This window comes from Vipera ursinii (assembly GCF_947247035.1).
Source record: "Vipera ursinii genome assembly, chromosome: Z".
NCBI classification, from domain to species: domain Eukaryota; kingdom Metazoa; phylum Chordata; class Lepidosauria; order Squamata; family Viperidae; genus Vipera; species Vipera ursinii.
The window spans coordinates 63,889,248-64,033,426 of record NC_139517.1 but is presented as its reverse complement, the minus strand read 5'-3'; positions in this window follow the sequence as shown (position 1 = coordinate 64,033,426).

Genomic DNA, 144,179 nt, shown 5'->3' with positions numbered 1-144,179 from the left:
GGCCAGGTAAGCTAACAGCCAATGGGGTTGGCCCTAGGTTTCCCGCCGAAACTGTCCAGGCCAACACCCCCTGGTGGCTGTTGCTATGCAGGTGCCTGCATACATAACACCCCTCCCCCCTTAGAGAAGACCCACATAACAACAACAACATGCAACTACTATAACTATGAGTATATATATATAAACAAAAACAGTGGTGTCCTTGTGTGAGGGTCACTTGCACACATAGTCCGACAGGTAGGCTGGTGTCCTGTGTGGATGGGTGGATCGTCTGGGTGTGCTTGGCCCCTGGTCTTGGACCGTGGGTTCCTGAGGCCTTTGTGCAGGGCTGCAAGGAGCCGGCATCAGGAAGTCCTCCTCCTCTGGTCCCTGCCCTGTGATGTCCTCAGCTGGGTTGACCCCTCCTGGAGTGTGGTCCTCCTGTTGATCGTGTGCGTTGAGTTCAGGGGCGTGTGTGACATGCTCAGGGACTCTTCCTCTGAGCTGATCGATGTGTCGCCTTATGCGTCTGTCCCCCCTCCACCCCTACAATGTACGAAAGGGGTCCTGTTTTCCCGACCACTGTCCCCGGAACCCAAGGATGTCCAGCCCCATAGTTCCTTGCCCAGACCAGGTCCCCCAGGTTTAGGACCCTGTGTGTGGGTGATGATGGCAATGGTGATGGTAGTGATGCTGGTGGTGATGGTGATGATGGTGATGATGGTGATGTTGCCCTTCTGGTTTTGGCTGCTACCTGGTCTGGGTGTAGGCGGTCCAGCTTGGTGATGAGGCGCCGTCCCCATCGCAGTTCTGCTGGGCTCTTGCCGGTAGCCACACATGGTGTTGTGTGTTGGGCTAGTAAAAATTTGGCCAGTCTGTGGTGCCAGTCCCCGCTGATGATGCGCCGGAGTGCGTCTTTGGTCGTCCTTACCATCCGTTCGGCCTGCCCGTTGGTAGATGGATGGAAAGGCGCGGAGGTGGCGTGCCTAATCCAGTTCGCCTTCAAGAACGCCTGGAAATCAGCAGCAGTAAACTGAGGCCCATTATCAGACACAATTACGTCGGGGAGGCCGTGTGTGGCAAAGAGAGCTCTGAGCACCTGGATTGTCCTCCCCAAGGTCACGTTGGGGACAGGGACTACCTCTGACCACTTGGAGTGACTGTCCACCACTACTAAAAATAGTTGACCCTAGAATGGCCCCGCATAGTCAATGTGAATGCGGGACCATGGTGTGTGTGTGGCCTCCCACCAGTGTACTGGTGCATGTGGCACTTCTGGCCTGGATCTCTGGCACGTATAACAGGCCTTGACCCAATCCTCAACCTCCTTGTCCAACCCATGCCACCAGAGCTAGCTCCTAGCCAGTGCATTCATCCTGACCACCCCCGGGTACCCTTCGTGTAAGGAGTCCAATACCCTGGCGAGTAGTGCGGGTGGAATGATGACCCTGCTACCCCAAAGGAGGCACCCCTTGTGTGTGGAGATTTCATCGCGTCTAATGAAATAGGCCTGAAACTCTGGTCCCGGGGATTTGTCCTGCCACCCTGTACAAACCCATGAGTGCACCCTGCTCATGATGTTGTCTGTGGCTGTGTGGCTGGCAATGTCCTTGGCAAGAACTGGACACTCAGGTAGTTCCTGCAGGGCTAGGATCTGTGTGGCTGGTGCTGGGTCTGGGTCGTGTGTGTCTAAGGGGAGCCTATTTAGACCGTCTGCGTGGCCCATCTCCTTCCCTGGCTTGTGCACCAGCTTGCAATTGTATGCTGCAAGGAAGATGGACCACCAGAGCATCCTGGGGGACAGAATCTGGGGGGTTTGCCTGTCTGTGGTGAACAGGCCCAGGAGTGGTTTGTGGTCCGTGAAGACAGTGAACTCCCTGCCATATAAGTAATCATGGAATTTCTTGATTCCTGCCACGATTGCCAGGGCTTCTTTGTCTATTTGGGCATAGTTTCTTTCTGCTCCAGACAGTGTCCTAGAATAGTATGCTATGGGGACTTGTGCCCCGTTGGGCTCAAGGTGGCTTAGGACAGTGCCCACACCATAAGGGGATGCATCACAGGCGATACAAATGGGCTTGGACTCGACGAAATGGGTTACTGTGGACTTGTCCGACAGCAATGCCTTCAGGGCCTTGAAGCTCTGATCATGGGTGGCCGTCCAGGCCCATGTTGCCTGTTTGTCTAGCAGCCTGTGGAGCGGTTCAGCGATGGCTGCCTTGTGTGGGAGGAATGTATGGTAGAAATTCAGCAGACCCAGGAATGCCTGAAGCTCTGCTTTGTTCTTGGGTGTGGGTGCTAGTTTGATGGCCCTCACCTTGGATTCTGTGGGGTGGATTCCCCTGGTGTCTACTCTGAACCCCAAAAATTCTGTGGAAGGAACGCCTATGCTGCATTTTTCCTTTTTGAGTTAGAGGCCAGCTGTGTGCAGCCTTGCCAGCACTTCCCTAAGCCTACCTGCCAGTTCCTCTGCTGATGCTCCTGCAATCAGGATGTCATCAAAATAGGGGCAGACTCCTGGAATGCCCTTGAATGTCTTTTCCATAACCTCCTGGAAAATGCCGGGAGCAACGCTGACTCCAAACTGCAGCCTGTTCACCCGGAACGCCCCCCTATGGGTTACTATGGTTTGGATGTCAGCTGTTTCCCTAGTGACCGTGAGTTGCTGGTATGCCTGCGCAAGATCGAGCCTTGCAAAGATGGTGCCGCCTTGGAGGGAAGCGAGAACGTGGCTGACCGTGGGAACCGGGTAAGCGTGCGGGTTTAGGGCGCGGTTCACTGAGCACTTATAGTCGGCGCAGATCCTTATTTCCCCGTTGGATTTGAGGGGGGTCACAATGGGGGTTTCCCACTCCCCTCCATCTACGGGCTCTAAGATTCCCTGGGCCACCAACTTGTCTAGTTCACGCTCAATTTTGTGTTTGAGCGCAAAAGGGACTTGCCGCGGCCGGACCCTAACGGGGGAGACGTTCAAGTTAAGCTTGAACGATATGGGGGCCCCAGTGTACTTGCCTAATGACCCGTCGAAGACGTCGGCGAACTCCTGGCAAATGGCCTCAACGGAGTCCCCCTGGATCCGATGGATCCTGGATACTGAGATTCCCAGGGCCTCAAACCAGTCCAGCCCGACCAGGCTGGCTCTGCGGCCCTCTATCACTACAACGTCCAGGTGCCCTTCGCAACCCTTAAACCCCACTGAAATGGTGGCCTCCCCCTTCACCTTGACGGGCGAATTCTGAAAATCGGTCAGGGTTAATTTAGTAGGCCGTAATTTAATCCGTTACTTGCTCCGGCTAATTATGTGGTTAAGGGTCTCGTCCGAAATAATCGAGACCGCTGATCCGGAGTCAAGCTCCATGCTGCAAGGGACGCCTTGCAAACGGATTGCTAATCTAATTTTGGGTTTGAGCAGCCGGCGGCTACCCGTGTGGTTAATGGCCAGCCGGCTCTCGACATAGCCAATTTTTGTTTTGGTGGGGGCCCCAGTACCTTCGAATGGCGGTTCCTCTGGCTGCAGCTCGTGGATCTCCTCCCGGGGGCGGTGGCTATGGCAGACGGCAGCTATGTGGCCTGTTTTCTTGCAGGTCCGGCACGTGGCAGACCGGAACTTGCAGAGGCTGCGCATGTGGTTCCCACCACACCCTGCGCACCTCTGGGGAACGGCGGTGTTGCTGGGAGGCCTGGGCCTGTCTGGGCATCTGGCTCGCTGGTCGGGGGTCGACTTCCGCTGGAGGAGGTCGATGCTCAGGTCGTCCTCCTCTGTGGCCCCTTGCCGGTGGATGCTGGTTGCCTGGTTGCCGGGCCGGGTTCCCTGGCAGGCTTGGACGGCCCCGCAGGCCGCTTCGTGGGCTAGGATGGCATCCTCGGCTTCCTGGAGAGAGACCTCCTCTCTTTCGAACAGGCACTCCTGCAACCGCCTGTCGCATAGGCCGCAAATCAGCCGGTCCCGTAGTCGCTCCTCCAAATTTGTGAACCTGCAAGCGATGGCAGCTTCCTGCAGGGCGGTGAGGAAGTCGGCGCCGGTCTCGTCGGGGCGCTGGTCCCTTTTCTCGAATTGTGACCGTGCGGCCACCTTGGAGCGCCGGGGCCTGAAATGTGCGTTGAGCCTGGCCACGAGGACTCGGTACGCGATGGTGTTGATGGCCTCCTGGGGGAACAGGTTCGCCGTGACTTCCAGCAGCGCTGGTCCCCCAAGGCAGAGCAGGGCGGCTGCCTTTGCACCATCCTCCGATATCTGATTGAACCGCATGTACAGTTCAACGTGAGCCAGGTAACGGGTCCAGGTTTTGGGGCGGCGGGTCTCGAATTCGCGGGGCTGTCCGGCTCTAGCCATGGCGGCAGTTGGTCGTGGATGGGGCGCTTGGTGTTGCCAGTTCGGCTGGCGGTCGTGGGGGAAAGAAGGAAAAATGCCTTTCCCTTCAGCTCGCGGAGCATTTCCCCAGTGACTTCAGCTCTTGGTTGGCAGCAATCCCATCCTCGTTGCCACTATTGTGTAGTGGGTCCGACACAAGAGAGACGCCAGCCGGTGTGTGAGTTCAGCTCTTTATTGGAAGGGGAAGTGAACTGGGGAATGAGGCTACCTGGCCTCCTTATATACCTGGCCAGGTAAGCTAACAGCCAATGGGGTTGGCCCTAGGTTTCCCGCCAAAACTGTCCAGGCCAACGCCCCCTGGTGGCTGTTGCTATGCAAGTGCCTGCATACATAACACTTACTATCAGAGATGAAATGATAGAAGGTGTTGAAGCCACAGGAACCTTGGGAGGAAGTGATCCTGCAATATTGGAATTCAACCTTATGGAAGCACAAGCAATAGAACACAGTCAAACTAGAGTCCTAGACTTTAAGAGAGCTAATTTCAATAAACTTAGAGAAGGCTTGGGAAGGATTCCATGGATGAGATTCCTCAAGGGAAAAACAACTCAAGAAGCTTTGGAAATTTTGAAAAGTGCGATAATAAAAGCCCAGTCTAGCATAATACCAACAAAGAGGAAAAATAACAGCTCTCAAAAGAAACCAGCATGGTTGCATAAAGAACTCTCTGATAAATTGAAAGATAAAAAGAACAAGTATAGAAAGTGGAAAGAGGGGCACATAACTAAAGCAGAATATCAGCAAATAGTCCATGTCTGCAAAGATGAAGTGAGGAAAGCAAAGGCTCAAAATGAACTAAGGCTTGCGACCAAAATCAAAAATAACAAAAAAAACTTCTTTCAACATGTCAAAAAATTAAGAAAAATGTGAAGGAAATGATTGGTCCATTAGTGGAGAAAGTGGCAAGTAGGTGACAAGCAACAGGGAGAAAGCAGAACTATTTAACTCATTTTTTGCATCTGTCTTTACACGAAGGGAAAAAACAGACCAACCTATCAAAAATAGTGCCATAAAAAACAGAACAGAAACACAAGTTAAGATAGGCAAGAAAATGGTAAGTGAGCACCTGTCCAGCCTAGATGAGTTCAAATCACCAGGACACCAAGGTTCTCAATGAATTGGCCGATGTGATGTCAGAACCACTGAACTATATTTTTCAAAGATCCTGGAGCACTGGGGAACTACCAAAGGTCTGGAAAAGAGCTGATGTAGTTCCCACCTTCAAAAAAGGAAAGAAAAATAGCTCCAGGAAACTACAGACCTATCAGCCTGACCTCAATACCTGGGAAGATTCTGGAAAAGATAATCAACAAATCAGCAAGCACTTAGAGGCAAACAAAGTCATTACTAAACATCAATGTGGGTTTGTCAAAACCAGATCATGCCAGACAAATCTAATCCATTCTTTGACCAAGAGACAAAATTAGTGGACCAGAGGAATGCTGTGGATATAATTTACTTGGACTTTAGTAAGGCATTTAATAGAGTAGATCACAACCTACTACTTGATAAGATAGAAAAATGTGGGTTAGACAGCATCACCACCAGATGGATTCGTAGCTGGCTGACTGGCGGTACTCAGTGGAACTGCATCTACATAGAGGAAAGTGTGTAGTGGGGTGCCCAGGGTTCTGTTCTGGGGCCATTAATGATTTGGATGATGGGATAGATGGGGAACTCATCAAATTTGCAGATGACATCAAGCTGGCAGGAATAGCCAACAGGCTTAAGATACAGGAGGCACTATCTAACAAAATGAAATTCAATGATGAAAAAAGTAAGGTTCTACATTTAGGCAAGAAAAACCAAATGTACAGGTACCTTGCTCAATAGTAGTGACTGTGAGAGGGATCTTGGAGTCCTAGTGGACAATCACTGAAATATGAGCCAGCAGTTTGCTTCAGCTGCCAAAAAAGCCAACACGGTGCTAGGCTGCATTAACAGAGGGATAGAATCAAGATCACATGAAGTATTTTTTTTAGTAGTAGTAGTAGACTTTATTGTCATTTCAACAATATACAATACAGTACACAGTGAAATGAAACGTTTCCCCAGAACCAAGGTGCTACATCAGACAACACGAATTAAAAATAAAAGAACAGAACACAAACTACACATAACTCTAACTAAAAACTTTTTTAAAAAGCCACACACCTACAAATACAAGTATTTATAGTTCCAGTTTCTTCTGTAGAGTGGTGGTTGTCAGGAATGTTGGAATCCACACTCTTACAGGGAAGCTCTTTTTTTTATTAAAGAGTTTTACAAAAACAAAATTTTACAATATATCCCCAAATCCCTCCCACCCCAAACCCACACACTTCCCCCCCCCACTTCCCAGAGCTAAATACAGGATTATAGTTACAATAATCATATTCTAAATAAAAATTATGCATAATATACAATTAACCAAATTCATAATGCGCTTTAACTCTCTTTTAACATAACTACAAACAACGTACCAATAACAATATCCCACTAAAATCTACTCATAAGCTAAATGGTACTTTTTAGTCCCATATTTGTTTTGAATATAATTTATCCATCTCCTCCAAACTGAAATATATCTTTCCTGTGAATGATCCTTCAGATAAGCAGAAATCTTAGACATTTCTGCAAGATTTGAAACTTTAAACACCCATTCTTCTACAGTGGGCAAACTATCCTTCTTCCAATATTGTCCCACCAGTAATCGTGCTGCCGTTATCATGTTCAACATCAAGTTAGTTTCTTTAAAATCACAATCTACAACAATGCCCAATAAAAACAATTGCGGGGAAAACTTTATCTTTCTCTTAAAAATCTTTTGAATGTTCCACCAAATTTTAATCCAAAAAGCTTTTATATTTCTACAAGTCCACCACATGTGAAAATAGGTAGCTTCTAAACTACCACACCTCCAACATTTAGACTGTATTAATATTAAGTATTAATACTATTTTACAATGCCTTGGTAAGGCCACACTTGGAATACTGCATCCAGTTTTGGTCACCATGATGTAAAAAAGATGTTGAGTTTCTAGAAAGAGTATAGAGATAGCAACAAAGATGATTAGGGGATTGAAGGCTAAAACATATAAGGAATGGCTGCTGGAATTGGGTATGTCTAGTTTAATGAAGAGAAGGGTGAGGGGTGACATGATAGCAATGTTCCAATATCTCAGGGGCTGCCACAAAGAAGAGGGAGTCAAGCTAGTCTCCAAAGCACCCGAAGGCAGGACAAGAAGCAACAGACAGAAACTAATCAAGGAGAGAAGCAACCTAGAACTAGGGAGAAACTTCCTCACAGTTAGAGCAATTAACTAGTGGAACAACCTGCCTCCAGAAGCTATGGATGAATGTTTTTCAGTTTATCAGAGAGTTCTTTGTGTAACCATGCTGGTTTCTGCTTGGATTTTTTGTTAAATGGCAGATATTCTAGAATAAACAGACAGAGTTTGGACAATGGCACAGTAGATTGCATTGTAAACTACTTGGGCTCATTTTTATATATAGGTGTTCTGTATGTACCTGTCCAGCCTCCTGATAGGCTAATCCGGCCGGCGGGAATTCCTGGACACTGGGTTGGGTGTCCACGGCAAGGTGGGAGATTGCATCCAGGGGGTTGGCTAGCATCCGGCAGTTGCCAGACATATAAGGGCTACCGGGGCATGCAAGGACAGTTGAGCCACATGTATTGAAAATAAACAGAATAACTCCATATCAGTCTCCGACTAATCTATCGCAGCACCGAACACAACAATAGGCATTATACAAACATTGAGACGTTGTAAATACATATAGAAACATCCATCAGGGGATCAAAATAATCAAGATGGTGGCTGTGAATATGTGATCAAAGCCCTGCCCTATTTTTATAATGATTCATAATTGGTCCTGAATTATTCAAACAATATTGCTATCCCCAGATGAGAACTTTTTACATAGCACAATGAAATGAAATTTATATTTGTGCATTGTTTGTATATACATAGCCATATGTACAGTAAGTATACTGTATTTCATTTATATGGCATTGTATCACTTGAGTTTTGTTAATTCTGTAGTTATTCTTTAAGCTATGCTGCTGGTTCCGGGAGGTTCCTAGCCATTTAAAACCTATAGATTAGCCAATTAGGAGATCCAGAAAGATCTTGACATATTTGAACAAAGTGGTGAGAAAAGCAAGGTTTTATACTTAGGCAAGAAAAACCAAATGTACATGACTGAACATGACTGTATTTCTATTCTCTGATAATATTCTGTATAAAATATTGGTGAGGAGGAACCAATTTAGGATCATTCTGAACCATTATAATAGTCATTTTCAACATAAGAATCCCTGTTTCAGTGGGTGCAGTTCTACATGATCTGTCCATACTTTCCTTTGAAAAGATGTATTTGTTCAGGAAACAACTTCTCCAACTTTTTTTCTTTTGTACTGATTTAGGTTTTTTTTATGAATCTTGTATTATTTTATGTTATGTGTTTTCCAAAAATGTTTTATATTCATAGTATTACAGTGATAATTTCTTTGTTCCACATTTGGTTTCCCAGCCTTCTCTTATAAGTGTGGTACTATGATGATTATTATTTTTTTTTAATTCCATTTATATCTCGCCCTTCTCCGAAGACTCAGGGCGGCTTACAAGCTTAGCAGTAGCCTTCATTCTATGTATATGCCTGCTTATTAGGGCTTTCACACCCCCCCAAAGCGGCATTATTACAAAGTCAGCTTAATTGCCCCCAACAATCTGGGTCCTCATTTTACCTACCTCGGAAGGATGGAAGGCTGAGTCAACCTTAAGCCTGATGGGATGCGAACCTGCACTAATTGCAGGCAGCTGGTGTTACTTAAGGAGGCATTAGCCCACTGCTCCACCAAGGCTCTGTTAAATGTTTAAATGTTTACATCCAGCAGGAGAAAATAATAAGCTATTTGCTATTACTTCTGTATTATCTCTGTTATAGTAATGGAGCATAGAGGTGTTGTTCCAGTTCTTTTGCCATTTCTCTGAGGTTTTCGCGGGTGTTCGTATGTGCATCTTTGGTTATTCGGGTTTTTCCCCACGTAGAACTAAAGGTGTAGGGGCGACGTTTCGACGGAATCCCATCCGTCATCATCAGGCTGGTGGCTTCTGCTTCCTTCTTCTGGGAGAAGCATGTGGCTGTTTGTTCCTCTTTTTTAAACTGCCAGAGGGGGTGTGTTCTGTGGGTGGTGTGCTCTGATTGGGTGGGGGAGTAAGTGTGTTCTGATTGGGTGGGAGTGTGTTTTGAATGGTGGGTGTGTTCTGATTGGGTGGGGGTGTGTTTTGAGTGGATGGGCTGGTCTCAGCTGTCAGCCTTAGACCTGAGCTGGTGAGTTGTGCTGCTTTTGTTCGGCTTCGTGTTTGTGGTGGTGCCATGTTTTTATAGTGGGTGTCAGTTTGCTTATTGTGTGGTTTGGAGGGGTTTAAAGTGGCTGATGTTGCAGCTGTAGTTAGGTTTCTGTTTTGTGGTTGTGCCTCGTTATCATTGTGGGTTCGGATTTGCTTTTTGAATGGTTGTGTGGTGGTGATGTCATGTGGTGTTATCATGAGTTTGGGTCTATCATTCTTGGTGGTTGGGACTCGTCTGTCAATCAAGGCGGGTTTCCAAATGGTTGGTAGGCGAGAGGTATCATCTCGTTTGTTTATGCTGTGGGGGCGTTTTTCTATCTCAATGGCTTCTCTGATTATTCTGTTGTTAAAATGTTCAATTTTGGCGATAGTTTTGGTTTTTTTAAAATCAATTTCATGTCCCGTGGCTTCAAACCACACAATAAGCAAACTGACACCCACTATAAAAACATGGCACCACCACAAACACGAAGCCGAACAAAAGCAGCACAACTCACCAGCTCAGGTCTAAGGCTGACAGCTGAGACCAGCCCATCCACTCAAAACACACCCCCACCCAATCAGAACACACCCACCATTCAAAACACACTCCCACCCAATCAGAACACACTTACTCCCCCACCCAATCAGAGCACACCACCCACAGAACACACCCCCTCTGGCAGTTTAAAAAAGAGGAACAAACAGCCACATGCTACTCCCAGAAGAAGGAAGCAGAAGCCTCCAGCCTGATGATGACGGATGGGATTCCGTCGAAACGTCGCCCCTACACCTTTAGTTCTACGCGGGGAAAAACCCGAATAACCAAAGATCCACATACGAACACCCGCGGAAACCTCAGAAAACATATATATATATATATATCACACACACAAATGCATGTAACACACACACACATAATCATAGGAAGTCACTAAAGCTCAGCATTAGAAATATAGCATTGTCACAGATATTACTAGGAGAGGGAGAAAGTTCCACAAAGCTTACGCTAAAATTCAATTTTCACTTTTTTCAAATGTAAATATAAAATGGACAGTATTTCAGCTCATCTGTAGAAGAAATATATATTTCTCGCTAATGCTGAGAAGTTTATTGGCAATGGTGTGATTTTAATGTGGCCAAATGAAACCCTTCCACAAATAGTAATATGATCAATAAAACATGATCAAGGTAAGATTGTTTTCCTTACAGGATTAACCAACTCAGTGGACCAAAATATTGCTAAACAGTTCAAAAATATTTTACTGACAATAAATATATGTAATGAGCAGCTAGAGGAATTCATGAAAGTAAGTGGGCCACACAAACAAGCAAAGCTCCACCCTCATGATGCAGGCAGTATACAAACCACACCCTCTCTGGTCCATGGAAAAACCTTTCTCCATGGCACTGGTCCCTGGTGCACAAAAGGTTGGGGACCTCTGGTTTAAGGTTTATTACTGCCACTGTTCTTCTGAGAGGCAGAGCAGATTATATTTTAAAAATGGAAATGAAACAGCAGAAAGTGTAAGCTGATATAATAAGGCAAATGTTCTTTTCCAAATGTACAGTCACAATATTGTGTCTGATCTCTTGGTTAAAGGTCAGCCTAGAAAAGAAATATTAGGGGTTTATTAATGTTTTTCTACTTGTTGCACAGGGATTAAATGTAAAGGAATATGTGGTTCCTGGCTTCCAAAAATCAAGAGCAGATAGTTGACATGTAAGAGTAATTCATATGATCATTAGACAACCCATGATTTACCAGGGTTATTCTTTCAGGTATATTTCCTTACCTAAAAAGAGAAACACAATGACAATAGGCATATTGCTATTGCTTTAGTTTTAAAATTAAAGAAAAAACATCATTTTATTAAAAAGAAAGATATGTAGCAAGGCAAATATACATGTTTTTCATTTAGCAAAGGACACTTTTGATGACATTTGTAGTTAATGTCTCATTCACTTTTTTCCCCCTTGGCTTAAAATGACATACACCTTACTATGCTAATATACCTAGCAAAAAGACCACAATGAGATACTTCACAAACAATTTTCTCTTCCAGTTGAATATTCTTCATGGTATCTTGCTATCTTGACATCAATCTATCATATATTTGGTCCACCAACAAATGTTGAAGAGAAGATAATGTACCTTGCAATGATTCTAAATCATCATAATTTGGTACATCAGCCAGGCCTATGTTGTTGATCTCAAGTTTTCTTGATTCATTCAGATTTAACTTAGTCTCTCACCTTCAATTTTAGCAGCCATGTCAACCATGTATTGTTGGAATAGACATCCTTCTCTTAAAAGATTATTAAATTCATTCTCATGATTCATAATTTGATATGGATTATAATGTATTGCTGTTTGTTTCTTGTTGCTTGTCATTTGGAGCAGATGATGCCAGCCATCATCTATGAAAGGAAAGAAAAGTATGTATTGAAAGCTGTCATAAGAGTGATGGGACTCTTAAATTATTTTCAAACCATCTTCTCTTTCAATATAACATTGTATAGTGTTGATTCAGCTTCAGTGTTGTTTGGTATAATGATAGCGACTTCATTTGTGCATTAAATCTTCTCTTATGTTAAAATGGTGGTTTTGTAGTATCTCAAATTTGTTGTTTTGCAAATCAAAGGGAACAATGTACATGTGTACATGTGTCACAGCAACAGCACAGTTGCACAGCAGCAGCTAATAGCACTAAAGCAGTCACAACTTGCTCAAATTTTATTCCTTTTATAAACATGGATCCCAGATTTTGGATACATTCTGTAAGTTAGTCCATTTGAAGTACCTTAGTTCAAAAATTGTTGCCCTATTATGTTCTGTTTTACCCAGTTAAAGCTTATGACAATGAGAGTTTTTATCAATATATACTGTAGATAAATAATGAAAAGTTATTTTCAGAGCAAAAGTTATTTCTAGGATTAAAAAAAATATATCAGTTTAAAAAAATATAAAGATTAAAATATAAAGATTAAAAAAAATATATCAGGAAATTTTATGAGCCCAAGGTTTGGAAATCTGCTTAGAAGATTTTTTTTTCTATAAACCAGACTAAACTGTATATTTTTGTTTGGAAACTTTTTTATATAAAAAGTGAAACAATGCAATGATTACTGGATGAATGGAAGCGTGTAGCAACATAGCTAGGAGAATAAACGCACTCAGACTAAGATCAGAAAATTATGATATAATGATGTATATTCCATCTCATTTTGACATGTACTGCAACATCACATATATGTTTCGAAGTTGTGTACATGATTGTATACAGATGTATATCATATGAGAGGACTAAACCAGGCATGACTGGAAAGTTTTAAACATAAAAGCAAATTGTATTTATGGTAGTTAGTGTTGATGGAGTTATCCAGGTCATGGTTGTCCCAAAGGTGCTTACTTGTTTTTCTTTGAAGATGTTTCACCTCTCATCCAAGAAGCTTCTCCAGCTTCTAACTGGATGATGGGGAATGGGAGGATTTATATTCCTTGCAGATAGGTGGTCATTTGCATTCTTTGAGAGAGTCGTTGAGGCCATTTGGAAGTTTATCTGTGTCTTTAGGAGTAGTGCAAATGTGTGTGGAGCCTTCTTGGCTGCAGGATGTTTTCTACCCTGTGTCCCTTCACTGTTGAAGACAGGCACAGGCTATTGGGGATGAGTCTGTGTTGTCTGCATGTCAAATTGAAGCACACATGGTTCTGTAGTCTGCAATGTTTTCTGAAAATCTGTTCATATTCCCACATGATATGAAGGGTGTTCATCCCAAAATGCATAGCTAATCCAGGTGATAGTTGATCCAGCATGAAATTTGAATAATGTATGCTCACCATATTGAAATGGGTTTTGGGAATAGTTTTAGTCTGACTCTTCAACCAAGACCAGTTTGTAGTCTTTGCATCAGTTTAGCACACAGGCCAATCCACCATAATGAAAGATTGCTTTGAAGGTGTGTGTGTGTGTGTGTGTGTGGTTCGTACCATTTTGGCAGAACAAGTAGCTAATATTTTGTTGCCCAGGCCCAGAATGGACTTCCAGAAGCAGCATCCACACAGAGAACTGGTTATTCCTGTATTTGAATCCCACCACCAATATATATGTTTCTTTATTCATAACAATGTGACGTCACAGCTTCCAGTTCTATAACTAAATTAAACTAAAGAACATTTAGTTCTTAAGAATCTAAGATGTTGTAATATAGTTTATCTGCAGATCCAGGCAGTGTGGCCTTTTGCAATTAATGGATGGAAATTTTGTCAATGCAGATTTATTAAGTGCATTACAAGATTTTTTGATATGGCACCCAGTATTCCAATAACCACTGGAACCACCACAGCTGGTTTATGTCATAATCTTTCAATTCAGTTTTCCAATCTCAATATTTTGCTTTCTTTTGCTACAATCATTCTACTGATATTTACAGATATTTCTATTCTCCATTTCTTTCTCTTCTGTTTTGTTGTCTCCAGGTACTACCACTTCTAGTTAGTGTTGATGTTGTTATTGTTATTTCAAATTGAATTTCACAATGACTACAATTAAATTAGTTTGCCTTCAAATTTCAAAACACAGTTTTAAATTGAATCACTCTGTGCATCTCAAATTGGATCTGAATTGTGATCTGAATTGGATCAGTGCTAATTTGCACAGGCATTAAAATTATAATTGCAATCCACCTCTTGATATTGAGTTTTGAATAATATGCTATTATTTTTATACTTTATTTTTGTGAATGGCAATGGGGTAGAGGAAGCATAATAAAACTGACATGTGCATGATTGACAATTGTAACAGAGGTTTGAAATTACTCTGTGGGACTACTATACTTGGCATTATATCTTCCAATGAGGTGAGGTGATGAATGAAGATTTCCTGTGGAGGCAGGAAGTTGAGAATAACAGCTTGCTGCTCTGACAGAATAGCCAATCTAGTTTTCATCAGCAAAGTCGACCTGAAAAATTATAAATGCCACTCTCAAAAATAAATATCTGACAAGGTATTCACAGGTCTCCTTTTATTCTTTTTTAATAATACAATTAATAAATTACTCTTTAATAATCATAAAAGTTTTCTTGATTGAAAGTTTTAAAGCTTCAGGTAATAAGTAAGCTTATAATTCTATACACAAAACTTAGAAGTGCTAAATTTAGGATAGCTGACAAGTGAAAAGAGTGAGAACAACAAAAAGTTTCAGTGACTACCACATTATTCAGTGACTACCACATTATACCACTTATGGGGAAAAATGTAGAAAAATTGCCGGAATTATGTGCAAATAATTTTGCAGCACCAGAAGAAAATGCTGAACTGAATCTTTCAAATGCTTAAGACTATACACTTAATTTTTAAATAAAAAATAAAAACAAATGAAATCCATATAAATATAAATAATGATTTTTTAAAACTAAATAGAGGGAATGCTAAACAGGTAGGAAGCAATCTTGCAGGGTGGAGTTTGGAAGAGAAGGCATCCATCTTGCCTAGCTGGTTTAAAGGGAAAGGTATTTAGTTATAATTTTATTGGAATTTTAGCATTTAGGTTCACAATAAGCATATTTAGAATGCTCATTTTTTATCAATAAATAATGTATTTTATTAATGTATTTTAATGTATTTTCAGAAAGTCTACTTTAATTTAAAGTGTATTAATCTCTTAGTAGTATTACATTATTTATCCAATTTATGTCCGATTTTTCTGTCTAGAGGTTATTCAAAATGACCAATTATTTTTAAAAAGTCAACATAGTCACAATAGTCAAACAGCTATCTATTAATTCAAAAGGAAAGAGAGAAAGCTCAGGGATGAACACAACTTTTAGGGGAGCACCATATACATTGCTTCAGAGAGCATTGCTGTTATCAGATCTTGAGACTGCAATCATATCTGAATAGAATACTCCAGTTAGAACTACTTTGGAGATCCTTCTAAACTCTTACGTCCTTGGATTGACACCAGTTAGGTTAGTTGATAAATAAAGGGATATTAGCACTAACTAAAGTTTTTTTCAATTTTAGGTTAATGAAGTATTATAATGATAAGTATTAAATATCTTGAATGCTTCCAGGCAGCTTTTTACAAACAAGATAGAACTGTGATGAACAAGGTAAAAATTAAAATCTCATTGTCAGAATCCATTTATATCTCATTTCTAACTATCTCCTCTGAGCTAACCCCAAATCTCATCTATCCCTGGATTCTGCCATCCCAAGGGGGAGAGGAAATAGGCATGGAGTTTTATGGCTTTCACTTCAACCCTTAAATGTAACCTTGGTTTATTCCGCCTGCTTGTTATCCATCACAAAATAATCAATTGCTTTCTCACTAGGCATTCCCTCTCATCTTATGAGTAACTAAGAAAGGGGATGCAAAAGGGAGTAATGAAACTCTCTGGAATCTGGTTTGTTTCTCTGAATGAAGTATGAGGGGGGTGGAAATAATCCTGCTGCAAACGGACTATTATCTCTCCTCTCCCATGATAGGCTTATCACCTGGAGCTTGGCTGATCCGGAACTGACCAAATGAACTGTGGGGTGGGGTTTGCTTGGGGACACTTTAAAAATATTGATCTGTGAGGGAATTCCTCAGATCCTGTCTATTATGCCTGCTATCTCCTATTTCTTAGTAAAAGTTCCTGCTTGGAAAATCTTGTCTCCAAGTGTCCTTCTTTCTTAAGATGTGGGCTGAAGTGGGTTCTGACACTCATCCTTCCTCCTGCTAATCAAAAAAGGATGGAACAAAATTGTTAATGTGCTTGCCTGTGGATTGTCTTTTTCTTAAGAGAAATTCATATCATACAACCACTTTTTTATTGGAGAAAGTATTGAGGAGGAAAAAGTAATATAAATTTTTGATTGGGAGTTGGGGTCTTCATTTTTACTGTCTGTAGCTTGCTAGGCAGCTGAGCTTTCATCTTTTCCTGCAAATAAGTATTTGCAGATGCAAATAGAGTTTCAGTGATGTGGATGGAAAAAGTCTTGACCTCCTCACTTTTCCTTCCACAAACCCCCATCTCCTGATCATTTTGAAAGGTTAGTTTTGAACTTTAAAACTCTAAATGGCTTTGCTTCCAGTTATAGGCAAACCTGCTGGCTCAGGAATTCTGGGAGTTGAAGTCCGCAAGTCATAAAAGAGCCAAGATTGCCAAACCCTAGGCTATATCAATTATATATATATTCAGTTCATGTGGTGAGGTCCACTAGGACCCAGAGATAGTGTTTCTGAGATATGCTTCCCATCCTAAGGAGATCAGATTGGTGACAATCTGGGCCAGAGATGTCAAACTGGTGGCCTGCTGGCTCGATGCATCATGAATAGGTCACGTCCACTCTGGCTCTCCAAAGGCAAAAAACATCATGATACATCACGATACGTCATGTGATGATCAGGTTTGACACCTATGATCTGGGTGGTGTTTTGGAAAGTTGTTCACAGATGATGTCATATCATGTTGGATGGCTCAACTGAGATTATTACTATTATTATTGTGCTTATTTATTGTTACTTGTGTAAACAATTTGATTTTGTAATTCTGGTGGCATATAAATAAAATGAATAAGGCATATGTTTATCATTGGTCCAAATTAATTTTTATTCTAGCTTTTAAGTATAGAACAAGGAGGAAATAGCAGAATTATTATAAATAGTACTATTTTCTAATTAGAGCTAACAGATTTCTCATTTCTATGCCTACATTCACAAACAATTGTTATATGATATAATTGTTAGAATCAGAAGATGAAATTCAAGTTTAGATTCTTGAATGACTTGGAACATATTCTTCTAGCATGAACTATTGTACATTATTGGAATGAGAATAGGGTAATTGAGAAAAACTGTATTATCTGTTGTGGTGATTCTTGGATATAAATGAATGAATGAATGAATGAATGAATGAATGAATGAATGAGAAAAGCTCATCTTCCTTCCCCTGTTCTGACCACTTTCTACAGGGGGACGATTGAGACCATCCTGTCATACAGCATCACAGTCTGGTTTGGAAGCATCACTGCTTCAGACCAGAAGGCGGTGCAGAGAGTGGTGAGGATGGCCAAAAAGATCATTGGCAGTTCCCTCCCTCCCATCCAGTACATAGTACAGAAGCATTGTTTGAACAGGGTCTGTAAGATTATCTGGGACACTACTCATCCTCTTCACAACCTGTTTTCCTTGTTACCTTCTGGAAGGAGGCTTTGTGGTATCCATAGCAGAACATCCAGATTCAAACATAGTTTCATTCCATGCAGCATTAACCTTGTGAACTATCAGGCTTCCTCCTTCTGTTATATATTCAAGTTGGACAGTATTTAATATTTATTAATATGTATATGTAGGGGTGTGAGTCTATACATATGTTGTATGTAGTATGTTTTAGGTGTGTCATGTATGTGTCTCACTTTGAGAGTGGGCAACTAAATTTTATTTTTGATGTGCACCATTGTGCCCACAGTAAAAAAAATAACAATAAAGATTATCATAAATGTCCACAACATGGCATCTCAAGTCTATTTCAACTCTCTATATTCTTTTTCATAATTTGTCTTGAAACTCCAAGGAATCAATGTCATATAGTGAAGCTAGATCTGCTGTCCAAATCTCCTTAATTCTTTTAGTTAATCACATGCAAGTGGACAATTATAAAAATTGCAAGATGCTTATAAATCCAATTATTTATTGCTGTGCTAATCTCTACACATAGCCATTTCAGCTGTTGCCAAGATACATTTTTCTCTTTATTGACAATTTGTAATATCAGGATTAAAATCCAACCATTATGCTACATAGGAATAAATGCACTTGCTTTGTCTTTAATTGTACTGAATTCAGTACATTTGAATAATAAATCACTGCCAATAATTGTTTTTTTCTTAGGATTTTGGTGTAGTTGAAATTAAAAAATCATTAAAATCAATGGAATTTTTGAGAATGAGTTTAGTATTGCCTATTCAATTATATTGTCATAATTACATATTACATATTATAGGAAATAAGAGCCTTGGTGGAGCAGTGGGCTAATGCCTCCTTAAGTAAGGCCAGCTGCCTGCAATTAGTGCAGGTTCGCATCCCACCAGGCTCAAGGTTGACTCAGCCTTCCATCCTTCCGAGGTAGGTAAAATGAGGACCCAGATTGTTGGGGGCAATTAAGCTGACTTTGTAATAATGCTGCTTGGGGTGTGTGTGAAAGCCCTAATAAGCAAGCATATACATAGAATGAAGGCTACTGCTAAGCTTGTAAGCCGCCCTGAGTCTTCGGAGAAGGGTGGGATATAAATGGAATAAAAATAAATAAATATTGCAAAGATATGTTCATTGATGCAAGATTAAAGTGTGTAAAATAATATTTTTATTTGTTTGTCATTTTATTAAAAGTTACATCAATAAAAACTAATACAAACTATTGTGTAGTGGGTTTTTGGAGGCATTAACCAGACTGATCTAATGCAACACTATTTTATTACAGCCAAACAGAACTGAGAGTAACCGACAGAATGACAGTTATTTATACTTGCCACCTCTAGGTGGAGACCAATCAAATCAAAGCTGTTTTCCCACTCAAACTTAAACTTAACTTTCCCTCCAAAATAGTTGGAGACATGATTAAATCAAAACACATTAACTCTTGATATCAATACATAACACAAACTAAATAACAGAAATGCAAAACAAGCAAAAAAGAAAAAGAAAAATGGAGAGGAAATTAAAAAGCAGACATGCCAAACACAAGGCCTGGGGGCCGGATCCGGCCCGCGAAGTGGTTTCATGCGGCCCGTGAAGCCATCCTGGAAACAGTGAGGGAACGGCCCCCACTGCCTTGGCCCTGGCCCAGAGACCCTCCTTCCACCAGAGACCCTCAGATCTGTCCCACTCCTGCCCAGGCCCCCATAGGCACCCTTTATGCGAACAATGTAGAGCTGGCCACTCCCACCCAGTAGGCCATATGCACTCTAGCCACGCTCACCCAGTAGGCCATGCCCACCCTGGCCATACCCACCCAGCCCCCTGAGGGCAACCACAATGCTGATGCAGCCCTCAATGAAATTGAGTTTGACACCCCTGGAATACAGTAAAGAAAAATAATAAATATATAAACTATCAAGAATTTTGAAATGGATAAAGGAAATGGAGGCTATCAAAAAGTGAACTGTGTAGAAACAGTAAGTCATTTATGTAATGCCTACAAAGATTATTGTTAGCAATGTTATTTGCAAGATTATGTTTTTCCATAAGATGCTGCTAATAAGTGATTTCTTATATGGAGCTACAACTTAGCTGTTGTTCAGGATCATTATAAAACTGGTTATAGTAGTCAGTGAATAAAAAATATCTTCTAGGGAACAGCTGCATATCACAATACATAAATACAATTGAGGAAAGTTGTTTATTTTTATCATCATCATCATTATCATCATCATCATCATCATTATTACTACTACTACTACTACTTCTACTATTACTATTTAAGATTTATTTAAGATTCAATTCAATTCACAATCTGGGACTGGTAAAAACTTAACAGTTCAAGGTCCTAACCAAGGACTTACAGTAAGAGCTGTTAAGATAGGGTCTGAGTATATAGGCAGTTCTGAGTAGGATAGTTTTTTTTCAAAGTCAGGATATTCAGGTCTAATAAATTCAAAATGTCCATGTATCTAGACAGCCCTTTGGGTATTACTCCAAGGGCTCCTATTACTATTAGTACTACCATTGATTTCTTCCTTCATAGTTGCTCAACTTCAATTTGCAAATCATCATATTTTGTTTTTTTTCCTAGTTGTTTCTCTTTAATTCACTTGGTATCAATGCAATATCAATGAATTAGACTTTTTTCTTTTCCACAATAGTGATGTCAGGCATGTTATGAGCCAGATGTCTATTTGAAATCTGAAAGTCCTATAGGATCTCGATGTGTTCATTTTCAAGAACTTTATCAAAATTGTGCTCCAGTAATTTTTGCTGCATTTGAACCCAGACTTCTGCCAAAGCTTCTAATGTATAATTTTGGCAACTCGACCATGCCATTATAGATAATCAGTCTGTGAGATTTTGCTCCAGTCACTTATAAGGTGATCCATGTTTCATCTTTCTCGTTGCATAAGCGACATTTGTTGTTGTTGCTGACATGTTGAATTTTTGCTTTCATGGAATTGGTCTTGGGCAGCCAAAATGAAGCCTTCAGTTTCTTTCTTTAGCATTCCTGATCTCAACCATGTTAGCTTTGTATCTACTTTTGTTTCAATGCATAGGCTTCTTTTTCCGGTTATAAATCTGATAAGTGCTTTCAATCTTGTTCATTTCAAGAGGTTTACCTTGTTCGCCTTCTTTAGCATAGACTTGTTTTTTTATGAAGTCATTTAAGTGGTGTTTTTCTTCTTCCACTGTTCATTTCACTTTTAAGAGTCCTCTTCAACCCTGAGATTTAGGCAAGTTCAATTGATCAATATAATTTTTTGGATGCAGAGCATGGTGCCTTGTCATTAGTTTTCCTTTCTTTCAGCTCAGGTTATCAAGTTCTAGCTGAGTCCAATCAATTATTCCAGCTGAATATCATATCACAGGCACTCTCCAGGTGTTAATTGTCTTTATGATATTTCCTCCACTTAGTTTTGTTCTTAAGATTTTTCAGACTCACTTTATGTATCTTATGGAAATAGCTTTCTTGCCTTGGTTGTCCAACAAGTCAGAAGCTTCCAAAACTCCTAAGTTCTAGTACCCTTCTTCTGGTGTTACTGCTTTTATCAACTCTTCATTATCAAGTATAAATCTATCATTTTCAACAATTTTTCCTGTCTTAATAACAATTGTTGCACATTTGTCAATCCTAAATTGCATTTCAATGTCTCTGCTAAACTCCTCTTTGCTTTTTATCAGTGAGCTCAGTTCAACTTTTGTTTTTCCAAACAGTTTAAAATCATCGATCTAGAGTAAATGGGAAATTTTCAGCCGTTTCTTAGCCAATTCATAGCCGCAGGTTTTTTGGTTCAAAATTCTTCTAAGTGGCACCATTAAAAGTAAAAAAACAGAGATGATGAGTCACCTTAAAAGATTCCTCATTTGATTTTAACTTCACCAAGTTCTTCTGCATAGGCCATCATCTTAATACTTCATAGAAGTTTTTAGGAATTTCTGGATGTTCCTGCTAATTCCAATAATCATTCCAGGCCATGAACAAATTATTAATAATAATAATAATAATAATAATAATAATAATAATAATAATAATAATAACAACAACAACAACAACAACAACAACAACAACAATAACAACAACAACAATCAAAGCATGGATTTCAAAAGTAAATGTACCAGCTTTGGAAAGAAACACAGCTGGGCTTAGAGTTTAATGAACAGAGGCTTATGAACAAAATTCATGTAATTTTAAAACAAAAAGTTTTTGTCAATGCTGAATTGAAAGCAGCTGAAAAATATGCAATTCAAAATTTTATTCAGACCTAACATATTACAGAACAACAAATAGTAGAAAGTGAAAAAATATTGATGTTAATGAAGAACAACAAGAAGATACTGAACTTGCCAAAAAACTTGCAAGCACTATGATTTCATCAAGATTAAATGTGGCTTGCTCTGTCAGTTTTTTAAAAATATATATTTTATTAATTTTTATAGGATTAGGAGTAGGGTTAGGGTTGGGGTTAGTGTTGGGGTTAGGGTTAGGATTTTTTAAATTATTATTATTTAGCAAACAGCATGTTGTCTGAGTTCATGTATTTAAAAAACAATAAATAGTAATTAATCATCATAAACAATACATTAATTAATTGCTCAATAGTCTTCTTACTAATATATATTCAATGTTACATATTACTATACATTCCTTTTTCTCTAACTTGTTTTTCTAGCCATTGATAAAAATTATCCCATGTTATAAAATACAGTCTTCTTTTTCTTTTATCTTTAATGTCAATCTGTCCATTTCTGTATAATCTAAAATTTTCTTAATTAGTTCTTCTTCTGTTGGTAGGTTTTCATTTTTTCAGTATTGGGCAAATACAATCCTTGCTGCAGTTCATACATGTAAAATTAAATATATACAGTCTTTCTCATAATTTGCTCCTATTATTCCTAACAAAAATAATTCTGCCTTAAAATCTATGTTTTTTTTAGTCAGTTTCTCCAGCCATAAATGTATTTTTGACCAAAATCTTTTAGCTTTAGGGCATGTCCACCAGATATGGTAATAGGTACCTGACTTTTGTTTGCATTTCTAACACTTGTTTGATGTATTCTTAAACATTTTCACTAATCTCACCAGTATTAAATGCCATCTGTAAAAAAACATTTTATATATGTTTCTTTATATGCCATTGCTTTTGTTAATTTAGTATTTCTTTCCCATAAACTTTGCCAGTTTTCTAGTTCTATATTATGCCCAAAATTCTTTGCTCATATTATCATTGTTTCTTTTACTTGTTCCTCTTCCATCTTTAAGCTTAAGAAATATTTATAACATTTCTTAATGAGTTTTTCATCTGTTTTTAGCAGTATCTGGTCAAATTCTGTCTGTTCTTTATAGAATCCATTGTTTTAGCATATTTGTCATATCTACTTTGAAATTTCAAGTATGGCCAACATGATAGATCAATACCTTGTTCTTGTAAATTTTGTCTGTCTTTCAATTTCTCTTCATTGTCCAAAATATCTTTATAGGTCACAACTTTGTCATAATTAATTACATTTGGGCAAGCAAATGTTTCCATTGTTGAAAGCCATCCAGGTATATTGATATAAATGTTCGCTTTTATTTTTTCCCATTCTAGAAGAAGTGCATTTTTTATAAAGTGGTTTTGAAAGTATTTATGTATTTTATTCTTCACATACCATAGAAAGGTATGCAATCCAATTTGCAGGTCATGCCCCTCTAGGTATAATAGTTGTCATGGTTCTGATAGATGAAACTCTTCAAAACAACTTCGAGGCATTGTTTACCTTAAAGAATCTTTTATTTGAGAAACAAAGTATTGGCACTACATAGTTGAAACCAGAAACTAAATTCCTCTCCCCCGGATGCAAGGTAACAAAATGCAATTCTCTTCTCCAATAAACAGTCATATATTACATTCCCCAATTAGCTTGAAGTGCGAGCTTTCTCCCCAGCTCTCCAACCTACCAAAACACTATCAGCTCTGGGGACAATGTCCTTGAGTTCCCATGATTTAGTTATTATTCTTATGAATTAGCTAGACTCTCATCCCTACTCCCCCTCCCAGCAGCCATTTCCATCTGTTGTCAAACAAGAACATCCGATGTTAGCAGTGTTGACACCAGTCTTTTATCTCTAAGCATTATTTCCACTCTTTAAGTCATGTTAATATACTGTAGCTGCTTGGTAGTATAACATCCAGTCCAGCAGTCCAAATCCTTCACTTTCTTTTGCTTCTTGTAACATTTTCAATCTGATTCTAGCTTTTTCCCCTTTGCCAGATATATTTCAGTACTGTTGTACTTAGTTCATCAAAAAAGGTTTTTCCCAATCTTACAGGAATCATATGGAATAGAAGAAGTATTTTTGGTAAGATATTCATTTTCATTCCTGCTATTCTCCCTAGCATTGAAAATTGTAATTTTTTCCACTTTTCCAGATCCAATTTTATTTGTTTTAGCAACTTTACATAATTGTCTTCTTTTATCCTTGTATATCTTGCTGTTAAATAAATTCCCAAATATTTAACTTTTTTAATTCTTTGCTAATTGTTCTTTTTTGTTTTTCTGTTAGATTTTTAGTTAGCACTTTAGTCTTTTCTCTGTTTATTTCAACCCTGCCACTTTTCTAAATTCTTCTACTTTCTCCATACGTTACTGCTTGTTTCAAGTGATTCTTCTAATATAAAGATCAAGTCATCTGCAAATGCTTTTAGTTTATATTTTTCATCTTTCATCTCCAGTCCTTTAATTTCTACATCTTGCCTGATGTTTCTATTCAATACTTTCAGTGTTAATATAAATAATAATGGAGGTAGTAGGCATCCCTGTTTTGTGCCTTTTTAATGTCAAAGTTTTCTGTAAAATCTCCATTTACAATTATTTTGGCTGTTTGTTTATGATAAATTGTTTTAATTACATTTATAAACTTTCCTCCAAAATCTATTTCCTCTAGTGGCTGAAACATAAATTGCCAGTTTACGTTGTCAAATGCTTTCTGTGCATCAAGAAATATTAAAGCCATCTGTTTCTCTAGATGTCTTTCATAGTACTCTAAAACATCTAGAATGATTCTTAAATTATTTTTTATCTGTCTTTTAGGTAGAAAGCCATTTTGGTCTGTATGTATAAATTTGGTCAGAAATTTCTTTAGTCTTTCTGCTATTATTGAGGCAAAAATTTTATAATCTACATTTAATAACAATATTAGTCTATAATTTTTTATTTGCATTAGATTAGAGTCTTCTTTGAGTATTAGGGTAATATTAGCTTCAGTCCATGTATTTGGTATTTTAGCCTCCAAAAGTATTTCATTGCACAGTTCCTTCAGTATTGGGCTTAGTATATCTTGTAATGATTTACAAAGCTCTGCAGGTAATCCATCCAGAGTCTTATCTTTTTTTTTTGCCTTTTTGTAGTCTCTATAATCTCTGTCACTGATATTTTTCCATTTAATATATTTTGAATATTCTCTGAAATTTTTGGTAAGTCTGCTGTATTTTTTATTTTAAAATTTCCTCTGTATTGTAAAGTATTTTATAATAGTCTTTGATAATTTTTTTAACTGTATCATTTTGAAAGTGTAGTTCACCTTTTGAGTCTTGTAACTTGTTTATCAGTTTTTTCTTTTTTTTCTTTTTTCAGTCTATATGCTAACCATCTCCCCGGTTTGTTGGCATTTTCAAAAAAGTTCTGTTTAGCCCTTTTAATCTGTTGAGCCATTATTTCTGTCTCAGCTAGGTTTAATTTATGTTTTATTATCTCCATTTGCTTCTTAAGTATTTTCTTTTGTGGGTCTATTTGTAATTCTGATTGTAATTTTCTGAATTCTTCCTTCAACTTTAACTGTTGTTGTTTCCTTTCTTTTTTTAGCAATATAAGTTATAGCCAACCCTCTGAAATATGTTTTAGTTGTGTCCCACATAGTTTGAAGCGATGTCTCTTCTTTCTTGTTTATTTTTTTTTAAAAGTCCATTTCCTTTGTCGCTGGTTGTATGATTGTTTTCTCTTTCAATATACGTAGATTTGTTCAAGGACCATCATAATTTTTTCTTGGGTTCACTCCAAGTCATCTTTATTGGATTATGATCTGCCCAGATATTAGTTTCTATCTCAATTTCTTCTAAAATTGTACTAATTTCCAAGGATGTCCATATTATATCAATTCTAGATCATGATTTATGTCTATTTGAGTAAAATGTATATTGCGGTTTCTTTGGATTTATTTTCCTTCATATATCTTGGATACAGAATTCTTCTGCCATTTTTGAAAATGTTTTAGGTAATATATTTCTTCCTTTGCTCTCTTGTTTAGTGCTTTTATAGTCCAAAGTTCCATCTATTATTGCATTGGAGTCTCTCATTATACAGAGATTTTGATAGTCCAATTCTAATATTTTTTTATATAAGTTTTGGTAAAATTGTTCTTGTTTATCATTTGGTGCATATATTGCTACCATCAGTATCTGTTTTTGATCCATCATTATTTCTACCATTAATATTCTTCTCTCTTTATCCGCATAAATTTCTTTAGGTGCAACATATTTTCATGTATGGTGGACTTGTAAAAAGGTTAAGGCCTTCTGGATAAAAATTTGGTGGAATATGCAGAAGATCTTCAAGCAAAGGATAAAGTTTTGTCCGCAATTGTTCTTGTTGGGAATAATTATGGATGCTACGGTTGTGGACACTAAATTGATGTTAAATTTAATTACGGCAGCAAGACTTTTGATAGGTCAGTATTGGAAGAAAGAGGAACTGCCGACCATAGAAGAGTGGACTTTAAAGGTCTCCGACCTGGCAGAGATGGCGAAGATTTCGGCTTATTTGAAAGATCACTCGCAAGAACGTTATATTATGGAATGGAGAAAATGGATTGAATTTATCCAGAACAAGTATAGGGTCAAGAAGTTTCATGTAGCATTTGAATAAGTCTTCTTTCTTTTTTTTCTTTTTCTATTTTAGCTTTTCTATATATATTTAATATTACTAAGGTTTGTTTTATCCTATATAAGCTAGAGAGTGATGGATTTTAGAGTTTATGGTTTTTAGTATATGGTTGTTTATGATTGTTTTTTTTATATATATACCTTGTATTTAGCTCTGGGAAGTCAGGGGGGAGGGGGGAGGGGGGAGAGGGAGGGGGGAGGGAGAGGGGAGGGGGAGGGGGGATTGTTAAAGATAAACTGTATGTTAAAACTTTTTAATAAAAAAAATTTTCTTTAGGGTTCATAATTTCTTTACTGTATAGAGCTATTCCTCTTTTCTTTTGATCTGCTAATGCAAAGTGAAGTTTACCAATTTTTGGTTGTTCAACAATTTATAGTGTTGTCTCTTAATATGTGTTTCTTGGAGGCAAATTATATCCTTTTTTAATTTTTGTAGTCAAGTAAAAAATGTTTCCTTTTTGAGGGAGAATTTAGTCCATTTATATTCATTCACAAGATCCCACTTTCCTTCTCCATCTCTTTCAATTATACCTAGGTTTTAGTTTTCTAGTCAGTCTTATCTGTCTGTTCTCTTGATCTTGCTCCTTCTTCTATGTATGTTTTTAATTTCTTCCTCCTCTCTTGGTTTGACTGCCCCTTCTACTGCCATCTCTTCTTGTTTCTTTGTTTCTCTCATTGTACCAGATTCAAAATCACCTCCTTCCATAAATGCTCTGTGGTTGTCATAGAATTCCATTGCTTTAAGTGGTGTATCCAGTCTATATCTTTTTGTGTCCCAGTTGATTAAAATATCCTCTGGAATCAGCCATCTGAAATTCACTCCTTTTTCAATTAGTTTTTTAGTTGGAAACTGGTATTCTCTTAGGGATTCTCTTATTCCCCTCATGATTTGTTTGAGGACTACAATTTCTTTTTCTTTGTATTTCAAAGGTTCATCTCTTACTCTTCTCAAAATCTTGTCTCACATGGATCTTTTAAGAAATCTAAAATGTATTTCTCCTGGGACTTTATTTCTTCTAGCATTGTTTGAATTGACTTGATAGATCTGATCTAATTCTCCTTCCATTTCCTGTTTCCCAATTCCCAATGTGTCTGCCAATAATTCTGTTATAAAGTCTAGAAGGTTCTCTTCCTTCTCTTCCATTATATTTAGAAATTTCTCCTCCCCCCCGCCTCCCCCCTGCTCCTTCCTAGCTTACTTGCTGCTGGAAAACCCGCTGCAGGAACATACCAGGCCATGCAAAGAGCACAGGCGCAGATTGAGGCCCTGGACACACACCTGCATGAAAAGGATTATACTTTTTTTTCTGATAGACATCAATCTTTTTCCAGGATTGACTTCATTTTGCTGACTAATGACTTTTTTTCTAGGATTAAGAAGGTGAAGATATGTGCAAGAACTATTTCTGATCACAGCCCAGTTTGGCTAGAGATTAATAAGAGGAATAGAGATAGGCGCTCGTGGCGCGTAAATGAGAATTTGTTTAGAAATCAGAGAAATGTGGAAGAATGTAAACAGCGGATGAAGGATTTTTTTGAAATTAATATGAATAAGGATACTTCTATGGACATGGTTTGGGATGCTAGTAAGGCCTATATGAGAGGGGTGTTGATATATATGAATAATAAACACAGACGTACTTTGGAAGCCAGAAGGAAAGAATTGGAGAATGAAATTAAGGAAAAAGAAAAGGACTTGATTTTGAACCCATTGGATGTGAAGACTAAGGAGGTTATTAAGCTATTAAGAGGACAATTTGACAAACTAATGGCTGATCAAGTGGCAACCAATTTGCGGTTTGCTAGGCATAATACTTTTTGCAATGCTAATAAGCCAGGTAGATGGCTAGCTTACAGACTAAGGAAAAAGCAAAGGGCTTCTAATATAGATAAAATTGAGCATAAGGGAAAGGTTGTGTTTCAACAGGATCTTATTAAGGAAGCCTTTGTGGATTTTTATTCTAAATTATATGCTAAGGAGAAGATTAATGAAAAAGATATTGATGTATATTTGGAGAATGCTAGCATCCCGGTTCTTACGCAAGTACAAAAAGAGGAGATTAATCAATTGATAACAGAAGAAGAAATTTTTACAGCAATTAAGGAATTGAAGGTGGACAAAGCGCCAGGTACGGATGGTTTGACTGCGGCTTACTACAAAAATTTACAATTAGAGTTGATAAAACTGTTAAAGGAATTGTTCCAGACAATTCAGAGAGGGGGAAAGTTGCCTCCGTCTTGGAGAACTGCTTTTATCTCTTTGATTCCGAAGGAAGACCAAGATGCTACTCAAGTTAAAAATTATAGACCGATATCACTTTTAAATACAGACTACAAGATATTTGCTAAGGTGTTGCCTAATAGATTGATGAGGGTTCTGCAACAGGTGATTCATGGGGATCAAACTGGGTTTATTAGTGGTAGGCAAATGAAAAATAATGTGAGGCATATAGTTGATGTGTTAGAGTTTTTGGAAAGGAACAACCAGATCCCTGTGGCGCTAATTTTTTTAGATGCTGAAAAAGCCTTTGATCAATTGAACTGGCAATTTTTGATGAAAGTTTTAGATAAAATGAATTTTGGGGATAAATTTTTGCAACCAATTAGGGCATTATATCAAAAACAAACTGCCCGAATAATAGTTAACAATAGCTTGACAGAAGCATGTAATATTGAGAAGGGCACAAGGCAAGGGTGTCCGTTATTGCCCTTGTTATTTGTGTTAACATTGGAGATATTATTGGTTAAAATACGGAATTCGGAAAAAATTAAGGGTATACAAATTAGAGATCAGGATTATAGATTGAGAGCGTTTGCAGACGATCTGGTTGTTACAGTGACCCAGCCGGAGAACTCTGTTGTGGACCTGATGGAGATAATAATGCAATATGGGAAGGTTTCTGGATTTAAAGTTAATGCACAAAAAACTGAAATTCTGGCCAAAAATATGACAGTATCGCAAAAGGCTCTTTTAGAAGGATTAACTGGATTTGAGATTGTTAAAAGGGTCAAATATTTGGGGGTGCTTCTGTCGCCCTCTAACACAAAGTTATATAAAAATAATTATGAAAAATTATGGGGAAAAATTCAAAAAGAAATGGAGAGTTGGGAAAAATTGCAATTGTCTTTTTTGGGGCGAATTGCAGCAGTGAAAATGAATGTCCTGCCTAAATTTTTATTCTTATTTCAAATGATACCGGTTCTTAAGAAAGATTCTAATCTGGAGGAATGGCAGCGAGGTATCAATAAATTTGTTTGGGCAGGGAAAAGGCTGCGAGTTAAACTTAAGATTATGCAGGATACTCGTGAAAGAGGTGGTCTTAAAATGCCTAATTTTAAATTATATTATGAAGCTGCTGCGTTAGCAGGAATAAGTGATTGGATCAATTTGACACAAGAGAGATTATTAAATCTTGAGGACCACGACTTGTTGTTTGGCTGGCATGCATATTTGTTGTATGATAAGAAGGTAGATAATGTGTTTAGAGTGCATATTTTAAGACAGGCATTGTTGAGAGTTTGGAAGAAGTACAGACATAAGCTAGATTGTAAGATACCATTGTGGGCAATCCCAAAACACGCAATAGAAAATATAAATGTTGGTTTTAAACATGATGTGACTACGTACAAGGAGATTTTAAGCTTGGAAAGAAATGTCTGGTGTTTGAAACCATATAGCCTCTTGCGAGATGAGAAGATTGTTCAAACTTGGTTTCAATATACTCAGCTACGGGCCAGGTGGAAAGAAGATCAGAAAAATGGTTTTACAATGACTGATGAAAATCTGATAAAGCAAATCAGAAATCAGGGTCCAGCACATATTAAACGGATATATCTTGCTTTGATAGAAATTGACTCAGAAACAGAACTTGTTAAAGATTGTATGATTAAATGGGCCCAAAACATCCAAGAAGTTATTACAATGGACACGTGGGAAAGGATTTGGGTGAGGAACGTAAAATTCACACAAGCTCAAAATTTAAGAGAGAACTTTTATAAAATGTTTTACAGATGGCATTTAGATCCTAAAAAGCTTGCAAGTATGTATCCGAACTATCAGCCTAAATGCTGGAGGTGTGGTGAAGAAGATGCAACATATTTTCATATATGGTGGACTTGTAAAAAGGTTAAGGCTTTTTGGATAAAAATTTGGTGGAACATGCAGAAGATTTTTAAGCAAAGGATAAAGTTTTGTCTGCAACTTTTTTTGTTGGGAATAATTACAGATGCTACGGTTGTGGACACTAAGCTGATGTTGAATTTAATTACGGCAGCAAGACTCTTAGTAGGTCAATATTGGAAGAAGGAGGAGCTGCCGACTATAGAAGAATGGACTTTAAAGGTTTCTGATCTGGCAGAGATGGCAAAGATCTCGGCTTATTTGAAAGATCACTCGCAAGAACGTTATGTTATGGAGTGGAGAAAATGGATTGAGTATATCCAGAACAAATATGGGACTAAGAAGTTTCATGTAGCATTTGAATAAGTCTTCCTTTCTTTTCTCCTTTTTTTTCTCTTTTTTATATATTTTATATTAATAGTGTTTGTAGTTATCCTATATGAGCTAGAGAGAGATAGATTTTAGAGTTTATGGTTGTTAGCATATGGATGTTTATGATTGTTTTTTTTTTGGTTTTTTATACCTTGTACTTAGCTCTGGGAAGTCGGGGGGTGAGGGGAGGGGTGAGGGGTAGGGAGGGAGGGATAGGGGAGGGGTAGGGGGGATTGTTAAAGATAAAATGTATGATAAAACTTTTCAATAAAAAAAAAGACCACTCGGAGGCTCCAACTGGTACAGAATGCGGCCGCGAGAGTTGTCTTGGGAGTTTCCCGGTACTCCCATGTTACACCTTTGCTCCGCGAGCTGCATTGGTTACCAGTTGTCTTCCGGGTGAGGTTCAAGGTCTTAGTGATGGTTTTTAGGTCCTTACATGGCATGGGTCCGGAATACCTCGGGGACCACCTGCTGCCGGCGTCGACTCCCCTCCGCCCCGTGCGTTCCCACAGAGAGGGCCTCCTCAGGGTGCCTCCAGTCAGAGAATGTCGGCTGGTGGCCCCCAGGGGGAGGGCCTTCTCTGTGGGCGCTCCGGCTTTGTGGAATCAGCTGCCGGTTGAGCTCCGGATGGCAGTGGATCTCCGCTCCTTCCGGCGCGGGTTAAAGACCCATTTATTTGAACAAGCTGGCCTGGCCTGATGGGGAATTACTTAGGGTTTTAATATTTATATATATATTTTATCGTTTTTACTGTGGGCAATAATTTAATTCTTTTTTAACTTTTGTATTTTTGTAGTTTTATGATATGCCCTGTTCACCGCCCTGAGTCCTTCGGGAGAAGGGCGGTATAAAAATTTAATTAAATAATAATAAATAATAATAATAATACAGTTTCTCATAATATTCTTTAGTTGTCTTTTTATTTCTTCATTTTTAAATTGTAAAGAGCCTTTTTCATCTACTAAATTATTTATCAGTTTTTCTCCATTTGCTGTTTAAGTTTATAGGCTAACCATCTTCCTGGTTTGTTTGCATTTTCATAAAAAATTGCTTTGTTCTTTTGATTTGCTGTGCCAATTTTTCTTATTCCATTAAATTTAATTTATGTTTTCTTATTTCCATTTGTTTTTTCAGTATTTTCTTTTGTGGATTTATTTGTAATTCTAATTCTAGTTTTTTAATTCTTCTCTTAATAGTATATATTGTTGTCTTTTTCCCCCTCTTTTTCTATTGTATATGTTATAGCTATGCCTCTAATGTATGCTTTGACTGTATCCCATACATTTTGTAATGTTGTATCTTCTTTTTTGTTTTCTTTAAAAAAAGAACTCCATTTCTCTTGTTGCTAATTCTATGAATTCTTTTTCTTTTAAAATGGATTGATTCAATGTCCATCTTAATTTTTTTTGTATTCCTTTCCATGTCATTTTTAAAGGATTATGATCTGCTCATGTACCTAATTCTATCTCAATTTCCTGCATATTGGTCCTTAAGTCAGGTGTCATCCAAATCATGTCAATTCTGGACCAAGATTTATGACTATTTGAATAGAATGTATATTGTAAGTTTTTTGTATTAGCTTCCCTCCAAATATCTTGTACCCCAATTTCCTTTATCATATTGAAAAAAGTCTTAGGTAGTCTTTTTCTTCCACTTTCCCTATTTTACTGCTTTTATACTCCAGTGTCCCATCTACTATTGCACAGGTCTGCAACCCGTGGCTCCGGAGCCGCATGTGGCTCTTTCAGCCATCTCCTGCGGCTCCCAGTCGTCTGCCATGTGCAGTCCCAAAAAAGAAGTGGGACTAAAAAAGTTCAACCAATCAATTCAAATATGCAGGGTAAGTGCATATCTCGCCTTTCCCAAATCTTGGGAAAAGATTTGGGTGAGGAACGTAAAATTTAAACAAGCTCAAAATTTAAGAGAGAACTTTTATAAAATGTTTTATAGATGGCATTTAGATCCTAAAAAGCTTGCAAGTGTGTATCCGAACTATCAGCCCAAATGCTGGAGGTGTGGCGATGAAGATGCAACATATTTTCACATATGGTGGACTTGTAAAAAGGTTAAGGTCTTTTGGATAAAAATCTGGTGGAACATGAAGAAGATTTTCAAGCAAAGGATAAAGTTTTGTCCGCAACTTTTTTTGTTGGGTATAATTACAGATGCTACGGTTGTGGACACTAAGCTGATGTTGAATTTAATTACGGCAGCAAGACTCTTAATAGGTCAGTATTGGAAGAAGGAGGAACTGCCGACTATAGAAGAATGGACTTTAAAGGTTTCTGACCTGGCAGAGATGGCAAAGATTTCGGCTTATTTGAAAGATCACTCGCAAGAACGTTATATTATGGAGTGGAGAAAATGGATTGAGTATATCCAGAACAAATATGGGACTAAAAAGTTTCATGTAGCATTTGAATAAGTCTTCCTTTCTTTTTTCTTTTTTCTTTTTTTATATATTTAATATTAATAGTGTTTGTAGTTATCCTATATGAGCTAGAGAGTGATAGATTTTAGAGTTTATGGTTGTTAGCATATGGATGTTTATGATTGTTTTTTTTGTTTTTATACCTTGTACTTAGCTCTGGGAAGTTGGGGGGGAGGGGGAGAGGGGCAGGGAGGGAGGGGTAGGGGAGGGGGAGGGGGGACTGTTAAAGATAAAATGTTTGTTAAAACTTTTCAATAAAAAAAGAATCTTAAGGAGAAGGAAGGAATTTGCTTTTTTGGCACAAGAATTAAGACGACGTGATATTAAGTTCAGATGGGAGATACCAGTGGGTATGGTGGTGATGTATGAAGGTATGAGACATCGTCTTGCTACAGTGTTGCAGGCACGTGATTTTTATAGTAATGTTTTAAAAGCAGCCCCCATACCACTTTTGGAATTTACAAAGAAGAATGGTGAGGGAGAGTCTCAACGACGCAGAGAGAATTTACAAGGTGCTGAAGGAACAATGCAGATAGATGAGAAAGTTACAGGAGTGGATCAAATTTCAGTATCATCAGAGGAGGCCAGAAACCAGAGGATGACGCGCGCTGCTTCTAGACGAATGAGACGAGCCTGAAGATTTAGTTGTAGAACTGAAGGAGATAATAATGTAATAAGGGAAAGTTTCTGGATTTAAGGTTAACATACAAAAAACTAAAATGTTGTTTAAGAATATGATAGTATCATAAAAGGCTGTTTTAGAAGAGCTAACGGGATTTGAAATTGTTAAAAGGGTTAAATATTTGGGGATATATTTGTCACCCTCAAATGTAAAGTTATATAAAAATAATTATGTTTTGTAATACTTTATGTTGCTTTAATTTAAAAATAATTATGAAAAGTTAACTGAGAAGAATTGTAGTAGTGAAAATGAATGTCTTGCTGAAATTTTGAAGGTCATGATTTGTTATCTGGTTGGTATGTATATTTATTGTGTGATAATAAGGTGGATAATGTGTCTAAGGTATATATTTTAAGATATGCTCTGTTGCGAGTTTGCAAAATGTATAGACATAAGTTAACTTGTAAGATACCTATATGGGTAATAATGAAAGACGCAATAGAAAATATAAACATGATGTGACTACATATAAGGAAATTTTAAGTTTGGAAAGGAATGTATGGCATTTGAAGCTGTATAATATCTTAAGAGAAGGAAAGATTGTATAAACTTGGTTTTAGTATGGAAAATTACAGGCCGGGTGGAAAGAAGATCAGAAAATTGGTTTTTTAATGACTGATGTAAATTTGGTAAAGTAAATTAGAGGTCGTTTTGTCTGTAATTGTTTTTATTGGGCATTATTTTTTTTTTTATTGAAAAGTTTTAAAATAAAATTTTCCTTTGAAAAACCCCCCTTCCCCCTCCCTCCTCCCCTCCCTACCTCCCCCCTATCTCCCCCCCTCCCCCTCTCCCTCCTCCCTCCCCTGCCTCCCACCCCTCTACTTCCCCTCCTCCCCCCCTCCCCCCCCCGACTTCCCAGAGCAAAATACAAGGTATATATCTAAAAAGCAATCATAAACAATCATATACTAACAATTATAAACTCTAAAATCCATCACTCTCTAGCTTATATAGAGTAAACCAATCCTTAACAATACTAAATATGTATAAAGAACTAAAATAAAAGAAAACTAGCATCATTCCCATCTATGTTCTTCCACAATTCACTATTACCTAGACATATTCTCACTTACACATCACAAGCACCTATCCCTATTAACCTCTCTAGCCAAAATAGGCTATAATAGATAGTTCTTACACAAATTAACCCGCATTAACCCACAAAACTTTCTTCCTCTTCCTCTGTAGTAGTTTTATTTCAGATGCTGGATGGTTCAATACCCCCTCAAAAGCCTCAGAAACCAGCTGCTTTAAATCTTCCTTAATATTCTCTTTTAGGCCTCTAATTCTAACAGCAAACTGCATCTGGTAAAATTGAGCCAAACTCTGTTCGCTATCCATTTTGTCTTTTAAATCTTCAATTTCCAATACTTTTGCTTCTAATATAGCATTCTTTTGAGTCAAGTCTTCCACTTGATCATCCAGCACCTCCACACATTTAGCTACTTTATGCACTGAGGACAAAATGTCTACCTTCATCTCTCTAAGTTTCTGCTCCATCCTTTCTTCCATTCTCTGCTCCAATTTCTCCAATTTCTCCTCCATCTGTGCAAATTTAACACCCATTGACTCCAAAATTAACTGGGTATGTTTTTCAAGATCCTTCGATGTCAATACATCAGGAGAATGCAACGCCTGCAGTAATGATTGTTGTTGCACCGGAGAATTTCCAGCACTCCGAAAAGTTCTAGGGGGAGGTTTAGCCGCCATCTTTTACTTACAATTGTGACTCACTTTCACTTTAAGTTTTAAGCATAGTCCATCAAGCTTGAGAGTAAAATAAAATAATCCTCTTCATCTCTCCACCTTTTCCTCTTGTACCGCTCTGCCTGCTCCTTTAAATCATAGTCCTTTCTTCAGGCAGGGATGGTTCGCAGACGCCTGGCTCTGCTCCAGGAAGTTCGGAGCAGAGACGACGGCCAGCTGGGAGCAACCCAGGCTTCGGGGGAGTTCGATCCTTCAGCCGCCCAAGCTCAAAGCTCAGGCGGCCTCGGAGAACTCTACCCCTACCTGGGGCCTCACCCCCTCCTCTTCTCCCGAGGAGGGGGCTTCAATTTCGCCCGAACAGCTGATTGGCGCTGTTTCGGGTGAAAAAACAAACAGCTGAGCCGCGGGCAGCCAGGGGAGGCTGTCTTCGGTGCCGCGCCGCCAGCGGAAGTCCGGCATTATTATTGACATTACAGTTGTGGACATTAAGCTGATGATGAATTTAATTACGGCAGTAAGACTTTTAGTAGGGCAATATTGGAAGAAGGAAGAACTGCCGACTATAGAAGAATGGACTGTAAAAGTTTCCAACCTGGCGGAAATGGCAAAGATCTCAGCGTACTTGAAAGGGGTCGGTTCTCTCGCCTCTCCTGTTCAACATCTACATGAAACCGCTGGGTGAGATCATTCGTGGTTTTGGAGTTGGGTATCATCAATATGCCGATGATACCCAACTTTTCTTTTCGACCCCAAACCACCCCAGTGATGCCCTCGCTGTGATGTCCCGTTGCCTGGAGGCGGTTCGGGTCTGGATGGGGAGGAACAGACTTCAACTCAACCCTGACAAGACTGAGTGGCTGTACATTCCGGCATCCCGGGACATTCAAAATGTTCCATCTCTTTCAATGGGGGGTGAGCTCTTACCCCCCATGGATAGGGCTCGCAACTTGGGAGTCCTCCTAGATTCACGGCTTACCCTGGAAGATCATATAGTGGCCGTGACTAGGGGGGCTTTCGCCCAGGTTCGCCTGGTGCGCCAGTTGCGGCCCTATCTGGACCGGGAGGCCTTATGTACGGTCACTCATGCGCTCGTGACCTCTCGCCTTGACTACTGTAATGCTCTCTACATGGGGCTTCCCTTGAAGACCACTCGGAGGCTCCAACTGGTGCAGAATGCGGCCGCGAGAGTTGTCTTGGGAGTTTCCCGGTACTCCCATGTTACACCTTTGCTCCGCGAGCTGCATTGGCTACCAGTTGTCTTCCGGGTGAGGTTCAAGGTCTTGGTTATGATCTTCAAGTCCTTACATGGCATGGGTCCGGGTTACCTCAGGGACCACCTGCTGCCGGCGTCAACTTCCCTCCGCCCAGTACGTGCCCACAGAGAGGGCCTCCTCAGGGTGCCTCCGGTCAGGGAATGCCGACTGGTGGCCCCCAGGGGGAGGGCCTTCTCTGTGGGCGCTCCGGCATTATGGAACCAATTGCCGGTGGAGCTCCGGATGGCATCAGACCTCCGAACCTTCCGTCGCGGGTTGAAGACCCACTTATTCGAATTAGCTGGTCTGGCCTGATGGGGGATTATGGGTTTTAAATTTGGTTTTTTTAGTATTGTATTATTGTTTTTAACTGGGCATTGATTTAATTTCTTTTTAACTTTTGTACCGTTATTTATATATGCCCTGTGAACCGCCCTGAGTCCCTAGGAAGAAGGGCGGTATAGAAATCAAATAAAACATAAACATAAACATAAACATATATTGTGGAGTAAATATGGGACTAAAAAGCTTTATCTAGTATTTGAATAATTATTGATGTGATATTTATACTGCTTGTGGTTATTTTATAAGAGTTAAAGTGCGATAGATTTAATAGTTTATGGTTGTTTGCATAAGGTAGATTATGATTGTTTGTATTTTTATACCCTGTATCTAGCTCTGGGAAGTCGGGGAGGGGTGAGGGTGAAGGGAGGGAGGGGCTGGGGAGGGTTGGGGAGTGGGAAGGGGGTTGGGAGGGGTTGTGTTTTGTTAAAAATAAAATGTATTGTAAAACTTTTCAATAAAAAAAGCTGCAAGATGTTTCATTAAGATAAACTTAACATAAGATAAAGGGGAAAATATTAATTAATTATTATTGGTAGCAGGGAGTTCTGTAATGAGACCATTTAGCTAAGAATATAATGTATTTTTAAGTATTTTAATGGATATTCAGCAGTTGTCAATCCCTACTGGAAGTTTTGACAAGTTTTTCTTTTTCTTTCTTAATGGTTATCAACTAGTCTTTGCTTAATAATAGTATCCCTACTTTCCACTAGTTAAGGCATACTTGTTTTCTGAAACTTTATCTCTTGTAGTTTATGGCTAAGACAGTGGCCCCCAACTTTTAGGGCACCAGTGACTGGTTTCATGGAGAAAGGTTTTTCTGTGGACCAGAGGGGGCATGGTTTTGCATGCTGCCTGCATCCCTTGGATGTGGCTTTGCTTGTTTGTGTGGCCTAGTTGCTGGCATGCAACAATCCAATGCTGGGCTGTTGGGATCCCTGGGCTAAGATAAATTATTTTTTATTTATATTAGGCACAGAAACTGTAAGATGTGCTCTACTCAGTTCTTGTTTCAATTCCAAATAAAGATTACTTATGTTACTATTATATTCTTTCAATACTCTGATCCTTAAAGATTTCAAGATTATGTGTATGAAAAGATGTAGGCCATAGGAAAAATGTTCAGTTTAAATCCTACATCAAAATCTTCTGATGCTGAATATCTTTGTTCTAATCCTATAAGCTTGAGAGTAAATTCTAGTTATTTAATCACCCTTATGTACTCAAAACATTATTTTGAGTGTTTAGCTTTATAATGGGAATCTGTATAGTTTGTAACATAGAAAAATCAGGAACTAAGAATAATGTACTGCTTGTTTAATTAATTAATAATTATATTACTTCAGCTTATGCACCACTTCCTTCTAAATGTGAAATTTGGTTTATTAATTTTAAATTTCTAATGTACAATCTGCAAAAGTGCTGGACTGATACACAATTCAGCTGTGGTTTGGGACATCTGAGGCCATTACTAGCTTCATGATTCATGCATAGTCTTTCTAAAAGCCACCTTCATTAACCTCCTCAATCCTGATCTGGGGATAATAGCAACCTATATCTCAAAATTTATCATGGAGAGAATGAAATATATTTCAAAAATTTCTTTCAAGTGGTCTATAAATATTCAACACCAGCACTTTCATTGGCCTTTGTACCACAAAGTTTCATAAAGTTTCATAACAAAAAAAGCTTCTTTCAACATGTAAAAAACAAGAAAAAAGTTAAGGAAATGATTGGTCCATTGGTGGAAGAAAATGGCAAGAAGGTGACAAGCAATAACGAAAAAGCAGAACAACTCAACCCGTTTTTTGCACCCGTGTTTACACTAAGGGAAAAAACAGTCCAACCTATCAAAAATAGTACCATAAAAACAGATTAGAAACACAAGTTAAGATAGGCAAGAAAATGGTAAGTGAGCACCTGTCCACCCTAGATAAGTTCAAATCACTAGGACCAGATGGACTACAACCCAAGGTTCTGAAGGAACTGGCAGATGTGATCTCAGAACCACTGAATTACATCTTTCAAAGATTCTGGAGCATTAGGGAACTACCAGAGGACTAGAAAAAAACTGAAATAGTTCCCATCTTCAAAAAAAGGAAAAAAATTGGATCCAGGAAACTACAGACCTATCAGCCTGACCTCAATACCTGGGAAAATCTTGGAAAAGATAATCAAGCAACAAATCAGCGAACACCTAGAGGCAAACAAAGTCATTACCAAAAGCCAACATGGGTTTGTCAAAAACAGATCATGCCAGACAAATTTTATTGCATTCTTTGACCAGGTGACAAAATTAGTGGACCAGAGGAATATTGTGGATATAATTTACTTGGACTTCAGTAAGACATTTTATAAAGTAAACCACAACTTACTACTTGATAAGATAGAAAAATGTGGGTTAGACAGCATCACCACCAGATGGAGTCGGAGCTGGCTGACTGGCCATACTCAGTGTGTGGTCCTCAATGGAACTGCATCTACATGGAAGGAAGTGTGTAGTGGGGTGACTCAGGGCTTTGTTCTGAGCCTAGCGCTCTTCAATATCTTCATCAATGATTTGGATGAGGGGATAGATAGGGAACTCATCAAATTTGCAGATGACACCAAGCTGGCAGGAATAGCCAATACTCCAGAAGATAGGCTTAAGATACAGAAGGATCTAGACAGATTTGAACATTGGACACTATCTAACAAAATGAAATTCAGTGGTGAAAAAAGTAAGGTTCTATATTTAGGCAAGAAAAACTAAATGCCCAGGTATAGTATAGGTGGTACCTTGCTCAATAGTAGCAACTGTGAGAGGTATCCTGGAGTCCTAGTGGACAATCACTTAAATATGAGCCAGCAATGTGCTTCAGCTGCCAAAAAAGCCAACACAGTGCTAGGCTGCATTAACAGAGGAATAAAATCAGAATCATGTGAAGTGTTAATATCACTTTACAATGCCTTGGTAAGACCACCCTTGGAATACTGCACCCAGTTTTGGTAACCACAACGTAAAAAAGATGTTGAGATTCTAGAAAGAGTACAGAGAAGAGCAACAAAGATGATTAGGGGACTAGGTTAAAACATATAAGGAATGGTTGCTGGAATTGGGTATGTCTAGTTTAATGAAGAGAAGGACTAGAGGTGACATGATAGCTATGTTCCAATATCTCAGGAGTTGTCACAAAGAAGAGGGAGTCAAGCTATTTTCTAAAGCACCTGAAGGCAGGACAAGAAGCAACGGATGGAAACTAACAAAGAGAGAATCAACATAGAATTAAGGGAGAAATTTTGTGACAGTTAGAACAATTAATCAGTGGAACAACCTGCCTCCAGAAGCTGTGAATTTTTCAACACTGGAAGTTTTTAAGAAGAGACAGGACAGCCATTTGTCTAAAATGGTATAAGGCTTAAGGGACTGGACTAGATGACCTCCATGGTCCCTTCCAACTTACTATTATTATTATTATTATTATTATTATTATTATTATTATTATTATTATTATTATTATTATCATCATCATCACATTCATCCAGATGTTCAGACCGGATCTGGCATTTTTGTCTACCTATCGAGTCGTTTTGGGATTGTTATTTTATTATTGTTGTTGTCGTTATTTTATCAATGGCAAATATTAATGTATCAGCATCAGTAAATATTATTAACAATTTCATATTAATAACAATTGCTTGGATTTATATTATGCTTTATCTGCTATTCCAAGACTTCCTGCAGGTTATTTTAATAATCTTTTAAAAACTTAGTAAGGTAGGCATCCACTTTGCAGAACATGATAATTATTGGCTTCCAATTATCACTAGAGTACAACAATTTTGGGAAAAAATATTCTTTTTTTAAAAAAAGATAGTTCCTGGTTGTAAAAAGCTATGTTTTGAGAGAACCAAAGAAGAGTTGATATATAATGGTGAGTTATAAATGGGAGAAAATTGGTATAATTTATTTTAATTTTATTTCAATTCAGCAGTTTGCAGTAAAGTTGGCCAGTGTCAAGAAGGATTAAAGTAGTTAATTTGAGATGCAAGAAACAGAATTCTCTAAGATGGGTAGATAACAATGATAAATGTTTCGGGAAGATATTTTGGAAACATTTAGGGCAATTGATGCAAAATGTAAAGGCAGAAAAGATTCACAACCCCCCTCCCCAACAATTCCAGTGGTTACATATGATCATCTTTAATTAAAGATAGATAAGAACAGAGACACACCATTGAGTGTGTTAACTTTTTAAAAGTAATATACACTAAAATAGAAACAGAACCAAGATAAAAAATGGGCAGGGCTTAAAATAAGTTTAAATTAAATTAAAATTCAGAATTTTAATGTAAATACTGTTTTTAATATCTTCCCATGCTCATTAAGAGTTACAATCTTACAGTTATAGTTGGCAAGGGTCAGAGGTCACATTCCAATGGTTGTGCATCTTTTAGAACAAACTGAATCTAAATAATGCAATGACAGCTGTATACTATAATAATTCTCGTGTCTTTAACTAGGTGAATCATGCATCATAGAGCAGAATTTTGCCAACAAAGTTACCTGAAATTGGCTAATTTACAGAATGCCAGGTCTATTATTTGCAAGGGAATGACATTTGGGAAAGTTGTGGCTGCTTCAGTGTTGCTGGATTCCTGCTACTTCAGCATTGCTGAGCTGTTGCTGCTTCAGTGCTACCCTGCTGCTGCTGTAATTATATGATCTTCATTTTCAATGTTCTGTGACAATTTTCTAGCCCAAAGGTGTCAAACTGCCAGCCCACAGGCTAGATGCATCATAGCAAAACTGCACCCATCCCATTGCCAGCAACAAAAGTCCGGTGGTGGTGCGGCGCCGGAGACAGCCTTTTCGGGCTACCCGCAGCTCAGCTGTGTTGTTTTCACCCGAAACAGCGCCGATCAGCTGTTCGGGTGGATTGGAAGCCCCCTCCTTGGGAGAAGAGGAGGGGGTGAGGCCCCAGGTAGGGGTTGAGTTCTCCGGGGCCGCCTGAGCTTAAAGCTTGGGCGGCTGAAGGATTGAACTCCCCCGTAGCCTGGGTTGCTCCCAGCTGTTCAGCGTCTCTGCTCCGGGATTTTTGGAGCGGAGCCAGGCGTTTGCGACCACCCCTGCCAGAAGGAAAGACCATGGAATAAAAGGAGCAGGCAGAGCGGTACAGGAGGATAAGGTGAAGAGGACTTTTATTTTTACTCTCTAGCTTAATGGACTTTATAAACTTAAAGTGAAAGTGCGCAACAAGTGAAAGTAAAAAGATGGCAGCTAAACCTCCCTCAAAAACTCTTCGGAGTGCTGGAACTTCCCTGGTGCAACAGACATCGTTGCAAGCTTTGCTTCCTCCTGCTGCATTGACATCGAAGGATTTACAAGATGCTCTTGAAAAACAAGCCCAGGTAATTTTGGAATCACTGGGTGATAAACTGGCAAAGGTGGAGGAGAAATTGGAGAAATTGGAGGAGAGAATAGAAGAGAGGATGGAAGAGAAGTTCAGTGCGATGAGGGTAGACATTTTGTCTACAGTGCATAGTGTGGCTGAATGTGTGCAAGATCTGGATGAAAAAGTGGAAGACCTGACTCAAAAGAATGCCATATTAGAAGTAAAGGTACTGGAGAATGAAGATTTAAGAGACAAAATGGACAGAGAACTGAGTCTTGTTCAATATCATCAGATGCAGTATGCTGTTAGAATCAGAGGCTTAAAAGAAAATATTAAGGAAGACCTAAAGCAGCTGATTTCTGAGGCTCTGGAAGCAGTATTGGGTCAGCCAGCATCTGAAATAAAGGGATGCATGGATAAAGTGTTTCGTGTAAATTCATGGATTGCTAGACAGAGAAAGCTACCTAGAAATGTGGTGGTTTATTTTGCAAAGAGGGAAACTAGAGATGAAGTTATTCAAGCTGCCTATGATACTAAAGTTGTGATTGCTGACCAAGAAGTTTTGGTTTTAAAAGAAATTCCTCCAAAGATTTTAAGGAGAAGGAAGGATTTTGCATTTCTTGTGCAGGAACTCAAACAACGTGATATAAGGTTCAGATGGGAGATTCCAGTTGGATTGGTGGTGATGCATGAAGGCAAAAGGTACCGTCTGGTTACTGTGACACAGGCGCGTGATTTTTACAATAATGTTTTAAAAGCAACCCCACTATCACTTCTGGAAGCTGCAAAGGGATCTGGAGAAGGAAAACCTCAAGAGGCTGAAGCTGGACAGACAGAGGAGAATGGTGCTGGAGGAGATCAAGCTATAACTTCTTTGGCTGATCCTGGAGAGCAGAGGGTGCCGCGTGCCGCTTTACAACGAGCAAAAAAAATAAAAGAACAAGATCAGCAGAAGTTTATGGAACTTTCAAAACGTACTTACAGCCAAGCAGTGGGAGGAGCACGGCCCAAAGGAGATAGTGGGCCTATTAAAGATGTGCTCCAACAGCTTTGGGATGACATGCATGGCGACTAAATTTTTAACTTGGAACGTTAATGGACTAAATTCACCACAGAAGAGGAAGAAAGTTTTTCAATATTTAAAACAATTCAAGATAGATGTTATATGTTTGCAAGAAACACATATTAGGGTTATGGACCAAAAGTATTTATCGAACTCAAGGTTGGGCACGCAATTTGTTGCTTCTGCAATGAATAAGAAAAATGGAGTGGTTGTTTATGTTAAAAGTGCTTTAACAGCGGACTTAATTGAAGCAGATAAGCATGGAAGATACGTTATGATAGAGTTGCTGTTAGAAGGTAAAAAGACGCTTTTAGTTGGATTATATGCTCCTAATCAACAACAAGCTGATTTTTTTAGTTTACTTCACACAAAGCTTACTCAGTTGGATTATAAATCGTTTATTTTTATGGGGGACTGGAATGGTGTTTTGGATGTACAGATGGACAAGGCTGGTTCTTTTTTTGTTGGGAATAATTACAGATGCTATGGTTGTGGACACTAAGCTGATGTTGAATTTAATTACGGCAGCAAGACTCTTAGTAGGTCAATATTGGAAGAAGGAGGAACTGCCGACTATAGAGGAATGGACTTTAAAGGTTTCTGACCTGGCAGAGATGGCAAAGATCTCGGCTTATTTGAAAGATCACTTGCAAGAACGTTATGTTATGGAGTGGAGAAAATGGATTGAGTATATCCAGAACAAATATGGGACTAAGAAGTTTCATGTAGCATTTGAATAAGTCTTCCTTTCTTTTCTCTTTTTTCTCTCTTTTTTTATATATTTTATATTAATAGTATTTGTAGTTATCCTATATGAGCTAGAGAGTGATAGATTTTAGAGTTTATGGTTGTTAGCATATGGATGTTTATGATTGTTTTTTTTTGTTTTTTATACCTTGTACTTAGCTCTGGGAAGTCGGGGGGGAGGGGTAGGGAGGGAGGGATAGGGGAGGGGTAGGGGGGATTGTTAAAGATAAAATGTATGATAAAACTTTTCAATAAAAAAAAAGTCGTGATATGTCGCGAATTTGACACCCCTGTTCTAGCCACCCATGCAAATATTCTGAACCCTCTGAGCAGCTGCTATTTACTTTTCTTTACTGAAGGGAAAGGAAGGAAATGAAAGGCAGCCCCAAAGGTGCTTTTTCAAAAGGCAACTGGACTTTCTTGTTTTTTCTTTGAAGACATTTCGCTTCTCATCCAAGAGGTTTCTTCAGAATCTCTCCATAAAAGGAAAGGGAGAAACAAGAAGAATGGAAGGAAGGGAGAAACAGGGAAGAAAGAATTCCTACACAATATTCCCAGCCCATGCCATCCCTGACAACCTTCATTCACCTGAGGCTCCCCACCACATGGCTTCTCTCACTATGCAGTACCTCCTGCATACTCATACCATCACCATGTGTCTTCCCTGACCCATGTGCATCTCACAGACTTTCCAACCTGTACTTTCCCTCTGCCCACCTTCCTTGAGTCATGGAGTACCTCTTGTGCATGACACACCGCCTTCCCAACCTGTGTTCTCCTGCCTTTCCCCAGCTCTTGCAGAACCTTTTGCATTCTGTCCCATGCTATCCTTGCATATTGAATGAATGAATGAACCTTTATTCATGCCCCCACCCCCAACTTACAGTGACACAAACCCTCCTTATTGTTACACCCTGTGATCTAATTGCACAATGCACCGGCCTCGCAAGTCAATTATGCATAAAGTTTATAAAATTCCATGTGGTCCAAATGGTCCAAAACCCACTACACAATAGTGGTGACGAGGATGGGATGCTGTTTCGTTCAGAGCTGAATCACTAGCTGATTTCGTTCAGAGCTGAAGTCACTAGGGACTGAGGGAAGAGATATCTCTCCCTAAATCTATTCTAACGAAGCAGTATCCACTGGATCGGACACAGCATGGCAAAACTCAGCCAGATCTATGAATTCGACTTCAGCCAGCCCGAACGCTGGGAGTCACATCTGGGATAGGTCAAAGGGTACCTACTGGTTAACCGGATCATGGAAGACCAGTTTAAAGTGGCAGCCTTGCTGTGCCTCAGTGGACCAAACATATACGATGTGGCTGTCAGGTTGTGTTCACCGGCGCACATCACATCTGTTTCCTACAAGGACCTCACGGACAAACTAAGTGGGCATTTTATGCCAAAGAGGTCTAAAATGTTCTGGCGGTTCCATTTCGCCCAGCGGATGCAGATACCAGATGAAGCGATGGCTAAATACATTGCAGCCATGAGACAAGCCGCCTGTCTTTGTAAGTTCCCCAATCTTGAAGAAAGAATACGTGACCAGATCATATTAGGACTAAGGGACAACCGGCTGCATCAAAAAATACTCGCAAAACCATCCATGACTCTACAAGAGCTCCTGGATGAGGTAATGGCCCATGAGGCATCCAGCGGCTCAGATCAGCCCACACACCAACCCAGCAGCAGCTTAGAAGGTACAGTCCACCAGGAGAGCGCTGCATACGGTGGAAGCGGGGAAGCGGTCGAGGAAGAAGAAATTGATGCCGTACTTCAAAGGTTAGGGAAACACCTAACGTGGCACAACAACGATGGAAGCCAGTGGAAGACCATGTCGGCCAACAAATACACTGGTTGCAGCTGCAGCAGCTGCAGAGGAAACATCCAAAAATGTGCCAGCTGCAGAGGGAATCACCCGAGAGCAACCTGCAAGTTCCAAACCACAAAATGCCATTCCTATGGCAAGATGGGACACATCCAAGCTGTCTGCCAGAATTACAACTGGGACAGCCAGCATGAACTTCAATCTTTGGATGCAGCGCTAAAAGGTACTGAGCCCCCCCCAGCAAACACCTCCTAAATTTTGTGAGAGCAGGAGGACTATTTCTCACACAGAAATCCACCGTCTGCTCACCCCAAAAATTAAACTAGAGGTCCACCTGCAAGGTGTACCTTGCAAGATGGAGCTCGACTCTGGTTCCGCAGTCTCAATAATTTCTTATGAGACTTTTAAAGTGGCTTGTGGCCGGAGCAAGCGGTGAATTCCATTGAAACCCACCAGCATACAGTTGTCCGATTTCCAGCACACCCCTATTAAAATCAAGGGGGAGGCCACCATTTTAGTGGGATTTAAGGGACGCGGTGGCTCAGTGGGTTAGGACGCTGAGCTTGTCGATCGGAAGGTCGGCAGTTTGGCGGGTCGAATCCCGAGTGCCGCGTAGCAGAGTGAGCGCCTGTTACTCGTCCCAGCTTCTGCCCACCTAGCAGTTCGAAAGCACGTAAAAATGCAAGTAGAAAAATAGGGACCGCTACGGTGGGAAGGTAACAGCGTTCCGTGCGCCTTTGGCGTCTAGTCATGCCGGCCACATGACCACGGAGACGTCCTCGGACAAGCGCTGGCTCTTCGGCTATGAAACGGAGATGAGCACCGGCCCCTAGAGTTGGAAACGACTAGCATGCATGTGCGGGGGAACCTTTACCTTTACCTTACTAAGGAATTCAAGGGTCCCTTGGACGTACTGGTAACCAAGGGACAGAAGACTAGTTTAGTGGGGCTGAATTGGTTCGAGCCTTTGGGAATAGGGATCTCAGGGATCTATAATACCCAGCCCAAAAGCCTAGAATCCATCTGCAAAATGTTTGCAGACATATTTGATGGCAAACTTGGCAAATACACAGGGTCCCCCATTAAATTTAAGCTAAACCCGAATGTGTTGCTGGTATGAATTAAGCCCTGTAGAGTCCCATTCATGCTCAAGCATAAGATTGAGAGTGAATTCGATAAGGGGTGTTAGAGCTCGTGGAGGGGGGAGATTGGGAGACCCCCATAGTTACCACACTAACGGGGAGGTTAGAATTTGTGCAGATTATAAGGCCACGGTGAACCGGGCCTTAAATCCGCATGCTTACCCAGTCCTGACAGTCCAGCACATCCTCTCTGCAGTCCAGGGCAGCACCATCTTTGCTAAGTTAGATCTTGCACAAGTGTACCAGCAGCTCCCGGTTACCAGGGAGACGGCTGATGCTCAGACAATTGTTACACACAGAGGAGCTTTCAGCTTTCAGAGTTAACCATTTGCAGTTCGGTGTCTCTGTAGCTCCTGGAATTTTTCAAGAGGTGATGGAGAAGACTCTGAAGGGCATACCTGGAGTATGCCCTTATTTTGATGATGTCCTGATTGCTAGGGAGTCTGAGGAGATTTTAGCTGACAGGCTGCAGGCTGTTTTAAACAGATTCTGCTCTGCAGGACTCAAACTAAAAAAATAAAAGTGCAGCATTGGAGTGGCATCCACTGAATTCTTAGGGTTCAGAATTGATGCCAAGGGAATTCACCCAACTGAGGTGAATTGGTCCACACGGTCCAAAACCCACTACACAATAGTGATGTCATCCAGTGGTGTCAGGGGACACAATGTCTTGTGCTGTGCTCACCACCCTCTGTAATGCTTTCCTATCTGCAGCTGTCAGACCAGCATACGAAACCACAATACCATACGAGAGGACACTCTCTATAGTAGACTGGTAAAAGAGGGTCATAATCTGTTGTTCTACCCTATTCTTCTGCAAGACCCTGAGAAAGTGAAGTCTCTATTGGGCCTTTCTGGCCACCTGGGTTGTATTAACTTTCCAGGTCAGATTTTCACAGAGGTAGACTCTCAGAAATTTAAAGGAGGAAACTCTCACCACACAGTCCTCCTAGCACCATCTCTTTCATCTTGCTGATGTTCAGGTGCAAGTTGTTGTTACAATACCATATGGATAGTTTTTGTACCTCCACCCTGTATGCTGTCTCATCCCCACCTGTAATAAGACCCACCACGGTAGTATCATCTGCGAACTTAATTATTGCAATAGATGGGACAGATGATACACAGTCCTATGTGTACAAAGAGTACAAGTAGGGGCTAAGCATGCAGCCCTGTGGTGAACTGGTGCAAAGTTTCAGGGGGTGGACAAAGCAGACCCAACCCTCACTGTTTGTAACCAGTCCCTAAGAAAGTCTTGAATCCAATTGCAGATGGAGGGAGAAAATTTCAAGACAGTCAGCTTCTCGATGAGAGTGCTTGGCAAAATGGTGTTGAAAGCCGAGCTATAATCAACAAAAAGCATCCTGACATAGCTTCCAGGTTTCTCAAGATGACTTGCTACAGAGTGTAAAGCAGTAGCTATGGCATCGTCTGTCGACCTATTCTCCTTGTAGGCAAATTGATGTTTATCGAAATCCAGTGGGAGGCATGTCCTGAGATGTTGGAGAACCAGTCTTTTGAAGCATTTCATGACTACAGACATTAATGCAACAGGTCTGTAGTCATTCAGGCACTCAACTGCAGTTTTCTTGGGGACTGGAACAATGGTAGCTGCTTTCAAGCACAATGGTACACATGCTGTTTGCAAGGAGATGTTAAAAATCCTTGTCAGGATCCCTGCTAATTGGTCAGCACAATTCTTAACCACTATCCCCAGCACCCCATCTGGGCCTGCAGCTTTGCTGGGATTCACAGCCTTCAATACAGTTCTCACTTAGTCTTCAGATAGGGTGAGTTGCTGAAAATCAGAAGGCCGGCCAGCAGGGATCTGGTCTTTTTACCTTGTAGTGAGCGAAGAAAATATTCAGCTCCTCAGCCAATGAGGCATCAGTGTTAACCATGCTCCACGTACTGCCTTTGTAGTTGGTTAAGTGCTGCAGTCCCTGCCACACTTGCATCAGATTGTCTTCTGCTAAGTGGTTCTCCACCTTGTATTTATATTGCTGCCATCCTAATGCCTCTTCTGGGGATGACAGAGAATGAGGTGGCTGGATGGAGTCACTGAAGCAGTAGGCATGAGATTAAACGGACTCCAGAAGATGGTAGAGGACAGGAAGGCCTGGAGGAATGTTGATCTTTGGGTCGCAATGGGTCGGACATGACTTCGCAGCTAACAACAACAACAACAACAACAATGCCTCTTCTAAGATTTGCTCTGGCCTCTCTGTATGTGTCCCTGTCTCCTGCCTTAAAGGCAAAATCCCGGGCTCTCAGGAGTGTTCGTATATCTGCAGTCATCCAGGGTTTACAGTTCCCATAAACTCTAATGCACTTTTCTGTTGTTACATTATCAGTGCATGTTCTAATATAAGAGAGTAAGGCATCTGTGTATGCATTCAGGTCTTGATCTTGGAATACACTCCAGTCAGTGGTTTCAAAGCCTGCAAGTGGCTGAGAGCATCCACTGGCCAGGTTTTGACCCTTTTTGTGACTGCCTGAGTTCTTTTCCTGAGAGGGACATACTTTGGGCACAACAGGAGTGAAAGATGGTCGGATGTACTCAGGTGGGGAAGAGGGAACACTCGGTATGCTTGTTTCAGATTAGAATACACGTGCCCTAAAGTGTTCGTCCCTCTGGTGGGAACTTGCACATACTGTACAAAGTTGGGGAGAACTGTCTTCAGACAAGCTTGATTGAAGTTCCCAATCACGACAAGAGCACCCTCTGGGTGAGTTTGCTGCTGCCTGGTGATGACGTCATACAGCTTGGAAAGTGCCATGCTGACATTGGCATCAGGTGGAACATAAAGAGCGGTAATAATTACCACAGTAATTTCTCTAGGCAAGTAAAAAGGCCTATGTATGACACTCATCAGTTCCACATCTGGGGAGCAATACGTGTAAACTAATCTGCTGTTGGCATACTGGTCACAATGTATATACACACAGAGTCCTCCTCCTTTGCTCTTACCGGAGCCTTTATCTCTGTCAGAGCAGTGAATGACTCGGCTTGTCAGCTCCACTGCTGCATTCGGTACATCTGGATGTAGCCAGGTCTCTGTGACAACCATCCCACAACATTCACGGAGAAGCCTGCTTGCTGCCAACTGCAGCTGTAATTCATCAATTTTATGGATGAGGGATCTGGCATTGCTCAGAAGAATACTCGGCAATGCTGGTCTATGAGGCTGTTTTCTGAGTCGAATCAGTATCCCAGCCCTGCAGCCATGTTTTTGCTTTCGCTCCTTTTTCTTTCGCTTACGTCATCTCTTCCCCAGCCTGAAGACAATCCATGGAGATCCTGGAAGCCTCTCTATGCAGTTTGATATGTTATGGGACTGCTGAAAATCACTGGTAATTCCAGATTGTCTTGCAAGCCCGATGTTTAGCAGCTCTATATGTGTGTAGACTAATTTAGCCCCTTGCACTACACTGTGCACACTTATCCATACACACATTAATCCAATCACCACGCACCAGTACTGGGAGTTCAGGGCAACTGCATGTGAACACGCCGCCATCTTGTGAAAAAAAATATAGGAAGGAAGGAAGGAAGGAAGGAAGGAAGGAAGGAAGGAAGGAAGGAAGGAAGGAAGGAAGGAAGGAAGGAAGGAAGATTTGCTGATGCTTCCTATCAATTTTCCCCAAAGAAACTTAGTGACAAAGCCAGTAGCTTTTACTCCCACTGTTTGTTTTTTTGTTTTTTTTGTTTTGCCTGCCTATGCTCATTCTGTTCCTCTATTTAGGTAAGGAAATACCTCTGAACTGAATTAATCATTGGGGCATAAGTTGTCTAGTTCTTAGTATTTAGCCTGCTAAATAGAACCTGTATTTAAGAAACATTGTATGCTCAAGTTTAAATATACAGTACATATTTGGCTCTTGATGCACATTATCTTACACTATTTTCTAGTCATGTTTAAATTACCTATGAAGCATGCTTGGTTTTATTCTCCTAGCTTTCTTTGCTCTAGATGCTGAACTACTCAATTTTCCATTATTAGATTCTTTTTGCTTATAATTTATGAGTAGCTGTAGTGCTATTTGATTTTCATAAGGTTCAATGATCCTAGACATTGGTGAACAATATTCACTTTGACTAGTAAGCTGAGTAAACATAACTGCAGTCATAGCTGGAGACCCTTATGAACACAGGAGTGACACTTTAAAGAATTAACTTCTAAAACTTAATGTTTTAATGTTACCATTCTTCTGAAACAGCAAATACATCCCAGAGTGGGTTTATTTATTAGCAATTCCAGATTATGACAGAAACCTTTTTTTTCCAATTTACTAGTCTTACACTATTTTTGGTGAATGTTTACTCATTTTTATTGTGTCTTTTAAGCTCACTGTTTGACTTCCTAGAATCCTCCTGAGTTGAAAGTAATTGTCACTTCAAATTTTCATCATCAAGTATTTGTCCTGCTTGGCAGTAAGTGAAGCCCTGTATGTATGTACCACTGGAAATTCAGAATTAGGAAATGTAGAAACTACATGCTGAGACTACTAGTTGCCAAGATTCAACAAAGGGATTGCTCTGCACAGAAAGGCTCTAAGGTCTTTCATTTTCTCAAGACAAAACATAATCAGAGATTGATAAAAAAAACTTTTACTGTAATCTAAAAAATGTTCTAGGTTCTGTAAATGCAGAATAAAAATACTTGACTACAGATAGGAGATCAACTTCTGAAATTATAGCTGTCAACCACATTTTATTTTATGTGAAGCACATTTGAGAGTAACATCTGTAAAATTACATGGGAAACCAAAATAATATAACTTATATTATATGAATGGTTGTGATATGGAACAGAATTCATGAAAAATAGGAAGAAAGATGCTAAGCTGTCTATTTATATTTATAACTATTATTAATTATACACATAATTTATATAAATTTGTGGCAGAATAGCCAAATATTTATATTTATGCAATACATAAGTTAGTGCAGACTAGAGAAAGCTCTTTTACTTGATTATGAATCTATGACCATAACCTAATTAAAATACAATATTTTAAAAGGTTAAGAATAAAATACAGATCAACCTAATAAGAGAAGGCTATGACTACATGCTGGGTGCCAATTCATACTGTTTTTCAGGTATTTATTGCTGAAGATATTTGAGGCTCTTGTAAACTTTTTTTTAATGTATAAGCTGAAACATGGTAGGAAAGCAGTTCTGATAAGGATATATCCAGAACAGTATGTTCTGTAAATTAAAACACATGGATTTTCTGCAACCCGTGGCTCTGGAGCCGCATGCGGCTCTTTCAGCCATCTCCTGCGGCTCCCAGTCCTCTGCCATGTGCAGTCCAAAAAAAAAAAAGTGGGAGTAAAAAAGTTCAAGCAATCAGTTCAAATATGAAGGGTAGGTGCATATCTCGCCTTGGCTCCACTTTTCAGTCAAACCCTGTTCTGCGCATGTGCGCATGTACGCACATGTGCACACATTTTTTGTGGCTCCCAGTTTTTCCCTTTTGTGAGGGAACCAGTTCCGAGTGGCTCTTTCACTGTTTCAGGTTTCTGACCCCTGTCCTAGACTATATATACTGTAATTTTCAGTGGGGAAAAAAATCTGCACCAAACTAAACATAGTAGGGACATGTGTCTGCCTATACTTTGGCTAGGCATTTCATAGGTGAAGAAAATGGAAGAATACATGTAATTCTGTAGGCATTGTGAGCTCCTAGTGACAGTGATTCATGTTTCATTTCTACAACAACAACTTTATTGATTAGCCCTTGGGCCATATCAAAGTGCAAAGTTCCTGCACAAATTGTTGCTAAAATTTGATAAAAGCAATTTAAAATGGAATTTGATAAAATACAATTTAAAATGAAATGGTAAATTCTATTACAATCTAAAATGAAATTGTAATAATGTACAAAAATTTAAGATATAGATAAAATATGATAAAATTATATTTCGGAGTCACCCTTGCAATCTACCCCAATCAGCCCCACATATGCAGATCTCAGCTGGACCATTTTGTTTAAGTACTATGCTACGTTAAATGTTATTTTCAAGTTCTGGCTGGTCATAAGGTATGTTTTTTGATATGGGGATCCCAATGAGTCATTCATTTGGTATATAGACCAAGATACCTGTCTCTCACCCTCTTATACAGGCAACAGTCAAATAGGATGTGAGCCAGGTCTTCTACTTCTGCTGCTCCGCAAATGTAAAGATGTTCATTATAGGGTATAGCATGAAATCTCCCATATCTGACCATTGTGTCAAGCTGTTCGAATCTTGCTCGCGTAAATATCTCCCTGAGATGTTTTGGGAGTTGTGAGTTTAAATAACTGTCTACTTGAAAAGTACATTTGTATTTACTCAGCCATTTCAAGTTACCCACCTTACCAAGGATAGCTATATCAGTTTGTGCTTAATTCTTAATTCTTTGGGCAACTCATTTTTTGGATTGTTCTCCTGTTACGCAAGAGACGGGAAGGCCACAACTTCTTACAAAATTTGTTAGTTTGGTGATCCAGGAGATTTGTGATTGTAGTTTTATTTGCTCTAGTAGGTGTAACTTGGGGAGTCTGTTATTTCCATCATTGTAACCCCTTCATCTAACATATTTTTAAATTTCTCTGAAATCTTTGGAAGATTACTTTCTTCCAGATATTTTACAGTTTTCTCTCTTGAAGTCTCCTCCTTATCATACAGTTCCTTACAGAATTCTTTAACTATCTTTTTTATTTCTTCATTTTTATATTGTAAATAACATTTCCCATCGAATAAATTATGTATCTTTTTTTCTTTCTGTTTTTTAAGTTTATAAGCTAGCCATCTTCCCGGCTTGTTGGCATTTAAAAAAAAATTGTTTTGCTCTTTTTATCTGTTCTGCAATTTTTTCTGAGTCTAACAGACTTCTCTTTTTAAAGTCTTTTTTGTGGATTTCTTTGCAGTTCTAATTCTAACTTTCCCAATTCTTCTTTTAATAATACATATTGCTGTTTTCTCTGTTTCTGTTTTCCTTGCCTTATACGTTATAGCTATACCTCTAAAGTGTGCTTTAGCTGTATCCCATAGAGTGAGCGCCTGTTACTCGTCCCAGCTTCTGCCAACCTAGCAGTTCAAAAGCACATAAAAATGCAAGTAGAAAAATAGGGACCACTACGGTGGGAAGGTAACAGTGTTCTGTGCACCTTTGGCATCTATCATGCCGGCCACATGACCACGGAGACGTCCTCGGACAAATGCCGGCTCTTCGGCTTTGAAACGGAGATGAGCACCGGCCCCTAGAGTTGGAAACAAATAGCACGCATATGCGGGGGAACCTTTACCTTTACCTATACATTTTGTGCTGTTGTATCTTTTAAAAATTTTCTTTGAAGAAGAATTCCATTTCTTTCTTTGTTAACTCTATAAATTCTTTTTCTTTTAATATGGAACGATTTAAAGTCCATCTTGGCCCTTTTTGTATTCTTTTCCAGGTCATTTTCAAAGGATTATGATCTGCCCATATGCCTGTTTCTATTTCAATGTCCTGAACATTCATTCTCACATCAGCTGTCATCCAAATCATATCAATCCTTGACCAGGATTTTTGGGTATTTGAATAAAAAGTATATTGCATTTTTTATGGATTAACTTCCCTCCAGACATCTTGAATTCCAATTTCCTCTGCCATATCAAAAAATGTCTTAGATAATCTTCCTCTTCCACTTTTCCCTGTTTTGTTACTTTTATAGTCAATTTTTCCATCTGTTATTGCATTGAAATCTCCTAGTAGGCAAATATTTTGACACTCTATTTCTATTATTTTTCTATGTAAGTTTTTGTACATTTTTTCTTGATTATTATTCGGTGCATAAATTGCCACTAATATTTGCTTTTGATGCAGATAAATTTCTACCATTAAAATTCTTCCTTCTTCATCTGAGTATACCATTTTAGAATCTATTGTCTCTTTAATGTATATAGCGACTCCTCTTTTTTTCTGTTGCGCTGATACATAAAGTTTCCCAATTTTTGAATATTCCAATAATTTATGATGTTGTTCTTTTATATGCATTTCTTGCAAACAGATTATATCCAAATTCAATTTCCATAATTTCCTAAAAATCTTATTTCTTTTAATTGGGGGATTCAGTCCATTTATGTTTACTGAGAAAATTCTATTTTCTTTCTCCATTTCCATTTATTTATATTTCGGTCTAGTAGATCTAGTAGTCCTTTGTTCTCTGGCAAATCCTTCATCCTCGCCCTTTTGGTTGTCTTCCTCTTTCTGTTCTTCTGTTTGTGCAGTGCTCCTTGGGTCCTCTCTTCTGTTTGTTTCTGCTCCTTACTCTTCCCTTGGCTTAGTTTCACTCCTTCATCTAAGATTGATCTGTTCCTCACTTCAAAATCTTCTGTTTTCCAAATTGAGTCCAGTCTATATCTTGTATTGTTCCAGTTTATTAAGATGCCTTCCAGCATCAGTCATCTGAAATTTATACCATTGGCAATCAGCTTTGTGGTCAAAAAGTGATACTGTCTTTGTGTGCCTCTAACTCTCTTGGGTATCTGCTTTAAAACCACAATTTCTTTATTTTTATATTGTATTGGTTCATCTCTAACTTTCCGTAGTACTTCATCTCTTGTCTTTTTTGCAAAGTGTACATGAATTTCTCTTGGCAGTTTATTTCTTCTTGCATAGCTTGAATTGATGCGAAATGTCTCATCTACCTCTAGCTGAATTGCTCCTCAATCTGCCTTCAGAGCGTCCTCCAGGATGTCAATAATCACATCTGCTATGTTTTCTTCTCTATCCTCAGGGATATTTTGAAATCTTAAATATTGTTCCGCTTTTTCCATCTCTAAAGTCTTGATTGCATTCTCTAATTTTTCATTTTCTTGTAGTAACATTTCTATCTTTTTATCGTTCTCATCTGTTTTTTCTTCAATTTTGTGTATTTTCTGTTGATTTTTTATTATCATTTGATTCTGAGCTTCAAATTTTCCCTTTATATCCAAAACTTCTTCATTTAGTTTCTCCAATTTACTTTGTATCTTTCTGTGATTTTCCTGCATTTCCAGGTGGTTTTTTAACAATGTCTCTTGATTTTTTAACATAAGTTCTTGAATAAATTTTTAATGAAATCTGTGTTTCACTTTGAGCAGTGCTTATCTTTTCATGTTGCAACATTGCTTCAATAGATCCCTGTGCTGTAGGACTAGATTGTCCTACTGAGGGTGCAGAAAAAGTTTTCTTCATAAGTCTAGTAATATTTGATGAACTCATTTTATAGCTTACAATCTAAAGCCAGAGCAACATCTGTTTAGATTTAGCCAAATTCAATAAAAGTAGCTTTGAATCTCAATCTCACAGCAAGGCACTCTTATCATTTGCAGGTGTCCTTTGTCAAGGTTACTTCAGTCCACAACAATTTTTTCAATTCTCACAATATATCAGAAATTTCATTCTTCTTTCGCCACTAGATGTCCTCCTTGGCTTATTTATCAATGTCCGATATTTTTAACAGAGTCTTTCCCCGTTTATAATTACTCACCATTTTTAACTTTAATCCTTCTGGGGGTCTTTACTTTTCAGCCCTTTCCCATCAGGGGCACAACATTTATAATCCTCAAGGAGAAGGAAAGAGAAAATCTTGCTCACCCAGCTTCAGCACACAGTTGAAATTCCGCTGATTTATAGTCCTTTTCTTTCCTGCTGGAGATGACTATGGCTGCTAGATCTTGGCAGCCTTTTCCTTTGTTTTTCCAGAGGGTCCTACAGTTGATTCCGATCGGGTGCCCCCTGATCTGAACTCCTGAAGTATCCCTCTTCCTTCATTGCCCTTCCAGGGCAACTTTCTGACCCTTTAAGGGTCACTAGACGAAGAAAAACCAAGCTGGAAAGCTTAGCACTGGCTTTTCCCAGTTGTCCCAATAGCTGCCAAACAGGAAGTCCCCCCTTTCTATTCTCTCATCTAAGTCATTTATGAAGATATTGAAGAGTACTGGGCTTAAGACAGAACCCTGAGGTACGTCACTGCTAACTTCCCTCCATGTAGATGTAGTACCATTAAGGATTACTTTTTGAGTACAGTTTGTCAACCAGTTACAAATCCATCTTGCAGTAGTGCTGTCTATTTTTCTAGCTTACCAAGTAGTAGATTGTTTTCTACTTCATCAAATGCATTACTGAAGTCTAAATATACTATGTCCACAGAATTTTGCTGGTCTTCTAATATACTTTGTCAAAGAATGAATTAAGATTGGTTTGCCATCATATGTTTTTAACAAGCCCGTGCTGGCTTCTAGTTATAACTTTATTTGTTTCTAGATGTTTGCAGATCTGGTTTTTTATTATCTTTTCTAGTATCTTCCTGGGTATTGATGTTAGGCTAATTGGTCTGTAGTTTCCTGAATCTGTTTTTCCCCCTTTTTGAAGATAGGGACCACATCAGCTCTTTTCTCATTCTCTGGTAGGTTCCTGGTGCTCCAAGAATTTTAAAAGATATTGTACAATGCCTGTAAGATAACATATGCTAGTTCCTTCAGAATTTTGGGATGTAATCCATCAGATCTTGGTGATTTATACTCATCAAGATCAGACAGGTGTTCTCTTACCTTTTTCTTGCTTATTTTAATTTTTATTTCTAGTTTGTTTTTTACAGTTATGTTTTTGGTAAGTTGGGCTATAGTTTCCTTCTGTGTGAAGATTGATGCAAAGAATGAGTTAAGAGCTCTGTTTTCTTTCTGTTGCCTGTTACTTTCTTGCCATTTTCTCCTTTTAGTGGAACAACTGCTTATTTGACTTTTTTCTTGTTATTTGTTGAAATAAACTTTTTTATCGTTGACTTTTGTTGGTTTTTCAAAAATCTTGTTTGAATTTTTGTTAATAAATAAGTCCAAAATACTCTTGGGCTTACTTTGTTTGGTCCTTGAGATATTTATTTGTCTTTGGAGGAATAAGTGGAAAAGAATAAGATGAATCTGAATTTGTGCTATTTGCCCAGAAACCTTCTAACTCATTAAAAGCTTATTCTAGATCTTATAGATAAGCAGGATGAAACAGTTTTAGAGAACATTTGCTGAACCAGTTTCAGACCTTCTTGGAGGAAACAGTCCTGGTAACAATAATTCATGATGTCATCATCTCTAGGATTTACCACAATATGTTCCATTTTTAACAGCTTTTGAAACTATAAGAAGCCACAGTTGACACAGTGACCCAGTTATTGGCAGGTAACAACTGCTATAATTATACAACACTACTTCTTTGGTAGTGAATTCACTTTCAGTAGTGTTCCAGATACAATTTGTTCAGTGGTATCCAACTCTTGGTGACTTTATAGGCAAGTGTTCTTCATGGTACCCTTCCAGATACAATAGAAAATGATATTGTTTATTAACAAAGTCCTTTGTGTCTACGTATTCAAGTATTCTCAGGGTCATTTATTGGGAGGATAGGCGGGTGGTATATAAACAAATATAAATATAAATAATAATTCAATATCAGCTTAGTAGGTGGGTTACTCATTACTAATAAGGAATATGGTGCATATAAATAAAGCTATTTACATAAAGCTATTTACATGGGCATAAGGCTTATTTGATATTATTGTCCTTTCAAAAAACGTATCTTGGAAAAATTCCAGTAAGAAATGCTTAGTTCTCCTTCCCAAAGAAACATGCTGAGTTATTCAATAGAAAAAGATAAAAAGAGGTGGGAGAAAGGAAGAAACCAACAAAAATAGCATTTAATTATGTTGCTCACATAGAGAGAGAACACCATCTTTGAATGCACTTTTTCCTGAAAAATCTTATTCATTGTTGTAAATTGTTGGAGATGGTTGTAATCTGGATGACACTACTGAAGTTTACTTGATTAATGCTATATTTACCAAAAGATAAAACTCACCCTGTGATCGTTGAACCACTGTCAATAACCTTTAAGAACTTGTGACAGATGAGTGAAATCCCAAAAAAATGAAAGAAAATAGAAATTGCATGTGTTTTTAAAAATAAAAACAGAGAGGCTCAGGAAACTATAGATCTGTCAGCTTGATGTCTATGTAGGGCATAGTCTTTGAACATATTATCAAGCTGTGTGTTTGTAAGGATCTGGATAGGTATGCTACCAGTAAGAGGAACCAGAATCACAAATCATTGCAATAAAACACTAGAGGGCAGGACAAGAAACAATGGTTGAAAACTGATCAAAGAGAGAAGCAACCTGGAATTAAGGAGAAACTTCCTAACAGTGAGGACAATTAACCAGTGGAACAGCTTGCCTTCAGAAATTGTGGGTGGCCCAGCACTGAAGGTTTTTAAGAAGAGACTGGACAGTCACTTGTCTGAGATGATATAGATTCTCCTGCTTGAGCAGGGGGCTGGACTAGAAGACCTCCAAGATCCCTTCCAGCTCTATTCTATTCTATTACCTCCTTCTTTGATATAGTTACTAGCTTAATTAGTCAGGGAAATGAGCTAGAGATAGCTTACCTGGACTTCGACAAATCTTTTAAGATGTTAAATTATGGACTAGATTCTGTTGCTGTTATGTGGATTCCCAGTTAATGATTGTACACAAAGAATGCTCATTAACCTCTCAATCTTCAATTCAGCCGTAAACAACATTCCAATATTGGCAAAATATATTTATTGATGAATAATGGTGTGAATTGAAGGAAACCAATTAGTAACAGCTTATAGTTAAAAATTTCTTTTCAAACTAGTTATTTAACTGTATTTTGGTAAGATTATCTTTAGTAAGATTAAATTGCTAAAAACTAATCACCACATTTAGAAAATTGCAACATTGGGATGAGGGTGATTGGAGCTTCCACTTCAGTGGTGTAGGGCAAATTTGTATTCCTTATTGCCCATTAATTTCTGGTATTGCAATTTTTATTTATTTATTTTATTTTATTACATTTATATACCGCCCTTTCCCGAAGGACTCAGTGTATTTAAGTGTATTTGCTTTTTGTTTGCTTACTTTCTTGTTGGTTTAATGTATGCCACTCAAAGTTGGATAGCCATATAAATCAAATAAATAAATTAAATATATAGTTAAAGCCTTCAGTGATTTTTTCCTCTATAGTTCGTATAATATTCCTTTGGAAGCCCTAGCAATAGAGGAACAGATTAAAAATATCTTGAAAATCTGCATTGTATAGATTTGTGTTACACATCCCAACATAACATTGTGTCTTGTGTAATAAGTACAAGACTCATAATGTATATGTCTCTCTCTCTTTGGGTATATACTGCTAAGCTTGTAAGCCGCCCTGAGTCTTCGGAGAAGGGCGGGATATAAATGGAATTAAAATAAAAAATAATAAAAAAATATACATATGGAGAGAGAGAGAGAGAGAGAGACAGAGACAGAGACAGAGACATTATGGCTACATACAAAGTCAGCTGGCTATTCTTCCTTTTAATAAAGGAAGGAAGATACACTGGGAAGGACAATATGTATTTCAGGAATATTTGTCCTGTTCCTACAACATACCTAACTGAAGCTTTCAAAGATTAAGCATTTTGCCTAGACATCAAAAAGAGATCAATTTACCCAGTGAATTATCCTGATAAGGTTTAATTTAGCCCCAAAGAACTACAGAATTAACTAATTCCACCCAGTCATTTGGATCATAAGAACTGAATGTGAATTATTTGGCATAATTAGCCTTCATTAAAAAAGTAAGAATAAAGAAAGTTGAAAAACAATAATCATTATAGAAATCAATACCAACAATGGCCATCACCAAACACATCTCCCAAACACTTCCCACTGTGGATGCCAAGTTACTCCTAAAACTACTTTCTTGGCAAAAGATGAAGGGAGCTGTAATATAATGCAGTCTTGTTAGCTCTTCCTAGAAACACTGGATGCGAAGTCTATTTTTCAAACAGTGTTTTTTTAAAAAAACTTCAGTTAATGTTGATGTGTGAGGCCATCAACATTACCACTGAGGATTACCACTGAGGATATCTGACTGGATAACTAATTGATCGGGCTAAGTGTGATTTTGGGAATCAGTGTATTTTATCTGATGCTAGGTCAAATTCTTCAGATTTAATTGTACACCTGTGACTTTGCTCCAGTTCTCCAGTACTCTATAGAAAATCTTGATTAATCATTTAATGAAAATGGGTTGTTTCATGATATTGTGTCAATGACAATACAGAAGTCAGCTTATGACAGTGTCAAGAAAGGTGAGAGCTATGCTATTATTTAAGATTTATTGGAAATTGTTTCTTTGGTCTTGATTCTGAAAATGTTTAATGTCAACTGAGAAAATGTTTAATGAACGTGAGAGAATCTTTTTTGTTGAGATAGATAGATAGATAGATAGATAGATAGATAGATAGATAGATGATAGATAGATAGATAGATAAAGGTAAAGGTTCCCCCGCACATGTGTGCTAGTCATTTCTGACTCTAGGGGCCGGTGCTCATCTCCGTTTCAAAGCCGAAGAGCCAGCGCTTGTCCGAGGACATCTCTGTGGTCATGTGGCCAGCATGACTGGACACCAAAGGTGCACGGAAAGCTGTTACCTTCCCACCCTAGTGGTCCCTATTTTTCTACTTACATTTTTATGTGCTTTAGAACTGCTAGGTTGGCAGAAGAGATAGATAGATAGGATTCAACTAATTTAACAACTAGTTCTCTGAAGGAGGAAGGCAGAGAGGGGCACTTCCATGAGGCAAATGGGGGAGGGGGGAGCTGCCCCATGCACTCCCCAACTGCTTACTATGCCTACCATGTTCCGACATCCATCACGCCTCACCTGTTCGGTAGTGACTTCTCCCACTTTCTCCTTCTTCCTTCTCCTTTGAACGGCTCTTCACTCCCATTGCTGCTTTTTAAGTCCTGGAGTTTTGTTCAAAGCCTGTGAAGAGGTTATTTGGAAATGAAGTCCTGCAGTGATTGGGTGGGGTGTGAACTATTCCCTTCACTTTTTGACTGGCTCCGAAATGGCCAAACTAGCATGCATTCACGTGCCTCCAACCCCTTGCTTCCTGCTATCTGGCTTTGCATCAAGCAAGGGGAGTGGAGGCACGTGAATGCATGCTACCCTGGAGTCTCAAAAAACTGGGTTTTTTTTCCCCTGCTCCTGGATTTTCGCTGCCAGACTGTTTAATCTTCATTAAAGTTTACTTGATGCAAAATGCAGATACTTCCCATTCTGTATCAAGTAAACTTTAAAGAAAGTTAAACAGTCTGGCAGTGAAAATCCAAGAGCAGGGGAAAAAAACCCAGTCTCACATATGGTGAAAGATTTTCACTGCCACTATTTAACTTTCTTTAAAGTTTACTTGATGCAGAATGCATATCCTTCCCATTCTGCATCAAGTTAAACAGTCTGGCAGTAAAAAAGCCAAAGAGAGTGGAGGAAAAAAAAATCTGGTCTCACCTATGGGAAGGATTTTCGCTGCCAGGAGTGGGAAAAAACCCCAGTTCTTTGAGACACCAGACTAGCATGCAAAATCATGTGCCTCCATCCACTTTGCTTGCTGCAAAGCCAGATTGCAGCAAGCAAGGTTTGGAGACACATGAATGCATGCTAGTCTGGCTGTTTTGGAACCAGTTCTCTGAACTAAAAAAAAAAAAAGTATCGTTTCTGCCGAACCAGTGTGAACCGGCTGAATCCCACCACTAGATAGATAGACACACACACACACAGAGAGACAGACAGAGACAGACAGACAGAGACAGACAGACAGACAGACAGACAGAAAAAACTAACAGCAACAACTAAAAGATTCCCTCATGTTCATGAAACATTTTCTCAATTGATATTAATAAAGTTGTTCTAACTTTATAATCACATTCTATCTGACTTTCATCCCATTCCCCAAAGAAATTTGAGTTTTTCTGATAGATAATACCAATAAATCACCTAGCTTAAGTTCCTACACACCTGCCCTAGTGTTTGATTAAGCACTTTACAGCTCATAACTGAATTGGAACAGATCATAGCTCAACAAGGGAGTACATATTTTGCATGGAGAAAGTAGACAAATCTAAGAAAATCTGGAAATTCCTATATCTGAAAAGCATGGAAAATAATATTGACCATTAAGATACAAGAAAGTTCTTAAGTTCTGGACTTTGTAGAAGTTTTGGCCTAACATAGTTACTTGCACTTAAATCTTCAATCAAGTGTGCTATCAAATGTCTCTCTCCTCCCCCTCCCCTTCCTTCTCCTCCAGTTAATTGTATTAGATCTTTTGTGGCTCAGATGTTTTGGCTGTGAAGACTTACAGTATGACACATCCACATATGAAACATATTATTTTATTTTTATTTAAAAGAGCTGTACGCCTGCCTATTTATGGATAGAACTCTGGTTGTATCCATATGAAGGGTTCTGGAAGAAAGGGAAATTATTTAGTCTAACTGTTGCTTTCTTGCTTTTTGTAATCAGCTTTTGCACCAGAGAAATTTCATGCAAGCATGGAAAACATGTACATGGATGGGATGTACTGAAGGAGGAAATAAGGGAGTGTACAGGAATGATTGATGTCTTTATAAAGCAATGCTACCATCTTTCTAAGGTATGGCACTTCTGGACATAACTTTGCCAGCATTCTAGATTGTTGGTCACCCAGATGCTTAATTTGATCAAATTAAGTGTTGCTTGATCAAGAAGTCTCCGCTTGGGTTATCTGATTAGATTGATATGATATCTCAAGTTTAAGTAAGAGACTGGGACTTTACACATAAACAGTAAAAATGTTATTAAAACAAGAAAAATAGGAAAGGGAAAGGAAAGACTTCAGCTGATATTCCCCACCTGCAATTGCATTAGATTCCAGTCTCACAAAACAGAATTGGGTATGTTTTAAAAAGATACAACCATAGATGGTTCTCAGAATACACAGTGTCATGTGAAGTTCATAATACAATAGTGGAAAAAAAGCAAAGATAGGAATTAAGAGACTTTGACAGACTAGTTAGGCGTTATTGGAAAGTATAAAAATCTTTGAGGACTGGAGATCATGGGACCCATTATGTAAAATGGGCTATTTTGCATAGTGGGTGTCCCACTTAGATCTGAAAATAAGAGTTTGAATAGGGTAGACATGCCTGGATGTGTGAATTATAGCTTTTAGTTCAGAAAATAAAGACTAGAAAATATAGCTCTACAAATACACAAAATCAAGACTTGCTCTTCATCACAGAAGATCCAAACTCATGGCCAATCCCCATAAACAGGAAAGTAATAGAAATATTTTTGCACAGCCAACATTGCCCTACCTTGCTAGAAGTTGGAACACAAATTTCCCTAATTTGCTCCACTCCTAGACCCAGATGGAAGTTTTTTTAAAAAAAAAACTAGCCCAAATTTGCTGAAAATCTTGATAAAACTAGAAAATGGATTCCATCATGTAGTCAGCACTATCATAGATTTATGAAGGCAATAATTGCCTTGATTAAAAGGATTTAGAAGAGAGTATATCCCAGTCTGAAATGAAGAGACTAAATCTCCAAGGGTAAAGGATTTTGTCAGTCAGGCCAAATGCTTTCTGAGTATGCTTATCCCTTCTCTATTAAGGAAATTGGCACTGTCGATGATAGTCTGAAATGTGGTAAAGCACCAGGTTTCAATAGCATTCATCCAGAATTCCCAATAAACTCCAGGAGGGACACACAGAATTGGACTGATAAATTCCTTTCAGACATAGTTTCCCATCAGATTTTTTTTAAAAAACTAAAATAATATCACTTCTAAAACCTGGCAAATCACACAACAGAAGCTATTAAAAGCTATTGCCCTGTTGAGCTCCTGCTTCAAACTCTTGGAAAGATTAATAATAAATAGTCTAGGTCCCATGATAGATGAACATCTGCATGTGGAAATGCTAATATATATTGCTACTTCATGTATGATATGCCATATGAATAACAACAACAACAATAAGTCACAGACAGGGTGTTATGTATGCAGGCACTTGCATAGCAACAGCCACCAGGGGGTGCTCGCCTGAACGGTTTTGGTGGGAAACCCAGTTTTGGCAGGAAATCTAGGGCCAACCCCATTGGCTGGCTGCCTACCTGGCCAGGTATTTAAGGAGGCCAGGTAACCCTCATTCCTCGGTATGCTACCTCCCCTTCCAATAAAGAGCTGAACACATACTCCCGCTGGCGTCTCTTCCTTGCGTCGGACCCACTACACAATAGTGGCAACGAAGGTGGGATTGCTGCCGACAAGGAGCTGAAGTCACTGGGGGAACACTCCATGAACTGAAGGGAAAGGCATTTTCCTTCCTTCTTCCCCCCCACGACCACCAGCCGACCGGACCACACTGGTCACCGCATCCGCGACTCGAGACCTGAACCAATGCAGCGATGGCAAGGGCCAGACAACCCCGTGAATTTGACATCCACCACCCCGAGACATGGGCCCGGTACCTGGCTCACACCGAACTATACATGCGCTTCAATCAGATCTCGGAGGACGGCGTGAAGGCAGCAGCCCTGCTCTGCATCGGGGGACCAGCACTCCTGGAGATTGCCGTGAACCTGTTCGCCTTGGAGGCCATCAACACCGTCGCATACCGGGACCTCGTGGCCAAGCTCAACACCCATTTCAGGCCCCGGCGTTCCAAAGTGGCCGCGAGGTCACAATTCGAAAAAAGGGACCAGCGCCCTGACAAGACTGGTGCCGAATTCCTCGCCGCCCTATGGGAAGCCGCCGTCGCCTGCAAGTTTTCAAACTTGGAGGAGCAGCTACGGGACTGGCTGATTTGTGGCCTACGAGACAGGCGGCTGCAAGAGCACCTGTTTGAGAGAGAGGAAGTTTCGCTCCAGGAAGCCGAAGACACCATCCTGGTCCACGAAGCAGCCTGCGGGGCCGTCCAAGCAGTCCAGTAGACCTGGACCGGCAGCCAGGTGACCAGCGTCCACTGGCAGGTCGCCACAGCAGAGGACGAGCAGAACATCAACCTCCTCCAGTGGAAGGCGACCCCCGACCAGCGAGCCAGATACCCAGACAGGCCCAGGCCTCCCAGCAATGCCACCAACCCCCAGAAATGCGCAGGGTGTGGTGGGAACCACATGCGCAACCTCTGTAAGTTCCGGGCAGCCACGTGTTGGGCCTGCAAGAAAACAGGCCACATAGCCACAGTCTGTCGTAGCTGCCACCCCCGAGAGGAGATGCATGAGCTGCAACCAGAGGAATCGCCGTTCGAAGGTACTGGGCCCCCAATTAAAATGCAAATTGGCTACGTTGAGGGCCGGCTGACCATTAACCACACGGGTAGCCGCCGGCTGCTCAAACCCAAAATTAGACTAACAATCTGCTTGCAAGGCATCCCTTGCAGCATGGAGCTTGACTCCGGATCAGTGGTCTCGATCATTTCGGATGAGACCCTTAACTACATAAATAGCCGGAGCAAGCAGCAGATTAAATTACGGCCTACAAATTTAACCCTGACCAATTTTCAGAATTCGCCGGTCAAGGTAAAGGGGGAGGCTACCGTCTCGGTGGGGTTTAAGGGTCACAAAGAGCACCTGGAGGTTGTAGTGGTAGAGGGCCGGAGAGCCAGCCTGGTCGGTCTAGACTGGTTTGAGGCCCTGGGAATCACAGTCTCCGGGATCCAAGCACAGCTGGCCTCAAACTCAAGAGGGAGAAATGCAGCATAGGTGTTCCCTCCACAGAATTCTTAGGATTCAGGGTAGATGCCAGGGGAATCCACCCCACAGAGTCCAAGGTGAGGGCCATCAAACTAGCACCCACACCCAAGAACAAGGCAGAGCTACAGGCATTCCTGGGCCTGCTGAACGTCTACCACACATTCCCTCCACACAAGGCAGCCATTGCAGAGCCACTCCACAGGCTACTGGACAAGCAGGCAGCATGGGTCTGGAGTCCCACACACGACCAAAGCTTCAGGGCTTTAAAAGCACTACTGTCGGATAAGTCCACAGTAACCCATTTCATCGAGACAAAGCTCATATGCATCGCATGTGATGCATCCCCTTACGGTGTGGGCGCAGTACTCAGTCACCCCAAGCCCAACGGGGCACAAATTCCCATAGCCTACTATTCCAGGACGCTGTCTGGAGCAGAAAGAAACTATGCCCAAATTGACAGGGAAGCCCTGGCAATCGTGGCAGGAATCAAAAAATTCCACGATTATCTGTATGGCAGGGAGTTCACTGTCTACACGGACCACAAACCACTCCTAGGCCTGTTCACAACAGACAGGCAGACACCCCAAATTCTGTCCCCCAGAATGCTCCGGTGGTCCATCTTCCTTGCAGCCTACAATTGCAAGCTGGTGCACAAGCCAGGGAAGGAGATGGGCCACGCAGACGGCCTAAGTAGGTTGACACCCCCAAACCAGACCCAGCACCAGCAACACAGATCCTAGCCCTGCAGGAGCTACCGGAATGCCCACTCCATGCCAAGGACATTGTAAGCAACACAGCCACTGACAACATCATGAGCAGGGTACACTCATGGGTTTGCACAGGGTGGCAGGACAAGTCCCCGGGGCCTGAGTTCCAGGCCTATTTCACCAGGTGCAACGAGATCTCCACGCACAGGGGTTGCCTCCTCTGGGGAAGCAGGGTCATCATTCCCACCGCAGTACGGGGCAGGGTATTGGATTCCTTACACCCGGGGGTGGTTAGGATGAAGGCTCTGGCCAGAAACTACCTCTGGTGGCCAGGGCTGGACAAGGACATTGAGGAATGGGTCAAGGCCTGTTACACATGCCAGAGATCCAGGCCAGAGATGCCACACGCACCCGTGCACAGGTGGGAGGCCACACACACACCCTGGTCCCGCATCCACATTGACTATGCAGGGCCATTTCAGGGCCAACTGTTCTTAGTAGTAGTGGACAGCCACTCCAAGTGGCTGGAGGTAGTCCCTGTTCCCAACATGACCTCGGGGAGGACAATCCAAAGCTCTCTTTGGCACACACGGCCTCCCTGATGTAATTGTGTCTGATAACGGGCCTCAGTTTACCGCTAATGATTTCCAGGCATTCTTGAAGGCGAACTGGATTAGGCACGCCACCTCCGTGCCCTTTGATCCATGGACTAATGGGCAAGCTGAACTGATGGTAAGGACAACCAAAGACGCACTCCGGCGCATCATTAGCGGGGACTGGCATCACAGACTGTCAAAATTCCTACTCGCCCAACACACTACACCATGCGTTGCTACAGGGAAGAGCCCAGCAGAACTGCGATGGGGACGGCGTCTCATCACCAAGCTGGACCGCTTACACCCAGCTGAGTAGCAGCTGAGATGGTCAGACCACCACCACCACCACCACCACCATCATCATCTTCATCACTGTCATCACCAGCACACAGGGTTCTCAATGTGGGGGACCTGGTCTGGGCAAGGAACTATGAGGCAGGGCATCCATGGGTTCCAGGGACAGTGGTTGAGAAAACAGGACCCCTCTCTTACATCGTGGGGGTGGAGGGGGACAGACACATAAGGCGACACATCGACCAGCTCAGAGGAAGGGTCCCTGAGTGCACAACACATGCCCAACAGGAAAGCCACACCCCAAGAGAGGTCAGCCCAACCAGAAACAACACAGAACAGGAACCAGAGGGGGAGGGCCTCCTGAACCCAGCTCTGCTCAACCCAGCACAGAGGCCTCAAGAACCAGCTGTCCAAGCCCAGGGCCAAGCCACACCCAGATGGTCCACCCGGCCCCACAGGACACCTGCCTACCTGGCGGACTATGTGTGCAAGTGACCACCACACAGTTGCATTGTTTTTTGTTGCTGACACACAGTGTATATAGTTATGTAGTTAGTTGCAAATTGTTATCATTGTTATGTGGTTCTTCTCTAAGGGGGGAGGGGTGTTATGTATGCAGGCAACCTGCATAGCAACAGCCACCAGGGGGCATTGGCCTGAACGGTTTTGGCGGGAAACCCAGTTTCAGCAGGAAACCTAGGGCCAACCCCATTGGCTGTCTGCGTACCTGGCCAGGTATTTAAGGAGGCCAGGTAACCCTCATTCCTCGGTATGCTACCCCCTTCCAATAAAGAGCTGAACACGTACTCCAGCTGGCGTCTCTTCCTTGCGTTGGACCCACTACACTAGACATCTGGCCCAGAACTTCTTTTCCACTATTGTGGAAAAGAAAACTCTGGCTCATTGATATTGCAAAACCAGAGAAACAACTAGAAAAAATAATGAAATACTGCAATCTGCAATTTGAAGCTGAGAGATTGTGGAAGAAGAAATCTATGGTTGTACCAATAGTAATAGGACCTCTTAGAACAATAACCAAAGGGCTGCCTAGGTACATGGAAATTTTGAACTTATTAGACCTGAATATCTTGACTTTGCAAAAAACCCCAACTTACTTGGAACTGCCTATATACTCAGATGCCACCTTAAAAGCTCTTAGGTCCTTGGTTAGTACTTGAACTGTTAATGTTTTACCAGTACCAGGCTGTAAATCAATATAATAATAATAATAATAATAATAATAATAATAATAATAATAATAATAATAATAATAATAATAATAATAATAATACTGCAAGAAACAAACCAACTAATGTACAGCACAGCTGCAGTTATAACTGAATACCTGGGATGCAAAATCAACAAAGAAGAAAAACAAACAAAAAGTGCACCACAAAAATGGAAGGTTAGACAGGGAAATAAGATCAACAAGTTAAGATCACATGCAAGCAAGTTAGAACAGATGAAAGAAAAGAAGCTGAAGAACAAGAAGACCAAAGAATACATAATCAAGAAATACCACTTAGAAACAAGGAAGATCAAGGAAGCATTGGAAATAATAAAGCAGCAAATAATAGCTATAGCCAGGAAAATCAGTAGATATGAAGCTCGTATTGCAAATTATAGGCAGAACCTCCAATTTCAATCCAATCAGAAATTTTTCTACCAATCCATCAATGGGGAAACTGCAATGAATCAATCAATACCTGACAAGTAAGAAACAGTGCAGTTCTTTAAGCAGATATGGGATAACCGAAAGAAAAACAACAAGGATGTGGCTTGGTTAAAAGAGGTGGATGCAAATAAAACAGAAGTTGAAATGAAAGAACTAGTAATAACAACAGAAATGGTAAAAAAAGAACAAGGAAGATCAAAAATTGGTCAGCACTAGGTGAAGATGAACTGCATGGGTTTTGGTTGAAACATCTGACTGTTACATACATACTCATTGCCAAGCAGTTCAACAATATACTACAAGGAGGAGAAATTGAAAAGTGGCTAACAACTTGGAAAACCTACCTAATAATGAAAATTCCAGCAAAAGGGGCAACACCAGGCAACTACAGGCCAATTACCTGCTTACCAACAACTTTTAAATTGCTAACTGGTGTGGTAGCTGATGCAGTATAACAGCATCTAGTTGAAAACAATCTCTTTCCACACAAATAGAAAGGACTCTACACCAATAGCAGAGGAATAAAAGATCAACTCCTAATAGACAAAATGATCTTGGAAAACTGCAAGAAAAGGAAGATCAACCTGAATGTGACATGGATTGACTACAAAAAGGCATTTGACTGTCTGCCACATGACTGGATAATCAAGTGCCTAGAAATAACAGGAGTCAGTAGAAACATCAGAAAATTTGTGCAAAGATCGATGGCACAAAGGAAGTTGCAGGTCAATGATGAAAGACTGGGAAAAGTTAATATCAAGAGAGGAATATTTCAAGGAGATTCATTATCACCACTACTATTTGTTATTGCACTGTTTCCTCTGTCAACAATACTGAATAACTCAGGACATGGCTACCAAACATCAAAAACATCTGCCAGACTATCACACCTCCTTTACATGGATGATCTGAAGCTGTATGGAAAAAAATCATCTGAAATAGAATCGCTACTGAACACTGTCCGTATATATAGCCAAGATATTGCAATGGAGTTTGGCTTGGACAAATGTGCCACACTTACTCTCAAACAAGGAAAAATAGTGAAAACTATTCCCCATGGAAATAACATTAAGAGTCTGGATGAGGAAGATTACTACAAATATTTGGGTATCCTTCAAGCTGACAACATCAAGCACGCTGAAGTCAAGAAAAAGGTTAGAGGTGAATACATCAAGAGAGTGAAGAAGATCTTAAAGTCCAAACTCAATGGAGGAAATACTGTGAAGGCAATCAACACCTGGGCAATTCCAGTCATCAGATACACAGCTGGTATAGTGGACTGGACTCAAGCAGAACTAAAAGCAATGGATAGCAAGGCCAGAAAAATAATGACAATGAATCGTGCCTTTCATCCACACAGTGACATTGACAGACTCTATCTACCAAGGGAAATAGGTGGATGTGGAATGCTGCAAGTACATCAGATGGTTGAAGAAGAAAAATGGCTTTGGAAGAATATCTGAAGGACAATGATAAAGATGCACTGAAATTAGTATATCAGGAAGGCTTACTTACTACTGGAGAGACCAAATTGACCCACAAGAAAGACCAAATGAAGCAGAATAGAGGCATGGGAAGACAAAACACTACATGGCCAGCACATTAAAAAAAATAGCTGGGAAAGCAGATAATAACAAGACCTGGCAATGGCTAAGAGCAGGAAAGGTGAAGAAAGAGACTGAGGGACTGGTAAACTGCTGCAAAAAGATTGCACAGACTTACTACAAGCAGCAGCATGACAAAGTAGCAACAATGGTACATTGGAAGATCTGCAAGGAATATCATTTGCCTGTAAGCAAGAACTGGTGGAATCATAAAATAGAGAAAGTCATAGAAAATTATAAAATTAAACTGCTCTGGGACTTCAGAATTCAAACAGACAAGTACCTGTAACTTAACAATTTTCGATAAGAAAGACAAAAAAGTCTGGATAGTGGATGTGTCAGTGCCTGGAGACAGCGGAATAGAAGAAAAAGAACTGGAGAAGATAACAAAATACAAAGACCTACAAATAGAAATAGAAAGACTGTGGCAAAGGCAAGCAAGGTTAGTACCAATAGTAATAGGTGCCTTGGGTGCAATCCCAAAACAACTGGAGCACCTTTTGAACACCATTGGCATTGACAAATTCGCCATTAGTCAATTGCAAAAAGTGGCGTTACTAGGAACTGCTTCCATCCTGCAACAATACCTGTAATACCATCAAACATCCACATCTGCCTATCCCAGGTCTTTGGTAAGGACTGAATAGGTAGACAAAAATGCCAAATCCAGTCTGAACATCTGGCTGACTGTGCGATGATCAATAACAACAACAACAACAACAACAACAACAACAACAACAGCAACCATTCCCAATAACAACAAGCTTTATTTTGTGGTGGTGGTGATGGGGACTTGTGTGCTCTTTGAAAGAGCCAGTCTAAACTTGCTCCAAACTCATTTAACTATGGTGAAAACACATCAAGTGAATTCTATGCTGGATCGATTGTTGCCTGGCTCAACAAGCATTGAATACTATGGCTCCTGGGAGTTCAGTGAAAAATATATTGCAGGGCTCAATTTCCTCTGCTAGGCAACCAGGGCATGGAGTTGACAGATGACTGGAAGATGAAGAACAACAACAAAAATCTGTACAAAGGAAGAAAATTACTCAATTATGGAAGCTTATTGTAGATCTGAGCCAATACAACTTGGATTTCAAAAGTGCACATTCAAGATTTGGAAATAAAATCACCTGAATATGATAATCAATAAATAAAGATCTGTAGACCAGAGGTGTGTTATTTTGAAGCACAAATTCTTCACTAATACAGAATTACAAGAGATTGCAAGCAGAACAGATCAAGATAAAGGCTTAAGTGTAACTAATAACAGAGATAATTTAGACGTGGAGCAACAAGTAGTAGAGAAAAGGAAGAAACAAGAAGCAAAAGCTGGATTAGATCTTGAAGAACCAACAGCCAGAGCCGAACTAGCTGAGAAAATTAAGACTCAAATGGAAAACATGGAAAGAATTTGATTGAGGTTAGTAAGATAAGTTTGGCTAAATTATTGAAGAATGGGAATGAAGCTGTTCAGACTATTCCAACAGAAACATTAGCTCAAACAAACCAGAAAATTTATGCAGCAGCTTGCTTATTTATTTATTTATTTATTTATTTATTTATTTATTTATTTATTTATTTATTTATTTATTTATTTGATTTGTATACCGCCCTTCTCCCCAAGGACTCAGGGCGGTGAACAGTGACATAAATATCAAAATACAGAAATACAGAAATTGAAAACAAATTAAACCCTAATGCCCAAATGCAGAAGATAAGTTATATTAAAACAATAATTAAAACAAAACCCGTCAGACCAGACTGGATTGCTCAAACAGATAGGTTTTTAGGTCACGTCAGAAGGAGCGAAGGTCGGGAGCCATCCGGAGCTCAACCGGTAAACGGTTCCATAGGTCAGGCGCGCCCACAGAGAACGCCCTCCCCCTGGGAGCCACCAGACGGCATTCTCCGAACAGTGGCACCCTTAGGAGGCCCTCTCTGTGGGAGCGCACTGGGCGGAGGAAAGTTGACGCTGGCAGCAGGTGATTCCTAAGGTACTGTTACTACTGAAGAATTAGGGTTGAAAATCGGAAAGAATAAAGCACTGAAGAAGGGAAAACCAAAGTGGAAAATCCATACGGAGTTACAAAAAATAAAGTTTGATTGGATTTAAAGAATTTGAAGAATTTGAAGCAAGAAAACCAGAAGAATAAAAATATCAGAATACCCTGAGAAGAAGATATTATGTGGAAAACAAGGAAATTGCAGTTGTGGTTGAAGAGTGAAACAAAGAATTGTGGCTATTGCAAAGAAAATAAAACAATATGAATAAGCAATAAACCAAACAGCAAAATTCACAAATTTAAGCAAATCACCATCATTTCTATAAGACTCTTGAGAGTGGACATGGTGCTACCACAAGTTAAAAAAAACCTAACAAAGAAAATATTAAAATAATGAAATTTTGGAAGAACTTGTGGAAAACAACAAGAAGAAGCACAATGGGAATGCAAAGTGGATCAAGGAGGTTGAAAGCACTGTAAAAGTGACTAGAATGAAAGATGTTCACATAACAAAACAAATGGTGCAAAAACAAGCAAAGAAGGTCAAGAACTAGAGTTCTCCAGGTTTAGATGGGCTGATTCTGGTTTAAATCACTAACAGATTTGCATGCAAGATTAGCAAACCACATAAATCAAGTTTTGGAAACACCAGAACATGCAAAATGGCTAACAACTGGAAGAACATTTTGATTCAGAAAGATGCACAAAAGGGAACTAAACTGAAAGTTACAGGCCAATCATCTGCCTGCCAATATCATACACATTACTTAGAGGCATTATTGCCAATCAAATTTACAGTTATCTAGAAAACAAGGATTTGCTAGCTGTAGAACAGAAAGGGTCCTGCAAAAAATTCAAGAGAAACCCAAGACCAACTGATGATTGATAAACTGATTTTGAAGAATTCAAAGAAAAGACAAACAAATTTGTTCATGGTCTGGATTGATTATAAGAAAACATTTGATTCTATTCACACAGCTGGATTGTGTAACGATTAGACATTTTTGGAATTAGCAGCAACACCTAGAAATTTCTGAAGATTTCCATGAAGCTATGGCAACCTAAGCTGATGGCCTATGGAGAAGAACTTGGTGAAGTTGAAATGAGAAATCTTCTAAGGCTGTCACCTCTGTTATTTGTACTTTTGATGGTACCACTAACAAGCATTTTGAACAACAGAAACTGTGGCTCTGAATTGGCTAAAAGGTTGAAAATTTACCATTGCTCTACATGGATGATTTAAAATTGTTTGGAAAAACAAAAGTGGAATTGTGCTCACTGCTGAAAAGCATTGAGGAGTTTAGCAGAGACATTGAAATGCAATTTGGGCATTAACAAATGTGCAACAATTACTGTTAAGGCAGGAAAAATTGTAGAAGATGATGGATTCAAACTTGATACTGAACAGTTGATAAAAGCAGTAACACCAGAAGAAGAGTACTAGGAGTTTTGAAAACCTGTGACCTGTTGCACAACCAAGTCAAGGAAGCTTTTTCAACAAAATACATAAACGAGTTAAAAAAAATTGAGATCAAAGCTAAGTGGAGGAAATATCAAAAAAGCAATTAATACCTGGACAGTGCCTGTAATATGATAATGAAATAATTGATTGGACTCAACTAGAACATGATAACGTGGATCAAAAAACAAGAAAAGTAATGACAATGAACCATACTCTGCACCCAAAAAGTGATATTGAAAGGGTGGGAGAGGATTCTTACAGGGAAACAAACCATGGAAGAGAAAAAAACATGGCTTAAATGACTACATAAAAAAACAAAAGAGCCTTTGCTGAAGGAGGTGGATAAGGAGACAACAAGATTGAAAACAAAATATTGAAAGGAAAGAATTGAATATTGAGTTTCTAACTGGAAAAAGAACCCTATGAACAGTCAATACTTGAATGACATTGAAGGAAAGGTAGATACAAAGCTAACATGGAGATGGTTGAGATCAGGGATGCTGAAGAAAGAAACTGAAGACTCCATTTTCATTGCCAAGAACAAGCCCTGCAGACTAATTCCATGAAAGCAAAAGTTCAATATGTCTTATGCAATGAGAAAGATGAAACAGTGGATCACATTATCAGTGACTGCAGCAAAATCTCACAAATTGATTATCTACAATGTCATGATCAAGTTCCTAAAAGTATACATTGGCGGTTTAGGTTTGAATGCAACAAAAATTACTGGGAACAACAAATTGACGATAAACAGGTCAAGATCTGGTGGAACTTTTGGATCCAAACAGAAAGACATCTAGCCCACAACACACCTGACAGTTTTTACCAGTCCCAGACTGTGAATCAAATTGAAGATTAAATATTAAACATTAACAATAACAATAATATTTAAATGCAATTTGACATTGACAAATGTGCAACAATTGCTACGTATTAAGGTAGGAAAAATTGATGGATTTGAACTTGATAATGAAGAGGACAGGAAGGCCTGGAGGAATGTTGTCCATGGGGTCACGATGAGTCAGACACGACTTCACAACTAACAACAACAATGAACAGTTGATAAAAGCAGTAATACCAGAAGAAGGGTATTTAGGGGTTTTTGGAAGCTTCTGATCTGTTGGACAACCAAGTCAAGGAAGCTACTTCAATAAAATACATAAAGCAAGTCTGGAAAATCTTGAATTTATTTGATCTGAATATCCTGACTTTGCAAAAAACCATCCTACTTGGAACTGCCTGTATATTCAGACACTATCTCATCAGCTTTTAGGACTTGAACTGTTACGTTTTTAACCAGTCCCAGACTGTAAATCAAAATAATAATAATAATAATAATAATAATAATAATAATAATAATAATAATAATAATAATAGTAATAATAGTAATAATAATAATAATAATAATAATAATAATAATAATAATAATAATAATAATAATAATAGTAATCGTAGCAGTAATAGCAACAACTCCATGTACTGGTTTGTATGTGTCCTAGGTTTTGAATAAAAAGAACAGCAAGTAGTTCTGAAGGTGCTTTCTGGGCCTCAGTGTGATATAGTATCTCCCTCCTTCATTTCAAAGGCTGTTTCCTCTATTTTGTCTTCTCATATATTTATTTGTTTCCACTTTATATTAATTTGTGAGATGATAATATGAGGTGGGTCAGAAGGAGTAGCTTAATGAGGTTAGAGAAGGCTAGACCTTTCCTAAAGCCTGATTAATAAATAATTCTTATCTTTGATAATGATATGTTAAAGGAAAATAGCAGAAAAGCCAGAGAAAACAGTCACCTTGCCTGGAGAAATTAAACAGGAGAAGAAGAAGCACTGAGAATCATGGACTGGTTCACAACTATTGTCTCAATATTCATGTCACAATCCAATTGAAAAAGGAAACTGCATGAATAAAACTGCATTTTGAGAGATCATTTGGGATAGAAAATAGAAATGATCCAGAATGAGGATAACAAGATGAAGGTAGAAAGATGACTGTCTGCATGTTAACCAAGATAGAGGATGCTGATATAGTAGGTGCCAGTGGACTAGACCACATCTTTTGAATCTTAATTTTTGTAAAGTTTCTATCAGTTTATCACATCCCTTCTCTTTGGAGAATTCTCCCTTTTCATGCTTGTTTATAGGCCTTTTCAATTCTACAGATATAAATTGTGCCACAATCTAATCATTCACAAATGCCAGATCTTTGAATGAAAACTCTGTTCCTCTAATTCACAGTAAAAGAGCAACCGTACTAGACCTTCTCACTTTTGTTCCTACTGCTACAACTCTTTGCCCCACTGATAACTAACTCCTCATCATAGCATACAGGTGCTATTTCTGTAATACATAGGGATGTGCTTGGTTCTATCATTCCACCTTGATTTTCCAGACCTGGTAAAGCCCCTCATCTCCAGGAAATTATGCAGAATGCATAGAAGGGATCATATTCGGTTTTCACTTGAATAGCAAGGGGTCTTCTGCATGTTATCTTGCTTAAGAACCTTTATAAGGTCTTATCTTGTGGCGATGAGGATGGCGAAGGCTAATTACTTCGCTGCCCTCATCGTGTCCGCAGATAATCACCCAGCAACCTTGTTTAGGGTGACTCGCTCCCTTCTTAACCAGGAGGTGAGGGAGGATCCCTTACAGGGTTGGGCCGAGGAGTTTAGTCACCATCTGACGGACAAAATCGCTCAGTTCCGGGCTGGTTTGGACTCTGACTGGGCAGAGTCTGATGTGGAGGAATCGGACGGTCTTGAGCATGTTATCTGGACTAAGTTCGATCCTGTTTCCCCTGATGATGTGGACAGGATTATGGGGAGGCTGAGCTCCACCACTGTTTATTGGACCCGTGTCCCTTCTGGCTGATTTATACGGCTCGGGAGGAGACACAAAGCTGGTTCCAGGCAGTAATAACTGCCTCTTTGAGGGAGGGTGTTTTCATTGATAGAAATAGACTCAGAAACAGTATGATAAAGTGGGCCCAGAATTTTCAGGAGCTTATCACAATGGACACTTGGGAAACGATATGGGTCAGAAATGTAAAATTTACACAGGCTCAAAATTTAAGAGAGAATTTTTATAAAATGTTTTATAGATGGCATTTAGATCCTAAAAAATTAGCAAGTATGTATCTGAACTGCCAGCCTAAATGTTGGAGGTGTGGTTGTGAGGATGCAACGTATTATCATATATGGTGGACTTGTAAAAAAGTCAAAGATTTTTGGATTAAAATTTGGTGGAACATGCAGAATATATTTAAGAAAAAGATAAGGTTTTCTCCACAGTTATTTTTGCTGGGTATTATTACAGATTGTACTGTCATAGATACTAAATTGATGTTGAATTTAATTACGGCAGCAAGACTTTTAGTAGCGCAATATTGGAAGAAGGAGGAACCACCTACTATAGAAGAATGGACTTTGAAAGTTTCAAACCTGGTGGAAATGGCAAAGATTTCAGCATATTTGAAAGAACAATCGCAACAGAGATATATCGTGGAATGGAGAAGATGGATCGAATATATTCAGAATAAATATGGGACTAAAAAGTTTTATTTAGCATTTGAATAAGTATTAGTTCTATATGATGTATTATTAGTTATTCATTATTTGTTAGTAATTTAGTTATGTTTAAGGGGAGTTAAAGTGCGATAGAATTTAATGTGTTTTTTTAGTTAGTTAGCATATTTTAGCTTAAGTTTGTAAAGTTAATACCCTGTATTCAGCTCTGGGAAGTCAGGGGGGGAGGGGAAAGGGGAGGGGAAGGGGAGGGAGGGAGTTTATGTTTTTAAAATGTATCTTAAAACTTTTCAATATAAAAGGGAGGAAATAAAGAATGTAACCTCAGTGCCTGGTTTATTTCTGTGCTCTCAGAGGAAGGTGTGAAGAAGCCACCAACCATCACTGCATGAACTGGAGATGGGATGATGTTATCTCCCCTTTTCCCACGATGGACCTAACACCTGGGGATTGGCCGTCCCATACCAGCCAGGCAGACTATGGGGTAGGGTCTTGCTTGGGGATACCTTAATTTATCGTTCTGCGTGAGAAATCTCAGATCCTGTCTATTATGCCTGCTATCAACTACTCTTAATAAAAGTTCCTGTTGAAAGAAATCACTTCCAAGAGTTCTGCCTTCTTAAGATGTGGGATTGAAGTGGGTCCTGACACTGCGTAATGAATATATAGCATGGTAGTGGCAAGGTAAAACTAACTGAATTTCTAAAGCATCAGTTCACAGTATTAAACAATGACTTTCTCAGCTCAACCCCAAGGCTTCCATGTAGACCATGTAAACAAGTTCTCTGGTTATAGGAACTATCTGTGTTCTTCTCCATACCTGTTTATATGACCTTGAAAAGTTTACAGACTCTCACAAGTTTCTGTGGAACTGCAGAAGTTTCTCCAAATTAACCCATTCATAATCAACAGCCTCCCCCACTTACTCTAATGACAAGTTGACACGTTTCACCTTTGACAGAGCCTACCTGAAAAAAATCCTGCTTGGATTTCAGGATGGAAATCAGTCATCCAGCCTCCTTGAAAGAAAAGCAATGCTTTTTCTTTCCTAGTGCAGTGCTAGGAACAATTAAGATACTGCACAATATCCTTGAACTTCCAGGCCTCAGGTAAAAAACCCAAGACTGAAAAAGACACACATTGCATATGGAGTTGAGATTTTTTTTGTAAGTATATGTGACAAGTTGATCTGTTTATCCTCAGACAAAGGAATTCTGAAAAAGAATCCCACAAGCAATAATGACACATCTTCTAAAGATTAGTCAATCATAAAAACTATAATTGAACACATGAGTATAGTCATTATTTGATTAATTGCTTCACTAAAATCCATAACCTACATATATCAGAATAATATTCAACAGAGGCAGGTGCAGTATATACAAACATGGGATTGTCATTGGCCTCATCATTCCCATTCTTTGTTCTTTTGTTTCCATAACTTCTTTTTGTTTGAAAAGATAAGGCGGCTGATGAAACCTGACAGCAGGACATTATTTTTTTTCAAAGTATAATTCATGCTGTCAAAAGTTATTGGAGCAGGGAGAGAAGGAGAAGGGAAGAATAGTAACAGGAACAAAATAGATATTTACTCTTCCATTCCTCCTCCCAATAGTTTTGCTCCTCAAATGCTTGTGTTATGTATGCAGGCACCTGCATAGCAACAGCCACCAGGGGGCGTTGGCCTGAACGGTTTTGGCGGGAAACCTAGTTTTGGCAGGAAACCTAGGGCCAACCCCATTGGCTGGCCGCCTACCTGGCCAGGTATTTAAGGAGGCCAGGTAACCCTCATTCTCCAGTACGCTACCCCCCAATAAAGAGCTGAACACGTACTCCGGCTGGCGTCACTTCCTTGCGTCGGACCCACTACATTACAGTGGCGACGAAGGTGGGATTTGCTGCCGACAAGGAGCTGAAGTCACTTGGGGAGCGCACTGCACGCTGAAGGAAGGAGGAATTTTCCTTCCTCCCAATGTGACTACCAGCCACCAGACCACGCCGGTCACCGCATCCGCGACCCAAGACCCGTAACTAACACTGCGATGGCAAGGGCCGGACAACCCCACGAATTTGACACCCGCCACCCCGAGACATGGGCCCGGTACCTGGCTCACGCCGAACTATACATGCGCTTCAACCAGATCTCGGAGGATGGCGCGAAGGTGGCAGCCCTGCTCTGCATCGGGGGACCCGCACTCCTAGAGATCGCCGTGAACCTGTTTGCCCCAGAGGCCATCAACACCGTCACGTACTGGGACATCGTCGCCAAGCTCAATGCCAACTTCTGTTCCCGGCAGTCCAAATTGGCCGCGAGGTCGCAGTTCAAAAAAAGGGGCCAGCACCCCGATGAGTCCGGTGCCGAATTCCTCGCCGCCCTATGAGAAGCTGCCATCGCCTGCAAGTTTTCGAACTTGGAGGAGCGGCTATGGGACCGGCTGGTTTGCGGCCTACGAGACAGGCAGCTACAAGAGCACCTGTTCGAAAGAGAGGAGTTTTTGCTCCAGGAAGCCGAAGACGCCATCCTGGCCCATGAAGCGGCCTGCGGGGCCGTCCAAGCAGTCCAGGAGACCAGAACAGACAACCAGGCGGCCAGCATCCACCAGCAGGTCACCACAGCAGAGGACGAGCAGAACATCGACCTCCTCCAGTGGAAGGCGACCCCCGACCAGCGAGGCACATGCCCAGAGAAGCCCAGGCCCTCTAGCAATGCCACCAACCCGCAGAAGTGCGTAGGGTGTGGTGGAAACCACGTGCACAGCCTCTGTAAGTTCCGGTCGGCCACATGTCGGGCCTGCAAGAAAACAGGACACATAGCCGCGGTCTGTCATAGCCGCCGCCCCCAAGAAGAGATCCACGAGCTACAACTGGAGGAATCACTGTTCGAAGGTACTGGGGCCCCGACCAAAATGCGAATTGGCTATGTTGAGAGCCGGCTGGCCATCAACCACATGGGTAGCCTTCAGCTGCTCAAACCCAAAATTAGATTAACAATCTGCTTGCAAGGCGTCCCTTGCAGCATGGAGCTTGACTCTGGATCCACGGTCTCCATCATTTCGGATGAGACCCTTAACTATATTAATAGCCGGAGCAAGCAGCGGATTAAATTACGGCCTACAAATTTAACCCTGACCAACTGCCAGAATTAGCCGGTCAAGGTAAGGGGGGAGGCTACCATTTCGGTGGGGTTTAAGGGTCGCGAAGAGCACCTGGAGGTTGTAGTGGTAGAGGGCCGGAGAGCCAGCCTGGTCGGTCTAGACTGGTTTGAGGCTCTGGGAATCACAGTCTCCAGGATCCACCGGATCCATGGAGACTCCTTCGAGGCCGTCTGCAAGGAGTTCACAAATGTCTTCGATGGGATGCTGGGCAGGTACACAGGGCCCCCATCTTGTTCAAGCTCAACTCAAACATTGCCCCTATCAGGGTCCGGCCGTGCAAGTCCCCTTCGTGCTCAAACACAAAATAGAGTGCGAGCTGGACAAGCTGGTGGCCCAGGGAATCTTAGAGCCCGTAGATGGGGGGAGTGGGAAACCCCAATCGTCACCCTGCTCAAGTCCAACGGGGAAATCAGGATCTGCACTACAAGTGCTCGGTGAACCGCGCCCTAAACTCGCACGCTTACCCAGTCCCCACGGTCAGCCACGTTCTCGCTTCCCTCCAAGGCGACGCCATTTTTGCAAGGCTCGATCTTGCGCAGGCGTACCAGCAACTCATGGTTACTCGGGCAACAGCTGACATTCAGACTATAGTAACACACAGGGGAGCGTTTCGGGTGAACAGGCTGCAGTTTGGGATCAACGTAGCCCCTGGCATATTCCAGGAAATTATGGAGAAAACACTCAGGGGCATCCCAGGAGTCTGCCCTTATTTTGATGACGTCCTGATTGCAGGAGCATCAGCAGAAGAGCTGGCAGGTAGTCTGAGAGAGGTACTATCCAGGCTGCGCAAGCTGGCCTCAAACTCAAGAGGGAGAAATGCAGCATAGGTGTTCCCTCCACAGAATTCTTGGGGTTCAGGGTAGATGCCGAGGGAATCCACCCCACAGAATCCCAGGTGAGGGCAATCAAACTGGCACCCACACCCAAGAACAAGGCAGAGCTACAGGCATTCCTGGCCTGCTAAATTTCTATCATACATTCCTCCCACACAAGGCAGCCATTGCAGAGCCACTTCACAGGTTACTGGATAAAAAGGCAGCATGGGCCTGGACCTCCGTCCATGAGCAAAGCTTTAGGGCATTAAAGGCACTACTGTCGGATAAGTCCACAGTAACCCATTTCATCGAGACAAAGCCCATATGCATCGCATGCGATGCATCCCCTTATGGTGTGGGCGCAGTACTCAGTCACCTTGAGCCAAATGGGGCTCAAATCCCTATAGCCTACTATTCCAGGATGCTGTCTGGAGAAGAGAGGAACTATGCCCAAATTGACAGGGAAGCCCTGGCAATCGTGGCCGGAATCAAGAAGTTCCACGATTATCTGTATGGCAGGGAGTTCACTGTCTACAGATCACAAGCCCCTGCTAGGCCTATTCACCACGGACAAGCAGACCCCCCAAATACTGTCCCCCAGAATGCTCCAGTGGTCCATCCTCCTTGCAGCTTACAATTGCAAGCTGGTGCACAAGCCAGGGAAGGAGATGGGTCACACAGATGGCCTAAGTAGGCTACCCATAAACACTACCAAGCCAGACCCAGCACCAGCAACACAAATCCTAGCACTGCAGGAACTACCAGAATGCCCAGTACATGTCAAGGACATTGCAACCAGCACAGCTGTTGACAACATCATGAGCAGGGTACTCTCATAGGTTTGCATGGGATGGCAGGATAAGTCTCCAGGGCCTGATTTCCAGGCCTATTTCACCAAGCGACATGAACTCTCCACACACCGGGGTTGCCTCCTTTGGGGAAGCAGGGTCATCATTCCCACTGCTGTCAGGGGCAGAGTATTGGAATCCTTACACAAGGGACATCCGGGGGTGGTCAGGATGAAGGCACTGGCCAGAAGCTACCTCTGGTGGCCAGGGCTGGACAAGGACATTGAGGAACGGGTCAAGGCCTGTTACACATGCCAGAGATCCAGGCCAGAGATGCCCCACGCACCAGTACACAGGTGGGAGGCCACACACACACCCTGGTCCCGCATCCACATTGACTATGCAGGGCCATTTCAGGGCCAACTGTTCTTAGTGGTAGTGGACAGCCACTCCAAGTGGCTGGAGGTAGTCCCTGTTCCCAACATGACCTCGGCTAGGACAATCCAGGTGCTCAGAGCTCTCTTTTCCACACACGGCCTCCCCGACGTCCTTGTATCAGATAACAGGCCTCAGTTTACCGCTACTGATTTCCAGGTGTTCTTGAAGGTGAATTGGATTAGGCACACCACCTCCGCGCCCTTTCATCCATGGACTAACAGGCAAGCTGAACAGATGGTCAGGACGACCAAGGATGCACTTAGACACATCATCAGCGGGGACTGGCATCACAGACTGGCGAAATTTCTACTTGCCCAACACACTACACCATGCGTTGCTACCGGGAAGAGCCCAGCAGAACTGCGTCTCATCACCGAGCTGGACTGAGAGAAGGAGAAGGGAAGAATAGTAACAGGAACAAAATAGATATTTACTCTTCCATTCCTCCTCCCAATAGTTTTGCTCCTCAAATGCTTGTGTTATGCATGCAGGCACCTGCATAGCAACAGCCACCAGGGGGCGTTGGCCTGAACGGTTTTGGCGGGAAACCTAGTTTTGGCAGGAAACCTAGGGCCAACCCCATTGTCTGGCTGCCTACCTGGCCAGGTATTTAAGGAGGCCAGGTAACCCTCATTCTCCAGTACGCTACACCCCATAAAGAGCTGAACACGTACTCCGGCTGGCATCTCTTACTTGCGTCGGACCCACTACATTACAGCTTGTGCTCATTTTCCTCACTGGTTTCTGTTTCCATACTCAGGGTTCAGCAGAGCCAGGAGTGGGTTGCACTTACTAGAATTGTGAGCAGGGATGAGATCCCTACTATGGTTCTCCTGCTTTAAGATTTTCAATGCCTGGCTTTACAGTTCTGTTATATACTTTAACACTTCAAAGTTGTCATTGCCTTATTTTATAAACCCAGAAGTATGCCTTTCTCCTTTTTCAATACATTTTGCTAGGTGAAATTACTGCAGCTGGTCTTATAGTAAAGGTAAGTAGATTTTCTGCTCTTAATGGACTTTTAGCATTTAGAAGTGTCTCAGTGCTAAGGAATACTGAGCATTATGCAAAGTGTTGCTGAGCTGAGTCATCCTGGTGAGGAAAACTACCATCAGGAAGAGCAACCATGAATTTGCAGGGCCCATTCATGCTCAGCCAAAGGCACTGTGTAGATTTCATAGACATCATATGCCAATGAATTTCAGAGCATGCAATTTGATAATGTTCTCATATAACAAGCCTCTGCCTCACATGTTCCATAGTCTATTCCCATTCTTTTTGCTTCTTATGGCATTTAGCTCAGGGAGTCCAGCATAATTACCTAATGATGCAAACAGTTGTAGTGATATTCTGTGACTGCAATTCAGTATCTTTCTTTACTATCTTCAATACATCTAGAGTCTATTGTTGCTTCATTGAAAAAATCATGTTCATAGTGTTTCATCCAGAGGACTTGTTCTTCTAGTTTCTTTAAAGCTTCTGACAGGTTTTTCTTCATTCATTTCATAACAGTTGAAGCACTATCTGTTAGATCGTGAGTTCTGGACCACATGGCCAAGATGGATGACTCAGGACAACAGGGTTCACATAGTACACTTTATTGATTCAGCACAGACTGGGAGAACAAAGGGCAACTGCCCTTTTATATACCTAGCCAGGTATACATTGAACCAATCCCAATATCTGGATTTCCCACCAGAGGATGCCCTGCCAATCCTGACAGGGCACCCTGCCACCTGGTGGTGTCAGTGGCTTATCTGTGTGTGACATCCCCTCTGTAAATAACACTATCTGCCTTAGAATGCCTTTTAATATGGTGCTAATGCAGATTCCCAAATATTGTTGCTGAAACAAATCTTCTTTAGAGCCAATGTTCAGAAGTTTCCTAGATTCCTCAATTTCTATTTATATTTGATGAAACCCTTTTTTCTAGCTAACTATTAGTAAATATTCTTAGTCTTATATCTGAGATAAGGAGGAAAGTTCTGCCTGAAGCAGATCATCACAGATTTGCATAGCTTTCTCTTCATAAAAGACAAAAAGCATTTTCCATTCACTCTTGGCTTGGACATTAGATTGGATCCTCTAATGTACTGTAGTGATAGGTTACATAATGTTCCTTTTCAGGGCTTTTTTTCTAAAAAAAAAAAGGTGCCAGAACTCTCATCTTGTTATTTATTTATATAATTTTATTTATATATTTATTTATATAATTAAACAATTATATATTCAATTCTTAACATACATTTAATTTATTGTATTTAAGGCAAATGTTCATAGATAATTCCAAACTTTTGTCCAATTCTTGTCTGGCAAATGTTCTCGACTCCTTTCCTTGCTCTTAGTATCTATGGCCGAATGTCGTCCTCTGAGTAACCACAGATCAACGTACTTTGAAGGATTGAAAAGTCTCAGAGGTGGTCCGACAAATTTGATGAACAAAAGTGCTGAAATTGTCTTAGTCTTTAACGAAGCTCTTGTTGAGGTGGCAATTACATTCATCTGTGAAAATCCACGTTCACATTCACTTTAAGAAATAGGAATGGTATTCAGAGTCCGTATCAAATGCAACAGTTTTTCTGGATATGTCTTTTTGAGAATGTATTCACGGAATCCACGAATCATTTCTCTTTCATTTAGTTGCAGTCTGATTGATAAGTTTCTAATTTCCACTTCTCCAAATGTCAGTTGAGTATTAACATCTTCAGGCCAATGTTTTTGATCAAGTACGCGAGACCAATATGCCAACTCATCGTCTTTGCTATCAAGTAATCTTTTTTCAATTGACTCTTTCAATTTTGTATAAAATCTACTTGGGCCAATGGGAGGATCCTTTCTTGAATCTCTTTTGTGAAGGAAAACTCCACGAAAGCAAAGATCACTTACAGCAGCAACAGCACATTTATAATAGGGCCCAAAGTTCTGTCTTCTTTCTTCAAAAACAGTATTTTTATTTTCTTATGTGCCTTATACAAGTTGATGTTGCAGTCGTGTAGATCCAAACTTAAATCTGACAATTCTTGGAGAGCATCACACATCAATCCTAGGTCCAATAAAAATTCTGTAGATGTTATTTTTCTTTTCAAGCCATCATAAGTGCATTTATCATTTTTATCTCTTGTAGGATCATGCATTACTTTTTCAAAATGATACACAAGGGATTCAAAATTATTCCATACAGCCAAAACTGTATGCAAACTAGATGACACCCATCAGGTACTTAAAATTCTTCCAATTTTCAGCAGCTCAGTCCCCAGTAATTCTGCACATGAATGCAACTCTCTACTATTCTTTGGTGAAGCATGGTATATGACATACAGTTTATCAATAAATGATTGGAATCTATTTATTCTTGAAGTTTCCTTGGCAGCATCACCTACTGATAATTCTAGTCTGTGATTAGCACAATGCCAAACTATAATAGAAGGAAAACGTTCTGACAGCAATTTTTTCACTCCACTTTTACATCCCATCATCACAGCTGTGCCATCGCATGCCAGAGAAATCAAATATTTTTTCAAATAATCTTCTGTCATCCCATAAGAGTAAAGACATTGGAGTAAGGAATCAAATATTCCTTCTGCTGTTACTTTTTCAAGTTCTAACAAGTCCAAAATGTTTTTTACAGGTGCATTCATTCCCATACCTTTGATACAGCATCGAACAAATACTATGAGGGTAGTTTTTTGCTTATTGTGGTTGATTCATCAATTATCAATGAAATTTTATTATTGGATCGAACAATTTCTTTAACCACAATTTTCCTCATTTCTTCACTTATATGATTAACAATGTTAATACACGCATTTGTAGAATGAAGAATACGACCCAAATCAAATCCGTTCTGTTCTTGCAGATCAACTTCATTTTCAAAATGATGAAATGATTGATTTTCCTTTGCTACTTTATATGCAGTTTGAAAAAAATTTCCAGTTATTATTTTTTCATGAGATAATGACGTTAAAAAAACATTCTCAAGAGTCATTTTTTCGCTTTCAGCAACTATTTTTAATGCTGCTTTATGTGCAGCAGATTCTCTGTGATATTTTTTTTTTCCGAAGTGAGGTCAACTGTTGCTTGCTATCTGTGCCAGAATAGGTTATCTCATTGTTAATCTATTCTTTGGAAAGTTTCATACCCATTTTTGACTCAACACCAATAGTTCCAACTTTTTTACAAGGCGTACAGCCAAGTTTCATGTTACAAGCATAGAGCCAGTTATTCTTCAAGCAAAAATCTTTTTTTTGCTCATAGGTCCAGCAGTCTGGCCAGTCATTTGCGGTTTGGCTCTGCTTATCAAGATCAGATATATTAACAGATATATTTCTGTGTGTTCTGTCGTGCCTGTTGATATTCTGGCCTTTTTGTTAGCAGGTTGTTGAAAAGTAATTGCTGATTTTTTTCATGTTTTAATTTGGTGTCACACTTTTACACTAAAAATAAAAAAGTAAAAAAAAACAGTTCTACAATTATAGTTTCATTTAAAGTTTTCTAGTTTTTTAGTAGCGAACATTGAAGTTGAGGGAATGCATGGAAGTTGACATTCATTTCTTTTACACTTAACAAGTTATATTTCCAGTGCCTCTGCCAGGGGTTCTATTGTTTCTTTAAAAATATAATCTTAAAGGGCTTGCCATTGTGATAGAAGATTGCTACCACTGCTCCAGGGTTTGGCTAACTTAAACATGCATAGCATAATTAGATTTATTATTGCTGCTAAACTATGGGTTACTGATTCACATTTGCCATGGATTGTCTTCTGTCCATGGGAGGGAAGCTTGGTAGATTCTAAATTTCATAATTTTAGTTATTCCTTTGTGGCAAGGTATATATAAGAACAAGCTGCAAAGGTCTTTAAAAACATGTTTCTCACATATTTATATTTTTGAATCATAAATATTAAACTTTTTTTCTTTCCAAAGATCCAAACTTTTCCAAAGATCCAATGCTTTAGAAATATAATTTTGTTTTAGCTACAGTAAACAAGCAAATTACACTAAAGCTAAATTTAACATTTTCAGAATTAGTATTCTTTCAGTCACAATCTTATTCCTGATTTGGCTGATTTTAAAATGTGATTTAAAATCATAAGCACATAAAAAGAAAACAGCAGAAACAGCTGCAAATTAACTCAACAGTTCTATGCTTAGCAACATTGCCATTTAATCAAAGTCCTTGCTCTTTCCAAATCTATTTCAGGGTTTATTTTCTATATACACAAACAACGGGAAATGAGTTTCTGGGCTGGTTCAAATTTTTTACACATTCCAAAAATTTCAGGTAATGTATCTGCTCCATATATAAATATAAAAGCATGATAGGCTCTGTATTTGTACGATGGCCGATTATCTCAGTGTGCAGAAACATGGATAACTACAAACAGAAGTTGCAACCCCTCTCCTTTTCACTGCATGGGAGTTCAGACCTGCAATTAACTGGGCTGATAGATCTAGAATCTCATATAATTATTTAGTGACAGCAGTCTATTTTATAACTCTGTAATAATATCAGACACAGGTATGTAATATGCTGTCCAATTCAAAGATTAGTTGTGGATTCAAAGAAATAAGAAATACTGTCAGACTATCTATATGGATTCTTTACTGACCCAGATCTGTGTATTTGCATAGTGTGTTTTATCAGTAACTCTGATCACAAGGAAGGAGATGCATGATTCTGCCTCCTGGCCAAGGATTTAGTTTATGAAAAGTGAGCATCTGTAAAATCTAGTCTGGCTCTTAAGGCTCCACTCCATGTGGCTTGGATTTCTGTGTTAGATGGCTGCATTTCAGACACCATTCAATAATCTGATTGATACAGGCCATAAAATTAGAAACTGAACACTCCAGAAGGTAGAGGTCAACCAGTAATTTATTGTGATCTAATGTGCTGGGCAGCAGCTCTTTGTGGTCAAGTAACAGGCTGTGTGAGGAAAGGAAGGGTGGGATGATGGAAAGGGATCAACCTGCACTGCTGAACAAGGCAAGAACTATCGTATTTTTAGGGACCATAAGACGCACTTGACCATAAGACGCACCCAGTTTTTAGAGCAGGAAAACAAGAAAAAAAATATTCTGAACCAAATAGTACCGGTATACTAAAACAGGGCTTTTCAACCTTTTTATTCATTGCACCACTTTTAGGACAAGGCAATGTCCGAGTACCACCAGTTGCCCAGTGACTGTTCAGTTACGACGGCACTGGAAAAAGTGACATATGACCATTTTTCACACTTATGACTGTTGCAGCATCCCCAGGGTCATGTGATTTTCATTCAGATGCTTGGCAATCGATTCATATTTATGATGGTCACATTGTTCCAGGGTCATGTGATTGCCTTTTGCAATCTTCTGACTAGCAAAGTTAGTGGGGAAACCAGATTCACTTAACAATCATGTTACTAATTTAATTTCTCTCTCTCCCCTTCTCTTTCTCTCCCTCTCTCCCCCTCCCTCTTTCTTTCTCTCTCCTCTCTCTCCCTCTTTCTCTCTCTCTCACTATTTTTCTCTTTCCCTTTATTTCTCCCTCTCTCTCTCTCTCTATTTCCCTCCCTTTCTTTCTCCTTCTCTCTCTCTCCCTTTCTCTCCCTATTTTTCTTTCCCTCTATTTCTCCTTTTCTCTCTCCGTCTATTTCCCTCCCTCTTCCTTTCTCCTTGTCTCTCTCCCTTTCTTTCTTTCTCTCCCTCTCTCTTTCCCTCTCCCTCTTTCTCTCTCTCCCTCTATTTCTCTCCCTTTCTTTCTCCTTCTCTCTCTCTCTCCCTCTTTCTTTCCCTCTTTCTTTCTCCTTCTCTCTCTCCCTCTCTCCCTCTCTTTCTCTCTCTCCCTCCCTCTCCCATTGTCCCTTCTTTCTTTCTTTCCTTTCTTTCTTTCTTCCCTCCCTCTTGTCCTTCCCTCTCTACATTAGAGCAGTATCTGCGGAGGCGGCCCTGTAGCCCGGCTTTCTCTTGCAGAAAGCAAGCTGAAATGGAGCAAGGGAGATTGCCAGGAATGTGAATCAGCTGATCTCACGCTGCTGCAATCTCCCTCTCTCAGTTTCAGCTTCCCTTGCTACAAGAGAAAGCAGGCTGAAACGAAGCGAGGGAGATTGCAGCAGCACGAGCGAGATCGGCCGATTTGCATTCCTGGCAATCTCCCTCGCTCCGTTTCAGCCTGATTTCTCTTGTAGCAAGGAAAGCTGAAATCGAGCGAGGGAGATTGCAGGAGTGCGAGATCGGCGTTTCTCAGCACATGCTCATTCGTGCTCCTGGCAATCTCAACACAACTTGTTGAAAAAAAAATTTTTCCCCAAAAAAAGTGCCGGAATGCCGTTCTCAGCTTTCTATGAGAAAAAAAGCCCTTTTCCTTTTAATATTTTCTTTAAATTCAGTTGAAGTAAATGCACAATGATTATCCAAACTAACAGTGCAGTATTGGATACCCCTTAAATTGCAAATAATTTAAGCAACACAGTCATTGTAGCCAGGGATTTTTATGAAGCTATTAAAATGATTTCAAATAATTTAAATATGAGTCTACCACAGTGAAGAAATGATTTTTGTGTAATGGTCTTCTGAAATTTATATGAATTCTTCATCAAAGCTTCTTGATGAATTCCCAGTGGGAGGTAGATTAGAGCATTAGCAGGAGTCATATTCATTTACACATTATTGAATGTCTGAGTTGAATTCAATCACACAGATTGGCCACAGATGTCTTGCCAACAAAGAGTTCATAAAACCAGGATGACATGTCCTTTCTAAAATTATAATGAATTTGCCCAGTGGTGGGATTCCAGCCAGTTTGCACCACTTCGGCAGAACTGGTAGCTAATTGTTTGTTACCCAGGCCCAGAATGGACTTCCAGAGGTGGCATCCACACAGAGAATTGGTTGTTCACATATTTGAATCCCACCACTGCATTTGCTTCATAGTTGTATCTTTGATAAGGAGACCTCTCAATTCAATTTATGAATTGCATTTATCCTGTCTTCCATTCAGTGTAAATGAATAGAATGGAGAACACATTTTCAATCTCAGATTTCTTTTTTGACATGAAGACAGTTTTTTTCAGAAATAACAATTACATATTTAATATGTTTATCCTATAAAATAACCTAGAAGAGTAATTATTGTTTGGGTATCTCACTTGCTGCAATTAGTTGTCAATATTAGGCCAAATTAAGTTTTGTGAAACTTAAGTTCCAACAAGAAAAAGTGTGGCTTAAATATTTTATTCATGATACATTTATAATCTCCACAGAGACCAACCTTGCCATTGGGGTTTAATAATAATGACCACAAGGCAATCTCTTATTCTGACATGTAAGAACTCTTCAACCCAGCAGTGCTTAGAGAATACGGATAATATAGTGATGCAAATAACAATGCTCTTATCAGACTACTGGGGTCATTCATGATATTTAATCCTTTGTGTAATGTTTTTAGGCAAAATTGTATTTTCGGTAATATCACAACTTCATTAAATAAGAGTCCTGATTTTGACAAATATTTGGAACTGCTACAATAATCACAGACCATTTTATATAGAAATACACAGACAATATTCATTTATTATAGACTGTGCACCTGCAAGCATAAAAAGAGTTCCCAGTTCCCATAGAAGATCAAAAGTTAAAATGGTAGCACGAACAGGAGAAATGCAGATAAGATCTTAATGCACTCTTTATTCAACTGCCAATTAGAACAGGAAAATATAATAGAATGATTTAAAGCTAACTACCATTTCCAATGACAGGAACTCAAAAAAGTAAAATAATGTAGTAATGTTTAGCATCAGTGCTTTTAGCATACAGCATAGAAAGCATACAGCATAAGAAGCAAAGCAACATAGACAATATTAAATTCCAACTTTTGCAGGGAATATTAAATTATTTCATAGGTTTTACCTATCCAAGTATTGTAGACAGGCACAACTTTAAGTTAAACATTGTTTTTGTTTTTTGTAAAAGTTTTATTGATTTTTTACAATAACAACCTTAGTGCCTGGTGTACAGGGTGTTGTCTTGGTTCATAATTTTTTTTAAAAAAATATACAATCAATAATGGTTAATTAACAGTCAATAATATTTAATTTTTATATTTCCAAAATTAGTATATCAATTAATAATATATTTCCTTGATCTTCTCTTCTCCCAGTAGTATTCTCCTTCTTCAACATTAAACAAATATAATTTTTGATATTTAATATTTTCCATATATAAATGATTTAAAAAATTATTCTACATTTATACCAACAATAATAGCATCCATATATAGCATTTTTTATTATCATTATCTTATTTTTTTATTTTCATAAAAGTCATCTTATTGATTCATCATGTATTTTATTCTCATAAATCTTGTTTAAGCTCAATTTCTCCATAATATTCAAACAATTATTATCAATCATAATTTTCTCAGTTATTAACATCTAAATATCCAAATTTTCCACTTAAATATATCGTCCCAATATTTTCACATTGTTTTATTGGGCAAATATACTGCTTACATGGCTGCTGACTGAAAGTGAACTTAGTGGACAAATAAAAGTAGGTCTAAAGACTGGCCACAAAACAGGCAAAAATTGTATTCATATATATTCTTATGATTACTGTATATATTGATTAGAAGATAATATGCTATGAATTGTTTCCATTATGTTACAAATGTATGGCATGATATTACCTTCCAAGATGATAATATTCCCAGACACAACATGGCATAATATGGTATGTTAAAAGTATTATGCTTTGAGAAAAAAATCAAATTACATTAAAACCTGAAAATGTTTGTTTACCATCAAGAAAAGGTCTGATGGTTATCTTGTTTCTACTGAGTTTAAATTATAATTTCAGTTATTTATGTATGTATTACATATTAGAGGAACTATTCATATATTTAGGACATGAAACCAATATCTAGATACAACACTAATACTTTGTAACAGAAATTTGTTCAGGGATTCAGATCTTCTCAGCTACATTGAAAAATATTTATTCTCATCAAAAATGGCACACATAGAAATAGGCAAGGACAAAACTATAATATGGGGAGTTAATGAGAAAATGTCTTCTCATACCCTTATGAAATTTATACCACAACTAGAATGTCCAAGTATGGGATGTCAAACAGTGCTATTTAAAAAGGGTGGGGAAATATGAATACATTATTTTTTTCTTTTTTAAGTAAGCAATATTATACATTTTAACATTGTATGATAGATTGGGAAATCAGAAAAACACTCCAGCAATGGGAAAATGTGTGGGAAGAATCCAGAGAAAGAAATATTTTGGGAAATATTAAAAAGGCAGAATATATTTCCCCAAAGGAATAATGGAGAAGATTTTTAAAAAAGGAAACCATCTCCAGCCCCTCTCCCCCATGCAGAAAACTCAGCAGAGGCCAGCTTTTAGAAACACAAATTCAATAAGCCTTTCAGAAAGATTTGAGTTTTCCAGTTAGAAACTGAAGAAATTAGGAAGACAAAGATTCCTAAAATCTATATACCCCCATCCAAATTCTAAGGACAGGAAACATAATAGGATTAACCCACCAATACCAAAAGGGCACACTCAGGGCATCAACCTATTGTGGTGGGCAAACTAGATATGATAAAGATGTTAAATTGTATGGATTTTATAAGGAACAAACAGTGTTTGATAAGACATTGTTAACTTCAGATGAGAAATTAATTAAGAAAATGTATACTTTTTTATTAACTTTGGAAATGGAAAGTGAACAGGGTAAAGAAGCAATGATAAGATGGGCAATTTTTTTGGATATAATATAGAATTAGAAAAATGGCAAAATTTCTGGGAAAGAAATTGTAAACTAACAATGTCAACTTCCTCTAAAAAAATTATACAAAATGTTCTATAGATGACACTTGCCACCAGCAAGATTAGCAAAAATGTTTTAAAATATGTCATATAGATGTTGAAAATGTAAACATCGGTCAGGCATGTATTATCATGTTTGGTGGACATGTGATAAAGTAAAGAACTATTGGAAAAAGATATATACTTGCCTAGAAAAGATGTTGGGAGAACATGTAGATTTTAAACCTGAACTTTTTTTATTAGGTATAATGCCAGAAAATACTAACAAACAAAGCCTATATTTGATTTTGCATGTCACAACAGCAGCAAGAATTTTATTTGCGCAATATTGGAAAAATGAAGGAATACCATCAGATAAAGAAATAATAAAAAAAATACTAGAATGCACAGAGATGGACAGATTGACTTTGAGACTGAAAGAAAAAGAAGAAACAGAATATTACCAAACTTGAGACTTATTTTATTGATGGCTAGAGGAAAGAGGAGGAACATTGTCCATGGGGTTGTGATGGGTTGGACACGACTTCGCAGCTAACAACAACAGAGGAAAGAATAAAGGATTGGGAATTAAATATATATTAGTGAATGTAAACTCAGACAGCATGTTGGTTGAAAAATTATTACTATATGTATGGAAAAAAATTAATAAAAACTTTTTAAAAAATATTTAATACCAGTGATAAAGCATGGTGATAAACTATGTTCCGCAGAATTCTTACAAAAGACTATACCAAACACGATACATTGTTTTAGTAGAAAAATACAACATTTTATTCTGTTTCCTACTGATAAGCATACATGTACTGTATATGGCTAACCTAATGTTAGACAAGCCAGAACTTGATAGTACAAATACTCCTATGATGTTCTTCCTTAGAGTTGGGAGCTATTAATGTCTTGACTGGCAGTTGTCTTTAGTAACTTTTCTACCCTAAGAACATGTCACTGCAGTCATGTGGCATTCATGTGGGCTCTGTTACATTTCAAAGGTTTCTTTTCATATGTTCTTTTGCTTTGAAAACCTCCATTTGGACAGGAAGTCCTACAACCTCTGAACCAAGAGGAAGTGGAGCTCTCAAAAGCCTAAGAAAAAGAATGCAGAGAATTCCACCCACAGGGGGAAAAAGTGAATAGAGGAAAAGACTAGACCTGGAGAGAAGAGAAAACTTAGAATTCAAACATTTATTTGGATGCAAAGTTTATCTGGGGAGTTCTGCTGAGTTCTGCCAATAGTTCCTTTGTTTTTCTTTTTCTTTTTTTCTGAACTATGCAGATAATTTTCTCTATAGACTGTACTGATTTTCTTCAATATTGACTGCATAGTTCTTTTTACCATTAATAGTGCAGGCTTATAGACAGAATTGCAAAATGAATTAGAAACAGATTTATTTGCATGAGTATTTTCTCCCCCTCCCCCATAAATTAGGTACAGATTTATTTGCAAGGCTGTTTTTTTTCTTGTTTCTCCCTGCATATATATATAAGGATTATAGTCTTTATTAACTAAATAACCATGAATTAATTGAATACGAAATTTTGTATATATTGAATGTTCCTGAGAAAACTGAGTGGTCATTTTAAGAAGATGTTACAACTATCACTGGAGGATTTTAAACCTTTACTGCCTAGACCATAAACTGTATTACCTGATAATAACTTTTATTGGTCTGGGCTGCAATTATCATTTTACCCTCTTTTGTAGATTACAAATGATCAGAGACTGCAATATTTTTTACATTATTTTTAATTTTTATATATTTTAAATATCTTAATGGATTTTTGTGGACAATATTTGTATAATTCTTGCACTATCTCAAGAGAGCAACATCAACATTGCCATAGAAGATATATAAAAAAGAGAACTCAGAACTCCCAGAACTCCTGACAATGTAAACAATTAACCCAATGGAACAGCTTGACTTCAGACTTCTGGTTTGCCTACAGCTCTAAAATGGACGTCTGGAGGACGGCTCCCGTCTTCCACGTCCAGATTCGCATCGCTGGGGGGTCCTAGAGGGACCGAAGAGTCGCCCTGGAGGGGTGTCCAGACAGAAGGGGCCTTTGCAGAAACACAGGGGGCAGCAACCCCCTCATTAGTGCCTGCATTTGCTTTGTACCGGCGGATGAATGACTGACCATAGGAATATGGCCAGCTCCTAAGCTGCAGACAGCCAAAGTCAAAGCTAACATCAGGCAACATTAAAGCAGCGTGGAAGAGTTGAAGGTTAGAATCCTCTCTTGTACCTCAATCAGCTTTTTTTCACCTAATTAAGCTGCTAAGTACTTTCCCCCCTGTGGAGAGGGAGGGGGAATTTAACCCTCCCTTTGGAAGGTGGCGAACAAATTCAGGGGTGTTTTTTGGAAACAAAGAATAATGTTTAAAGAAGAAATAACAAAAGAAAAGGACTCTTAAAGTACTTGGAGGACACCCAGTGGCTAAATCTGAAATTGCAATTCTGGGGATAAAGAGTAACCTTGAACACCAGGTGTGAGAGTCTACAATGGAAGGTTTTCAAAAACAAATTCATGCTCTGTGGGAAATATACTACCAAACTTATCAGCTTCTTTCTACAGCTGGCGATGAAATAAGAGCCTTTGGAAAAGAGTTAGAAAGTATTTCGATGAAACAAGCTCAAACTCAGACTGTGATTACAACTAATATCTTATTGGGACAGGACTCAATAGAAGAAATTGAACAATTAAATACATTGGCAGAAGAATTACGGTAAATAGTCAACAAATACAGGTTTTTAAAGATGGTGATGGAGAAAATATGGAAGGATGTTTACTTGGACCAGGACAATTATATCAAGAGGTGAAAATAATAAGATTTGGTGCTATTGGCAGATTCTTTAATTCTTCAAAGGTGAAGATTGGAGATCCACCTCAATATGATACAGTAATACAAGAATGCTTTGATGATCTGGAGGCAAAGAAGCATAAAATGACATGGCAAAGGAAGAAAGCAAGAATAGGATTGAAGAAATATGAACATTTTTAAGAGGCATGAAATAGATAATATTAAAATAGACTGGGATTACGAGAATGATTTGATGAGTAGCTAAAAATATTGATTACCCAACAAAAATAATAATAAAGATAAAAAACAAAATACAAATGTATGAATATTAACATTGAAATATTGAGTTTTTTAAAAATGATATGGGTTAAGATGTATATATGCTAAGAATGATAGAATGTAGTTAGTATATTTGGATGCAGAGATATGAAGGATGTATTGAATGTTAAAATGGAACAAATTTTGGTTAATGTTTAATATGTGGAAATGAGAAACAAGAATATTTTATTGTCCTTCTTTTTCTTTTTTTCCTCCTTCTTTCTTTTTTTCTACTTTTTCTCTTTTTTTCTCCTTGCGATTTGTATCTTAATGACTATTATTTTAAATATTGTAAAATTGATATAGATATGGAAATGAGATAAATGAGACCTGGATTACATTATTAAGTATTGAAGAGAATTGTATAAAGGAAAAAGAGATTATTTAGTAGTATGAAATCGAAATCTTAAACATTTTAATTTTAATATTAATGTAAAATTAAAGCTAGAAAAAATAGATAAGGTGTTTGATGTTTTAAAGATGGAATGTTAAAATATGAAATATATTAAAAGATCAATGGATATACATTCAAAAAATAAAATGAAATAAACTATTAAGTGATTGATGGATAGCAATAAGAAATATGTTAACTCATGTTGCCTCCAGAGGTTCGAGACTTTTCCCCCTCTCCTCTTCCCAAGGTGCCCAGCTTTACTGAGGGGAAAGCAAAGTGGCCAGATGATGTGTGCCCACCCTGAGGACTCATTCCATGGCAGCAGGTGGGAATTGAGGCCCACATTTGTTTTCCTGATGCTATACAGGCAAAGCCATCAGAATGCGGGTTTGGAGGGAAAAATGCACCCACCTGACTCTCTCCCCCACACTGTTGGTGACTCTGTACAGCCAGTCCTGACCTCTGCTGATGGGCTCCAGTCCACAGAGAACTCGCAGCAGGTCGATGCAAGGCTGGTCCATGGGCGCAATGCCAATTGCATGGGAGGTCACATCCAAGGCCGCCAATCAGCTGGTGACTCCATATAGCTGGCCCTGACCTCTGCCAACAGGCTCCAGTCCACAAAGAGCTCCCAGCAGGTTGGTGCAATGCCGTGCTCCCTGGAGGCTGCATCCGGGGCCACCGATCAGCTGGCAACTCTATACAGCTAGCCCTGACCTCTGCTGATGGGCTCCAGTCCACAGAGAGCTCCTGGTGGGTTGGTGCAATGCCATGCACCCAGAAGGCCACATCTGGGGCCGTCGATCAGCTGGCGACTTCATACAGCCGGCCCCGACCTCCACCAATGGGCTTCAATGTTTTGGTGAAAATGCTGCATTTTTACTTCTAGAGAAGCATTTTTTTATTTCTAAGTGCTTGATGGTTACTCTCCCTCCAGTGGCCAAAAATAATTTGACCAACTTTGCGGACAATACCATCCTGACTCGAAAAAAGATCTGTCTTTCTAGGCTTAGGAAACAAAATCTTACACCAAAGGTCATCCACTTGTCCTGAAGCAGCCAAACCACTCTACCCCACCAAAACAGCAAGGGGGCGCCACTGGTCCTTCCCCTCCCCTGCAGATGAAGGTTCATCTGTTGCACTTTTGGCATGGACTGCCAAGATTTCAACCAAACTTTCCCAGCCCCATGTGGAAAGAGCAAGACCCAACAGGAAATTTTGAAGGGAAAGTGGGCACTCGCTCCCCACCCCCCATCCCCATCCCCACCCCTCGGAATGCTTTCTTCTTCTTTCATATTTATTTTGGGGAATTAAGCAGCATCCTGGGGGAAGAAAGGCATCAATGGCAGCCACCAGGTGTTCAGCGGGCACCGAAGCCAAACCAGGAACAGTTCTCCTTCTCATCTGTCCTCTCCCATTAGTTCTCTTCCCCCCCCCCCCAGCTACTTACAATCAGCGGCAGGGAGCAGATGGTGGAAAGGGCGGTCATGAGCGCCAGCAGGACCAACTGGCCCATTTCCTCGGTGCGCCCAGAGGGAGTCTGAAAGGTGCAGCTGTGCCCTGCAGGTCAATCAGGTGGGTCCTGCTCAGGGGCTGCTGGTGCACCATCCAATAGAGACTCCTCATGGCCAGACAGTACTGCACATTGCTGCCAAAGCCAAGGAATGGCAGGATGCAGAAGAGTGCACAGCGGGCAAGTTCAGTGCCAGTGAGCAGCACGTTCCACTAGCTGGTGTGGCATTCATAGAAGTAAGGCTGGCCGAGCGAGAGCCAGCACTCCAGGGCCATGGCCAGCAGTCTTCAGAATTTCCTTTTGGGTCTCGCTCTTTCCACGTGGGGCTGGGAAAGCTTGCTTGAAATCTTGGCAGTCTGTGCCAAAAGTGCAACAGATGAACCTGCATCTGCAGGGGAGGGGAGGGAGCAGTGGCACCCCCTTGCTGTTTCAGTGGGGTAAAGTAGTTGGGCTGCTTCGGGACAAGTGGCTGACTGCGGTGTAAGATTTTGTTTCCTGAGCCTATACAGACAGATCTTCCTTTGAGTCAGGATGGTATTGTCCACAAAGTTGGTCAAATTATTTTTGGCCACTGGAGGCGGGGTAACCATCAAGCACCTAGAAATAAAAAAAATGCTTCTCTAGAAGTAAAAATGCAGCGTTTTCACCAAAACACTGGAGCCCATCGGCAGAGGTTGGGGCCGGCCGTACAGAGTTGCCAGCTGATCGATGGCTCCAGATGTGGTCTCCCAGGCACACGGCATCAAGCTGACCCACCGGGAGCTCTCTGTGATACTGTGAACCCAGGAGGCCACATCTAGGGCTGCCGATCAGTTGGCGACTTCGTACAGCTGGCCCCGACCTCCGCCGACAGACTCCAGTCCACAGAGAGCTCCCACCTAGAGGAAGGAAGGGACAAAGAGAGAAGGAAGGAAGGAAAAGGAGGGAGGGAGGGACAAAGAGGGAGGGAAGAAAGGAAGAAAGGAAGCAAAGAAGAAATGAGGAAACCCCAGATGCGGGGCAAGCCAGCGAAAAAGTGTGTGTGTGTGGGGGGGGGGGGGAGAAATCCCCGGCTGCAATTTCTGTGCAAGATTTCCTGCTTGTAAAATGAAGGGACAACGAGGGAAGGAAGGAAGAAAGGAAGGAAAGAAGAAAAATAGGGACAAGGAGAGGGAAGGAAGGAAAGGACAAAGAGAGAGGGAAGGAAGGAAAGGGAGGGAGGAAGGAAGGAAAGAAGGAAGGGACAAAGAGGGATGGAAGAAAGGAAGGAAAGAAGGAAGGAAAGGACAATGGGAGAGAGGGAGGGAAGGAGGGCTCTCACTCCAGTATGACCCCCCTGCACCAGAGACCCATGGATTTCCCCCCCACACACAGGCACCCTGCAACCAGAGGGAAGGAGCGAGGGAGAGACAATAGAAGGGAGAGAGGGACAAAGAAGGAGGGAAGAAAGGAAGGAAAGAAGGAAGGAAGAGAATATTGGAGAGTGGGAGGGAAGGAGGGCACCCACCCCATTCCCACCCCCTTCCACCAGAGACCCATGGATTCCCCCCCACACACAGGCACCCTGCAACCTGATGGAGGGAGGGACAATGGAGGGGAGGGTGGGAAGGAGGAAGGGACAAAGAAGGAGGGAAGAAAGGAAGGAAAGAAAGAAGGTAGGGACAATGGGAGAGAGGGAGGGAAGGCGGGCACCCATCCCAGTCCCACCCCCCCTCCACCAGAGATTCATGGATTCCCCACACACAGGCACCCTGCAACCTGAGTGATGAGCAACTTTTTGACTTCCCTTGTCAAAAAGTTGCAAAAGGTGATCACATGACCCTGGGACACTGTGACCATCATAAGTATGAATCAGTTGCCAAGCATCTGAATGTAAATCACATGACCCTGGGGATGCTGCAACAGTCATAAATGTGAAAAATGGTCATAAGTCACTTTTTCCAGTGCCATTGTAACTTTGAACAGTCACTAAGTGAATTGTTGTAAGTCGAGGACTACCTGTACTTTATCATTTTCCCCCTCTTTTTTGGTCATTTTTTTGACACCTTGCTGGGCAATGGTGGTACTCAGATATTGCCTTATCCTAAAAGTGGTACAATGGGTGAAAAGGTTGAAAAGCCCTGTTTTAGATAATAACAGGTTGTAGTATCAGGTTTAGCCACAAGTTATCGCACATACTGTATAGTTTTTTTTAATCCAAGATTTTTATAGTTCTTTTTCTAATTTTACATCTTTTTTGTAAGTAAAAACCCAAATCTTCAACAAAAATAGGAAATCTTTTAGTCCTCAAGTTTTAGAAAGATAAAAATCCAATTAAAGTCAGGTTATTGTTTCAACTTTTAAACTCCTATGGATAGTCAGTCGCCACTGTTTTTAGAGGGTGGGATAGAGTTTCCCTTCCCTCTCTACAGGGGGGGAAATACCTTGGGCAGCTTATACAGGTGAAAAAAATAGTTAGGATTGAAGAGAGGTTCAGATCTCACCCAGTCTCACCCGCAGTGCTTTGTAGGTGCCTGGTGGTAAGTTTGACTTCGGCTCTCTGCAGCCTAGTGACAAGCCATATTGCTATGGCCAGTCTTTCATCTGCCAGTTTGGAGGGCTGCATTGGATCATGCAGAAGGGCTACCTTCCTCCCGTATCAAGCAGGGATTCCCTCCTTATTGGTCACCCCTACAGGGCAAATTTCTACCCTTTCCAGGGTCCCCCAGCAATGCGAAATCAGACATGGGAGATGGAGCTCGCCTTCCAAGCATTCATAACAGCCGCATCGGCAAACCAGAAGTCCAGTGTGACACTAGTTTCTCAATGGTTTTGGGGTGGGGCATCATCAGTACGCTGATGATACCCAACTTTTTCTTTCCACCCTGAACCAACCCAGTGATGCACTCGACGTGATGTCCTGTTGCCTGGAGGCGGTCCGGGTTTGGATGGGGAGAAACAGGCTTCATCTCAATCCTGCCAAGACTGAGTGGCTGTGCATACTGGCATCTCGGGTTAACCAGGTCGTTCCATCAGTAATGATGGGGGGTGAGGTGTTACTCCCTGTCGATAGGGCTCGCAACTTGGGCATCCTCTTGGATTCACGGCTCAATTTTGAAGACCATATAGGAGCCGTGACCAGGGGGGCTTTTGCCCAGCTTCATCTGGTGCGCCAGTTGCGGCCCTATCTGGACCAAGCTGCCCTACGCACAGTCACCCATGCGCTCGTGACATCTCGGCTAGACTACTGCAATGCTCTCTACATGGGGCTGCCCTTGAGGACCACTCGGAGGCTTCAACTGGTGCAGAATGCAGCTGTGTGAGTTGTTATGGGAGTTTCCCGATACTCCCGTGTAACACCTCTTCTTCGTGAGCTGCATTGGCTTCCGGTTGCCCTCTGGGTGAGATTCAAGGTGCTGGTAATGACCTATAAAGCTCTAAATGGCTTGGGTCTGGATTATCTAAGGGAACACCTGCTGCCGGCATCGACTTCTCATCGTCCTGTGTGCTCCCACAGTGAGGGCCTTCTCAGGCTACTGCCGGTTAAGGAATGCCGGTGGGTTATTCCCAGGGGAAGGGCGTTCTCTGTGGACGCACCGGCCCTATGGAACCAACTTCCCACGGAACTCAGGACTGCCCCCGACCTTCACTCATTTCGCCGGGACTTGAAAACCTGGTTCTTCGAGCTGTTTGGCCCAGACTGAGGGGTTTTAACTAATTTAATTTAATTGGGTTTTAGTTTAATTTCAGGGACTTAATTTAATTATAGTTTTTAACTGTTTTTAATTTTTGTATGCTATGTATTTTAATTCTCCCTGTAAACCGCCCTGAGTCCTACGGGAATAGGGTGGTATATAAATTTAAATAATAAATAAATAAATGAGCTAATATTTAGTATTTTCATTCTGTTACCTCCATCTCCATTGAAATGGTTTTTCATAGTGTCCTGTCCAGTCCACATGCACAAACTCATGGGGAGCTTTAGACTTTATTGAGACATCACAAGTCCCTTGTAATATTCCCCCGGTCCCATTCACACCAACTGAAAGTTCCACTGAGTCCTAGCCTGCTTAGAGTTGCAAAGTTCACTGGCATATGCACATTCTGAAATCCAAGCACAGTTCACAATCCACACTATCCAAGCCAAGGTACAACCACATAGTCACATGAAGCACAGATCCAAAGTCACAGGAACAGGAGTCACAGAGTTGGAGTACATGAATAGCAGAGAATTTTTCCAATGTTATGCTGCTCCATGTGTTGGGCTTAGTAGGTATGTGCCAGTATAATTCATTAAGAGGGGCTAGGCTGCCTGTTTGTGACTAGCCTCTTTGATCTCCAATTGCATCTCTGTCTGTTCAGCCCTATACATCCTGGGATCCGGCGGAGGCAGCAGTTCCTCCTCATCCCTATTACATATGCCAGTGGACTTTGCAACTCTAAGCAGGCTAGGACTCATCCCTATTGATTAGTTGTAGCTGTGATCCTCCTTCACCCTGCTTTTCTGACTGGATCTCTGAGCTCTCCAGCTGAAATTGCATCTCTCCCCTTTCCTCTCCAGCCAGGCTCTCACCCAGTCATCCCCTTGATTGCTCTTCTGATGGCCTCTCAGAGGTTCCTGGCCTCTCCTCCTACTCTGGTCCATTTACTCCTCAGTATCTTCCTGATGCTCCTCTGGACCTGAAGTCTGAAGTCCCTTGTTGTCAGCTCTTCCTTGACATCTGAGCAGAAATCAGGGGAAGCCATTATACATAGTATTCTACTCTAGGTTTTGGTAAATTTTTCTTTATTTTGGTTATTTCCAACTTATTATGATTTATCACATGATGTGTAATTTGATATAGTCCAACAGTATCTATCTTGAGAATAAACTTTTTCCACTTGAGTAGAAAGCAAACTGACCAAACAAAATATGATTCTGGAAAACTGTAAGAGAAGAAAGACCAACTTGAATGTAGCATGGATTAGTTACAAGATTATCCACTTGACTGGATAATCAAATCCTAGAAATAACAAGAGTCAGTAGAACCATCAGAAGCTCTGGGGACTTCTGGTTTTACCCAGTAGTGCACGGTTGTGGGATTGTCTTTTTGCCCTTCCAAATGGGTCTAAATGGGTCTAAAGCTGCCCCAAAGAGGTGGCTAGGAAAGAGGGGCATCCCAGTGATCCAGGAATGATGGTGGTCATCCCATTTGATTGGGAAATTCCCTCTAAGCTGACAGGAGAAAGGCTGGCCCCAACTCAGTAACCAGCCCAAGCTACTTGCAGCTGAAGTCCACAAGTACTCACCAGAACATCGGTGAACAGCGTGTTGAAGCTGGGTGAGAAATTTGATCTTCTCTTTCCTATTCTATATCCTGAACTTTTGGAAAAGATAACCCAAGAAGCAAAAAAGCCTCCAAAAGTGAAAAGGAGGGGGAGCTTTGCCCCACCCTCCCATGGAAGGAAGCGCTGAATTAAACTATTAAGGGGGACAGAAACATAGTTGCTGATATCTAGTGGTGGAAGAGAAAATATAACTTTAGCTGCTTTAATATAATTATTGGCAGGATGCCTAGAATGAGATTACTTACTTCTTTGATTTTTAAAAAGAGCTAAACAAAACATTCTGGGCCAGCCACAATAAGCAAAGACTATAGTTGAAAAAAAACATAACTGACCTTCCTGGATGATAAGCACCTATTGACTGTGACTTTAAAGCTGTTTTCAGAGAAAGAAAGAAAAAAGAATTATAGAGCTTGCAAAAAGAACTTGTCAAAAAAACCCCAAATACTTTCCAGGAGGAAATGCTCACTATGTTGCAACTAATCCAAACAACAATGGCTGTAAACCACAATGAAATTAAAAACAACTTTGATGACATAAATGTACATATCTTTACGTTAATCTTACAACATAAGAATTTTCAGAAAATGAAAGAATCTACCAATGGAAGGGATTGTGATTTAACATAGATGGAGGAAAACACATAAGAAGTGACTGAAGCACCAGAACTGGAAGAGATAGTCCACATCCCAGAATCACAAAACAAAGCCGAAGATAAGAAGAAAAGCCTGACAAAATGGATTACAGAGATACTAAAAAATCTATGACCTGAGACAAAAAAAAAGATAAAAGAAATCAACATCTTACCTGATTTGTCTCTCTCTTCCTTAACAACCTCCACAAGAAAATGGCAAGAATTTTTAACTAAGTGGAATAGATGGATGAGAAAAACTGTTTAGTGAAAGAAAAAAACTAAAATCAGATCCAAGGGATTAGAAGATTGTGTTGCGCTGAGCGGTTGATCAGGGTTCTGGCCTCAACTCTTAGAGCCCCGTAACAGGGGTGAGAATTTAGAGGGACCCTCGCAAGGGTGAACACCTTGAATATGGAAGGATCTTGCCCTTTGCCACCGACCCAGTGTGCCGGACGTTCCGACAGTCACACTTGGGAACTGCGATGATTAGGCAGAGTCCTAGGACAAACTGAGGCACCAACACGAGTTTGCTCAAGGTGGGAGCACAAAGTGCCCGGGGTGGATGTTATGCCCCCCAAACAGCTCCGGAAACCCTCCTTTTATTAGGCTGTTTCATTTGGGAGGGGGAAAGTACACATGAGGAATTAACATAAAGGAAAACATAACTCATTGCATACATCTGCTAATGAACATATGTGAGGTCAAAGGAAACAATAAAACATAGTTTATGCTAACAGAGAACTGATAATGAAGAGGGCAAAGGTCATTACAGGAAACAATAATGCATAGCTATCTTATACAAATGTTAACAAAGTTGACAAGGGTTGTAAAGCAAGGACAAATACAGGAGACAAGTCTTGTTATAAATGAAGCAGGGGGCAAAGGTTTATCACAGGAATGCAGACTTCATAATTATAATTGGGGAAAGGCAGAGGTATTATCTTGAAGCAAGGACAATTACAGGAGACAGGAAGCCATATCTTGAGGCATGAGCAATTACATGAAACAAGTCTTCTTAGTGTAAAGAGATTTATCACTACAACTCAAGAATGCAAAACTGTATAACTTTTAATATAGAAATTAAAAGGGTCTTTTGGAGTCTGGGATAATTACAACTCCTCCTTTTCTGTTTTTTAAAGCCAATTACTGAGAAGGCCCCTCAATGTCCAAAACTTTCTCTTCTGGGATACTTACGCGGGAAAAAGAGAAATCCTACGATACCTCCTGTGCTGGCGTCAGTGTTCCTTTCAAAGAGTGTTGGTGTGAGGGTGCATCAGTCTCTGGGTCAGAAGTGAATTCTAAAAGAGGATGTTTGTATTCACTGTCAACAGTGTGTTTCATCAACAGAATGTCATCGCTAATGCTGCTCAGCCTTCGTTGTAGAAAATCTAAAAGTTTACCCATAACACATGGGCCAATTGCACATGCAAGTAATAATAAAATTAAAGGACCAGCTATAGCTGAGAAAAGGGTGGTCAGCCAGGGAGAAAAGTTAAACATTCCTTGATACCAAGTATGATGCTAGGAGCGTTCCCTTTCTCTGTCTTTCAATCGTTTGTTTAATTCTGCCATGGAGTCAAGCACAATCAAAGAAATACTGTTAGTAATACTTCTGATAAAAATAGGCAAGACACAAGGTAAAATAATACATCCTAATACAATCATACTAATAAAAGCTACAATAGCTTGTAAACCAGGTAATTTGGGAAACCAGGAGCTAAGTAATTTCTGAAAGTTGAAACCATTTCAAGTTTGGACAGGAACATGAGCTACAGAGTTCACATAGATGATGATGGTAGACTCGTTGTTAACAACAGGTTGTTCCCTCTGGGTCCACGCGATGGGCAAAAACAGTGTGAAAAGAGTCATTTTTGACTGGAACCAATGTCAAAGGTGTAAAGAACAGGATGGGATAGCTGGTGAACTGGAGTTGACGTCTGGGGTGAGCTTTCAGATGGAATTGTGTTTTAGTGGCATCAGTCAGTGGTGTTAAAGCTGAAAAAAGTCACAAACCATGCTGTCATCTTTAATGGGTTCTGCAGTTGTGTTTGTGGAGGCATGATACGGGCGAACGTAGCGACCTGGGATCCACAGCACTTTGTCTGGCAGTTGAGCAGCTGTGTAGCCTCTTCCCCAAGTGAGAAGGTCTGCAGGGCCTTTCCAAGTTAGGTCTGGAAGTTGTTGGTACCAAACCTGTGGCTTAGGGAGATCTGAAGAAGAAGAAGAAAAATGCTGCTCTGCAGCTGTGGTTAAGGGATAGCCAGTCAAGTTGGAAAAGTTTAGAGTGTAGAGGCAAAGATTAAGACTTTCTTGCATTGCTGGGAGGTTGGGGTTTCGTTTTCCCCTGTTCTGATTTTTATAACGATCTAAAGCATGTTTCAAGGTTTGGTTAAACCTTTCCACCAAGGCTTGGCCTTAGCTATAATATGGAATTCCGAATTTGTGTGTGATTTGCCAATGATGACAAAATTCTGCCATGGCTTGACTGCTGTAGGCAGGGCCATTATCTGTTTTGAGTTCTTTTGGACATCCCAGCACTGCAAAGGTCTGAATACAATGATTAATGACATGTTTGGTGGCTTCTCCCCTTTGGGGGGTAGCCATGATGAATCCTGAAAAGGTATCAATTGAAACATGCAAATAAACTGCTTCTGCAAAGCTTTGGAATTTTGATGAAAATATGAATGACTTTCCCAGGGGGTGAGGGGTTGTAAGGAACAGGCTGAAGGTCCGGAGGCAGCCTGATCTGCAACATTGTTTCCCTCTTGCAAAAAACCTAGAAAAGGCTGATGACTAGAATGTGAGCAACAAAAACAGGATGTTGGCGTTCAAAAAGCAAATTTTGCAAGGTTAAAAAAAGTTGTAACAAATCTGGTTGAATGGAGGGGGATAAATAAGATCCATAAATCACTTGAATTGTGTGATAAACATAAAAGCTATCCACAATAAGATTCAAAGGTTGAAAGGAAAAAAGTTGACAAGCAAAAATTGAAGCAGCCAGTTCAGCTTTTTGAGCTGACCGCTGGGGTGTTGTTTGCTTGGTTAGTGCGAACAATTTGCATTGCAAACGATAATCGGGTGGTGGGTGGCAAGAAACCTTGCCATGCCAATCAGCTAAGGAAAATTGCAATTCACTCGAGGTTTGAAAAAATGAGTCCCAAATTTGCAAAGACATAGGCACAAAAAGAGTGTCTATCTCCAGCCCAATCAAGGCTTTCGTTCGGTGACAGATTTTAAAAATCAATTGAGCTAATTGTGCTTCTCTGGTTAAAATAGAAACTTTGGGCGTGTGGGATAAATGAATCCACTCAAAATTTTCAATTGGTTAGCACGTTGAACAATAGCAGCAGTAAATAGTCCAGGCGTGTTTAAAATAATAGCAGCAAAAGGAACATCCGACTCCCATCATGCAACATCCACCTCTCATTATCTTGTACTTCCCATGTTTCTCCCAATCCATATTTCTATAGTACATTCTTGTTCCTTCAGCATTCTAAGGCTTGTGTTAAGGCATACAATTCATGCATGCAATTCACAAATCTGTGCAAACCAACTTAAAAACCACTTTTCTGTTTCTCCCTTCTATTATCTATTCATTCACTGCCCTTCTGCCATTCTGGCCTAACTTCTGTCTTTTCTGCTTCCAGCTTCTATCAACTTTTGCATGAGCCAACTGTTTCTCTTAGCTATTAATCAATCCTCTACATTTCTCTTCTCCAAAAGTATTGAAAATTCCATAATCATATTTGGAGTCAGTGTATATGTTCCTCCTTTCCTGTATTAACAATCTCAGAGCCTGTTGTAAGGTATAAAATCCACAGGCTAGTGCTGATTAAGGGAGGGAAATTCTTCCAGATATCACCTTCTATCAATGTGTCCTGCACACAGACACAAAAACATCAAAAACAAAAAAAAACAAAAACAAAAAACTACTCCACAAAAAGATCAGAGTAATTTCTTTTGGGTGATGTTTAACTAAAACTCAAAGAATTCCAAAAACTTCTTTTGGGTGATGTTTAACTAAAACTCAAAGAATTCCAAAAACTTGTCCAACAAAGAATCTCTCCTCTTTCGAGTAAAAAAAATTGCAAGCTGAAACTGCAAGAGTGGGTATCAAGTTTCACATCCACCCCCCTTTCTCAGACTGGAATTCTAAGCAGAGAAAAAAAAATGGTTAAAACGACCAGCCACCCCCCCTCCTTCTGGCTGTCTCTCCGTTTCTCACTCTTAAAGTAACAGAGCGGGGTTGGGGGGTGTGAGTAAAAGAAACTTTACAAAAATCTCACCACCAAAAAAATAAAAAATAAAAATAGTTTGCTCTCCTTTACATGCATTTACTCTCACACATCATCCATGGCTTTTACAACAATAAAATCTGCAGTTTACTGTTCCTTTCACACACACTCACATTTACATATCAGCAAATTAACTCATTCACTTCCATTCTGACTGCTTGCATAAACAATTTCACATACAAAAATTTCATTTCATATTGTCTTCAGACAAACCATACATTACAAAAATTCCATTTCATACTTTCTCCAGACAAACCATACATTATTAAATAAGGCCTTTTCGTTTGGTGTTATCAGAGAGGATTTTGACCCTCTTCCAAGTCTTGGAAATAACACAGAACAACACAGACAGACATATATACACAGATACTATTAAAACAACATTTATTTAGACATATGGCTTGTCCTACGAGAGGTGAGAAAAATCATGAGTTGATTCCAACCGAACATGGTTTCTATAGGGCCCTTTAACCATCTCCTATTTTTCCCACCATTCCAAGTCCAAGCTTAATGTTCCAAATGTCCATATATATACATATACATATATATATAAAACAAAACAAAACACACATATCAATTTGGGGTTTTAGGCCAAAACAATAATCCAAAGAGCTAGATTAAAAGAAAAAGATAGAAGAAAAACTTGATTTTATTTCTTTGATTTTTCTTTTCTTTAGGTTTACAACAACAACTCTTTGATTTGGTAGACCAGAATTGTCAAATTAGTTTGGCTGGGAGCCTACAATGGGAAGCTAGACCCCAGAAAACTCCAGGCAGTTGAAATCAACAGGTGCGCCCCTGGACTTTACTGAGAACAGCTCGCCCCAAGAGGCTCTTTCAAGCCCCACATAAGCCAATTTTAACAGGAGTTCATTTTGGGCATATTCATTGTCTATTTGCCTTGTATTTTCTTCCTGCAATCTATCCACAAATTCTGAATAAGCCTGATTGGGATCTTGATAAACCTTTGCAAAAGACATTTTAGCTTTTTCGTGAGGATATCTTGTGGAAAACTGCTAAAGCCCCTTCAAATTAAAAGCCTCCCTTGGGCTTTGAGCCTGTTGGTCATTAGTAATGAATTGTCCCGTGCCAAATAATTGATCCCTATTTACTCCTTGAGGTAATCCAACAAGAATTTTTCTCTATTTCTTTTTTATTTATATTCAGATTCCCAAACAAGATATTGTGATAGAGTAGCTTACCTATACTCATTAAAAATCCTTGCACATAGTTGATGAAGTCATGATGCAAGGGTGGATTGGTGAACCTCCGGCTGCTGGTGGCGGCAAAAAATTAACAGGATAACAATATGACAAATCTTCCTCATAAGGAGGGGGAGGCGGAGAAACTGAAAAGGCTTAATGAAAAAGAGATTCAGTGAAAAAGTTCAGAGGAGTTAGAAGCATTAAGAAGAAAAGAAATGTCCCGGAGGCATGAGCTATAAGCATAGAGTGAACAAAAGGTGCTCCTTGAGTGAGGAGAGAGATTTGGAGAAGGAGGAGGAGGGAAGGGGGAGGGGGGGGTTAATGGCAACAAGCTCAGAGGCTTTTTCCTCTTTGTCAGAGGGAGAGACAGGCACAGCAGGGCAAAAATAAAAGGCAGAAGGAAGATTCTCCGGAGGCAGAGCAGAGGGGGGGGACATGCACAGCAATAGGAGGAAGTTTCTCTGATTTTTCATAGGGTGGGGGCGGCACGGATGAAGGCAGAAGATCAGAAGAGTGATCAAGAGGTTTAGAGATAGAAGATGTCAGATTTAAAGTAGATGGCAAGAGTTTTAATGCTGCCATCATTGCTTGCCATGCAGACAAAATGTCAGCAGGCGCCCTGGGATGATTGTGAAGATATTTACCTAGATTTTCCCAAGTTATAACAGACAAAGTGCCTGATTCTGGATAAGCCAGACAATTTTTGTTAATATATCGTAAAAGTTTAGTTAAAAGTCTCTTTCCTACAAGATGGACCATGGTGCCATTGTGTTTTTGAACAAAATTAGCCTTCTGCATTATATTAAAAAGTTCGTCCCTATGACCTGACGAAACTTTGAAAAGTGAGGAGCCCGTTACTCACGAGTAAAACCTTCTCCGAGGTGCATGAGAACAGGAATGCAGGCAGCACACGCCTGGACAGGAGTCGTGCTGTGGAGTTGAAGCCGCGATCCAACGGACGAGCCCCCAGTTGTTGCGCTGAGTGGTTGATCAGGGTTCTGGCCTCAACTCTTAGAGCCCCGTAACAGGGGTGAGAATTTAGAGGGACCCTCGCAAGGGTGAACACCTTGAATATGGAAGGATCTTGCCCTTTGCCACCGACCCAGTGTGCCGGACGTTCCGACGGTCACACTTGGGAACTGCGATGATTAGGCAGAGTCCTAGGACAAACTGAGGCACCAACACGAGTTTGCTCAAGGTGGGAGCACAAAGTGCCCGGGGTGGATGTTATGCCCCCCGAACAGCTCTGGAAACCCTCCTTTTATTAGGCTGTTTCATTTGGGAGGGGGAAAGTACACATGAGGAATTAACATAAAGGAAAACATAACTCATTGCATACATCTGCTAATGAACATATGTGAGGTCAAAGGAAACAATAAAACATAGTTTATGCTAACAGAGAACTGATAATGAAGAGGGCAAAGAGGAAACAATAATGCATAGCTATCTTATACAAATGTTAACAAAGTTGACAAGGGTTGTAAAGCAAGGACAAATACAGGAGACAAGTCTTGTTATAAATGAAGCAGGGGGCAAAGGTTTATCACAGGAATGCAGACTTCATAATTATAATTGGGGAAAGGCAGAGGTATTATCTTGAAGCAAGGACAATTACAGGAGACAGGAAGCCATATCTTGAGGCATGAGCAATTACATGAAACAAGTCTTCTTAGTGTAAAGAGATTTATCACTACAACTCAAGAATGCAAAACTGTATAACTTTTAATATAGAAATTAAAAGGGTCTTTTGGAGTCTGGGATAATTACAAGATTGGACCTATCAGAAGCAATTTTTAAAGATTAAGCAGTTGTTTGAATATGGTTAAAATACAGTATGGTCTGCTCACCAGGAACTATTGAATGGAAGACTTTATATACACACATACACACACACACACGTGTGTGTGTGTGTGTGCGTGTGTGTGGGTATATGTATATATGAGAAATGTAACTAACTGTCTTGTCAGATGCAAATTTATAAAGATTAAGTATTTGTTTGAATATGGTTAAAATTTAACATGGATTATTTAATTAGTAAATATCAAATGGAATAGAGTTAAAAATGAAAAATAATGGGGGATATAAATGAATTTTAGTTTGAGAGAGATATGCTTTTCTTTCTATTTTTCTTTTTCTTCTTTCTTATTCTGAGTAGTATTGTATTTTTTTATGATATGAGAAATGTAATTGTTGGGAGGATTATTGTGAGGGAAACAGCTTAGATATTTAACCGTAAATCAATTTTGAGAAAATCTTAACAGATAAAATGATTTCAATTTTGTGGGGAAAAGTTTAAATGAGAATGTTGAAAACAGAACATATAATGCAACCAAGAGGACTGGCTAGAAAAGAAGTTCTGTATTGATGCTATTACTAATTGGATAAATGTTAGAAAAATGTTTATATTTAACCTCTTTGTTACTAAAATATATAATATCAAGAGAGAAATGTTCCAAGATGATCCACTAATGCCATCACTCATTGTCATTGCAATAATTTCTCTTTCAATAGCACTGAATAATTCAAGCCATGGCTATCAAACAACAAAAATATCTACCAAGCATGGACAAACCAAGCTTCATGGAAAAACATCTGAAATAAAATTGCTCCTCAACACTGTTAATGCATACAATCAAGATACAAATTGTCCTGCATCTTTGGAACAAGATTCAATGCATGCAACTTTATTCTGTTGTTTTTGTATTGTTCTGTAATTCTTTGTTCCAATTTTTCTACATATCTTTGTTCTTCCTTAGGAAAAGGCAAAGGAGGGGTGCCTAGTTTTGGAATGAAAACAATTCAATAGCTATGCTGGCTTCCTCTATTGCCAACTATCCCTGGTTTGCCCTGGGTTGGACTTCTGCTTTTGTGAATACTGTATTTCTTATTACAAATCAGTGTTGGTCTGCTAGCCTTATTGTTAGCACAGTCATATGGACTTCCAAAAGTGCACAAAGAAAACACCCGACTCAGACCAATTGTCTCACTCCCTGGCACACCCACTTACAACCTTGTGAAAGAAATGTGGAAATGCCTAAAACACTTAATTGGTGATTCCCAATATTTCATAAACAATGCCATACAATTCCTGGACAAGCTCAAACACCTACACACTGACAAAGGCGAAACAATGATATCATTCAATGTTTCCACATTATTCACATCAGTAGATCTGAAACTAGCAATTGACCTAATCAAATAACTACTGGGCAACATACAACCATCAAGAGGACCTCTCACAACAGAAAACACATGAAAACTCCTCCAGCTTAACCACCTACTTCAAATCTGACAAAGAGATCTATGAACAACTGAAAAGATTGCTTATGGGATCTCCTATATCTGTCATGGTCACAGAAGTCATCACGCAGAAAATCAAAGAAGTGGTACTTCCACAAATAAACCCCAAGCTATGGGTATATTATGTGGACAACACCTTGTGATAATCAAGTACAGCCAGGTCAACCAAACCTACCAAAGAATCAACAGCATCTTCATGGACATCCAATTTACAATAGAAACTGAGAATAAAAATGAACTGCAATTCCTGGATGTTCTTGTAACCAGAACCACCAATGGCCATCTTCTAACATCCCTGTGCAGGAAGGCAACACATACAGATCAAATCCTCAACTTCCTCAAAAATCACCACAAAGCTGCACTGTTTGGAAGAGCGTTGCAACATTATTGCAACATCATTTCAACACCATGGAAGCCAGATCAGCAGAACAAAAACACATATACAAAGTCTTTGAGAGAAACAGATACCCACAAACTTCATCCAGAAATTGCTACACACAAACAATACAACATCTGAAGCAACACAACTACAACAGGAACAACAACAACCAGACAAATCACAATTCCCTACATACAGAATGTTTCGAATATGACAGCAAGACTATTATGCCAACATGACTTTTCAGTAGCCGACAAACCAGCCTCAACTCTCAGATGGATCCTGTCAAACCAAAAGAGCAGACAGAAACAAACCAAAGATCAGGCATCATCTACCAAATCCAGTGCAGCAGCTGTGAAAAAAATTATGTGGGCCAAAGAGGAAGAAAGCTATCTACCAAACTGCATGAATACTTCCTGGCTATTAAAAGACACGACCCAGCATCTCTCATGTCCATCCATGAAGACTCAGAAGGATACAAGTTTGATCCTAACTGGGACCACAGTTGTAACCCAAGCAAAATCAAGGGAAGAAAGAGAATTCCTTGAAGCCTGGTTCTCTACCAATAAGTCAATAAACAAACACGTTGACACTGACTCAATCTACCAACCACTGAGAGTGAAAGAACAACTTCAACCACAATTCTGAAGGCAGCATTTAAAATGAACAAACAGACACTCTACCACAGAGCAACAAAAATCACAACCCCACACAAAAAACAGGACCACATCTCAACAACAGGCAGCCTGCCAAAGAACCTGAAACCAGACCATGACTCAGAGGCAACCAGATGAACAAACACCATTTTCATCACATAGATAATACTTAAACACCAAAGATTATGGCCCAGCAACAACAACCAGCCAATCAAACAGCCAGAAATCAAACCGTGATTCAGAAACATCTGGACAAATAACACCCATACCAATTTACATCACACAACAAAGTATTTAAAGGCCAGTGCTCTGACAAGTTAGCACAATTCAAAGCACACTGAAGACGTCCCCCAAAATGGAGACTAACATTTGCAGCCAAATTGCCAAGCTCAGAGATCAAACCAACAGCCCAACTATCAACCCGAGCTACTAATTTTCAAACACATCTCAGCCTTATTGTTTCTTTATCTTTAACCTCCTGTGTATTTGCAATGGGTAAATACTTTTCCTTCCAGTAATCCTGCAGCTGCTGGCCTATTTACTGAGCTAACAGTCCTGAGTCCTATAAGACATTTGGTATCAGTTTCCAGGAATTCTAACACCTAGCATTGCATTTGCTGAGCTGGGTGTCATGGTTCTGATAAATGAGACAATTCAAACAAATTTCAGGCATATTATTTATGTAAAAAGTCTTAGTAATGAAACGAAACATTGGTACACATGGAGAGATGCCAGAATCTGAAATCTCCTCCCCCCAAACCCATCATAACACACACACATTGCCCGCCCTTATCTACACGTCATAAATCACATTATCCAATTAGTTTTACATATGAAGTTTCACTTCCCATTCTGTACATGAGCTTTTGCAATCTTATCACAACTTCCGGGTGATTTCCTCCCTCCCAAATGAAGCAATTAAAGTAACAGGCTGTCTCTTATATTGTCAGTGCAAAAACATGTCAGTGTTTGCAGCATTGACACTGGATCTGTAATGGGTTTCTGTAAATTATTCTCACCGTATTTTTAATGGGAGAAACATTCTTTATTTAGTTGCTCTGATGAAACCTCTATAGCAGGGGTGTCAAAGTACCGGCCCATGGGCCAGATGTGTCATGAGGAAGCTGCATCCACCCCATTGCCGGCAATGGCAAAACCGTCCCGATACGTTGTGTGATGTCACATGATGTTGCAAGTTTGACATGTCTGCTCTATAGTATCATGGAACCTCTGGCACAGCTCTTATTTTCTTTAAAGCACACAAGCCCCACAAACATGTCAAGAGAGTGCCTCACTTGGGGATAGTTATTATTATTCAAATTAAATGGAGTCATCTTAATTTCAAGACTCTCTAGGCAGCTTACAACAATATAAAAACAGAATAAAAATGATACAGTAATGACATTAAAACATCAAAAACGTTCAGTATTAAGAATTAAAACAATATTAACCAAGACTAGAAACACTATGACACATGAAAATGGATATTAAAAATGCAAGCCTTTTACAATAATATATATCTAACATATGCTAACATAGATCAAAAATGTTCTAGGAAAATTAAGAATAAATCTACTTGCTTCCTCATTCAATCCATTTGGTGCTTGAATTCAAAGACATTTTTGCATCAGCTACAGTCAAAAGATGCTACTATAGAATTTGATTCAGAACTCTGAAATGTAACAGACAAATATGGGAAGAGGAAGTTCAAGGTATTTATAATACTCATTCCCTTAGCATCACCATCCATGGTTACTACATTCATCCCATAGAAATTTTGCTTATCCTTCCACTGACGAATTCCCCATGGAAACTGCAGAATTTTAAAATAGAATGACATTTATGAGTAGTGAGAAGAATGGAGTAATTAATAGTAACAAGCATAAAAAAATATTAGCTTTCTACACACATGTCAAAGCTAAGTCTAGATTTTCACCTTTTCTGGTTTAGCACTGAAAAAGGTATAATTCATTCTCTACCTCAATTGTACCTCTTTAAACTAGCATGATGGGATTTTACTGAAGAATATTTCAATAAGCAAGTAGAATATTATCTGCAAAGTGGAGGGAGGTGCTTTATTTATTGATTATCATTGTGACAATGAATGGAAAAATGACTGTTGCCACCAGAATTTTCTACTTTACCTACTTTACCGTTTATCTGGAACTGGCTTGTTATTAAAATAATATTTAATTATTATTTTCTCATGTCAAATTATTATTTTCTCATGTGAAGACTTAATAATATATCAGAAACAGTAGCTCATCTGCTAATGGAATGATAGTGAGAAATATATGTCCAATATAAGAGCTGTATAAGTGAACTCAAATTTCCACAGTTTAAGCTCTTTAAATTGAGCTCTGAAATTGAAATTGTCAGCCTCGATAGATCTCTAATATTTTTGCAGACAGAGGAATTGCCTTAACATTCAGTAGCAGCAAAAGGTAGCCTCTGATTAAAAATGAAAAAAGAAGGGAAAAGAAACTTGAAGTAGGTGAAATGATGGAGCCAAATGCTCAGGATGGAACTCAAATCTGTAATACAATAATACCAATAAGTAGTAAGATTTTTTAATCTGATAAATCTGTATTAGTGAAAGCCTGTAAATGAATGAAGCTGTAAGATGTCATCTGCTAATTAATTTGTTAAATCCCCTTCATCCTAGCTCTAGGCATTTCATCAGGTACATAATCTGTTCTTTATTGTTTCTTCATTGTCACTTATTCAGAGCTTGCTGAAGGGGCCCTGATGCTATTGAACTGTTTGGGCTGAAGGGCATTTCCCCATGCCAGAAGACCTCAAACTGAAAAATTATGAAAGAATGATTTGGATGAACTTTGTTTCAATGCTTAGGATACTGTTTTCTGGATTCTCCTTTCTTTTGAAACTGAACTGCAATGTGTATTTGTGTGTGTGTATGCATATATGTGTGTGCATACATACTTATTGTACATATTTGTATATATGTGTGCAAGTAAACAAGCAAGCCAGAGTTTTAGAAACCCACCAATTCTAATCATAAATGAAATAACAGAGAGCAAATAGGTTGTGCAATTATTTTAATTAATTAATCGAGAACTTCTAAATTCCTACTTGTCTCTTAAATAGCTAATTTGTCCTGCACTGTAAAGATTACATGGTTTGCATGATACTTTAGCTGCTATTCTAAATTGTAATGAATCTACCAATCAAGTGGATTGTTTTTAATTTTACAGAACAAAATAGCCCACAAAAATATATAACAATATAATGTGACCTATCTTGTCTGCCATTATAGCTCCTTTGATGTTGACTGTAGCTTCATATTCTCTCATCTCTCTCTCTCTCTCTCTCCTCCTCCTCCTCCTCCTCCTCCCTCTTCCCCCCCCCATCTATCTCAAGATTCAGCTTTAGTGGTTGTACCCACATAATTGGTTTGCCAGGTTGTTTCTCAATTATCTAACATATGAAGTTGAACTGTAATGATAAATTTTATTCATTTATTGCACAAATCTGATGAAACCTTTCTAACATAACTTTTCCTGGGTTGATACTCTACTTATAAAAATATCCATAAAATATGTATAAATTATTCTATTTTTATTTTCCTGCCCACCAACTTTGATAACATATCTGCTATATTTTTCAGTGTTTCTTTGACAGAAAACCATCAATTTTTCCATATAGCATTTCTAATTTCAATTCCTTAACAAAACACAAGAATGACAGTTTAACTAAATACCTTAACATATTTTAGAGTATACAGCCACCTGTGTTTAGAACGTTAGCAACTCCACTTACAAATCACTTAGATTGCTTATTATTTTCTACAGTAATTTTCAGTGGTTCCCAAGCACTCTACAAATCAAATTGGGATATACAAATCAAAAAGTTATTCAGTTAGCATAAAAATATCAGATGTTACCATAAAATGTCACTTAATGTCAGCCTCAAAATAAGCAAATAATTTGCTTCATCAGTTTAATTAACAAAATAGGAAGTCAAGTAAATTAATATGCTCCAAATGTGTTTTGGATCCAGTTTATAATGAAATTATCATAGTAGAAATTTAATAATCAAATCATGTTTAAAAGTAAAAGAACAGTTTGTCTAGAATTATGGAACAATATAGCCAGCACTGAATCATGAACAATAAACCATAACTTTAAAAACTTAATAATCTAATAGGATCCCAAAATATTTGGAATTCTACTGAGTCTCAATGGCTTCCCTCTACATATGTGAACATCTATGTCAATGGTAGATTTAGATTTGCTAGCTATACTCTGGTCTTTTATTAAAGCCTCAAAATAATATTGGGGCAAATGCAAATAAGAATCAACACACATTTGAGCACATGATCAATCTAGGCATCCAAAAGCAATATCAGAATTAAGTCTTTTCACATCAAAGTTCATTCCTGAATTCTTTTAAAACACAGTATCAAAGGAGATAGAGTACTACTTGAGAGAATGCCTCTCACTGTATTGTCGTTTGCTCAGTTTCTACTATTTCATAGTGAGTTCTCTTGAACCTTCTCTTTTATTTGTTCATCTTCAGATACAGTATATATTTACATATACATAAAAAGGCAGGATAAAAATCTAATTATTATGGTTGGTTACATAGTCAACAAGATATTTAGATTGGATTTGACATTTTTACACACCTAAAGAGTGCTTCCTAAGGACTTGAGCTTGACAGAGTTTGTCTTATGATGTTAAAGTATTGCAGGATGTAAGCTGGTGCAAATAAAGCTACCTTTTGCTGATGGAGATTTATTATTATGGTTAATTGCATAGTCAGCCAAATGTTCATAGTGACTTTGGCATCTTTATCCACCTATTAAGTCTTTCCCAAGGATCTGAGATAGGCAGATATTGATGTTTGATAGTTTAAAGGTATCATTTCAGGATATATTGTAAGCTATTCCAAGTAAATCTGCCTTTTGCAATTAACTGGTGGTGATTTTGTCAATGCCAATGGTGTTCAAGTGGTAGTCTAGTTGTTTTGGGATTGCACCCAAGGTGCCTATTACTATTGGTGCTACCTTTGCTTCTTTTGTCATAGCCATTCTATTTCTTTGTCTTTGTATGTTGTTATATTCTACAGTTCTTTCTCTTTTATTCTGCTGTCTCCAGGTACTGCCAAATCCACTATCTAGACTTCCTTTGTCTTTCTTATTTGACATTGGGTAAGTTTGGGGTGTTATGTGGAGTTGCCTGTCTGTTTGAATTCTTAAGTCCCAAAACATCTTCATTTTCTATAACTTTCTCTATTTTATGTTCCACCAGTTATTGCTTGCAGAAATATATTTCTTGCAGATCTTCCATTGTAGCACCATTGTTGCTACTTTGTCCTGCCATTTTTTGTAGTTAGTGCACTTTTCTTTCAGCAGATAACCCAAAATCCAATGTTTCTTCAGCTTCTTTGCAGAGGTGGCACTTGCTGTCCATTTCTGTCTTCTCAACTCTGGCTTTGTATGGATTTGTTCTTAACGCTTGGTGTTGTGCAGCCAAAATAAGCCCTTCTGTTACTTTCTTCAACTTTCCTGCTCTTAGCCAGGTCTTGTTATCTGCTTTGCCTGCTATTTTTTTTAATGTATTGATCATGTAATACTTTTCATTTCTCTTTTTTGTTCTTTATTTGTTTTTTTTTCTTACAGGTCAGTTTGCTTTCTCCAATTCCTTCATAATATACTAAGCCTTCCTAGTATACTAGTTTCAGTGCATCTTTGCTGTCCTTCAGATGTTCTTCCAGTGCTTTTTTTCTTTCCTTTCTTTCTTCAATCATTGCATCAAGTTCAAAATTTCTTTATTTGCTTTAAAAAAACTATAAAATCACACCATATTATCAAAACCTTGTTGATCTTAATTGCCTCTCAATGCTGTTTTGTTGTGCTAATATATATGGTTTTAATAGTGATGTTATGATCAATTGTAAACTACCAAAAGATAAAGAAATTCCCTAGTTTTTCATGTATATAACCCCACAGGTAAAGGAGAAACTACAAAGATTCACCTGATGGACCTCATAATTGAAACTGTGAATCTGTTTAAAGAACTTTATGCTATGATTGTATCTGTAATGATATTGAACATCTTGAAAACAGTTCTACAAATAAATGTGCTAAATAATAAACACATTCTTTTTCTGTTGAGTTCTACAAATTAATTATCTCTTGTAAAGATGTGCAATTGTTAGGACTAAAACTGCTCAAAGACATAAGAGACACTTGGAATTATATCTACCATGTTCCAGCAGTCACCTAATTGAGAGTATATCGCTCAGCTGGAAAGGAATAACAGAAGATTTCACTTTTGTAAAAAAGAAAAAAAAGATGATCTATACATACTTAGAAAACCTTGAAATTTTATTTCTGACAGGATTGAAAGAATGCCCAAAGTCCAAGGCAGGAACTGTGATCTACTTAATTTTCCCCATTGTTATTTTACATATGGTTCTTTTTTTTCCAAACACTGAAACATATATGAACTCGTTTTTTAAAAAATCTAATAAAAAACCCCAACAGATTTGGCTAGGCAATTTGATTAGCAATTTCTGAATGATGGTCTATGGCAAATGAATGCCAGTTCCTTAAAAAAGGAAGGATACAGTTACAAACAGTGCTGAGGAGAAAAGAAATGGAACATAATTGTTAAAGCAAGTGGCTACACAAAAAGATTTTTGATGAAAAAAATGAATAATATACAAGATGAGAAAAGTGGCAACTCATCAAAGAAAAGTATTCAGTGATAGTCCAGAATTATGAAGATGATATCTGAAGGTGAAAACTCAAAATGAACTGAAATTAGCAAAGGATGCTGAGAACAATAAAAGAGCTCCTTCAAATATGTTCAAAATAAAAGGAAGAGAAAGAAACTAATGTAGTAAAATCAGGGTGATTCAGCCCTGATTTGATTTGAATTGGAGATTCAGGATTAGAAGAAGATGAGATTTTATACAAGTTTGCAGTTCAGACTTCAAAGCAAATTTGGAGCCCCTTTCAGATTCAATGTTAAAAAGATTCATATATAGCACTGGCTCCCAACCTTTTCTATACCTATCAAAACCCATTCCTATTTTATTTTATTTCATTTCTATTTCATTCCACCTCTTCTGGGTTTTGCCATGTTTGCAAGGGAGAGTGAGGATGTACCTGCGGGACTATTGCTATTGCTTTCACTTCCTCCCTTCACTACAATGTAATCCCTTATTTTGTTTATTGGGTCTGTATTCTGTTTCTTGCTGATCTCTCTCTCTTATCTCTCTCTTTTAAACTGTCAATTAAGAACAAAGGAGAATAAGGAATATAACTTCAGTGCCTGGTTTATGTCCACACTCCCAGAGAAAGGTGTGAAGAAGCCACTGACCATCACTGTGTGAACTGGAGATGGGGCGATGTTATCACCCTGGTTCCCACAATAGACTTAACACTTGGGGATTGACTATCCCACATTGATACCACATCAATCCATGGGGTGGGGTCATGGTTGGGGACACTATAATCTACTGTGTGTATGGGAAATCTCAAATCCTGTCTACTATGCCTGCTATCTCCTATTCTTAATAAAAGTTTCTGCTTGGAATAAATTATTTCCAAGAGTTCTGCTTTCTTAAGATGTTGCTTGAAATAGGTCCTGACATTAGACAGGATTTACAGTAATAGTCAGCCTGGAAGGAAGACCCTTACGAGGGGACTTTGCAAAAATTACAATGTCAGACACCAAGGCAGGGAAGAAGGAACCCATCGCAAAGGGGGAGCCCTCCCTCCAGCTGGCACCATGCCAACTGTCAGGATCCAAGATGTCCTACTCCTTGGAAGAAGAAGTGGAAGATACGTGCAGCCACAAACCTCGGTGGTCAATGGGCATTGGGAAGAAAGATGAGTGGGAGAAGAGATCAAGGAAGGTGGCCCTGAGACGTGGCATCCACCAACATGGATGAAAGCAAGAAATTGAGAGATCCCTTTGCCTTAGCAAAGAGGAAGGAGATCATGCATAACACTTGAATTGGATCCTAGAGAAAGCTGTTGACCTGATGCAGAAAACCCTTGGCATTCTTGTGGATGAGAAACCTGAACCCCGCAGCTGCTCCACTACCTTGGACTTCAGCCAGAAAGACACTGAGTGGGAATTGGATGCTGAGGCAGCAGTCACTGATTTGAAAGCTCCCATCCCCCACCGGCCCACAACTGCCATTCAAGATGGGAAACAACACCATTGGTGGCGAAGGTACTGGTCCATCCAAAGAATCCCACCACTGGATGCAAAATTCAGGAGGGAGTCACAGCACTTGGGGTTCTTCCTAACCCAAGTCCTGAGCTACATGGAAGAGTATGGATGAGATATCCCCAGTGACCAAGCCCTGATCCTTATTGTGCAATCCGCTCTGGATGGGGCGACCGCAGACTGGATGGTGAATCTACATGACTCCAATACCCCAGAGCTTCACAACTTCAACCACTTCATGTCCTCTCTAAGAAGGTGATTTAAGGACCCCCTGGCTGACCAGAAAGCCTGTGAGAGAATCAAAACAGTGAGGCAGGGCAGATGCCCAGTGGCCAAATACACAAAAGAATTCCAGGCCATGGCCAACAAGTTGAATTGGCTGGAAGACAACCTCCTTAGCCATTTCAAAGACGGGCTAAACTATGATCTCTATGATGCTTGCCTGCCTCGAGGGGAACCAAGCCAACTCAATGAATGGTACATCCTAGCAGAGGAAGCAGAGATCGATCTACTGAAGAGGCATCACTGAGGAAAACCATGGGGCCGCTTGCCTCCTGAGCTGATGCACAAGCCAGCGAAACCACTGGCAATAGCCAAGAAGTCAACGGGCTGTTTCAAGTGTGGAAGAGAGGGGCATCATGCCTTATAGTGCTGCTTGAAAGTCCCTCCACACAACCCAGACCGATCACCAACCAGGAAGTTAGGGAAGTCCCCAGCCAAGCCACAAGGGCCCACCATGAGGACAACATGCATGGGCAGCAAACTCCAGCCTACACCACAGGGGTGATGCATACCTTGGATGACAACTCAGAAGGTGAACCCCTGGTAAGTGGACCCATTACACCTATCCTCAAGACAGTGACTATATGCCATGCCCAAAGCTGTCAAAATAAAAGCCTTAATAATCTCCACTGCCTCATTAGCCTGATGCTAGTGGGAAACCTGGGCATCCCAGAGAGGAGGCTGAGACAACCAATCTCATTCGGTCAGTTAGATGGGACCACAGTAGGGGGGGTAACCATCTATCCTTGCTACTTTATCAATCCATCTATCTCTGGGGGACCATGAAGAAGACATAATATTTGTAGTGACCCCAGGCATGGAATGCCCAATGATCCTGGGGTAGCAGTGGCTAAAGAAATGTAACCTCTGGTTAAATTGGAGGATGGCAGAGCTCAATTTCCCAGAGGGGGATTGTGCAAACTTAACACCCCAAAGGTCCCCCCAACCCAAGGAGATGAGAAAGCATCAGTGGGACAAGAGAAGGAGTCATCAGAAATACCAGAAGAATACTGGGACCTTGCTGAAGTCTTCAGCGAGGAACAGGAGGATAAGCTCCCTCCTCACCAACCCAGGAACTGTGCTATAGAAATCAAACCTGGGACAAAAATCCCAAAGCCCAGACTGTACTCCATGAGCCCTAAAAAGATGGAGGAGATGGAAAGATTCATAAATAAAAACCTAGAAAGGGGATTTATCAAAATTGCCAAACCCAAAGTGGCTGCCCCGGTCCTCTTTAGAGAGAGGAAGGATGGCACATTGTGTTTGTGTGTGATTACCGCGCCCTGAATGCAATCGGTGAAAGTAACCTTTACCCTGTACCCCTCGAAGGGCATGTTATCCCACCTCTTGAAAGGAAGGATTTTTACCAAACTAGACCTAAGAGAAGCATACTACCACATTAGGATCAAGGAAGGGGACAAATGGAAAACCATATTTAATTGTCCAATGGGATGCTACCAATTCAAAGTTTTGCCATTCAGACTACAAGGGCCCCCCGCAGTATTTATGCAATTAATCAATGAAGTGCTAAGAGAGCACCTATTTAAGGGGGTCCTGATTTATTTAGATGACATCCTTATCTTCACTAAGTCCAAAGAGGAGCATGTTGACCTAATCAGAGCGGTTTTTAAAAACTGTGAGTTGCCCATGTATATGCCAAGTTATCGAAATGTGCATTCCACCAGGAAAGAATAGACTACCTGGGTTATTGCATATCCCCACAGGGCATCGAAATGGACCCTGAGAAGGTCAGGGAAGTACTAGAATGGGCACCACCCTGTACAATAAAGCAATTACAAAGTTTCCTGGGTTTTGCAAATTTCTACCACCAGTTCATCCTTTCATTCAGCCAAATAGCCCTGCCCCTCACGAACCTCTTAAAAATGAAGAGGGGGGCTCAGTGAAACCCACCAAGCCACTGAATTGGACAATGGAATGCCAAGTGGCATTTGAGAGGTTAAAGAGATTTTTTTCTGCCCAACCCATACTGAGGCACCCAGACCTTTTGTAATACAGGTGGACACAAGCAATGTGACAGTGGGGGATGTATTATTACAGGAAAACAACAATGGGGCACTGCAACCATGTGTGTATACATTCAGGAAACTCACTGAGACAGAACAACTCTGGGCTGTGTGGGAGAAGGAAGCATATGCTGTCAGGTGGTCATTAGTTACATGGCGTCATTTCCTTGAAGGGAATAAAATACCCTTCCAGGTCTGGACAGACCACAAAAACTTGGGATCACTAAAAACAGTCAGAAAACCCACTCCTAAGCAAGCCCGCTGGTCCCAGCACTTTCACAAATTCAATTTCATGCTCAAACCCTTGTTGGGGGGGGGGGAAGAACTTCCTGGCAGATGCACTCTCTTGCATGCCCCAATATAACAGCATGCGAGCCACTGATTCTAAACCACTCATGCCTGAACCACAACTGGCTGTGCCAGTAACCACTGGGGCCCAAGACAAAATAAAACTGCAGCTGAATAGCCAAACTGGAATTGAATTCCAGAACACTTTAGAAACAGACGAATGGTTCCAGAAAAATAGTGTCCTGCTCCAGCCTACGACCAGCCCTGTTTGTGTGTCAGGGACAACCCCTTTTTCCTTTTTACAGTCAATAGGCTGGAAAAACCCAACCCAAATTGACTTCCGGGTGGCAAGGCTCCGTTGACAGCAGCCATTTCAGCTGTCAGCCCCGTTGTTTCTGTAGAGCCGCCAAAAACAGTGTCGATCAGCTGTTTGGTGGCTCGGAAGCCCGCTCCTCGGGACAAGAGGAGGGGGTGAGTGCCCAGGCAGGGGTAGAGCTCTCCCAGACCGCCAGAGTTGAAACTCTGGTGGTTGAAGGATTGATACCCCCCGCAGCCTGAGTTTGCTCCGGACTTCGGGATGCCTCTGCTCCAGGGCTTTGGAGCAGAGCAGGATGCTGCAACCATCCCTGCCAGCGAGAGTGAACTTTAGATTACTTGGATGCAGGCAGAGCTGTACAGGACAATGTTGTCAGAGCAAGTATATGGACTTTAACTCAGTAGATTTTGTGGAGACTTTTAAAAGTGAAAGTGCGCAACAGAATTAAGTGGGTGAAAATGGCTGCCAAATCATCTAAAGTTCCTAGAAACACGGGGGCTTCGCCAGTTCAGCAATCTTCATTACAGGCTTTAATGCCCCCTCCCCCAGCACCTGCACCTGCACCATCCTTGACAATAAAAGATCTGCAGGATGTTTTGCAAGAGGCTTTGAAAAAGCAATCTCAACAATTAGCTGAACTTATTGAGGAGAAGAACACAGAAATAAGGGCAGACATCTTACTTGCACTTCAAGGCATGGCTGTTTGTATTGAACGTTTGGATGAGAGAGTGGAAGAACTTAGCCAAAATAGTGTGAGATTAGATGCCAAAATGACGGATGCTGAAATGGTGATGGAAAAGATTGATGATGATTTATTATTGGTTCGGCATAGAGAGATGGAATTTGCTGTGAGAATTAGAGGGATGAAGGAAGACCCTAAGGAAAATTTGAAAAAAGTAGTTTCAGAAGCCCTTGAAGAGGTTTTGGGGCACTCAGCAGAAGATATTATGGTGGATATAGATAAACTATTTCATGTCAATTCCTGGATTGCAAGACAAAGGAAATTACCTAGAGATGTGGTGGTTTATTTTACAAAGAGAGCAATTAGAGCCTTTTATAATAGCAAATTTGCAGTTGCAGAGCAAGAAGTTTTAATTTTAAAAGAGATCCCTCCAAGAATTTTAAGGAGAAGGAAAGAGCTTGCTTTTTTGGCAGAAGAATTAAGAAGATGGGATATCCAGTTCAGATGGGAGATCCCAGTAGGTATGGTGGTGATGCATGCAGGCACGAGATATCGTCTTCTCACAGTGTTACAGGCACGTGATTTTTATGTCAACATTTTGAAGGCAGTCCCCATACCACTTCTGGAATCCAAAAGGAAGAATGGTGAAGGAGAGCGTCAACCACAAAGTGAGAATACACAAGGTGCTGAAGGAGTTACGCAGCTGAAAGATGGAGAATTCCAGAAAGTTGCAGGAGTGGATCAGATTTCAGTACCAACGGAGGAGGTCAAAGACCAAAGAATGACACGTGCTGCAGCTAGATGAATGAGACAAGAGCAAGAACAGCAGAGAGTTGTGACGGCATCTCAAAAACCTACTTACAGTGAAGCAGTGGGAGGAGCGAGGCCAAAGAGAGTGCAGGTGATTTTGGAAGAGGCGCTCCAAAAGCTTCAGGTCGCAAAAGATGGTGACAAAGCTTCTAACCTGGAATGTTAATGGTCTAAATTCACCACATAAGAGAAAGAAAGTATTTCAATATCTAAAGCAATTTAAAAATGATATTATTTGCTTACAGGAAACACATACTCGAGCGGCTGATCAAAAGTACTTGGTAAACTTTACGTTGGGCACACAGTTTGTTGCTTCTGTGCCTGATAAGAAAAATGGAGTTGTTATTTATGTTAAGAATACTTTAACAGCGAGTTTAATTGAAGCAGACAAACAAGGAAGATATGTTATAACTGAATTATTAATAGAAGGCAAGAAAACGCTTTTGGTTGGACTATACGCTCCTAATCAACAGCAAGGAGATTTTTACAATTTACTACACAGCAAGATTATTCAATGGGATTATAAATCTTGTATTTTTATGGGAGATTGGAATGGCATTTTGGATGTACAAATGGACAAGGGAGGCCTTTTTAAAAGCATGCCAAGTCATGCTAAACTGCCTAAATCTTTTTTTGAGATGAAGGATGACTTGGAATTGAGAGATGTTTGGAGAGAAAGCAACTTGCAAGAAAAAGACTTTACTTTTTTCTCCAACAGGCATCAATCTTTCTCCAGGATCAATTTTGTATTAATTACTAATGATTTTTTTCCTAGGATTAAGAAGATCAAGATTTGTCCAAGAACTATATCTGATCATAGTCCAGTATGGTTGGAGATAGACAGTCTTGGCATTTAAATGAAAATTTGTTTAGATACCAGGAAAATGTGGAAGAGTGTAAAAAACAGATGAAAGAATTTTTTAAAATTAATATGCATAAAGGTACTTCTATTGAGATGGTTTGGGATGCAAGTAAAGCTTATATGAGAGGTGTATTAATATATTTGAATAATAAACATAGACGTAAACTGGAATTTAAGAGGAAAGAATTAGAGGATGAAATTAAGGAAAAAGAAAAGGCTTTAATTCTGAATCCATCTGATGGGAAGATCAAAGAGGTAATTACTTTATTAAGGGGTCAGTTTGATACATTAATGGCAGATCAAGTGGCAACTAACTTACGGTATGCTAGACATAACACTTTTTGTAATGCTAATAAACCAGGTAGATGGTTAGCCTACTTGTTAAGGAAGAAGCAAAGAGCTTGTAATATAGATAGAATAGAATATAAGGGTAAAGTAGTGTATCAGCAGAATCTTATTAAAAAGACTTTTGTTGATTTTTATTCTAAGTTGTATGCTAGAGATAAGATTAGAGATGTAGATATAGATGAATATTTGATTAAAGCCAATATTCCTGTTCTTACGCAAGAACAAAAGGAAGGGATGAACCAATTGATAACTGATGAAGAAATTTTTCTAGCAATTAAACAATTAAAAGTGGGAAAAGCGCCGGGAACTGACGGTTTGACCGCCGTTTACTATAAAAATTTACAGTTAGAAATGGTGGAAACTTTAAGGGAAATGTTTAAGACAATTCAATTGGGAGGAGGGGTACCTCCATCGTGGAAAACTGCTTTTATTTCGTTGATCCCGAAGGAAGATCAGGATGCCACCCAAGCCAAAAACTATAGACCAATATCGCTTTTAAATACTGATTATAAGATATTTGCAAAAATCTTAGCTAACAGATTAATGAAGGTAATGCAACAAGTGATTCATAGTGATCAAACTGGATTTATAAGTGGTAGACAAATGAAGAATAATGTGAGACATATTGTAGATCTATTGGAATTTTTGGAAAGAAATAATCAGATCCCCGCAGCGCTGATCTTTTTGAATGCTGAAAAAGCCTTTGATCAATTGGATTGACAATTTTTGATGAAAGTATTAGAGAAAATTGAATTTGGGGAAAAATTTTTACAACCCATTAGGGCAATATATCAAAAGCAAACAGCTCGTATAATAGTAAATAACAGTTTGACAGAACCATGTAATATTGAAAAGGGTACAAGGCAGGGGTGTCTGCTGTCACCTTTATTATTTGTTTTAACATTGGAAATATTACTGATTAAAATACGAGATTGGAATAAAGTCAGGGAAATCCAAATAAGAGATCAGGATTATAGATTGAGGGCGTTTGTGGACGACCTGGTTATTACAGTAACTCAGCCGGATTATTCAGTGGTAGAATTGATGGAGATAATAATGTTATATGGGAAAGTTTCTGGATTTAAGATAAACATACAAAAAACTAAAATATTGTCTAAGAATATGTCTGTATCACAAAAGGCTGTTTTAGAAGAGCTAACGGGATTTGAAATAGTTAAAAAGATTAAATATTTGGGGATATATCTGTCAGCTTCAAATGTGAAGTTATATAAAAATAATTATGAAATGTTATGGGGAAAAATACAAAAAGAATTAGATAGTTGGAAAAAACTACAATTATCTTTATTGGGAAGAATAGCAGCAGTGAAAATGAATGTTTTGCCAAAATTTTTATTTTTATTTCAAATGATACCTATACTTAAAAAGGATTTAAATTTGGAGGAATGGCAAAAAGGAATTAATAAATTTGTTTGGGCAGGGAAAAAGCCACGAGTTAAATTTAAGATAATACAAGATACGCGTGAAAGAGGCGGTCTTAAAATGCCTAATTTTAAATTATATTATGAGGCTGCTGCTTTGTCATCGATAAGTGACTGGCTTAATTTAACACAAGGGAGATTATTAAATCTTGAGGGTCATGATTGCAACTACAGGCAAGATGGAAAGAGGACCAGAAAGTTGGTTTCTTGATGGTAGATGAAAATTTGGTAAAATAAATTAGAGATCAAGGTCAAGCACATATAAAAAGGATATATAATGCATTGATAGAAATTGATTCAGAAATGGAACTTGTTAAAGATTGCATGATAAAGTGGGCCCAGAATTTTCAAGAAGTTATAACAATGGACACTTGGGAAAAGATTTGGGTTAGAAATGTAAAATTTACACAGGCCCAAAATTTAAGAGAGAATTTTTATAAAATGTTTTATAGGTGGCACTTAGACCCTAAAAAATTAGCAATTATGTATCCAAACTGCCAGCCCAAATGTTGGAGGTGTGGTTGTGAGGATGCAACATATTTTCATATATGGTATACTTGTAAAAAGGTTAAAGCTTTTTGGATTAAAATTTGGTGGAATATGCAAAAGATATTTAAGAAAAGGATAAAGTTTTCTCTGCAATTGTTTTTATTGGGTATTATTACAGATACTACTGTTATAGATACAAAGTTGACGTTGAATTTAATTACGGCAGTGAGACTTTTAGTAGCACAATATTGGAAGAAGGAAGAACTGCCGACTATAGAAGAGTGGACTTTGAAAGTTTCTAACTTGGCGGAAATGGCAAAGATTTCAGCATATTTGAAAGATCAATCGCAACAGAGATACATTGTGGAATGGAGAAGATGGATTGAATATATTCAGAATAAATATGGGACTAAAAAGTATCATTTAGCATTTGAATAAGTAGCAGATTTTTATGATGTATAATTAGTTAGTAATTATTTTATTAATATTTTGACTATGGAGAGTTAAAGTGTGATAGAATTTAATGTTTTATTATTGTTGTTAGCATATTTTAGATTATGCTTGTTTGTATCATTATACCCTGTATTCAGCTCTGGGAAGTCGGGGAGGGGGGAGGGTAGGGGAGGGGGGGTTAGGGAGAGGGGAGGGGGAGGAGGGTTTTTTTGTATTCAAAAATGTATTGTAAAACTTTTCAATAAAAAAGAAAGAAAACCCCAGCCCAAATTTATTTTAAAAAAGCAACAGAATATTTATAATAATAATAATAAGTTGGAAGGGACCTTGGAGGTCATCTAGTTCAACACCCTGCTCAGGCAGGAAACCCTGTACCATTTCAGGCAAATGTCTGTCCAGTCTCTTCTTAAAAAATTCCAGTGTTGGAGCATTCACCATTTCTGGAGGCAGGTTGTTCCATTGGTTAATTTTTCTAACTGTCAGGAAGTTTCTCCTTAGTTCTAGGTTGCTTTTCTCCTTGACTAGTTTCCATCCATTGCTTCTTGTCCTGCTTTCAGGTGCTTTGGAGAATAGCTTGGCTCCCTCTGCTTTGTGGCAGCCCCTGAGATATTGGAACACTGCTATCATGTCACCCCTCACCCTTCTCTTTGTTAAACTAGACATACCCAATTCCAGCAACCGTTTTCTATATGTTTTAGCCTCCAGGCCCCAATCATTTTTGTTGCTCTTCTCTGTACCCTTTCTAGAGTCTCAACATCTTTTTTACATCGTGGTGACCAAAACTGGGTGCTGTATTCCAGGTGTGGCCTTACCAAAGCACTGTAGTGATATTAGTACTTCACTTGATCTTGATTCTATCCCTCTGTTAATGCAGCCTAGCACTGTGTTGGCTTTTTTGGCAGCTGCAGCACACTGCTGGCTCATATTGAAGTGTAGAAAGAGAAAAGAAATGAAGAGAGAGATGAAAAAGAGGAGGAAAAGAAGAAGAGAAAAAAGACAAAAGCAATGAAATACAAAAAATAACATACTACTTAAAATATGTATCTCTTCTAACTTAATATATATTTATTCCCTGGACTTCCAGGTGTGTGGACAGTCAGGATCGACCACCAGCCCCCCGATCTCATTAAAGCCACAGGGCAGTGATGATCAGCTGTTTTGCGGCTTGAAAACCTTTCCCCTCAGGCGAAGAGGGTAAGGGGAGCGTTCTGGGTAGGGGTAGAGCTTCCCTAGAGCCCTAGAATATTTATTCTGGGGCTTGAAGGGTGAGAGCTCCCCCGAAGCCCAGAGATACTCCAGAGACATGGAGATTGCCCTGAGGATAAGAGGTTTGAAAGAGGATTCAAAGGAAAATTTGAAGGGGATTTTAGCAGAAGCTCTGGAACCGATTTTGGGGTGTCAAGCTGAAGATATTATGGTGGATATAGATAAAATATTTCATGTCAACTCCTGGATATCCAGGCAAAGAAAATTACCAAGAGATGTGGTAGTTTATTTCACAAAGAGATCAATTAGAAAGTGATTGGTCAAGCTTTTTACAATAACAGATTTAAAGTGGCTGGTCAAGAGGTTTTGATTCTGAAAGAAATTCCTCCAAGAATTTTAAGGAAAAGGAAAGAGCTTGCTTTTTTGGCAGATGAATTAAAGAAGAGGCAGCTCCAGTTTAGATGGGAGATACCAAATGGATTGGTTGTGAACTACGTAGGTATAAGATATCATCTTAATACAGTTTTGAAGGCATGAGATTTTTATTGCAATGTACTGAAAGCAAGTTCTCTGCCATCTCCGGAATTTAAAAGAAGGAAGGAAGAAGGAGCGAGACAGGCACAAATGAAAAATATACAGGGAGATGCAGAAATTATTTCATTGATTGCAAAAGAAGCTCAGCAAACTTTGGAAACTGCGCAGCCCCAGGGATTGTTAGAAGAATCTAAGACTCAAAGAGTGACATGGGCTGCAGCTAGACGAAAGCAACAAGAAAATATTTCAGTATTTGAAACAATTTTAAAATGATGTTACATGTTTGCAAGAGATGCATATTCATGTATCTGATCAAAAATATTTGATAAATTCTAGATTGGGTACTCAGTTTATTGCATCTGCTTCAGAAAAGAAGAATGGAGTAGTTATTTATGTGAAGAAGGATTTAATTGAAGCAGATAACCAAGGAAGATATATTATAATTGAACTTTTAATAGAAGGGCAGAAAATACTTTTAATTGGACTATATGCACCTAAACAACAGCAAGGAGAATTTCATAAATTTTTACATAATAAAATAATTCAATGGGATTATAAATCATGTATTGTGATGGGAGACTGGAATGGAGTGCTGGATACGCAGAAAGATAAAAAAAAGGACCTTTCAAAAGCACACCAAATCATGCTAGATTGCCTAAATCTTTTTTTGATATGAAAGATGATTTGGAATTGAGAGATGTCTGGAGAGAACGAAACATGGATGAAAAGGATTTTACTTTTTTTTCTGATAGACATCAATCCTTTTCCAGGATTGATTTTATATTGACTACTAATGATTTTTTTCCCAGGGTTAAGAAGATAAAGATATGTCCAAGAACTTTATCAGACCATAGCCCAGTATGGATGGAGATGGACAAGGGAAAGGGAGATAGGAGGTTTTGTAGGTTAAATGAAAATTTGTTTACATATGAAGAAAATGTGGAAGAATGTAAAAAATATCTGAAAGAATTTTTTATAACAAATATGCATAAAGGTACTTTTATTGAAATGGTTTGGGATGCAAGTAAAACTTATATGAGAGGAGTGTTAATATATTTGAATAATAAATATAGATGTGAATTTGAATATAAGTGCAAAGAGCTAGAGGAGGAGATAAAGATGAAAGAGAAGGCTTTTATTCTGAACCCATCTAATAAGAGGGTGAAAGAAGCAATTAATCTGTTAAGAGGGCAGTTTAATATGTTGATGGCAGACCAAGTGGCAACTAATTTATGGTATGCTAAACATAATACTTTTTGCAATGCGAATAACCAAGTAGGTGGTTAGCTTATCTGTTAAGGAAAAAACAGAAGTTACATAATATAGATAAGATCTATATCTAGTCCTTGAGTTACATCCCTAACATATAATTGAGAATAAAATTCAACAAAAGCCTTCAGCAAAATTTTATTAAAAAGGCATTTGTTGAATTTTATTCTCAATTATATGTTAGGGATGTAACTCAAGGACTAGATATAGATAGATATTTACAAGGTGTGAATATCCGTGTACTTACACAAGAGCAAAGGGAAGGAATGAATCAATTGATAACTGTTGAAGAAATTATTTTAGCAATTAAACAATTAAAAGTGGGTAAGGCACCTGGAACAGATGGTCTGACAGCCATTTATTATAAAAACGTACAAATAGAAATGGTAGAACCTCTAAAAGAATTATTTAGAACAATTCAGACTGGAGAAGAAGTTCCTCCTTCATGGAAAACAGCTTTTATAACGTTAATTCCAAAGGAAGATCAAGATCTTACTCAAACTAAAAATTACAGACCAATATAGCTTTTAAATACTGATTATAAGATATTTGCTAAAATCTTAGCAAATAGATTAATGAAGGTTATGCAGCAAAAGATTCACAGTGATCAAACTGGATTTATAAGTGGTAGACAAATGAAAAATAATGTGAGAGATATTGTAAATTTATTAGAATTTTTGGAAAAAAAATAATCAAGTCCCTGCAGCACTGATTTTTTTGGATGCTGAAAAGGCTTTTGATCAATTGAATTGGCAATTTTTATTTAAAATATTGGAAAAGATGGAGTTTGGGGATAGGTTTTTACAATCTATTAGGACAATATATCAGAAACAAACAGCTCAAATAATAATTAATGGTAGATTAACAGAGGCTTGTAAAATTGAAAAGGGTACAAGACAGGGATGTCCGTTGTCACCTTTGTTGTATGTTTTAACATTGGAAATATTATTGATCAAGATACGTGATTCAAATAAGATAAAGGGAATTAAAATAAAAGATCAAGATTATAGATTAAGGGCGTTTGTGGATGACTTGGTTATTACATTAACTCAACCGACTTTGTCGGTTGTAGACTTGATGGAGATAATTTTGCAATATGGAAAAGTTTCTGGATTTAAGATAAATAGGGAAAAAACTAAAAATATCACTACAGAACAAAAGGTTGTTCTAGAAAAGTTAACGGGATTTGAAATTGTTAAAAAGATTAAATATTTAGGGGTATATATTTCAGTTTCAACTGTGAAATTATATAAAATAATTATGAATTGTTATGGTTAAAAGTACAAAAAGAGTTAGTTGGAGAAAATTACAATTGTCTTTATTGGGAAGAATTGCAGCAGTGAAAATGAATATCTTACCAAAATTTTTATTTTTGTTTCAAATGATACCTATACTTAAAAAAGATTCAAATTTGGAAGAATGGCAGATTTTTTTTTCTCTGGCCAGTGTCTTTCTTTCAATGTATTTTGCTGCCTCATTCATTTCTCTGTAAAGTATTTTTTCTCATGTTTTTTTCTTATCTTCAAAGTTGCTTGGGTGCATTAAAATATACATTATCTGTTCTCCCACTTGATTTTTTATTTTATATGATTCCATCTTTAAGTGTCTATCCTCAGAGTTATGTTCGGTCATCTCTGCTGTATTTTTTAAAATCCCATTTATATCCCGCCGTTCTCTGAAGACTCAGGGTGGCTTACAATCTAAAGCACAAATCAATGTGCTTAGCAATAGCCTTCATTCTATGTATATGTCTGCTTATTGGGGCTTTCGCCCCCCCCCCAAGCGGCATTATTACAAAGTCAGCTTATTGCCCCCAACAATCTGGGTCCTTATTTTACCTACCTCGGAACGATGGAAGGCTGAGGCAACCTTGAGCCTGGTGGGACTCAAGCCTGCGCTAATTGCAGGTAGCTGGTGTTACTTAAGGAGGCATTAGCCCACTGCTCCACCAAGGCTTTTCCTGAAAAATTTCTTGGAGTGAAATTAAATTGGAGATAAGTTGATTCATACTTTCAAAGTTGTTCTGTACTTCTTAGTAGTTTAAAATCATTGTCCTTTGACATAATTGCCACTTATCATATATTTCCTCTTGTGAAGTATTCATTGTCTCAGGTTTGTTAGTCTCACTGTGTTTATTGAGAACTTTGAAGGTCAGAGACAAAAATTTGTCGTCTAATAATCCTCACCCACCAGTAGATGTCAGTGTTTGTTCATTTTTCAGAACTTTCTAGTCTTTTTTCTCTCTAAAGGGTAAGTTTCGCCACTTCCAATAGCCAAAAGGTGGGGGTGGAAACCCCCTCCTCCTTTTTTAGGAGATCTCTTATTTTTGGAACTTTCTTCTTCAGGAAAATAGGTAGGATGGAGAAAATCAATATTCTTACCCAGATTCAAATGTACTGTTTAAAATCAGCTTAAGGTAGAGCTTGTGACTTCCGTTGTTTGCAGTTATGGCTAGACAGAGGAATTATCTAGCCTCTTCTATTGTAGGTTTCTGGAAGACTTCTCCTGGACCTTTCAGGGAGACCGCCATCTCTCCTAAGTCCCTGGGCTTTTCTTCATTCATTCCACCTCTCTGAGGTGGATTCTGGCCCCTTTATGGTCCCCAATCAGAAAGAAATTCAGCTGAAAGTTTCGGCATTCCGAATCTTCTGACTGCTTCACTGTAAACAGGAACAGGAAGTCTTTATTTCATTTCATTTCTATTTCATTCCACCTCTCCTGGGTTTTGCCTTGTTTCCAAGGGGTAGGGGAGATGTGCCTGCATGGCCATTGCTATTGCTTTAACTTCCTCCCTTCACTACAATGTAATCCCTTATTTTGTTTATTGGGTCTGTATCCTGTTTCCTGCTGATCTCTCTCTCTGAACTCTATCTTTTAAACTTCAGTTAAGATCAAAGGAGAATAAGGAATATAATTTCAGTGCCTGGTTTATGTCCACGCTCCCAGAGAAAGGTGTGAAGAAGCCACTGACCCTCGCTGTGCAAACTGGAGATGGGGCAATGTTATCACCCTGGTTCCCACAACGGACTTAACACTTAGGGATTAGTTACCCCACATCAGGTGGTTGATCCATGGGGTGGGGTCCTGGTTGGGGAAACTATAATCTACTGCATTGTGTGGGAAATCTCAGATCCTGTCTATTATGCCTGCTATCTCCTGTTCTTAATAAAAGTTCCTGCTTGGAAGAAATTGTTTCCAAGAGTTCTGCTTTCTTAAGATGTGGCCTGAAGTAGGTCCTGACAATACCGCCATACCATAGAATGCTTCTGATACATTCTCACACCCCTTACAAAACTTCAAAATAATGAATTATGCATATACACTAGAATTTTGAAACTTCTGAAACCAAGTTTTTGCACCCACTGGAATAACATCTCGCACCCCTGGTTGGGGACCCCTGATATATAATCTATAATGGGAAAGGGATCATCAGAGAATTCTCTATCTGAACTGTAAGGGTTGATGCCAGGACTCTCCTGCTGCTGTTTTTTCACTCTTTTTCCTTGGAAATTACTAAAGGTAGGACAAGAAAGAGGGCAGCTGGTCTCATGAATCATCCTCCCTCTTTTAATGCCTTGCTCTGAGAAAAGTAGAGAATGATATTGAGGAGGCCCTTACAGCTCTTACAATTGTTGTTCTCACTAATGATTCAATGATTCAATCTGAAAATCCTCAGACTAAAGCATTGTGAAGGCAACAGTTCCCAAGCCATGGAAGATCCTCAATGTCTCACTCTAAGAACTCCTAAAAATGAAGAATTGAAACCGACAACTTGTATACATAACAGTGGAGAAAAGCAACATGAAAAGCCAACACCATTCCTCTGGGCCTTCTGAAATGTCCACTCTGACTCTTAAAGAGATTATTTGTGGCAGTGGATATTAAAGAGAAAGAATTGCAAGAGAATACTTTCTACAATCTTTTACTTAGTTTATAATCTAGATCAGAGTTTCTCAACCTTGGAAATTTTAGAGATGTGTGAATGAACTCCCAGAATTTTTTCCAACCAGCATGCTGCCTGGGGAATTCTAGGAATTAAAGTCCACACACTTTAAAGTAGCTAAGATTGAGACATACTGATTTAAATTTTTAATCAAATTAGTGATCACCCCAAACACAATGTCTTGGATGGGTGGTCCTCAACCTTTCTGACTCTGTGGACTGGCAGCAGCAATGGCGATGGGAGAGGGATGCTTTAGTGCATGCCCCCACTGCTTGCACAAATGGAGCTTTGCACGCTTGAGTGTTCAGCTACTGCTTGCATGGCCTGGGTCGCAATGGACTGCGGCCCAGTACTGGGCTGTGGACTGGGGCTTAGTGACCCCCGGGTAATGGGATGATGATAGGATGGAGAAAAAGAGTTTTCTCTGGCAGCCAAAGAAACTGTATTTCTCTATTTTCATTGATTGAGGAAAGGGGGGGAAAGGGGAAATTGGGCAAGTCTCACTGAGATTGTAGATATTTGTTAAGATTATGAGACAATGTTGGCATAGTAAACTCTGGTGAGATGCTACCAAAATGATATGTAAAGCTGAGTGTCTTAAGTTCTCAGAGCATAGAAATACAGATGTTGCATTACATTGTGTGTCCCTGTATGGGATTTACATATGAAAAATGAAGAATGAAAGTCATTTAAACCCTTGTAGGTAGGCACATTACATAATATAATATCTGAATCTCTCTGCTCCGAGAACTTTAGGGAAGGTAGTATCTAAAGATTCCTCCCTGCAGTCATGAGCACCAGGAATTAGGTAGTTCTTAAAGCTAATGGATTGTATGCAGTTATTTAAAATGTGAAGGTGAGTTCAATTCCTGGTAGGGGGCTTGAATTATGTAAAATAACACTTGGTTACCCAAATCTGAGGAGTCCCAGTAAGGATGAAACTAGTCATGTGGTACCTCTTGCTGGAACTGCCCTGCCTGAATGAAGCATATTGCTTTGTTTTCCCACCCTAGACATATAGCATTGTGAGGCTTTTACTCTTTCCCTTTATCTTTTAAAACAACTTTAAGTTGCAATGTAGAAATACTGCTGTGTTGTTTTTTTCCAGGAAGCCGAATGACCAATTCTTCCTTGCTTTAAAGCTTCCATGTACTTAGTGAGGAATGTAAGAATGAAAGAACAACCTGTTCCCTACTGCTTTGGTTGTTAGAAAACTGAGTTATGATGGAATTATAAAAGAGAGTGGGAGTAGGATCTGCAAAAAAAAATTAAAAGAGAGGGGAAAATCAAAATATTCATCCATGCAAATACTTAAAAAAGTAAAAGGAAGCACAGGGATTAGCAAGGAAGAAATCACCTTTTTAAAGGAAAACCATGACACTGATCACACATGAACCAGCTATTGTGGCTTGCGTTCCTTGTATGGATGGAATGGGCAAGAACTGGAAGAAAGTTTAATAAGATTTTGCAGTGGCCCCTGTTCAAATGGAATACAAGGCTGACCGTTTTATTAACTCATTGCTTTCTGGATTGGAATGTCTGAAATTAGGGTAAGAAACAGATGGAAGCAGCATGTGAGAAGCATGTGAGAAGTGGCTTAGGATGTTGAAAACAGACTTTTGGTGAAAAGATGGCCAACTGACAACACATCCAGGAAAGGGTCCCTGATAAGTTTTTCCCTGGATTGTAGGTTTTTCAACTACCAACAGAAGGAATGAGGATTTCTTTAGTTAAGGCATGTCAATCTCGCGACATCATGTGATGTCACAAGATGTAGTGGGACTATTTTTCCATTGCTGGCAATGGGGTGAGTGAGGCTTCCAGATGATGTGTCCAGCCCACGGGCCAGCAGTTTGACATCCCTGCTTTAGTTTATATGACTCTTCTGGGTTAGGGGAAGACCTAGACCACCCTAAAAGATCCTCTGATAAAACAACAGGTCTGCAAGTAGCTTCAGGAGCTGTGCTTTGAAGAAGCCTGCATGTCAGCAGCTTGGGGGGGGGGCAGGGCTGCAATCAGTTCATTGTTGAAGAAGCAACCATTTTGGAATTTATTTTTCAAATAGACAGTAAGTTCTGCTTTTCATATTGCTAAGCACATTGGTTTGTGCTTAAATTGTAAGCCACCCTGAGTCTTCAGAGAAGGCGGGATATAAATGGGATTAAAATAAAAATAAAAAATAAATTTTTTAATCAACTATTAATCCTTATTAAACTAAAAGAGGCTCCTTTTTGAAGATCTGCTACATTTGGGGTATTTCTTCATTGATAAACAACAAGGAAGAAGGCTGCTGAAGGCAAGCTAAAAATAAGGATGTGTGAAGTATCTTTTTTTTAAAAAAGTTAATGGAGAAATATAAGAGCAGAAAGTTGTGGTTATAGTTTATTATTTTTAGTAATGTGTAGCTTGGTCTGTTTTACTGTGGATGACTAATACTTTCCAATTTTAACAATTCCTGATTGGCCAGCAATTCTTAAGTGACTTACAAAAAAGCTACTTTTTGACTAAAGAAATATGTGTAGAGTTACCAAATCATCAAGGCAATTTTACAAATAGCTGACAATGCAGAGGAGTCAATTAAATTTTAGAGTATCAATCTGACACCAATTTTTATTATGTTGGTTTAAATATAAACCTCTCAACACAGTTGAAAGCAGAGCTCCCAAAAACTCTGCAGCTTTTAAAAGTTTGGGACTTTTTCCTCATGGACATTACAAGACTGAGAAATCCTTGAGGGAAAAAAAGCTTTTAACTTTATGGCAAACATTCACAAAAAGAAAAAGATTTTATTCCATGAAGACAAGCTTGACTTAATGAGTCAATTGGAATTTGGATGGATTTTTATTGGTCTGATATTTCCTTCATATTTAATGCTTAAATAATTCCTAAACTTTGTAAAATATTATTGAAAGTGTATTTGAAAGTATCTATGCTAAGAGAAAGTTAAAGAAAAAGATGTATTAATTTAAAGAAAAAAATAGAGTTTTAAAATGTATGCATACAAGAAGAAAAAATATGAGGGTAATTTGGAGGGAGTGATCTAAATTTAATGAGTTAATTGGAGTTAGTTGGAATTTTATTGGTCTGAAAGTGAACTTTAAAGTATGTACAGTATGTTAAGAGGAAGTTTTAAAAGATGTATTAAAATGTTTTGATTTTAGAAATGCTTTTAAAGAAAAGTGTAGTGTTTTAAAATGGATACAAAATATTTTTTTCCTTTTAAGCTTAAAGAATCTGAAAGAATACAGTGAATTTTGTTAATATAACTGATAATAGTTTATAAAGATTATTAAGTGCAAATAGAAATACACACAATTTCCACAGCAAGGAAGATAAAAGCAGAAAAGGTTAAATTGAATGTTTTATACAAAGAGGAAAATATATTTATGTTTTTAATTTAGATATCACTTCTGGATTTTGTGCTTGTGATGAAAAAATGAAACTTTGACTTTGGTTTTGCTGATTAGATAGATTAGTTAATATATAACTAGCCATTTCTATAACAATGTTTAAAAGTAAAAAGTTGAGGCTGTAATGTTATTTTTTACTCTGCTAAAAAGAGTCAGAAATCAATGCTTTTTTTTCTTCTCTTATACATCACATTTTCTTTCTCCCTTTCTTTTTCCTTCCCTTAATTTCCTTTTTTTCTTTTATTTATCAATCTATAAAATACAAAGTCATATAAAAAAGGATGTTGAAAAACAGAGTTGAATTCCTAGTATAAGATTATAATGTTTTAAAAAAACTACATTAGAAAAATATATTTAAGGCTTTTGCTGACCAGATTATAGAAACTGAAAGTTGAAAGAGTGAATGTTACAGAAAGTCGTGTTAGATTTATATGCCAAACAGAGCTCTGATGAGCAAAAATTTTAATGAGAAGATAAAACATATTGGCTGAATACTGAGGTCAGTGGTAGCAAACCCAGCATATCACTTAATACATGCAATCACAGGCAAGATCCTCCATATATGGAAGTGAAATTGCAATTAGATTATCTGATTCAACTCAAGAAGCAGCAGAAAATCTATTAAATTTGATGCCCTTTAAAAGGCTTTTTTATTCTATTTGCTGCTTCAGAGCAGATCCCTGCTTTGATTCATGCATTTACTTTAATAGGGTGATTTGATCCAAGCATTCTTGAATCAAAAGACTCTTTTGAAGCTTTGTACAGGCTTAACAATAAGTCTTGTTTATACAAAAGGAAAAGGGTTGGATTACATGGTTGTTGTTGTGTAGTGGGTCCGACGCAAGGAAGAGACGCCAGCCGGAGTACGAGTTCAGCTCTTTATTGTGGGGGGGGGTTCGTACTGAAGAACAAGGGCTACCTGGCCTCCTTATATACCTGGCCAGGTAGGCAGCTAGCCAATGGGGTTGGCCCTAGGTTTCCCGCCGAAACTGGGTTTCCCACCAAAACCATCCAGACCAACGCCCCCTGGTGGCTGCTGCTATGCAGAGGCTGTACCTGGATACATAACTTGTGATGATTTGCAACTGAATATAATTTTAAATGAATAACTTCTATTTTAATTGTGATATGTCAGGCGTGAGGAAACCCAACCTAAAGCAGACACTCCCAAATAACAGACATTTATGCTAACAAGGGAACCAAATTTTGACATCATCCCAGATGCTACACTAACATTATTATAGACTCCAACAAGTAGATACAAAAAATTAGAGACCATATGATGTTTCTCTAATATGATATCTGTCATCAGCTGTCAGAAAAACAAGGCAAACCTTGTGCAAATATACTAGTGGACAAAAATTGGGCATAAGATATGAAAAGGGCAGCATGCTAACCTCCCAGCACATTTTGTAGTAGATCTCAAAACAACTCTTCCATGAGTAAGTGGCTGCTGACCACTCATAAATCAAATTGTTGCAGGCAAACAAAATGT